We start from the raw sequence: 144,179 nt of genomic DNA, 5'->3' as shown, positions 1-144,179 counted from the left end.
AGCACCGACTACTTGGAAATAATTTTTGTGATGAGTTATGATCACTTGTCCAGATACACTGCACCTAGGAAATTGTGTCATGATTTCCTTAGGCCGACATGAAATCTGAATGTCTATATATATCGACATCTGAGTAAATATTTTTTATATATGATGGTATGCATAAAGAGTAAAAGTTTTTGTTGAAAAGCGATAAGTGTTAAGATGAAGAGTGTGTTGAAGAGCAGTGTTGAATGTACTTACAAGGATCTGATCAAGAAAGTATTGTGCTAATTAGAATAGATCAAACCATTCTTGTTGTTTTCTAACCATTACAAAATAATCAAATCCCTTAACCGGGTAAGCTCTAACAAGATTCAATGTATAAATCCTCTAACAAGGTGATCCATTAGTTTGGATTCTTAAATCCTCCAGCGAGGTTACTCCTAATAGGGTATAAGCTTCTAATCAAGCTTTGGGATCTCTAACAAGATTCGCTCCTAGCAGAGCACTTTATAGACCTTAACCGGTCAGTTATCTATTACTCCAGATAGTTAACTTGTGAGTTCCCTCTCATCGTGGTTTTTACCTATTTAGGTTTTCCATGTATAAACACTTGTGTTATGGTGGATGCTTTACTTTCTATGGATGTTGTTATATCATTTTGGATTGCATGCATTGTGTTTAAAAGCTTTGTTAAGTTCATCTACCGATTAGTGTTTGAAGTAGTGTTTAATTTGGTGTCACTGATTCACCCCCTCTCTCGGTGCTTTTCAAGTCCATCAATTGGTATCAGAGCCTAACTTCTTTGAAGCCTAACCTCTTAGAAGGGAGCCTTGAAACCACCATGGGGGATAGGAGCTACTTCCAGATGCCTAGAGAGATAGAAGCTAGCAAAAATGAACTTGAATCCCTTAGGGTCAAACTGAAAGCTTCTCAAGTCAAAGGAGAGAGCTAATTGAACAACTATTAGAAATATCTGATAATAGTTCTTCAATTGAAGCCAATATTAATGATTTAGCAGAGGAAATTGAAAAGTTGAACGGTGAGAAACTGAATCTAAGGAGTGAGCTAGAAGGTCTCACTATCTGCATGAGTCAAGAACTGGAAGCCAAAAGAGCTGTTGAAGATCTTATCAAGGAAAGAGATCAAGAGATTACAAAGATCAAACGGGAAAAAGACACTATGCATGAGAATTTGATTGTTCAAAGAGAAGAAAAGGAGAACCTACAGCTAGATCTTGAGCTTGCATCATCTCTGAAAGAGAACCTGTCTATGCATAATGAATATCTCATCAAATAGCTTACTAGAGTCAATGAGAAATTGGAGAAGTTCATCAAACATTCTACCATGTTGGAAGAACAAATTCAATCACAAAGAATGAAGGGTGATATCTTTGGACTTGGTTTTCACACAACTGAAAAAGGTGAATCTTCTGGTACAAAGAGAAACAAATCTGCTCCTAAGATCAATAAGCCTACCGGTAAGAAGGTATTTAAAATTGTCTTCTTTGTTTGCCATAAACCTGGTCACATTGCAAATGTTTGTAAAGACAAACCTAACAGAAATGTAAGTTACAATACCAATGCTAGGTATGTGTCCAAGAAATTTCAAGATCATTGCTTCACATGTGGAATGTATGGACATAGATTTGTTGAGTGTATATATGGAGCAAACAATCATGTGCCACACATGCATCCAAGACCAAATGGTGACCAGATGAGGAACTTTGATAACCGGGTAAACCTGAACTGGAAAAGATCCTACGACAACCAGTTTAGTCCATTTGAGATGAAAAAGGTAACAAATGTTATTTGCACCTTCTGTAATAACTTTGGTCATGTGGCTATGAACTGCAGAAGACGAATAGGAAGAGGAAATGCAAGACCTTGGAGATCATCTAGTATGGCCTGTTATCACTGTAACAAACTGGGGCACTTAGCAAAATTCTGTAGATCCAGAAATAGAAAACCGGTCAACTCTTCCAAGGATTAGAAAGGAAAGCAGAAAGTTGATATTGAAGAAACCAGAGAGGATATAAGTCAGATTTGGAAGAAGAAAAGTGATGACTCACCTGGAGAAGAAATTGTTCCTTCACCCAATGAAGAGAACCCTGCACCAGTGACTTAAGCCTTTTTAATATGGCTAAGGGGAGCTTAACAGTAAAACATCTCCGGACCCCTTGTGAAAAATGAGTGGGAAAGAATTTTGAAAGATGAAATTTTGGTAACTTTTTGTTAACATGTTATCAACTGGTTTTCCACTTGAGTGGTGAAATTAGGGTTTGTAACCTTAACAGGCGAGCATTTATTGCAGTAGGTACAAAAGGATAAAAGCGAGTTTTACTTTGTCATTTTTACCCTAACTCATTCGAGAAAGAAATTTGAAGTGATTGCAGAGCTGAGTAAGATTGTCTTGTTGTTAATTGTCGAATTGTTTCATGATTTGAGAAATTAAGTTGAATTGAAGGTTGCAGAAAGTCGAAGTGGTGTGCACTTGGGCATTTTAACTGGTAAACGGGGCAACGTGCGCGAAACGAGGTATTTATTTGAACATACCACTTCGGATCTTGTTTATCTAGAATGACATCTACTTCAAAGTTTGTAGAGAGGTTAATGATTACTTCTGAACCTATGGAAGCTACAAAGGCAAAACACATTGTGTCATATAATGCATTGTCGAAAGTTCCAAGTGGAGTTTTGGTCAAAGGTGATTTGTATAGTTATATAGATTGCAAGTTAGAAGATTTAGGATCTCTATACATTTACACACAGTTGAAATCACTTTGTGATGAGAATGGTAAAATTAAGACACAGTATGCTAGGGTTTTCGAAAAGGGTTTTCATAATGCCTCCTATTTTCTTGAAGATTTTGAAGAAGCACATTTTGAAAAACATGTACTTAGAAATGACTCACACAATCACAAAGGAAGCCATTCAGGCTGTGACTGGCTATTTCTCAACCGGTGAAGTACCTGAGTTAAGGAGAATTTCTAAGGACACTGTCTTCAACTTAATCCGTTCTACTTCTGATAAGCGTGCCTTTTCTATCAACAATATTAGAGACCCTGCAGTAAAACTAGCAACAATGGTGATAGGCTACCAAGTATTTTACTCTAGTAGACTTAATAGTGTTCCATCTGCAACAATTCATACTGCTCACAGAATGATTGTTGATAATGCAGACTATGATCTATGTGAATCTATCAGGAGATAATTATTTCAAAATTTGCGATCAGTTAAAAAGGATAACAGTCAAAAATTCAAGCATGGTTAGCTATTGGTTATATTATTCTTTTATTTTTAGAACTTCCTACCAGGAACTAGAGACATTAAGTGGTCAAAGGACTCACCAATCTTTGTACAAATTTAGGACAGCATCAAGGCTGTAAAGAATACTTTCCATGCTGCCCTGAATAGGTATTTCAATGAGTTCCAAAGGAAGATGAGTATGAGAATGAGGCTACCGGAAGAAGTGGTAAAACACTTTGAGAAGGACATAATCTTCACCGTTACCACTGACTTTTGCTTAATGCAAGCAATAGAGCCAAGAGAAGAAGAAATGGAAGACATAAGTTATGAGGTTAACCATGATCTACTGGTTGGTTATGCTAATACCCTATTAGCATTGCCTATAGACAAAAAGAGGGCAAAATTGGACATTGTGGCAGTCCAAGAGGCACCTGCACAAACTAGTACTGCACCTGTTAAAAGTACAAGAGGAAAAAATAAAAAGTCTGATGAAGCATCTCCAGCAACAAAGAGTACTAGGGTTACCACGAGTATCCTAACCAAAAAGTAACCGGAACCCAAGGTATATACTAAGAAGGAGACAAAAAAGAGAGGCAGAAAATTAATTTTGCAACCAAAGTCTAAGGGAACAAATTCTGATGAAGAACCTGTAGCGTCCTAAAATTGCGACACTTGCAATTTTGACTGCATTTTGGTCTTCATGATGGTGACGCAACATGCAACCTGAATGGAGACCCCGAAACCTGATTATGACACCAAAAACTACATTTTCTTGCACCCTGGCCTGAACCTCCTTTACACCCTGCTGTCTCGGGAGGTGGGACCAGAGCGCCCAGCGCCCTGGTCCTTCAGGACCAGGGTGCCCAGCGCCCTGGTCCCTGGGTCCTATTTTGGGCCCGGTCTCTTTTGGACTTCGGGTCTTTATGTTTGCAAATTGGAAAATTATCTTTCCTGGTCGGCCTAAGGTCGGGAAAATCAGTCTATCAGCCCTAATTGACAAGTATATAAACTACATTTTCCTCTCTCATTTAGAGAGATACAGATGATGGAAAAGCGTGGAAATTATACTCAAGCATTCAAGCATTCCTTCAAGCAATTGATCATTTCAAGTCTCCATTCAAGGCTAAGTGTTGCATTCAAGACAAGGATTCAACCATTGAAGAGGAGATCACTTACAACATACTACAACAAACAACAACATCTATACCTTCACATATAAGGATACAAACATCCTTACAACAAGGTATTAGTACTTGTTTTACATTACATACATTGACATTTACAGCAATTTCTCATTTCTTGGTTAATTCCAAAACCGGGGTTTGACCTAAAGGCAAACCCCTAATCCCTAACCCCCCAATCGTCTTTGCTTTTCTGTGTGTAGGTTGCAGGTACGCGGCTGAAATTGAAGATCTGGAATCCTTGTGCAGAGACGAACAGATCCCCCTTCGTTTCGCGGATTTTTTGGAGGACCGTGGCGCTCGGGCGCCATTGTCCCGACAACTTTTGCTCAAATTTGCAGGACAGCGCCGTATCGACATTTTACTGCTAATTCCAGGTCCGCAGCTTCATCCTATATCCCTATCTCATTTTATAAGCGAATCTTTGTCACTTTCTATGCGTTCCTAGCTTAATTCTTCTATCAACATTCTTTACAAAAGAGGGTAGCCTTGCTTTCTTAACCCTTGAAACGCATTTAGCATCCAATCTTGCATTGTGTGGGATTGGATCTTGTGGGTTTCAACCCCTCTTTTGAATGTAAAGTCTCTCCCCTAAGTGAAAACCATCAACCCTAGTGAATCTCCCTTCTCTCTCCTTGGAGTTGGAAGAGGGGAGAGCAACTAGGGTTCGATCGCGATTTTCCGCTTTACATTTTGGTGAACCCGATGTGAACATCCTTTCTGATTATTCATGATTAGATCTGAAAATTGATTCCTTGATTACATTTCCATGTTTGATCTTTTGCAAAATTTTAGAGGTTAATTGCATAAAAACCCTAAATTTTCTTTTTTTAGTAATTAAACTTGTGAAATGTTTAATTGTTAATGCTTGTTTCAGATCTGCCCTTCTATTACAAATTATCAATTCATATTTGTGCTTTAATTTTGAAAATTAAGTGGTTAAGTGTCAAAACCCTAATTTTTGAAACCTTCTTGATTCAACCTTTGTCCGACAATTTCACTGATCAAAACATCTCCAAATCAGCTGTAACTTTGGATTCCGCAATAAAATCACAATATCTTTCATCCCTGAAAATTTGGAAAAAAGTTGCGAGGACCGTGTGCACTCCGAGCGCCATCGTCCCGGACATTTTTTCTGAAATTTCGGGAGCGAGATCTTACTGTATTTTCCTGCTAAAATCCAGAATTTTGGCTGATTTTATCAATTTTAACACCTTCAAAATTACAGTCAAAGTTGGTCTTGTGATTGCTTGGATTAAGGCTTCTAAACATTCAAAAATCATCGAAATTGAAATTTTGTGTCAAAATTGTGTTCTTACTGTCCTAAATCTGAAAAGTGTGTTTGCATTCATTCGAAATTTCAGTGCTTTATTCAAATTCTTGCAATTTGTGACTTTTGAAATTAAGTGCTTAATTACAACAACTTTAATTTCCGCTTTCAAAATTGAATTTTGCGTGAAATTGAGTCAATTTTCAGATTTCAAAATTTGCATTGCTCTTGACATTCCCTCTAAAATCATAAGATTCAAAATTTCAATTTCCCTCTCTTTTTCAAAATTCAAATTTTGCATTTTTCGACAATCTTGGTAGGGTTCAATTTCGAGATTGCAACTTTAATTTGGCCTATCTACAGATCGTAAAATCACTCAATTTTTTCAGATTAGCTCTAAAATCATCATAACTTTCATCCCTGCGAATTTCGAAAAAAGTTGTTGGGACCGTGTGCACTCCAAAGCGCCTCGGTCCCTAACATATTTTCTGAAATTTCGGGAGATTGTCCTGATTGTATTTAACAGCAGAAATCTGGAAGATTGGCTGATTTTACTAAAACTTGCTACCTCTAAATTCAAAACTTTCTCTCTCTCTCTAGTGCATGAGTTTTACAACAATAAGCCCTACTTACACTATTCCCGTTAGACGAAGCCGTAGAATTAAGTCTTTCCGAGGTTTAACTACTGAGGAGATGGAACCTAATTTGAATAGCCTTTTTAACGAGGACATGGGTAATTCCTCTAATCCTCCTAATGATGAAGAAGCTCTCCATGAGGTTTCTGAAGAACAACTTTCGAAATTGGATAACCAATTTGACGATTTTCGACAATGGATGTCTCAAGAATACCCTGATAGTCAAGCTCTTCCTTTAATTGAGGGTCTAAAACGTATGCTTCAAAGTGATAAGAATGGAATTGATATTTTGCGTGGTATTGCACACATTGTGGATTCGAATGTGATGCCTATGAAGAGTTGTGCTGAAAATTTGGGTTATACACAACCTCCTACTCAAGTCGATCATTCTATTCCTTTGATGACTTCTAGTGCTAGCATACCTACCTTTACATCAAACATAATGGCTACTTCTACACAAGACATTCCTCCTATGATCACCAGTCATGGGGGCAATCCCTCTTCTTCAATTAACCCTCTTCCTTCATTCAATCCAACTTTTTCATTCATTCCTTCAATGAGTGTTCCTATTACATCTCCACAAATGAACATGACGCAAGGGGGCAATTCGTTTAACCATTCCATTCCTCCTTGTAGTGTTCCTCCTGTCCAATCATCTCCTATGACTAATTATCATAGAGTCCCACCACCTTACTCTTTACCTTCTTTCAATAACATAACACCTCCATCTCAATCTAACACATCCAATATGAATTCTTCGACTGAAGCGACCATTAACAATCTTGCACAAACTGTCTCCTCTTTACAGCAACAAATTGCCTCTATGAATCAATCTAAGTTTAGTGTGCCCACATTTGATGTTGCGAGCCCACTTTCTCTTGACATTGTTCGAGCTATCCCTCCTAAACATGTTGAAATCCCACATTTGGAGCTTTATAATGGTAAAGGTGATCCTCTAACACATGTTAAGACTTTTCAAACAATATGTACTGATTTTGCTTATGACCAAAGGTTGCTTGCAAAACTGTTCACTAGAACATTAAGAGACAAAGCCCTGCAATGGTATTTCTCGTTGCCTTCTTATTCTATTACTTCTTTTGAACAACTTGCAAATGCTTTCATTCAACAATTTCAAAACAATATAAGTCCTAAAGTTACTTTGATTGATTTAATGCATTGTAAACAAGGTGTTAAGGAAAAAGTGACTGATTTCATTGGTAGATATAAGCATTTGTATGCTCAAATTTCTTTTCCAATGCCTGACAATGATATTCAAAGAATCTTTATTTCTAATTTACAAAAATATATTCGAGACAAACTTCTATTTTCTGAGTTTACTTCTTTCCAACAGTTGTGTGCAACTCTTCACAATTATCAACTGACTGTGAGTCAAATGGAACAATCACATCCTATGGCTCCGAGTGATAAGGGTGATAGCAGTCAACAACCATTTGGGAAGTTTAAACCGAACAGAGATTCCATCAAATTCAATGAACACATCATCAACAACAATGTGAATGCAGCATCAGGTGTGCCTCCTATTTCTAAATTTTTCAAGAGAGAAAGAAAGTATACTTCTTTGAATGAATCATTGCATAGTATTATGAATAAGTTATTGGAACAAAATGTGCTTACTCTTCCTCCTATAAGACAAATTGATCTTGCAAAGATTACTTCACCTTATTTTGATAACAAATCTTTTTGTCAATTTCATCATCAGCCTGGGCATGATACTGAAAAATGTTTTTCTTTAAAGGGTAAAATTCAAGATTTGATTGATAATAATACTATTTCTGTTTCTGGAGTGAATGATAAAGGCAATACATCTGTAGCTCCTCCTAATCAAAATCTTCAGATTTTCACTGATCCATTACCTTCTCATACCTCTAATGCAATTGAGGCTAATGATTCCTCTCTCTCATCTGATGGTCTTGTGTCTATGACTCCGAATGTGATTAACTTTGTAGAGCAGCAAGAAAACCCTAAAGAACCTTCCATCACATTTGATTCCAGTGAAACCATTAGGGCACCTGATGGTCCTTTATACATAGTTGCAAAAGTCAAGAATACACCTTGCCGTGGAGTGCTTATTGATCCTTCGTGCATGGTTAATGTTATTACTGAAGAATTTCTTTTTACTTTGCAATTGAATCAAGTGATATATGACAAAACAGATGTGATTGTGAAATTATTTGATGCATTTTCTTCTCCTGCAATTGGTTCTATTACATTGCCTATTGAGGTCCATAACAAATCCCTTGATGTGAACTTTGCTATTATTCCATCTTCCGAACAATTTCGTGTGAAGCTTGGCTATCCTTGGCTATCTTCCATGAAAGCTATTGCTTCTCCTATTCATAAGTGTTTGAAATTTCCCCATAATGGTGAAGTTGTTACTGTCAATCATAGTCTCTTTAAACCAGCTGAAAGAACTTCTAGCATTCCTATTGATTACTTTTGGCCTAAACAATTCCAATCTCTTCCTCCGCGAAGTGATCATCTTTTCAAATCTTATCAAAAGTGGAAAAAAGATATGATCTTATCTCTAAGTGAACCTAGAACACCCAAACTTGACATTCCTATTGTTCTTGAGAAGGAAGTTCTTCCTTTGAAAGATAAAACTAATGTCTTTCCTCAAGAAGATTCCCAACCCATCCCTATGGATGTGACTATGCCTATGCCGAATAAACTTCCTAAAAGTAGACCTATACCTCCTCGTCATGATGGACTTGGTCTCCTTCCTAAACCAAATATTCCTCCCTTATATGGAGCAGTTCCTCCTCCTTCCTCTTATGGAGAGAAGAGACCTTCCTCTTCTCCTATTATTCAACCTAAGAGACCACAACCTAAACACCCAAGTGATAAGGATGAGAACATTCCTCCTCCTCAATCTTCTCAACTTCCTACTAAGACTAGACGAAATCGTTCTGCACGTGAATGCCGGCGACAACATCGTCTTAGAGCTCAAACTTTGCAATCCCCAAAAACACCTTCAACAAGCATTATTCCATTTTCTCCTCAGCCGACGATTGAGCCGAAATCTCCTAAACATAAGATGCATGATGGTCTTGATCCTGTGCGAGTTAAAGATCCTATTTTTATAAATCTTGATGATGATATAGATGAAAATGTTATTCATGATGAAAATGCTACTTCTCCTGTTCATTCTGATAGTGAATATGAACTTGTTGATATTGATAACCATTTATCTAATGAATTTTCTAAAGCACTTATCCTAGCTCCTAGACAAGAACACCGCGGCTTGGGATATGAACATAGCCCTTGTTTGGATCTTGTGATAGCTCCATCTGCTGTGTTGGATGTTCCTCCTCTAGCGTGTTTCCTACCTTCTCGAAATACTGATCAGAAAGATCAGGGGGTAGATGACGTGCTAGACTAGTTTCATTAGCATAGCATATTCTCTCCCTCTCTCTTTTGTTACTTCTTCTATGTGTTATTCTCATTCTTCTATTTGTTGTCCTTAGTGTTGTCTACTTGAGGACGATGCAAAGCATTGAGATCTCTCGATCTCTCTCATGTTGACTCGAAAGACACATGTGTTCCCTTCTTCTAGGTGACCTTCCTTGATTGGGGAATGAAGAACAATTATGCATATATACATATGATATACATGAATAATCATACAGCATACTGACCCTGAGGAAAGCGAAGTCACCTTGTGCTTTGTGTTGTGTCTATTATCCTTGGGCTTATCTCACACTTGGGGGCTAAATCCTTGTGATAACGTGCTCCTTTCCCTTCTCATTCTTATATGTATCACTACCTTAAAGCAATCACCCCCGGTGAGGCGTGTGCGATCGCTTTAACGTAGGAGGGCATACATCCCGTTCATATCTTTTCAAGATACTTGAAAATTTCTTGACAAATTTAACCTTGCCCTAAAAACTTTTGATATCTTTCTTGCATAACTCATAGTGAGGGAACCTTACTACTGATAGTCATGGTTCTCCCTCGTGATCTTCCCTTTTACTTTGTCAATCAAAGTCGTAAGATCCTTAGTCCACTGGGGGTTGGGTGTATCTTGCCTCCTTGACGTGGTGAAAGTTTTTCAATGTTGTTTCCTTGTACTTTACCGGAAGTATGAGCATACATACTCCCGCTAAAGTGGGGGCTAAATGTAGCGTCCTAAAATTGCGACACTTGCAATTTCGACTGCATTTCAGTCTTCACGATGGCGACGCAACACGCAACCTAAATGGAGACCCCGAAACCTGATTATGACACCAAAAACTGCATTTTCTTGCACCCTGGCCTGAACCTCCTTTGCACCCTGCTGTCCCGGGAGGTGGGACCAGAGCGCCCAGCGCCCTGGTCCTTCAGGACCAGGGCACCCAGCGCCCTGGTCCCTGGGTCCTATTTTGGGCCCGGTCTCTTTTGGACTTCGGGTCTTTATGTTTGCAAATTGGAAAATTATCTTTCCTGGTCGGCCTAAGGTCGGGAAAATCAGTCTATCAGCCCTAATTGACAAGTATATAAACTACATTTTCCTCTCTCATTTAGAGAGATACTGATGATGGAAAAGCGTGGAAATTATACTCAAGCATTCAAGCATTCAAGCATTCCTTCAAGCAATTGATCATTTCAAGTCTCCATTCAAGGCTAAGTGTTGCATTCAAGACAAGGATTCAACCATTGAAGAGGAGATCACTTACAACATACTACAACAAACAACAACATCTATACCTTCGCATATAAGGATACAAACATCCTTACAACAAGGTATTAGTACTTGTTTTACATTACATACATTGACATTTACAGCAATTTCTCATTTCTTGGTTAATTCCAAAACCGGGGTTTGACCTAAAGGCAAACCCCTAATCCCTAACCCCCCAATTGTCTTCGCTTTTCTGTGTGTAGGTTGCAGGTACGCGGCTGAAATTGAAGATCTGGAATCCTTGTGCAGAGACGAACAGATCCCCCTTCGTTTCGCGGATTTTTCGGAGGACTGTGGCGCTCGGGCACCATCGTCCCGACAACTTTTGCTCAAATTTGCAGGACAGTGCCATATCGACATTTTACTGCTAATTCCAGGTCCGCAGCTTCATCCTATATCCCTATCTCAGTTTATAAGCGAATCTTTGTCACTTTCTATGCGTTCCTAGCTTAATTCTTCTATCAACATTTTTTACAAAAGAGGGCAGCCTTGCTTTCTTAACCCTTGAAACGCATTTAGCATCCAATCTTGCATTGTGTGGGATTGGATCTTGTGGGTTTCAACCCCTCTTTTGAATGTAAAGTCTCTCCCCTAAGTGAAAACCATCAACCCTAGTGAATCTCCCTTCTCTCTCCTTGGAGTTGGAAGAGGGGAGAGCAACTAGGGTTCGATCGCGATTTTCCGCTTTACAGAACCAAAGAAAGAAAAAGCAACTAACAAAATATCCAAGAAGGTTAAGGAAGTGCCAAAGGCAACTATGCCTATTGATATAGATTCCTTCAAACCTAAAACCCATTTTGAAAGGACAATGAAGACACTGAGGATGAATAGGTTTGACAATGTAAAGGAGCATTTTGATTCCTTCACTAAAAATGAGAAAGAGCAAGTGATTCAATAGGTAATCACTCATTTGTGTCATTATAGTAGATATCCACATGAATTAGAAAAGGATATCTCAGATTCTTTGAATACTATTTTTTTGAATAAATGGGAGAAAGCTATTAAATTAGAAAAAGAAATCATTGATGAGGTATTTGCACAATATTTTCCTAAGAATGATATTAGTACTTTAGTTGCTCAATACAAATCTCAGCTTACATTCAAAGCAAGAAGATGGAAGTTAGTCAGTGGAAAGAGAGCAATCATTAAGACTGAGACTCATCATATAGCCTGTGAAATCAAACTGATGGAAGAGCTCATCCAATCCTCTACGAATGAGGATAATGCTACTGATGATGTTACTCTACCAGAAATGGATGAAGAGGAGACTATTCAACCTGATGAGGTCTATCCACTCAAGAAGAAGGATGATTCCATTATTCTTGTTGATGATAATGTTTAGAACATAGTGGACTTATCTAGAGACAACACTGTACCAGATATGGAGCCCCCAGCAATCACTAACGTACAAGTTACACTAGTTGAGCAACCAGCTACTCAACTAAAAGTGGACAATCCACCAACAATAGAACAACTGGAGAAACCCCAATCTCCACCGGTCATTCAAGAAATTCAGAAGGAGACTACTGAAAATGTTGCCACATAGTCACCTGAAAAGACAACATAGCATAATACAGAGAAAGCTATCATTAAGGTTGTATCCCCTGAACCGGCAAAGCAGAAACAACTTGAAGATGATGATGATGATTCTCTAAGTATTTCAGGACCTTTTAATATGAACACTTTGAGCACATCAGAAATGATGAAGATTGCTAATGTTATGCAATCTAGAGTGCATAAGAAGAGACTGAAAGAGCCAAAGGTTGAAGCAGAGACACTTCAGAATGCAGTAGAAATTTTGTCTAGTCTACTACTGAAAACATCTATAGCACATCTATCTACACCCATTAGCAAACTTGGTCAGTTAGTTGCAGATACATCTGATCAAATCAAGTCACTAGAAGATGTTGATCAACTATATGCTGAAAAGAATCACAAGAAGAAGTATGGAGAAAAACTGGCAAAGGATATTGATAGTGGGAAAATGGCTCTTGTTGCACAATACGGATTTGTTGAGAAATGCTATTGAAATAGGAGGAAAGTATCTTGCTTCAACCTCTAATGTTTCTTTCTTTTATTTTGACATTTCAAAAAGACAAATAGAAATAGAGCAAGAGATAGAAAGGATATGCAAGGCATATGTCCCACTCTAGGACTCTATACTTACCTTTAACAAATTTGTAGATGATTTGCATAACAGACTGCATATATATGATAATGAGAAGGCTAAGAGACTCTGGTCTCTAAAGGAACTCAAGTGTCTACTCACATCACAAGTAGACATATTACAGAGAGCCTACTCCAATACAGAAGCTATCTTAGCAACCCCTGAAACCTGCACGTTGGACTCAATGGAAGAATTTCATTCACAGTTGTTATCTACATTCGAGTATACTAAGAACATGTTGGAGTTGTGGACAAACACTTTCTCACAATTAAAGACAAGCACGAGACTTACTTATGCTTGAATTTTGATACAGTTTTATTTTGTTACTTGTGTATATGCTAAACACTGTGATACAAATTTACTCTCTCTCTCTCTCTCTCTCTCTCTCTCTCTCTCTCTCTCTCTCTCCTCTCTCTCTCTCTCTCTCTCTCTCTCTCTCTCTCTCTCTCTCTCTCTCTCTCTCTCTCTCTCTCTCTCTCTCTCTCTCTCTCTCTCTCTCTCTCTCTCTCTATATATATATATATATATATATATATATTTCAATTTGGCATTGTTGTCAAATGGGGAGTAGAAATATGTATGTGTGTTTCTGAAAATTTTGTATAATGTATGCATTAAGGGGGAGCATGAGTAAATGTGTAAATTTGTTGTGCATGCACACTTAGCGGTATTACTAGCAAATTTTCTAAGTATTGCCATCAATGCCAAAGGGGGAGATTGTTGGCTTGATGATGATTGTAATGAATTCATCACTTGTTGTCATAGATGAAACACTCTCACACACACATATGATTATATTGACTACCGATGTAACTTCAACTGTTTACACTGTCAACCGGAATGTTAGAGGTTTATCTCTAACCAGTACTTTGTGTCAACCGGTATGTGCATAAGAGACAACCTATGGTTATACTAAGTTGGCATCAAGATGAAGATCAAGATGGAGACTCAAGGACAACGGTTCATATGTTTTATTCAAACTGGTATTAATTGTTCCAACTGGTATTTGTTGATTTTTGTGATGAGTTACAAGCATCAACTACTTGGCAGTAATTTTTGTGATGAGTTATGATCATTTGTCTAGATACACTGCACCTAGGAAATTGTGTCATGATTTTCTTAGGCCGACATGAAATCTGAATGTCTATATATATCGACATCTGAGTAAATCTTTTTTTATATATGATGGTATGCATAAAGAGTAAAAGTTTTTGTTGAAAAGTGATAAGTGTTAAGATGAAGAGTGTGTTGAAGAGCAGTGTTGAATGTACTTAGAAGGATCTTATCAAGCAAGTATTGTTCTACTCAGAACAGATCAAACCATTCTTATTGTTTTCTAACCATTACAACAAAATCAAATCCCTTAACCAGGTAAACTCTAACAAGCTTCAATGTATGAATCCTCTAACAAGGTGATCCATTAGTTTGGATTCTTAAATCCTCCAGTGAGGTTACTCCTAACAAAGTACTACTCTTAACAGGGTATAAGCTTCTAATCAAGCTTTGGGATCTCTAACAAGATTTGCTCCTAGCAGAGCACTTTGTAGACCTTAACCGATCAGTTATCTATTACTGCAGATAGTTAACTTGCGAGTTCCATCTAACCATGGTTTTTACCTATTTGGGTTTTCCACGTATAAACACTTGTGTTATGGTGGATGCTTTACTTTATGTGGATGCTTTTATATCATTTTGGATTGCATGCATTGTGTTTAAAATCTTTGTTAAGTTCATCTACCAATTAGTGTTTGAAGTAGTGTTTAATTTGGTGTCACTAATTCACCCCCCCACCCCCTCTCAATGCTTTTCAAGTCCATCACACTTTTTCTTTGCAAAATGACATTACAATTCTCTACTATTTACTCATGACTTCTCAAAACTAGAACCTAGTCCAGTAGACCGGACCTACACAAGAGACCCTATTCAGATATTTTGGAACCCTTTCTAATGGCCTTGATTTCCCTTTCATATAAAATAAGGGAGCAACAAGCTTGAGGCCAAGAGACATATGTCATCTAGAATGAACAAGCCAAGAAAGCCATACACAATTATGTTACAAAATATTCCTTAAAACTACCCATACACTAGCATCCGTGATCAAACAGAATCACAATTTGTAACTGAACATTAGTAGAAACAAAAGTGCTTGAGTCGTGCCATTATTATCCTGAAGTCTTCAATCAGACTGTGAGATGCTTTATTCTGTCCTACAGAGTATTTCCCTTCCCGGAAGGGAAACTGGATCCTGGCAAGAAGTAAAATCACCCCCAAACTAGAGGAAGATCTCCAACCTTTATGCCCAGAATCAGAGAAAGTGGAAGGAGAAGCTTATAGAGAAACATAATATGTTGGGGAGGGATCGCAACTTACATGTGGTTGCAGAGATGACTGGCTACCACTCCCCACTCAAACAAATCCTTCTTTCATTCCCCTGTGGGATCCTTCCTCAAACCCCTTGCCAGCTAGTGGCAGAGTACAAGAAGAGGATGTATCATGAGTGGCTTTTTCCTGATAAGAAATGGCTTTCACACCCCCTTTGACAATCCTTCAAAATTTCACAATCCCTCTGACAATAAGCAGACTCACACAAGAGAAATAACATCCATCTAGTATCAACAAGCACTCAACAAATCCATTCACGATACTGCTTAAACATCATCTTCTTCAGTGATGAAACACCACTCTTTAGAAACAAAAAAGGCTTCTTTTCTCTTCTACCAACTGAACTACCACCTTATTGTATTTATAATCAAAATTACTTCCCTTGGCAATGTCTGTTCATGCAAAAAAAATCTTCCTAAATGCTCGCTTCTATCTATTCACCATGCCAGCTGTGAACTAGGGAAATCATGCATGTCAGACCCAGGATACTGTCAAATTCCAACTTTTTCACAAGGAAAATCAATCCACTGCTTTTCTGTCAAGATTCACCTTACATGGATGATTTTGTTTTGATCTTCTTGTCCTTGGACTGCGTAACTTTGCTTCAGAATTCTTTTAAAACACCGGATTATCCTCTTTTAGATCTTCTCAAAGAAGGCTTTTTTGACTTTATCCCTCAGTGAGAATCCTTGACAACAAGCAACCTCTGATATTACTGAGAAATCTGTGATCTTTCATTTCCAACTCAGAGGTTATCTAAATTCTCTTATGCCTCTAAAACTGTTGTCCTTGTTTGTCAAATAAATTTTGACTCAATACAAACCTTCAGAAAGTTGGCCTTTTGAAACGAGTCAGCATCCAATCGTCCTACCTTGTCGCTATTTTCTCCAAGTTGACAAGCTTGCACTCTATCAATTCTAACTTTCCCGCGAAAATAACATACCAAGCCTTTACAACACCCTTATATCTATCGTAGATCCTATCCATCTCGACAAATAACACGATCATCATCGGTCAATCAAACACTAACCTTCCGTGTGACAAACGGGTTCATCCAAACTATGACTTGGCATAGAAAACTCACTGCTTACTTCACCTCAATCAGCGACCCCACCATCGGATTTTCCTGGCCCGCCTTGGACATGTGGCATCATCTCATAATGTCGTGGTCCATAATCCCTTTGCATCTCTTGATCACGAGGTTACGAGGGTCATTGGATTGGCTCACTTTACCTGTCGGTCACGATGGCTACCTTCTTAAGTCCCTTAACAGTCAAGCAAATTTTTTGCAGAAATTAAAACATCTTCATCCATTACAAGCACATGCAGATTGATGAACCATTAGTAGTCCAAACTTTACTTGTTGGGAACTGGTAACAACAAATGTTGTAAAGGTTTAACTGTTGGCTTAACATCCTTGCCGAGGACAAGTGGCATGATCTCATGATGTCGCGGTCCTTAACCACCACGCACCTTCAACTGTGGGGTAGCATGGGTTGTAGGATCTACCCATGGTTTAGCTACCACCCAAAATATTTAAACATTAGACTTAGGAAAAAACAAAGGGGCCAGATGAAATGTTAAACGGGATTTGCCTAGGATAATATAGGTAAGCACAACTTAGGGGATAAAATGGCCCCGCCAATGATGACACGACCCTTAGGACTTAAGATAAAAAGGTAATGCGAAATTATAATAGGCTTAGGTTTTTTCCACAAGATTTAATTATAAAAGCGTAAAACCTTAAACCCTAAACCCCAAAGGTAGGAATACAAAACAAAATTAATCCAGAATGACCAAGATTTTGACTAAGGCATGAAATATTTTGCATAGTCATTTTTAGGACTATCAGGACCTTTGACAACCCGCCCTCAAATCTATTTGCAACATTTGCAAAAAATCAACAAGATATGGTGAACCATCTATTACAACTTCTTTCTCTACTTGGTCACCCATGTTTTCTTGTTGATGTTGTTCTTGATGTTCTTGATTCCCAATTTGATTCTTAAATTCTTCAAACAGTAGGCTAGGTTGATGTTCTCTTGGAAGGAATCTTCCAAATCTGTCTCTTGCTCTTCTCATCAACCATTTCTACTTCCCTTATCGACACTTAAGTTCCAACTGCAATAGCTAGATTTTGTGTTCCCCGGCAATGACACCAAAAATAGTGGGCAAGGTCATTTCTTTGTCAACTCACACCATTTAATTTATCTCAATATCGAACCGGGGTGTGTCTAAAGCTGTCTGCAATAAGGGTTCTCTGTGGTATAATTTTTTGGGGTTTTGCACTGTACAACAGTGATTGACGGTTGGTTTGAACTCCGTTAGGAGTTGGTCAAGAGCTATCAAGAGCTCTCAGTCTTGACTATCCATCAAAATAAAATCTGGATTTCTAAACAACTTTTTTTAAGAAGACTCGAGTTTGACAACAAAAATGTAACAAAAACAAATTAAGCTGGAATCATGGAGTTCCCTAGAAAGCTTGAAACTACTTTTAAGTCTAGGAATTTGAATCTAGATTAAGTGTTGAAATTCAATCTAATTACGTGTGTAGAATTTGAAATCTAATTACGCTTGCAAAAATAAAACATAAGACCTAAATCCATGATTTGACTTAACAATAATTTTGCTTCCATTTTCACCATCAAACTAACCATCTCATTAACCATGCTATTACCAATCTAATCTACAACAATTACACTATCCAAACAACAATGTAAAACTAAGTAGTACTTCTCCTAACAATAACATTCAACCTCAAATCTAATGCTAATTATTGGAAAGAAATTACCAACAGTTGAAACTTAACATCTCAGTGAAAAAGAACCAAAGTAAATTAATCTCAATTTCAAAGTTGTAAAAGAATTGAAATCACAACAAATATCACCTTCCTTCGGTCGAGTGGGCCCTTCTCTTCCTCTAGTGGGATCTTGAAACACAAGTACTGAGATCAACTTTCTACTTTCATTGATATGTACTTCTGAAAGGAAGTAAAACAAGTTCTGAGTATTACAAAGAAGATTTGGCTCAACAGAAACTAAGTACTGACTAAATTCTAACTAACTACTCAACTAAGAACAAAGGGATATATAAATATCCTTATTCAAATTTTAAACTAAGGCTACCCGCCTACAATGATAGTAACGACTACAAAAACAACATGAGAAAAAATTTGAAATAAATAAATCAACTTTGAGAGGAAGTTGAGTTCTGAATAACGTCGATGAAACACGCCAATGAAACAGGAACAAAAAGAGAGACCAAGGAAGATCTTCATTTTGAAATAGTTGGAAGTTATCATCTTTTATGCGGCAGTTGTCATGAACCTTGTTGAATTATGCATGTTTACTCACATTGTATTTAAAATCACATAAATGCAGATAAAACAAAACTTGAAGATATAATTCTGATTACCACCATATTTTTGTTATGTAAACAACCAAAAAGATAAGCATTGCATCATAACTATTACTTCTAATATTACTTATAATTAGCAGAGTATTATAGTAAAAAGTAAATAAACATGTATGCAATAAGGTATGTCATCAGGCATATTAGTCTGAAGATTCATAAAAGCATAAAATATAAACTATAATAAAAAGTGCAATGATTTATCCTCATCAATAATAAGGACGATAATGAGGACTATGCAAGGACTTATGCAAAGTAAGGACATAAATGAGGACTATAATGAGGATGATAATGAGGACTATAATGAGGACTATGCAAGGATTTATGCAAAGTAAGGATGTAAATGTGGACTATGCAAGGACTTAAATGAGGAGTATAATAAGGATGATAATGAGGACTATGCAAGGACTTATGCAATGCAAGGACGTAAATGAGGACTATAATGAGGACGATAATGAGGACTATGCAAGGACTTATGCAAAGTAAGGACTTAAATGACGACTATAATGAGGACGACAATAAGGACTTATGCAAAATCTATGGACTCTAGGAAAACCTATGATCACAAGTATGTAAGATGTTGCTACTGTGAGATTTTGGACCTTTGTTGAACTGTTGATGTTTCAAGATGAACTTTGTTTGGATAATTTTCTCTATGACTACTTTTTTTGACTATTTGAAAACAAGTATGGCTAAATGAATTTTTATCCGACACACTCTGAGAATTCAAAGTCATGCAATGAAGGGCCTGAAATATCCCAAGAATGGAGGCTGACTCAATACTGGTTTAACACAAAGATACATGTAAAAACATAACAAACACTTCTTAGGCTAGATATTGGAAACCATTCGATGAGGCCCTTACAATAAAATACCGAAACAAGATGAACAACTAGAGACTCTGGCAGCACTAGCTCCACTCCATGGCACACACTTCTCAGGCATGTTGGTCTCTCTTACCCCGAAGATCGTGAGATCTTATCACTGAGGGATTTCTATCCCATCATGCAAGGTACATGAAGGGTATCTATGAGGTACGATCCGCACTCCCAAAATCACGAATGTAGGATTTTTGGCTACTAAATTTGATGGTAGTGGGGGAAACTTTTGGGGTAAATCAGGTGGATATACATGCGGTGGCTACCTCATTTAAGAGATATACCAGCCTATAGAACACAAGTTTTTACGCATCTAGAAAACAAGCACCAAGGGATTTTGACTTTCATCAAGACCACAAAGGTATTTGCATGTTGATACTGAGGGAAACTATCAGTATACCACAATGACACCAGTTGATTTATGGTTTTCACCAAAATCACAAATATTTATATAGTGGACCGAAAGAGAGTACCACTTGGGTCGTTCCCTTCTAGAATTAGCGAGGTTCCAAAAGGGAGGCCCTAATTTCTAAAAAAAAAATTGAGTGTCTTTAACACTTTTCTCTTGCACCCAGGTCCATGAAAGCCAGGGGAGAGGATAGTCTGTGTTAACAATAGGACCACTCCAAACAGAGAGCAAGCACTCAAAATTTTCCCTTAAGATATAGCAATGTGTGATTTACTCTATTGATAAGCCAGATTCACATCAATTTTTAAGCCAAATATGAAGTGTGAGATATGCATGTGCATGTCTATTTTAAACATCAAAATGAAGTGTGAGATCATGCATGTCAATTTTAATCCCAAAATCTATTTTAAGCACCAAGATGAAGTGTGAGATCATGCATGTCAATTTTAATCCCAAGATTTATTTTAAGCACCAAGATGGAGTGCGAGATCATGCATGTCAATTTTAATCCCAAGATTTATTTTAAGCACCAAGATGGTGCGAGATCATGCATGTCAATTTTAATCACAAAATTTATTTTAAGCACCAAGATGAAGTGTGAGATCATGCATGTCAATTTTAATCCCAAAATCCAAAAGTGAGTTAACCCTAAACGATCCTACAATCAAAGTATCAGTAGTCTCAAAATAACCAGGAATGATTAAGCATTCTCTGTAATTTCACAACACATTGCAAACAGGGAATTAGTAGCCAGAAAACCACATAGAAAACAAAAAAATAGAAAGCCAATAATCTATCAAACAAATGCAACATAAATTAACTATGAATGCAATATAAGATCTGGATGAATGTGCAATCATGTATGGATGATTGCACAATTCAATCTGAACAATTGCGCAAAACTGTCTATACGAATGCGAGAATCTGTCTGAACGAATGCAAAAACTTAGATCCACCTGTGAAATCCGTACAAAACCTGCAAAAATTTCCAAAATCCATACAATCCTACAAAAACACAAAAGAAACACAAAGGGTAAATTAGTTTTTGATTTACGTCCGCTTCACCAAATGTATATCGATAAAATTCATCATTGCTTAACTAGAATTAAAGGGAAATCACGAATCCCTATCTAATAAAGAATTATAAACAAACCAATGAAATATTGCATGCATGACAATAAGGATGTCAAATATCTAATTAAACTCCCTATTCCATAAACGCAAATGGCTTCCATTGTTCTTTTGATTCTTGTGGTATGATGGCTCTCAGATATTGCGTTGCTAACCTACAAGTGACACAAGATTTCGAAGTTCATGATTGTTGAAAATGGAGAATTGATCTTGAATATATAGATTTTTGGAGATGATTTATTGAGAGATGGAACTGAAGTGAGCTCACATGTTGATTGATAGTTGATTGAATTGTTAATTGAGTTAACTGATTGAGAAAAAAGTTGATTGAAAGATGAAAAAGAATGATTGGAGGAGAACTGAGAAAATGATTTAATTAATCAATTAATTGAAATGATCAATTAAATAGAATGAATTGTTAACTGATTGATGACTGATTGAAATATTTTTGGGAAAAAGCAACTTAGAAGATAAAAATAAATGATTGGAGAGAATTTGAAGGAATGATTTAATTAATCAATTAATTGAATTGATCAATGAATTATTAATTTAGCTTGTGTGTAGGATATTTTATTAAAATTCAATTCCATCTTGCATGCTTTTGAACTTGATTTAGAAATTAAATTTAATCTTCGCACGATAATGAATTTTTATAATTCAAATTTGATCTTTGAATATATTTAGAACTTGACTTAAAGACTCAATTTTATTTTTGTTCTTTGAATATATTTAGAACTTGACTTAAAAACTCAATTTTATTTTTGAATGTTAATTGAAATTTACTTTTATTTAATTTCAACTTGATCTTTGAATTCATGCAAACCTGATTTAGGAATTCAATTTGATTTTTGAAATCATGAAATTGAAATGCACATGTAACGAAATTAGACGAAATTGGAAGAATATAAATTTGAATTTGAATTAGAAGAATTAATGAAATTAGAATTTGGGGATTTCGATTTTGAATTAGAGGAATTAATTAGCTAATTAAATAATTTAAAGAAATTACTTAATTATTTAGAAATTGGATTTAATTAAATAATAAAGATTATTCAATTAAAAAAATTAAATCATAATTAATTAAATAATAAATATTTAATTAATATTAGAAAAGGGTTTAAATGATTAATTGATTAGGATAGAATATAAATTGAATAATTAATAACGTTATGAAGAAATGTGAATTTAGAAGAAATATGATTAATTAATTTTATTAAATAATTAAAGAATTATTTAATGAATTAGACAAATAATTAGTATGCGATTAGTGAGACATTTTTAGGTGTTTACAGATACCCTATCCCCTCCCCAATTTCTTTCATCCTATCTACTATTTCTTCTGAATGCAAATCTTTATTTTTGTCCATGAATGTCCCAAATTCTTTTAGATTATATTTTTGACCAACCCAACTTTGAAAAGTTTCTAGGCCTTAGCCGTTTTGGTATTTTTCCTTTTGCATTTAGATCAAAAAAGCCCAGCATGATCTTCAATTGGGGCACAATCCTCAGTGTCTCAAATGTTGTTTTCACCTTGACCATATTCTCCTCTCTGACCATTCAATGGAGAATCTCATAGGTGCTTATAGCATGACCTAAAATCTACACCATGGGGCTGAACAACCTTTCATAAACAACACCATCATGATCGTGGCCACCAACCCTTAAATATGTTCCCAACACTTTAATCACTTTCAAATTTTTCTCTTCGTTCCCCTTTTGGAAGAGATGGGCTACCTATTCCTCTAGGGTCTCCCTCAACTCATTCATCATGGCACAGATGTATTTCACTCCAAAGGTTTCTGGCATCTCTGCTCATAAGAGTGATCAAACACACCCTCCTAATAAATAGCCCTTCAGATGATCCCATTGGTGGAAACTTATCCCAAAAAATCTTATTTTCTTACTTAGTATAGATCATGTGATCTTTCCCTAGGATATGTTCTCCTATTTTTTGCCTTCCAAATTTGGTCTTGGTCCTTTTATTGTACATTAAGACATTAATTTGGATATGATAATCAAATGGAAGCATGCTTTTTCATTCTTCCTTGGACTTTTTAGCATGCTAGATGAGTCTCTTCCTGATAAAGTTGACTAGACTTATGTCTAAACCATCATCAGTTGAATTTTGGAGACTTATCCCATCTATCTTCCCTACTTCTAATTTTTTTTAGTTCTAATCTACCTGTGATATATGTTGTTTTCTAGATTGTTCTGATCAATTCTAACTATTCATACCTTCCATTGAAATGTTTTTTCTTTCATTTTACCCAATCTCATCCCTAAGAGGAGAAAAAATGAAATTTATATCTTTGTCCATAATTATCTTGAGCTCAGCATCTATCCACATTCCCAATTTCATACTTTATATCCAAAAGCTTTGTCCCTCAATTAGCAACAAAATCGATAGCTTTGTTGGACTTCCTATAAATCTGGGAGATATGGATTTTATCAAAATCTTCAATTTTTTTATTTTATCTAAGACACCTAAGATATCAACTTCCAAATGTGGATGAAGCCTTAAAAACCACATTAATGCTCTACTAGGAGTCCTCTTCTACTTCAATTTTTTTTATTCCAATCTTTGAGAAAATTTCTAGCCCTTTCAAAAAGGCCATCAGTTCCGCCTCAATATTTGAATCCTAGCTAATGTTTATTGCCACTGCTTTGATGCACTCCCCTCCATTGTCTCTAACAATGCGTCTGAGCCCTACTATGTTGGCAGTGGGCCAGCATCCCTCACGGGGATTCGCGACATGGTTTAACAGCCTCCTGTGGATTCTATAAGTCTAGTGGTTGTATCGAGCATTGACAGACCGATCTTTTCGTGCAACAGCAACCCTAGCTTGTAACAAGTGGTATCAGAGCTTGGTCACAAGTTTGAATCACGTAGGCCGCGATGAGTGACGCTAGGAGGGGGATTGTTGGAAGTGGGCCAGCATCCCTCATGGGGATTCGTGACATGGTTTAACAGCCTCTTGTGGATTCTATAAGTCTAGTGGTTGTATCGGACATTGACATGTTGATCTTTTGGTGCAACGACAACCCTAGCTTGTAACATACTCTACCTGGGTTCCCTCTAGTTGCTCCATCAAAATTTAGCTTGTGTCATCCACCCTCTAGCTTCATCCATCACAAAAGTTCCCTAACTTTTGTCTTGCTCAAGATGTTATTGTTAGGTGCCTTTAAGCCCTCCCATTTTTTCTGGATGTCGTTGTTCCATATTGCAAAATATAGTATCCCTTTTTTTTGCCACTAAGTTTTCCACCTTACAAATTCCTCCAATTTTTTCCACCTTCATTACCTTATCATCAAAGATCCTTTTGTTTCTCTCCTTCCATATTTGTCATACCATGATTGAGGGAGCAATTATCCAAATATCTCCCAACATATATTTCTTGCTCAATATCAACCAACTAATAAGAAACTTTTGTAGTGATGTTTGAAGAGTTGTTTTATATTCCAAAGATGCTAACAACCAGCTCCATCACTGTTCAGAGAAATGGCATCGAAATAGAAGATGTCCATGCTTTCACCATCCAAATAGCATAAGAGACAACAACTTAGTCCCTTGATCCCGACGATCCTTAATCTATCCCCTGTAAGTATTTTGTTTCGTAAGGTCATCCATAGGAACACCCTCACCTTCTAGGGAGAATGCTTTTTTGCCAACATAGAATAGATGACCAATCCTTTCCCTCCTTTTGAATTGATTGTATTTCATATCCGAGACAGACAAAATAAGCACCAGACTTTGAAGCACTCCATATAATTTCATCTTCACTTGTACTTAGGATAATTTTTCTTTGCCTAATTATCCCTATCAATGTTGCTTTCTCAACCTCTAAGATTGGGAGATTATCCATCAAGCCCCAATTCCAATCCATTTTGCATCCATTTGTTTTATGTTTCACATAATCCACTACAAATAGTCAATTTTGTTGGCAACCACTTCTATCCAATCTGGCTCATTCATTTCTCAAATTAGATATTATTCTTCATTCCAAGAGTTGTTCTAGAACTTGGCCTTCATCCCAATCCTCTAGGATAGGTGATCCATTATGAGCTTCTTGCAATCACAAATGATTCTCTAGGTCGTAAATCTACCTATGTTGTTTTTTGTGGTGAGGATATGGCTCGGATTGTCTCAATCAAGATATTTTTTTGCATTATCTGACACCACAATTTCTTGGCTCTTTATACATCTTCTAGACTAATTCAGCACCCAAAGCAATGTTTTTCCAAGCGAGTTTACTTAACCTGACACCTCCGTCTACTTTTGACATGCATGCCATATCCCATTTGATTAGTGAGAAATTCTTTAATTCCTTTGACCCTTCCCACAAGAATTTTTTTTGTAACCCTTCTAGATCAGAATTTGTTTTGTTGGTCAGTCGAAAGAAAGACATTACATATATTGGAATGATAGACAAAACTGACTTGATCATCAATGATAGATAAAATTGACTTGATCATCATTATCCTACTAGCCAAAGTCAACCATTTGTTCTTCCATTTGCATATTTTGTTTCAACATTTGCTAATCAATTCTTCTTAGTAGATTGTTCTACCTAGACTAGTGAACAAGGGCACACCCAAGTATTTAACAACAAGATTTGCAACTTTGTGTCCCAATATACAATTGATATTGTTCTACATTGTTTTCTTTCGTATTGAAGAGAAAAATCTCTATTTTTTCCTTATTCAAGATCTATTTTGAAGCCTTGGAGTATATGTCTAATGTTTCCTTGATTACCTCCACTTCTCAGAGAGTGGAATCCTTGAAAAATAACTATGTCATCAACGAATTGGGCATGCGTAATCCACTCTAAATTATTATTTATTGATATCCCCTTCCACAACTCGTCATCTTGTAGTTTCTCTATCATTCTTCACATAACTTCCGCCGTTATCACAAACAAAAATGGGGAGATTAGATCCCCTTGCCGCAACCCACTATAGGAGGAGAAGAAACCAAACATAGATCTGTTTACCAAAATAAAAAAGAAAGGGGTAGATATACATGTTTTAACTAACTCTACCCATTTTGCGCTAAATCCAAAATGTTCTAAGACTTCAAGAAGAAAATGCCAATTTACTCTTTCATAAGCTTTGCTAATATCTAGTTCGATCACCATACCTCTAATCCTTTCTGCTACCATTGTATGAATCATCTTAGTTGTTAGAAGAATATGGTCTGTTATTTTCCTGCTTGTAGTGAACCCATTTTGTTCTTTGGCGATCAATTTCCCCAACACCTTTTTTAGTCAGTTGGCCATGGTCTTCATGATGATTTTATAAATAGTATTACATAGCGAGATTGGGTGGTAGTTTGCCATGGATGTGAATATTTTTTTCTTGGGAATGAGTGCTATAGTTGTTTTGTTTATATATCCCTGACAAACTTCTCATTCTTTCTGAAATCCTTTGCCACTTTCTACACATCTTGTCCAATAAACTCCCAACATATTTGAAATAATTTTGTTGGCGGTCCATTAGACCTTGGTGATTTCTCAAGGTTTAATTAGAAAACTACAGATATTATTTCTTCCAAAGAGAATGGTTCCATCAACATCTTATTATCTGCATCACCAACACATTTTGGTACTAAAGAATAAAATGTCTTCTTTGAATAACTCAGCTCCCTTATCTTTGTTGTTAAGAAGAGTTTGGAAAAATCCAACTGCCTCCTTCTTTATCTTAGATGGGTCAAGACAACATTCTTCGTTCAAAAGTTTGATCTCATCAAAAAAAATTCTTTCCCTTCTTGCCTTCACTGATGCATGAAAGAACTTAGTGTTTTTGTCTCCAACAATGAGTCAATTCTCTCTAGCTTTCTCTTGCCAATATTCTTCTTCCCTAACAATCAATTCTAAATGTCCTGCCTTCAAATCTTTCTCTCTAATGAAATCTTCTAAGAACAATCCATTTTTTATTACTTTTTCATTAAGTGGACTTTAGTTCCTTTTTTATAATCTCTTTCTCCTAGAATATGTTTTTGAAGGTATCTCTATTCCACCACTTCAACTTATGTTTAATGAAACCTAAACGTTTCACAAAACATAAGCTAGCTATACCTCAAAAAATGTCTCTCTCCTTCCACCAATTCCCTACCTAATTTATCCTTCAAAGTTGGATCCTCCCACCACATGTGTTCATATTTAAAGTATCCTTTCTTTGGTCTCCCACCTTCTTTAAGTTCAAATTGCATAGGGAAGTGGTCAAATAGTAACAAAATGAGGATGGTTGATACTCATTCTATGTCTTTTTTGGCCCACCTACCTCCAATAAAAATTCGATCTAGCCTTTTCTGCGATACTGGTAAACCCCGCTCTTCTATTTTTCCATGTGTATGCTCAATTCTTTGATACAAAGTCTATCACTTTCATATTTTAAATAAAAGCTTTGAAATCTAGCATTGTTCGGTTAACTTTATTAAGCCTTCTCCTTTTTTTTGATAGATCCAAAATAGCATTGAAGTCTCCACCGAGGATGAGGAGATCCTTGCTATCTTCCCTAACTCTATGCTGGATAGACTCCCAAATCACTGCCTTTTCCTCCATTTTTGTGAGCCCATAAACAGTAATCAAAGGAAAAATTATATTTATTGCCTTGCATCTCACTGTACACACTACCCAACGACCTTCCTCCATTTTCATTATAACCTCTAAGGAATTGGGGTTCCATATAATCCCAATCCCTCTTGAATTTCTACGCACATTCACAGAAGCCTCCCATATTGAATAGTGTTTCACAAATTTCTAACCTTCCTCTTGACTGATCTTTATCTCTTGAAGTATAACTATACTTTCTAAAATCGTGTCCAAATGGCGCTTCACTACATGCTACTTGTTGGGGGCCAAGAGGCCCTTGACATTCCACGCGAGGATTTTCATTGTTGTCCAAGGGAGGCCTTTGCGCCCTTGGAATTTCTCAAGAATGTTTTTACGCTTGTCAACCCCTTTTCCCTAGCTTCTTCTTCTATTTTTTTCTTGTTTGATTTCCTACCTCTACTTTTCTTTGTTCTTCCCAACACCTGAGCTACTAATTGGCTAATGCATCTTGGGTCTAAAATAGCCAATTTGGATGCATTAGCCAATTTATCACCTGTGATTCCCTCATCATTCATCTCCCATTCTTCTTCACCATCCATTCCCTTCTCCTTTAGTAAATAATTAATGATTTTTTCTTGTGATTAATCATTTTCCCTTGGGCACAAATGAGAGGAAGGTGGGACTCTGTTAGCTCCCATCCCCCGATTCCCATCATTCACTAGTGGATCCACTATCCTTCTCTCCTATTTTTCATTTTTCGCATCTAGAATTATTTCAAAATTTCCTTAGGGTTTGAGTTTTTTAGAATCCACTTCTCCATTGGTTTTGGAATAGTCTTACAGTTATTAATTTTACTATCCCTTTTGGCCACATCTTAGGCAAAAAAACTTCTTCTTCAATCTCTACTTTTTGAATCCATTGTTTCCCATTTACACATAGACAAACTTCCTTGCAAATTTGTTTGACAACTATTACCTTAATTCTTGCATATATATGTGAATTGACATTCGCCAAGTCCGCATTGTTGAATGTTCGGACAACTAAGAGGGGGGGTGAATTGGTTGTCAATTAAACTTTTCAATTCTTTCACAGATCTAGAATAACCAACTTATAAGTTCTTTAAACATGAACATATGTAAACATGAAAGCACACACATAATCAAAGAAATCATAAACAATGAACACCAGATGTGATGTGGAAAACCCAAGAAGGGAAAAACCACAGAGAATGTTAGTTTTTAATATATAACACCTATTAGGGTGACACTGATTAAGGTGATTTTTACAAAGGTGGCTCACTACCAGAATGCTCACTGTAGGAGGGCTCACTGCCAATAAAGGGTCATTGTCGAAAGATAAAGAAAGAAAGAAAAATCCACCACTGTGACATAACTGCCACTAACAGCAAAGCTGAAATAGCCTCCAATACCCAACAACACACTATACACCTTTGCACAACTTCTCTCATCAATCATTAGTCGGATTTATCTTTTCAATGTCACATGTCTTCTATACCTCATTCATTTTGATCATCCTTTACTTATACAGTCCTCTTGATTACATAACCTTGCAAGTTAGCCAAACATAATTTGAAATAGGTTTGCACTAAATATTCCCATGGTGGAAAGGAATGAGAAGTGGACCACACCACAACACACTTCATTGGACAGATCAATACGTTACAATCCATCACAAATATTGTGGCCAAAACAAGATTCATACACTACACAAATATCGTTACACAATTTCCAATTCTGGATTGGACCAAACCCAAAATAATACTTCTCAACTCAACAAAACAAGAATGGAACCAAGATAAACATGAATCCAAGCAATCAACACCATATCCATAAAATATAGAAATCTGAATCACAAACAACGCTATCAATTACTAGTTAGCACAGAACATCATCCGAGGGACAATTTCCAGAGCACCAAACAGTCTAAGAGACATATTTCGGACCACCAACTCAGAAAACCAATACCAGGATAGTATGTCAAAGTCTGTTTCATCCAAAGTACTTGTGTGCAACACAAAGATGTTGCAATATATTCAGCTTCAACAGTGGATAAAGACACAAAATCTTGCTTCTTACTTGACTAAGCAACTAATCGGGAGCCAAAGAAAAATGCTCCACCACTTGTACTTTTTATGTCATCAACACTTCCTACACAATCAACATCTTATAAGTTGTCAAAGTGAAATTTGAATCTTTGGAATACCATAATCCAAACTCTTTTATTCCCTTCAAATATCTAAAAATTCTTTTTACTGCAACAACATGTGATTCTTTTGGTTCTTGCTGAAATCTAGCTGCTAAACAAATAGTATAAATAAAATTTGGTCTGGTTGCAATCAGATGCAATAGTCTTCCAATCATTGATCTATACTTACTTGCATCAGCCTTAGGAGATTAATCATCTTTTGTTAACTTGCATCTGGTTGTCATAGGTGTACACACCGATTTAGAATTCTCCAACCCAAACTTCAACAATTCTTCGACATATTTAGATTGGGAAATGAAAATTCCTTTCCTATTTTGATTCACTTGCAATCCAAGAAAGAAATTTAACTCACCGATCATGGACATCTCAAATTCCTTTTGCATCTCACTAGCAAACCATCTACCCATACCATCATTTCCTCCAAATATTATGTCATCAACATACACTACGACAATTAAGATTTTACCTAAATCAATTTTGAAATAAAGATTACTATCAGCAGATCCCTTTTAAAACCTTTGCCAATCAAATACTTGTCTAGCCTTCCATACCAAGCTCTAGGAGCTTGTTTCAATCCATACAAAGCCTTCTTCAACCTACAAACAATATCTGGATCATCTCTCAACTTAAATGCTTCTGGTTGTTCAATATAAACTTTTTCTTTCAGTTCTCCATTTAAAAATGTTGATTTTATATCCATTTGATAAAATTTGAAATCTTTACAAGCTGCAAAGGCTAAGAACATCCTAATAGCTTCCATCCGAAGAAATGGAGAAAATGTTTCCTCAAAGTCAATGCCTTCAACCTAGGTGTAACCCTTGCAAACCAACCTTGCTTTGTTTCTTACAACCTTTCCATCTTCATCCAGGTTGTTCTGGAATACCCACTTTTTTTCCAATTACATTTTTATTTGTCGATCTGTGTACAAGTTCCCATGTTTGATTTTTCTCAATCTGGTCTAGTTCTTCTCTCATTGCCTTCATCCAATTTTGATCATTGCAAGCTTCTTCTACTGACTTTGGTTTAGTCTTAGAAAGTAAACATAACAAAACTTGTTCTTGAGTTGCCTTACTTCTTGTGATAATTCTTTTGTTCTTGTTTCCAATAATCGATCCTGCAACACACATCTATTTCCATAATAGTCCCCAACGATCTACCAATTTTTTTCAGACATTCCTCCAACCAATATTCTAGGGGTAGATTATATAATTGAATCCATAGTGGAGATTCATATGGCACTAAGGTTAGTGGATTAAAATTTGGAAATGACTTTTGCATATGTAGCGAGTGTCCATCCATTTCCCATAATCCTCCCTACAATAACCTTCTTCCTTTCATCTTAAGAGGCAAAAATAACAATTTAAAAACCCTTTGGCATGAATCTTGTGATTACTTATGTTTTCCAAGAATCCATAATCTAGGCCCTAATTTCTACCCTCTCATTTCTTGGTCCAATAAATCTGCATATTATCGCCAGTTCCTCCAAGAATTCCAAATCTAGATACGTTTCGTCTGATAAGTCAATAGTTTGTAGGCCAACATGCTTTGAAACCGAACAATCCTTCACACTTTTTGGTTCACAGCCTCCTATGGGGTTCTCAGATTCTTCACACTCCTCTACGCCCACAATGTATCTTCGCACATTCTCTCCCTCTACTGCCTTCGCTCGCTCCATTTTTCATTTAAAAAAAAATTACTTATGAGATAATTTGATTCTAAAATTTCCTCTTTTTATTTGTGTATGATTCATTTCAATTATCTATTAAGTTTATATTTGTAATTTATAAAGGATTTATATTTTATTTTTTTGAAATATATAAAAAATTTATTATCGATTTGAATATTTTTGGTCTAGGTGGCTTATTTTGTGTAATAATGTTTATTCTATTCTTGCCCAACCTTAAATTAAGTTTTCAATGATCTATCTCCTGTTTATGGAGTATGATTGGAGAAGTTGAAGAATGTATTGTGTGTGAATTAGTCATAACATATGTTTGTGCAACCTTTGAGAAATACATATTTTCATTAATTTATATGAAAAATTAATAAATATTAAACCCTTTTAAAAAAAATTCGTTTCTTTATTTAATAGTTAAAATTACTATGTCTTTTCTCCTTTTTACTCTTTAGCTATATTCTTATTTGTATTTATTTCATAAATAATTATTTCTTATGCAAACATTCAATTAGTAAAATCATATATATCCATAATTATTTTAGATTATTAATATATTTGAGTTTTAATTTTTCAATTATTGTCTCTGTTGGAAGAATCAATGTTTTATAATTTGCAAACTTATTAATCTGATTCTTAAACCACCAGATGCATGAGAAAGTAATCAAAGAGCGGAAACATAAAACAATTAACCACACAACCATAACACCAAGATTTTTACGTGGAAACCCAGAAAGGGAAAAACCACGGTGGGATTGATGTAGAACACAATGTCACTGAGAGGGGGGGTGAATCAATGATTTCAAAAAATTTCCAACTATGTTGATATGGTTTTGTCATTGATGTCAACACTTGTCAACACTTGTCAACCTTATCAGCACTTAGAGATCTTTGGTTATGTTCACCGGCAAGTCAAGTGACTTATGCACGGTCACCGGTATTTGGTTCACCGGCGGGTTATATTATTTACTGTCACTTGGAATGACTTGGAGACTACCTAGTTATGTCGAAGACATTATTTGATCACTTGGTTTTGGTGATTTGGTTATTGGTCTATTCGGGTTTGCATATTTGTTGTTACTGGCAAATAGGTCCAGGTTATGCATCGGCAAGCATATCTATTCCAGATCAGCACGACATGTTATGGAGATGATTTATTATTATTGTAAATGCATTGAGCCGACATGATGCATCACTTATTGATTTATTTGTAATTGATTTTATTGTTATATCTTTTAGTGAGCCGACCTATTCAATTGGTCTTAGGTTATGGTATAAATGTAAAATCTCATTTGTGAGATCGATATGGGATTGGAAAAAGCATTGTAATAGGGTATATGCGAAAATAAGTAGAGCTATACAAGAAGACATCATTTGAAGGTTGAAGGAAGGTTTTTAAGAAGGCAATCAAAACTTAACCGATATTGAATCCAGCATATGAAGATGTTATTTTAAGCGGTACATTATCATTGGATTTAACCATCCAATTGTAGTCAGTGTGACTCTCATTTTGTGATTGAGCAGTGAGCTCTAGGTAGCTAGCCTTTCTGCATATGCAGAATCCATATTATATACACATACTATTTGCAGTAGTATCATTTGATTGTGGGTAAGGCTTCCCACTGTGGTTTTTCCCCTTACAGGGTTTCCACTTACAAATATTTGTGTTATGTGTTGTGTATGTTATTGTCTTTCTGTTTTATGCATTAATCTTTACTGGTACTGCAATTAACTGATAAAACTATCTACTGACATAAAGTTTGGTTTACCAACATTAAGCATTAAGTTTTGGTTGAATTTGTTGGACAACTGATTCACCCCCCCGCCCCCCCTATCAGTTGTCTCTGGGACCTAACAATTGGTATTAGAGCCTAGTCCTCTTTTTGCAGAAGTTTAACAGCTTGAGGAGATCCAATGTCTTCTAACTATTTCAGGAAGGGCAGTCCAAAACTTGATTGAACTAACTATAGCATATGGAAGATCAGGATGGAGACACATTTGAATTGCATTGGAAAGGACATATGAGATGTTACAAAGAATGGTTATACTGCTCCTACTCAAGGTCAACCTAATCCACCAAACTTGGCTAAAGATGAGGAAAATGATTGCAAAGCAAGAGAAGCACTTTTGAGCGCATTATCAGATCAACAAGTCATGGGATTGTTAGACAGGTCTACTGCTAAAGCTATTTGGGACAAATTGGAAACATTGAATGAAGGAGATTCCATAGTCAAAATTGAAAAACTTGAATGCTTCTGGGTCAGGTATGAAAATCTGAAAATGGAAGAAGATGAAAGAATTTTTGCTTTTATGGAAAGAGTAAATGAAATTGTTTTGGGTATACAATGTTGTGGAGGAACCTTAAGTGAAGATGAAATTGTTTCTAAAGTTTTAAGAGCTTTGCCACCGATATATAAAATGAAAGTTACTGCTATAAATGAATTGAGAACAATGCCTAATGCATTAGTATCTAGAGACACTTTGGTTGGAAAACTTTCAGCTTTTGAACTTGAGGAATTTGGTCCTGTTGCTACTATTAAGACAGATCTAGCTTTCAAAACATCATCATCATCTGAGAAATCTGATTGGAAAGCCTTTTATGCAAGAGAACTTGAAGATATCAGGAAGGAGAATGAAGAACTGGAAGAGCTTGAAGCACTATTTGCAAGGAAAATGCCTAAAGGTCTAGTTGGAAGTAAGTATGAAGGTAAAGCACCCTTTAAATGTTTTAACTGTAATAAGATTGGTCATATGGCTTCTAGATGTCCTAATAGACATGCAAGATTAAGAGAAGAAGCTAAAAGAAACATATAAGCCTAACCCTGATTATCAGAGATACAAGTTTAAGAAGAATAGAGACAAATCTTGTTATTATGCTGATGAAGGAGTTGCTGATGATTCTGATGAGGATCCGACAGACAATGGATGGGCTTTTGTTGTTATAACAGAAGATCAACCGACACCCACTGTACAACCAGTAGAGTAGGCCCTAACAACTAAAATTGAAGATAAGGATGAATGGATTATTAATTTAGGATGTTCACATCAAATGACTGGTGATAAGAGTAAATTCTTAACCTTTCAGGATTGCAATGGAGGTCTAGTGAGATTTGGAGATGATAAAGCTTGTATGATCGAAGGAAAAGGAACTATATCTTTTGATGGTAAGAACAATACTGATAATGTTTACTATGTTGAAGGTTTGAAGCATAATCTTTTGAGTGTTGGTCAATTAGTTGAGAAAGGATTTCAGTTACAATTGAAGAATGGTAAATGCAAAATCTTAAACAGAACTGGTTTGGAAATTGCAACTAGTAATCAGTCCAGAGGTAATATCTTTCATTTGAACAACAATGAGAAAGCATGTTTGATTGCACATATTGATGAAAGTTGGTTATGACATAAGAGACTTTATCATGTAAATTTTGATTGCATTGTGAAAATCAGTACAACTAAGGCAGTAAGAGATTCACCTAAGATTGTTAAACCTCACAATCCAGTATGTAAGGAATGTCAATTTGGAAAGCAAGTTAGAGCAACTTTCAAGAGTATTCCAGAGAAATCTAACAATGTTCTTGATTTAATTCATACTGATTTATGTGGTCCAGCGAGAACTAGAAGTATACAAGGAGATAGGTATTTTATGCTAATCATTGATGACTATTCTAGAATGTGTTGGGTTACTTTTCTCAGGGAGAAATCTGAAGCATTTGGGATGTTCGAACTATTCAAGGTGATGGTAGAGAATGAAATCGACAAGAAAATCAAATGTTTGAGATCAGATCAAGGAGGTGAATTTACATCCAAGGAATTTAATACATTCCGTGAAGTGAATGGGATTAGAAGACAGTTTTTAGCACCCCAGACACCCCAACAGAATGGAGTTGTTGAAAGGAAAAACATAAATATCTTGGATGCAGCCAAAAGTATGATATCATAAGCAAATCTAGCTCATATATATTGGAGAGAAGCGATCAATACAACAATTTATACATTCAACAGAGTTCACATCAAAGGTGAAACCAGTAAGACCCCTCATGAACTATGGTTTGACAATACTCCTACTCTTAAATATTTCAGAATATTTGGAAGTAAATGCTATATTAGAAGAGATGAGTATATTGGCAAATTTGATCCTAGAAGTGATGAAGGAATATTTCTTGGTTATTCATCTAAGAGTAAGGCATATAGATGTTTTAACAAAAGATTGCAGAAAATTGTTGAGAGTGCAAATGTGAAGATTGATGAACAGTTTAGAGGAAATTAGAGGTACATGGACTCTGAACCGGCAATAGAGATAATAACAAATGAACCTACTATGAGTACACTAGTACAGAATGTTGATCCAGTTACACCAACATCATCTGAGGATTCAACAGTCACTGAAGAACAACAACAAGTAAAAACACCCTGGTATGTAAGATTGAACCACTCTGAAGATCAGATAATTGGAAACAAATTTCAAGGAGTTATGACTAGAGGAAGATTGGCAAATGAAGAGGTATGTCTTATTTCTCAAATTGAACCTACATCAATTAATGAGGCATGTGAAGATAAATATTGGATTAAAGCTATGGAAGATGAATTGGAACAAATTGAAAGGAATAACACTTGGTCTTTAGTTCCCCGACCTAAAGACAAAAATGTAATTAGAACTAAATGGGTTTTCAGAAATAAACTTAATGAAGATGGAAAGGTAATCAGAAACAAAGCAAGATTAGTGTGTAAGGGATATTCACAAAAAGAAGGAATTGATTACAATGAAACCTTTGCACCGGTAGCTAGGATTGAGGTAGTCGGACTTTTATTGGCTTTTGCAGCACACAAGAACTATAAAGTATATCAAATGGATGTTAAATGTGCATTTTTGAATGGAGATCTTGAAGAAGAAGTTTATATTGAACAACCTAATGGATTTTCTTTGACAGGTAACAAAGATATGGTTTGTAGGTTAAGGAAAGCTTTATATGGACTAAAACAAGCTCCTAGAGCTTGGTATGCTAGATTGGACAAATATCTTTTGAAGCTTGGATACACTAAAGGTAATGTTGACAACAATCTATACTACAAAGTGAATAATGATGACATCTTGGTTACTGAAGTTTTTGTTGATGATATAATCTTTGGAGGAGAAGATGGATTGTGTAAAGACTTTTCTAACAAAATGCAACAAGAATTTGAAATGTCGATGATTGGGGAGATAAAATTCTTTTTAGGATTACAGATTTCACAGACTGATAAAGGTATATTCCTATGTCAATCTAAGTACTTGAAGGAATTACTAAAGAAATTTGGCATGGAAAACTCTAAACTAGTAAGCACACCTATGACTACAACTAATAAATTATCTTTGAAGGATGAATCAACACCTGTTAATCTGACTAGATACAAGTCTATGATAGGAGGTTTACTGTATTTGACACAAACAAGACCTGATATTATGAATGCAATATGTATTGTTTCAAGATTTCAGAGTAATCCTAAAGAAAATCATGAATCAACAGTGAAAAGGATTTTCCGGTACCTACAAGGCACTACAAATCTTGGTTTATGGTATCCTAGAGATGAAAATTTTGATTTATGTGCATACACGGATGCTAATTAGGCAGGAGATGTAGATAATAGAAAAATCACCACCGATGGAGCATTTTTTCTTGGTAGCAGACTAATTTCATGGTTGAGCAAGAAACATAGCTGTACATCATTATCAACAGTAGAATTAGAATATGTTACAACAACAACTAATTGTACATAGGTATTATGGATCAAACAAATGTTGAAGGACATAAAGGTAAAATGTAAGGAACCTATAACTACTTACTGTGATAATATGACAACAATTGATATATCAAAGATCCCGGTATTTCACTCAAAGACTAAACATGTTTCTATCAAATTCAATTTTCTGAAAGAGAATGTTGAAGCAAAAGAAGTGAAATTGGTTTATGTGAATACTAAAGAGCAGATTGTAGATATTTTTACTAAGCCTTTGCCTAAGGAGACTTTTGAATATCTTAGAGAGCAGCTTGGAGTCCTACCCCCACCAGTAGAGACTTAGACAGTTGATGTTTGTCATCAACCGACAGAATTAACAAAAAATCCTTTTATTCCGGCTTTGATGAGGAGAGCTACTTCTCAGGGGGAGTAGTTGGTATGTTGTAATGAGTTGGTATTTTATACTTGAATCTGGTTTTTGTATTGCTTTGGCATTTGATGTCAAAGGGGGAGAGATATTATGGAAAAAAAATTTGGGGAGAGATATCTTTTGGGAGAGATTATTCCTAGGGGAGAGACATTATGTATTTTGATTTCTGGTTAATGATCTCTTTGGGAGATTGTTGGTTTTTGGTTTTTGGCATTTTTGTTTTAGCACTTTGATGGTTTTCCATCTTGTGTTGCCATCAATGCCAAAGGGGGAGATTGTTGGTATTTTGGATATGTTGATATGGTTTTATCATTGATGTCAACACTTGTCAACACTTGTCAACACTTGGAGATCTTTGGTTATGTTCACCAGCAAGTCAAGTGACTTATGCATAGTCACTAGTATTTGGTTCACCGACAGGTTATATTGTTCACCGGCACTTGGAATGACTTGGAGACTACCTAGTTATGTCAAAGACATTATTTGATCACTTGGTTTTGGTGATTTGATTATTGGTCTATTCGGGTTTGCATATTTGCTATTACCGGAAAATAGGTCCAGGTTATGCACCAACAAGCATATCTATTCCAAATCAACACAACATGTTATGGAGATGATTTATTATTATTGTAAATGCATTGAGCAGACATGATGCATCACTTATTGATTTATTTGTAATTGATTTTATTGTAATATCTTTTAGTGAGCCGACCTATTCAATTGGTCTTAGGTTATGATATAAATGTAAGATCTCATTTGTGAGATCGATATGGGATTGGAAAAAGCACTATAATAAGGAATATGCAAAAATAAGTAGAGCTATACACATAGACATCATTTGAAGGTTGAAGGAAGGTTTTTAAGAAGGCAATCAGAACTTAACTAGTACTGAATCTAGCATATGAAGATGCTATTTTAAGCAGTACGTTATCATTGGATTTAACCATCCAACTGTAGTCAATGTGACTCCCATTTTGTGATTGAGCAGTGAGCTCTAGGCAGCTGACCTTTCTACATGTGCAGAATCCATATTGTATACACATACTATCTGCAGTAGTATCATTTGATTGTGGGTAAGGCTTCCCACCTTGGCTTTTCCCCTTACATGGTTTCCACGTACAAATATTTGTATTATGTGTTGTGTATGTTATTGTCTTTCTATTTCATGCATTAATCTTTACCGATACTGCAATTAACTGATAAAATTGTCTACTGACATAAAGTTTCATTTACCGACATTAAGCATTAAGTTTTGGTTAAGTTAATTTTGGTTGAATTTATTGGACAACTGATTCACCGCCCCCCCCCTCTCAGTTGTCTCCGGGACCTAACAAAGAGGGGGGGGAATCAATGTTTTATAATTTGCAAACTCATTAATCTGATTCTTAAACCACCAGATGCATGAGAAAGTAATCAAAGAGCAGAAACATAAAACAATTAACCACACAACCATAACACCAAGATTTTTACGTGGAAACCCAGAAAGGGAAAAACCACAGTGGGATTGATGTAGAACACAATATGTCATTGAGAGGGGGGATGAATCAATGATTTCAAACAATTTCCAACTATGTGTGTGTAATCAGTAAAGTAATGAAAATACTAGTAATCAAACACACAAGGAATGCATCTCACAACACCAGATGTATGAAGAAAACCCAATGTGGGAAAAACCTCGGTGAGAAATATTGCTGGAGTCTACTGCTCCAATGCAGCCTCACAATAAACATTGAATACAAAGTTTAGGGCACTAACCCCTGATTTTAGGGCACTAACCCAAGGAGCACTAACCCCTGATTTTATGGGCACCAACCCAAAGGAGCATCAACCCCTACACCGAGCACCAATTTAGTGATATACAATGATATAAAATTTATTACAAAGAACCTTGTTAAATATGGATTTTCTAACACCTCCAATTAATACACTCCACCACACTCTGACCCCTTACCAGTCAGCCTTTGCCTCTCTTGACTTCCTCTGATAATCACCCTGCACTCTATCACTCTCTAATGCCTTCCTACCAGTTCAATCACTGTTGGTTTATTTGACTGTGATACAATGTAACAATTCACCGGTTTCCCTGTCTCTATCGATTAAGGCCTCTTACTGGTTCTACCTTCAAATACTCAATCACTTCAATCTTCTGCGATGAAATCTCATACTGACTATCTCTCTACTTGCTCAAGCACACTCTCTTCTTGCAACTGACATCACACATCATCTCTTCAATCTGCATATTTATACATAAGCTTTCCTGCTAGAATGAGGTTCAAACTATCTGCGGTTAGGGTTTCTTCTACCTACCATGAACCGTATCAAATCTGATTCGATTTCTTCTCCGAGATGATAACATGCAACAAAACCATATTGCATTGCCATATTTGTTTCTTCCAATACACGTTTACTATATTTAGCAAACACCAACCCTGCTTTTATCAATCACATTAAATGGTCTAGCAGTTTCCTTCTCCAGGTCGACGAGATGATCAGATGTCCTGCTTCGATCAAGATGTCAAAGAATCAATTCTCTATCCTCTAAATTGCTTTGAGCTGCAATCCACTACAACTCTGTGATTTTTGCAATCTTCATTTAATACAGACTTAGTCGGCAATCACCTCACCGATGTAATCTTCACCACTGCACGTTAGCCACCTGGATCCAACGTGTCATTTTTTTCGGCATCCACCTTAGTTCACTATGTCAGTTCAGTCTCATGCACCAACCAAAAAACACACTACCGGTTTTTGCCTTATGCTACCGGTCTTCTTTTCCTACTAGTCATGCAATGACCGGTCAACCCTTGTATCATCTCTTCATTGTTCTGTCGATTACATCAAGCTAACTTGGATTGCTCCTGATTTTGTGTTCACACTCTATGTGATCTGACAATCATTCACTCTGTTAGTTTGTCTTTTGCTTGTTGATACATGTTCACCGGTGACCCTGTTTACCGGTTGATACTACACCTTCCTGCATACCGGTTGACAATACATACATGTTGATCATGCTATATCGGTGTACATAACCAGTCTTACCTTTAGTTGTCTCTATGCTTACTCACCGGTGAACATCCATACTGGTAACATCTTTTGCTTGCATCTTGCATACACCTTGCATACCGGTAGCTATCCATACTGGTAAAGTACATACCTGTTGACATCAATGACAATACAATGCCAACAATTGAGTACCCACAATATTATTATACTATGGCCAATAGTAAAACAATATTACAAAAGGGGAATGCACTTACATTTGGGCACACTGCCTGGAGCTCACTCCTCAAATACAAAACAGGGCTGCAACCCTGAAGGACTCACTGTCCTACAAATGAGATATACAGAAAAATACAATTTGTGAACTTGAATAGAGCATCTACAAATGCCAGGAATCAGTTCCGGTTAAGCTCAAAGTGATCCACTTCCACTAATCTGAAAAACTGCTATGTTCTGTTCTGCGGCCAAATACCGGATCACCAAAACCCAAGATGCACATGTGAAACTGCTCTTAATCGCTCCCAAAACAACTTCGCATAAAATGATCATCCAAGTCGATCTAATATATCCACACTGCCAAAATAGATCTCCATCAAGTTGGCTTCACAAAACCGCAAAATATGAAACGTGTAGTCTCATGTTGGCTCAATCCATCATAGATCCATATACTGGACCTAAAACATGTGATCACAAGCTTCACACACAATGACACAAACTCCTCGAACACAACACCAATCACCAAAATCATCCTTACAATTCCGTAACACACATTGCCCAACTTGTCCACACAATAGCTCTGCTCTTCCAGAATCACCAGATACTGGATTAAGAATCATGCACTAGAATCAACACCGGAGGCTAAAAATGCGAAGTAAGCTGCCTCAAACATCCAATCACAACGACCAAAACTATACAACCTGGAATGAATTGTGCTCAATGAATCTGCAATACTGTGCTCACATTTTGTCGAACTTATGCCTAAAGTCAATATGACTTTTGGTAGATCAAATCTATAGGTACCAGATAGAATTACTAGGCTGAGTTGCCATCAATGACAACCCCTAAGTAATATCCATAACATCACCATAACAATGTCTCTTGCCAATAGTCTCATGCTTTGAACTGTGTAGCCTTCCCCCCTCTCCCTCACTTTTTATCTTAAGCTCTCAAAAAAGTTAGTAGACTTGATATAGCTCTAACTAATATTGATGATGTATCATGAACTATGATCTGAAACGTTGATGTAAAAAAGATAAATAGTCAAAATCTATAAATCTATGTGCATTGAGATCATGTATTGTGAAATTACATGTTAGAGACATCAAATTTTCATGGTCCATAGTAATTGCACATATGATTTATGGATTTAGCTTTGCTTTTACATCAATGTTTCAATCAACCATTTTTTCTCCTCCAACTCTTCATCCTGATGATGGTTCTTATTTTTTGAGTTTTTGATTTTTCAATTGTTGTTTCATGCTTTGAATTGTGTTCTTCTCCAACTCTTCATCCTAATGATGGATCATAAAATGTGATTTGAAACATTGATGTAAAAGCAAAGCTGAATCCATAAATCATATGTGCAATTACTATGGACCATGAAAATTTGATGTCTCTAACATGTAATTTCACAATACATGATCTCAATGCACATAGATTTATAGATTTTGACTATTTATCTTTTTTACATCAACTTTTCGGATCATAGTTCATGATACATCATCAATATTAGTTAGAGCTATATCAAGTCTACTAACTTTTTTGAGAGCTTAATTTTAGGCTTCTATAGCTACTTGGAATTACAATAAAGTTCCCTCCCGTGAAGGGTATCAATTAAAACTATGAAATTTCCACAATACGTGGTATTATTGCAAATAGATTTTAGGATTTGATAGCGTACTGCATGATCTATCATGGTTTTTAGTTAGAGCTAGAAGAGGTCTACTAACTTCTTTGAGAACTCAATTTTGAGCTTGTGAAGGTTATTAATTAACAACATGAAATTCATGATATTCATGTACATAGTTTTTGGATTTTGATTGTGTAACCCTTTTACCATCAACATTTTGGATCACACTCCATGATCTATCACTGAAATTAGTTAGAGCTAGAGTGGGTTTGCTAACTTCTTTGAGAGCTTAATTTCGAGCTTCTCTAGCTACTTGGTTTTGTAGTAATGTCCGCTCCCCCACCCCCCCCACCCCTGCCATGAAGGGTATCAATTAACGACATAGAATTTTCACAATTCATGATATCAATAAACATTAAGTTGTAGATTTTGACTATGTTTGATTTTGATAATAGTTCATAGGATATGATCTAAATATTGATGGTAAAAAAGTTACACCGTGAAAATCTATTAATCTATGTCTATTATTATCATGAACTGTAAAAATTTCATGTTGTTAATTGATAACCTTCATAGAAGAATAAAATAACTTTACTTCAAATCCAAGAAGCTAGAGAAGATAATAATTGAGCTATCTCTGAAAGAAATTAATAGATGTGCTCTAGCTCTATTTAAATATAATGATGAATCATAGAATATAATAGAAAATATTGATGATAAAAAATTACACATTTAAAATCTATAAATCTGTATACAATATTGTCCACACCCATTCTATTAACATTTTCACAAAACATAATTAAATTAAAAAAGTTCAGTTTTTATGATTATTTTATTTTTGACATTCTTAAAAACCTCAAAAAGTAAAATATAACGAATATCTTTTCCTCTTGACATTTCCACAAAACCTGTATAAATTAGAAAAATAAAGGGAGCCCTTACTTTCCTCGTCATATCATCACATCCTCAACATTTGAACGAGCGTGACTCAGACCGTTTCAAAGACGTCAAAGGCTGTTTTTTTTCTTTTTTGATTGAAGAAAAACATAAAAAAATAAGTGTTTTTCATTTTAATTGAAGAAAAACGCAAAAAAATAAGTGTTTTTCATTTTAATTGAAGAAAAACGCAAAAAAATAAGAATAAAAAGAATATGCAGTGTCTTTTCGTCAATGTATTAATGTATAGGACAAACCGGTTTAACGTCAGGATTTGCAGAAGTAAGCAGTCCCCATATACACGGTGTGGAATATTAATGGGGTCCATGACACCAATCACCAGCTTTGACTGCTATTGTGCAAACACCTCAGGCAGTCAAGTCATACCGTACCCGAAAACTCTGGGAAGCTGCCCTCGATGCGACCGGCTTCGAGCTATTCACCTTTAAGAGGTCACCACCATACATTTACAGGGGGAGCCAAATCCTGGAGTCCTGCAACTTTTCATCACTGGTATGCACTTTTCACTTTCTACTTCCATTTTCCATCACTTTTTGCTCTCAAAGTGAAGTATTTGTTCATTTATACTTTCTGCACATAGCTTGGGATTAGGGTGAAGGATCCGGTAAATCCATATATTGGCAGCGGAGGTGGAGGTTTAGATTGCTCCATGTGGGTTTGAGTCTGTGATTGTGTTTTGAGAAACACAGGAGGAAAAATCTTACAAGGAAACTATCCTAGAATTTGAATTCCATGATTTTATCCTAATTTGAGATTTCATGGTTTTTTAATTTGGGCTTCATCGAATATAGGAATCACAGGCTTTTTATTCGAAAAGCAGGAAAGTTAATGATTTTATTCTAATAACGGATTTCATAATTTTTGAACCTGTGATCCATTGTTCAAGGTGGGGGGAGGTCAAGTGGTTAAAGTATTGGGTTCTCACTATACAGATTCCATTCGAATTCCCAAAGTAACATTTGAGGTGGAAATACAGACCCATATTCGAATTCCCAAAGTAACATTTAAGATGGAATTTTAACTGGTGTTTCTTAGTCTTCTATTATTTCGCTTCTACGACTAATTTCCAATTTGTTATTCTTAATTGTCTATAATAAATTGAATATTCGTATCAACTAGCTTAGATGCTCTTTTAAACTATATCTGTAGAGTATCAGAAAAATAATCTGTGGCGCACTGAGCATTACATTTACATGCTTTCCAGCCCAAAAGCAGTAGAAGTTCTCGTGGTGACTTGAACCTGTAGCTTTGAGAATTTCGAAAGTATGTGTAGGACATTTTGAGGCCAGTTTATGTGGGGTCATCGCAAAAAGGGACGAGTAGATGCTATAAGTAACTCCTTAATCCTAAAAATGATATTTGAATAGGAAAATTATATGGGGATATGGACAAGGAATTTGAACACGGAGTTGGGGATGTGTTAGGCAGAATTTAGCTTATAATGGAAATCCTGTTTCTGAATTACGTGATTTGACGAACAATTCACAAGCAGATGTGCAGCTCTCTAGATGTAAAAGAATTTGTGGTTGACCAATAATTGATGGCTGAGGGTGGGCTTGATGCTTTTGAAAATATTCTCAAGCCTGCATTTTCTGTTCCACTAAAGTTTTTTTGTTAAATACTCAGTGCAATGCCTTTTTGGACATAGATATTTTCTCGTAGTCAAATAACAGTACGATAATATTAGCTTGAAAGTTTACATAAAGTACATTAGCAGTTACTTTCGTCCAAACTCAAGCATTGCAATTACAGCTTAATCTTATTTGATGGTATTCTCAGCACGTTTCTCAATAAAATCGAACTTAGCAAGCTTTTAGTTTCTTACCATGTCCAGATACAGTGGGTTAACTGGATTCAACTAAACTAACACTAGCTGTCTATGAGGTCCGTAATTTAGATTTTTAGAAGAGACACAAATATACACGTTTGTCAAAGTTAGCTTCATCTATCTTAACGGACCTGCTTTAGCTGGTAAACTGAAAACAACTTTTTTCTGTGAGAAGTCCTTCTTTACTTGAATGGGCACTGCAAAATGGCCCTGATTTACTTTGTGTGCTCAAAACGACAGTATAAGTTCCAGTCATTTTGTCTAGTTAATGTAATTTAACCATTGAAAAGTATCTGAAAATAGTTTATTGAGTGTGATAGAGGTCTGTGGAATACAAATCCATATCATGGCCATTAGGCAAGGTACGCAATCATGTCTTTTCAATTAAAGCTCCCGTGCCTATTGATTTTGGTGCAGAGTCTTTTTGGCAGTGGCAGGAGAACTGGGTCGGTTAAAGCCACTACTTTCTTAAGCAGCGGAAGCCCGGAGCCCCTTTACCATGTCAATTCAAATTCTTAAGCCCTATAGAGGCTTTGTTTGAATCAAAGATGAATTAGTATAGCTTGAAAAGGACTCCGAGGATGTAAAATATTTATTATAAGGAGACTTGAAAACATGGGTAGCAGTGAGACACAATCTAAGATTTCACCATCCACCTAAAACAATAGTAACATAGCAATAATCTGCTAGGTGCTTGGTAATACAAATGACTGGAAAGAGCACAAGGCAAAAAAGTGACTAACAATGTCTCCAAACAGTAGTCAAGGGAGTACATATTACCGCAATTGATGGGAGACGATACAATATAAATGTTAAAAATGAAAGAATTAGTACAATTTAAATTTTTTTGTTTTTATGTTTGCATATTACATTGAGCCACTAGCCAATAAGGATAGAAATGAATAACTATACGAATCATATTTCTTGAAGAAGTGTAGAGAAATCTGCTAATCTTTGTCAGCTTCATGATATGCGAGAGAGATCTTTGGAAATGCAAAACATAGTCAATATCATCAATTTTATCATAGTTTGAAGACTCTTCGTGTACTTTGCAAAACTTTGCAAACTTTTGAGTCCCTGGGTAGGCCGAGCCGATTCAACTAGACTCCCGTGCTGAGTGTAGCCAAGTCTTGGAGAGTACTTGGCTGAGTACTGCTCCAAGATTCTCCGAGTCTTGAGCTCAAACTCTTCTATTTGATGATTGGACATAATAGCCACGCTTTTTTAAGTGAAATTTCAACCTTTTTTTGGTCATTTTTTTTTGCTGTTATTCACCCATTTCACTCATTTAAGCATCAACATAGAAAGAAGACAATTTGAGGAGAGAATTTTTTAAGGATTCAAAGTTGATCAAATCATCAAACAAAAGCAGCAAACTTGGATGCAATGGAGAAAATGAAGACACTTTTGAAAAAACAATCAATCATCATTTTGATATTAACTTACCTTCTAGTTCAAGGCTTGAAAAATTAAGCTACTCTAGGAGGGGAAAGACAAAGATGTAGATTGTATTTGGTTGTTTTTTTCATTTGACATACTATCATATGTAAACAATTATAATGCTGTTGTACATTAGTTATTTATAATTTTGTTGTATTACAGTGTATTGTTTGACTTTGAAACTATGAAATTTAAATTTTGAGAGTTGGATCATATGACATTAATGTTTGAATTATGACAAATTAATAGTCAAATTAGATTTTTATTGTTCTCTAAATGCATTAATATCTTTTTTTTTTTGTGTAATTATGGTTTCTTTTTTCAAGTGTGTTGATCTTTTCATTGAGTTCATGCCGAGTCCTAAGTTTGAGTCAAAATTTTGGGTTGCCAAGTCGAGTTTGAGTCTTAGTTCTCAAACTATGATTTTTATTATGTTTTTGTACAAAAAATAGTTGTTTTCAACCTATGTATTGTTATTTAATATAGATTGAGGTAGTCCCTTTTATTAGGTAAATTGGAGAGTGATTATGGATGCTTAGGGTTTAGGATGCACTATATTTGCTAGGAAGAAATTTATTATAAGGTTATGTCTCTTGGCTTGGAAGGTTGCATAAGATAATTGGTATGATAAAATATTGTGTAAGCTTTAGTGTAAAGCTGAATTGTCGAATTAGATTCGGCTATGGATATGGGGATATGGTGTGTTAGTACGACATTTTTTTTTTGGTTGGGGGGGGGGGTAGGTATGTCCATCCAAAAAACACACAATACACACACATCGGTACGACATATTTTTTAGGGGGCTAGTATGACCATATAAAAGGCATATATTTATTTAATACATGTATTGTATGCATATATATGCTTGAAAACTAAATCAAGTCAAGAATACCATATATCTTGCATATGAAACAAAACCATTACAAATTTGAAATATAATATATTAATTTAGCAATTTGATATCAAAAGGATCAAACTAAAATGTCATGAAATATAATCATTATTCGAGATTAAAATTATACAATTAGTAATCAGCATCAAATGGTTCATCATTAAGACCAAAATCATCATCATTATTAATATTAGATGATGCAAGTAGATTAGGAGAACCACATGGAACCCCATTATCCCTCGGACTAAAAATATGTTGGCTACTTGACTCCTTAAATGTTGAATATTGTGCAACAAAAGAAAGATCCAAGTGGGTTTACTTTGGGTCTACATTCCACAACTTTGTTGCCCTTTCCTTGTGCTCATCATCTTTGTGAGTAAGAAGGTGCAAGTTGTAATACATGTTAGTAGCTTCTCTGCTTTGCTTAATGCCGATCGGTTGTGCTTCCCTAAGTGGATGAAAGAGTATGTACATTAATTCTGTTTAGACGAAGAAGAATTATCAACCTATTGAAGCAAAGGTGGTTCTCATTAGAGTTGTTAAATTAATAAATTATAAATCAAACTTCACATTTGAAAATAATAATTTAAAATGAAAAAAAATCAACTTTAGGGAGTGGGTAAAAATTAATAAGCTTGTGATGAAATTTTGATTGCAAGCGGCTTGGAGGTGTGGCAATTTATGGCCATTGAGGTACCACCAAGAGTGAGCATCCTTCCTAAACTTGTCACGAAAAGCAAAAACACATTGACTAGTGGAGGTTGCAAAATTAATAAACTCACTTGTAATTACATCCTCCATATTAGGATCATGGAAGACTTTAGTAGGTGCTTACCTAAACCCCTTGTTGATTTCTACATCATGGTATGGTGGTATCCTTGTCGGCATAGCAAAGATCTCTTTGTTGTAATCTTTGGGAGTCAATGTGAAGGCACGAAGATGGAGTGGGGTGGTCATCTTGTTCCATTGCACAACACAAATTGAGTTAACCTCTTTGTGGAAAGTTTCTTCAAGATCTCACTCTTTTGCACTTTAGATGGATATCATTTTCTTAATTATTGACTCAATGCCATTGTAAACCACTCTCAAACATAGCTTATCCAATTCAGTAAAGTGGATCATACTTATGATGTTCGATGAAACTAAGAAGATATTCCACTTGATACCACCAAGTGCCATCTAGAATGATTTGCTTGACATTTGTTGCCCTTTAGAGTTGGGTTGCCTCCATGTAGACCATGATTGGTTGATGACCATGCTAGAACATGTTCATAAGTTGTCTCAAGACAATTGTGTTGGATGCAAATTCGGTCTCATTGACTTATTTGAATTTTTTTATAAATAATAAAAAAGAAGAATGCATAGTTAAATTTTTAAAATAAATTATTAAAGTTAAATATAAAATAAAAAATTTCATTGTTTGAATTACCTTTAGTAGCTCTAGTCACAAGAATGATCTAAATGTGGCTTGTGACATGTGGTGATTTGTGATGAACATTTGGATCTATGATTTAAATTATTTTCTTACCCAACTTTGATCCAAATGGCCTCACCATAGACTTGTTTGATTTAAATTGTTTTCTTATCCAACTTTTGTAGCTAAGATTGAGCAAGTGCACAAGGTATCCAAAATATATGCAAGAATCACGCTCAACCAGAATAACAACCACTTTGCAATTATTTGCATTTTTCATTACATCTATTGCAATTATTTCCAACTATTTTGTGAAAGGAATTTTATTACGTAATATGCATGCTGTATGGTTGGTAATATATCACAATAAAGTCTTTTTGCATCGACACAGTTTCAAACTTTCAACTATAATCACAAGTTCCTTAAAAAATGCTTTGTTCTAGTTAAGATTGAAGTCATTAATTTTCTTTACTTTTTTATTTATAATTCCTTTATTAAATACTTCGTTTAAAATGTTTTAGCTGCTAGTATGAATCAAATGGCAGTGTTGCTTGTTGAGATTATGTCTTGACCTTTGTTCAGGCAAAACTATAAGGTTAGTAAAACTACTTCTAAGTTCCTCACTATTTTGAACACATCATTTCTTTGCCTTCTTTATCTTATAATCTTTTTTTTTCTCCCTCCTTTAGGTTTTAGCAAATAATACTCTGCAGATTATCTACTCACCCCTTGCCAAGATTATTAAGACAAGATTCACAACTACCTTAATCTTTTGGCAAACGAGAGCAATTGTCATATAAACATCCATAATAATATGCAATGATAATACAAATATAGGAGACAATATGGATTGTACAAGGAGTGTAACAACTATCACTTTATTATTTTGACACATTGATCTTGAATAAATAGACCGACATGCAAATCCCTTATAATTAAAACGAGTTTTCACAGTCCATTAGATAAATATGCAAAGCTTCTGGAAAAAACTGTGTTTCCAATTCTGCCATCAATGTTTTAGATCACACTCCATGATCCAGGCAAAATGATGGATCATGGAGTGTGGTCTGAAGCATTGATAGTAAAATTGCAAGCACACACACTATGAGTGCTGACCTTAAATTGACTTTTAGCCTATGTTGATCCCCTTATTTATACAAGGTGGACCAGGCTTAATGTAAGTGCCATAAGGTGGGCCCCGTAAGTTAAGGAATCAGGCTGAATGAATTGTATACCTAAAGTGGCCTCAATAATGCAATATCTCCTGGGAGTTAGCCACAACTGGTGATCTGGGAACTTAATAGGGAGGGAATGTGGGAAGATGCAAATTATGATCTGAGAACTTCTTTTTAATCTCATCTTCAAGTGGAGAAAGAAGATGGCCATTGCTGTGGACATCTCCCTGAGAGTCAAAACTTGAAGCATCTAGCAAACAAGGATCCTCTACATTCCAAGGATCATTCAGAAACAACGCTCACAAATTATGTCCACAATTGAAAGCCTTGGACTTTATCCACAAATTATAATTGTCCAGCTTGGAAAACTGACTAAAATTTGGCCTGAATTAAGAACCTCCACAACCTTGGAATATTCTGGCAACACCAAATTTAAAGCTATTCTGGTTGGCCAAGAGAGATGCGGATCAGCTAGTCTGCTTTCACCAAGAGACAGAAGTTAGTACCAGGCATAAATCACTGCAAGGTTGCCTTTAGCAACAGATGAGTAAATGTACAACTGGTGACATACACACCAGCAAGTTTGCTTTTACCAAGAGATGCAAGTAAATGTACAACTGGTGATATAAACATCGGAAAGCTTTCTTTACCAGGAGCCAACAACATACTAGGTGTAATGGTTGGAAATAGGCTTCATAAGTTTATGCATGCAAACTAGGAATTGATCCTATCTCCAAGAATTACATTTGGAACGAGAATGAACTCGATTGGATTGACCTCCAATTTTGAACGGAAAAGGGTAAGGTGAATTCAATTCTCCTTGATTGAGGTGAAAATGAGCTATGGAAATGTTGTGAATCGAATGCAAGATCTAGGGTTAACGATGTGAAATTGACAATAATCGGCATGCACAGACAGTTTCAAATCAGATATGCAGTCATAAAGTACAAATTTGGAAATAGGAAGCAGAGAGGAACTTGTGTCCGAAATCTAGACTCGGAAATGTGGGACAATGGTGCTTGGGTGCCATCGTCAAGGAGTGTCAAATGTGGGCAATAGATATATTTTCAAGATCAGGATGCTGTTTTGAGTGTTTCCTCGAAATTCTGTTGGAAAAGTGTCAAACAATGGTGCGCAAGCGACCTTGTCCTCACTTTTTCGCCTTTGCAAAAGCTGGTTCTGTGCGTCTTTGTATGTTCTTTCTGAATTTGTATTTGCTGTCTCTTGAATCCGTCACCTACACATGGTTAGAGGGAAAATTATTGTTGGGTCGATAGGGGTTTGCCTAGGTCAAACCTTGGGTTTAGAATCAACTCTATAATTGAACTGAAATTGAAATGGAAAGTGCACCTTGAAAGGGCAAAGGCTAGATCTGAAATTGAAATACTGAATTGGAATGTTATACTTTTATGAATCTTCTTTGTGTTGAAGTCTTCATGGAAAGGTTGATGTTGTTATGTAGAAATGCATAGATGTCTTCATAAGAACTTGATCATGGATGCCATCTTGAATGCTTGAAATCTGAATACTTGACCTCTCATTCACTACCTTGATAATTCTTGATTGCTTGCTCACTTGAGTTTGCTTGATCGGAATTGAATTCAAAATTGAAAGATGTCTCAAATGAGGGGGTGAGGTTTGCTTTTATACCTCACCTCATGAAACGTGTTTGAAATTATGATGCAGGAGGACACGGAAAAGGAATTCATGCCCACATTTTCCGACCATTGAAGGGTCCAAAATTGGGTCTATTTGGTTTGGACAAGGGTGTTTGGGTGCCTCTGCCTAGAGGACAAGGGCATTTGGGTGCCCTTGTCCAGTTCATCATGGCTAAACAAAGGACTAGAGAGCAAGGCAGAAAATGAAGATTGCAAGTTTGTGTGAGCAAAATCAGGCACAATCAGAGCATAGAAGGCCAAAATGCTAAAGTGAGGCGTAAGTGAGTATGAAAACGTATAGGGATACAATTTACGATGCTACACTAGGATTAATATTGCATCCATTTGCAAGCGTTGAGTGTGGATTGACCACACAACAATTCCCGTCAAGCCACACTACTTGGTTGAGGAAAAAAGAAAAAGAAACAAAATAAACCTTACTTGATAATACCATAGAGTCATATCATGAGAGGTGACTATAGCTGCATAAGCAAGAACAATCAGTTTACAGTTACCATCTCTGATCCTATTAGCATCTCATCATCATATAATTCATCCAGATGTTGCAAGGAAGGGCCAAGGATATCAAATCAAATCAGCAAATCTTTCCACATAAGAGGAAATGATTGGTAAATCAATGTTCCTATGGCATACCATCTCAAAGAACAAGGATGGTGTCACCTACAAGGGGTAAGAATGGGGAGGGACAATCTCAAATCAGCAGCGATGAGTAATCAATCTAAAGAACAATAGTGGAGCTCATCTTCAGATGATTTATACAATGAATACACGACAGGATTTCTTATTAGCAACCCATGAAAACAAGTCAACATGTGAGAGGCACTTCACATTAACATAAGCCTCTCTATCACCATTGTGACCGAAATCAGTTCAAAACTCTATCAATCATGCACAATGGGGCTATAAGAAAAAAAGTGAAAGCATAACAAAATGAGTGTTCTAAGAAGAGTAGCTGCTAAAATGAATCTAGGAATAAAAAGTCCACTTTTTAAGGCCACGTGCTTGGCCAAAACCCAATAAACTTGCAGAATAAAGAGAGATCAGGCAAAGGTTAAAGTGTGTTATCAACTTGTCAGAATTTATTGCTACTAAAGAAACACAGTTAACTATTTCCAAGCAGATAAACTTGGTTGGGGAAGATGTAGAGGGCAATGGGGATGGGTAGGGGAGGTGGTACTACTTGGTGCCCTTGCTTTAAATAATGCAATTCAAAAACTTGTCAAAAAATTAGGACAAGAATGAGCTTTATAAAGTTCTTCTACAATGGAAAACAATTTCTCTTTTTTGAAACATAGATTTGTAGCTAAGTTGCTGGTTCTGGTAGAGGGTAGCGTATGGGAATGGGGTTTTTGTATGTCAGTGCAGAATTTTTTTTCTCTATTGGATACGGCTATATATATATATATCTATATACATATCTATGTATATGTACACACACACACATCTATGTATATATACACATATATATGTATGTATATATACATATGTATGTGTGTGTGTGTGTGGGATTTTGTGATCATGAGTATCTTGTTGCAAATGTGTGCTGAACCATGGTGGTCCTATGGTTGGGTCCATACAAATAGGATTAATATAGGATTCTAGATAAAGCTTTGTGATGACTCTATGCAATTGTGAGCATTCAAAATATAAATAGGAAATGATAAAATTTGTTATATAGGAAACTATAACAACTTTTAAAACAAATCATAATGTTAGACTAGATGGATGAGATTTATGATAGAGTCTGTGATGTACCCTTAGGGATATTAGTAATTTTTACCCTAAAACAACAATTTCAAATTCAGATAAGAATTACAATACATTTATGAATATGAAATTGCCTATTTGAAATGTCCTTTATAAGATAATCTTGGTCTAGGTCCTTAAAACAATACTAATCACTAGAAAGTGACATTAAAATCATTAAGTATTAATAGTCCATGATAACATCTAAATTCTGTCCATCTCGGGGTGGCATACTTGTGAAGACCCTCAAGCCCAGAGCACCAATACACCTCCCGGCCCACAAACGCTTCATCTCGGTGTGGCGTACTTTAAAGTCCCTCAAGCCTAGGAACACTCATTCACCTTCTGACCCATGATTATAGCAGGATCTTGGTCCACTCCATCTCTCAATCCGCCTTGGAGGTGCACCATCCTCTTCGATCCAACCTGGGAGCATTCATTTGCCTCCCAACTCACAAGCATGGCATGATCTTCAATCCATCCATCTCGAGGTGGTGCGCTTGATAAGAAGCATGAAGATTGCTTTCTCACCAAGCTCGGGAGCACTCATATGCCTCTTGACCCATTAGCGTTGCGTCTTGGGGTGGCATACTTGATGAAGGAATGGTCAGTTCTTCACCTCTCGTGAACTCGAAAGGCCGGTTATCCTTCCTATTTGAAAGTCATTTCTAATAAATTCAAACCCGATTATCTATATGAATTTTCTAGTAATTATTCTTAAAAGGAAATGCAAATAAGTTACTTACTCTAAGCAACTACTTAATTTCTACAAAATATATCTATGCATCTATATATTTGATTTTATTGATAATATAAAAGATAGTTCATATATCATATCAAAAATTCCTGCAAGAAGAAATAGGCTTGCAATAACTACAATTTACCCCTACTCCAAACCACCCCATGATACATCCTTCATACATTCTGAAGCCCCTAAAGATTATCGGATTTACATACCCCCAACATCCCACAAAACAAACAAGGGGAACCCTACTCAAAAGACCAACCCTAATCACAAAAATGGCTGGTAATAGTTACAGTCTATAAACTTCGTTATGTAGTATGAGTTTTCAAAACTACAGTAAAAAACAAATGAAAACCTAACTGGCACACCCCTACTCCAAATCACCCCATGATACATCCTTCATACATTCTGAAGCCCCTAAAGATTATAGGATTTACATACCCCCAGCATCCCACAAACAAATAGGGGGAACCCTACTCAAAAGACCAACCCTAAACACAAAAATGGCTGGTAATAGTTAAAGTCTATAAACTTCGTTATGTAGTATGAGTTTTCAAAACTACAATAAAAAACAAATGAAAACCCAACCGACACACTAGTGGAGCCAACACTAGAGCACCACTTGGACTATCTTCCAATCCTTGTTGCCACCTTCACTGCCATCTTCTACTTCCTTGTTCTGCTCGTACTTTTCTCCACCGTTGGCGAATTATTCCGTAGTGCCATCTCCTTTTTCTGTAGAAAAAACCTTAATGCGTCCCACCCGATAGTCACCTGCGCACGTTGTTCATCTTGATTTTCTCCAATCGCCCAAATGCATGAAATGAACCAATTCACGCACTTCCTCATCATCTCCATCAAGTCCTTCACAGATATCAAAGCCTGCACCCGAAATTGCCCATTCCAAGATTGAACCCAGCTTATGAATTCAGTCCTCATGAATGCATGCGTTCATGACCCATTTAATCTCCTCCTCACTACGACCCAATTCTAGACCCTAGGCAACCACCATTGATACAATGTCAACATTCGTCCTGTACTTGTGTTTCGAATGCTGGAAAATATCACCCAGCAAGGTCACCATGATCTCCACAAAGGCATTGTCCTAAAATTTGAAGAGGGCTTTGAGTCGTTTTGTAGAAATCGTCCCCAAAAAGGTCAGCTACTGTCGAGGAGTGATAAGCGAAAAGTTGGCCTCCATGTCAATGTAGAAATATGACACCTGCCAACATAAATGTTCTCCACACCGCTTTTGCCATCTTTGCCACCCTTAAAAACACCTCACACGGGTGAAGTCACATTCACCAACACGCCATTAAATGATTGCCATCTACTCATGGCAGTGAATGACCACTCTCCCAATCCAATTGGGAAAAACCCGTAAGATTTCAATAATCCTCCAAAACCCCCTCTGTATCGTCGGAATTGTTTTGTTGCCCATTTTGAAAGAGTATCTGCCACATCATTTCCTACACGTGGGACGTGCGACACCTCAAACGCCTCAAAGGTGTGGAGTAAATGTTTAAGAGATTGAATAAATTTATTTAAATGCCATGCTTGGGCTTCCCCATTTTTTATAGCATTCACAATTATCATGGAATCCCCCTCAAGGTGAATCTTTGTGAGGCCTAGCCATTTGCCCATTTTGACCGGTTGGGCCTCTGCTTCATTGTTTGTTTCATCAGGTAATTTTTTTGCCCCTATTGTGATGATGTTACCATGCCAATCTCGCGCAACAAAACCTGCTCTGGACGGGCCTGGATTACCTTTGGAAGCACTGTCAAAGTTTACCTTGTGCCACCCTTCCTTTGGTTTGCTCCATTCGACTTTCACTATAACCTCCTTAATCGGATGAACCTGAATTTGCCCATTAACGGGCCTATTATAATCTGCTTCTATTCTTAAACTTATCTCTGCGTTTGTATCTTAACTTTCTTTTTTTCTTTTTCCAGATTTCCCTTGATTTCTGAATTCTGTAATTTTGCAATGATCTTATTACAAATAGATGTCTTTTTTGATGATCCAATGATTATCCTCTTCAATTAATTGCTCTCCTCTTTATATCTTTCAATTAGAGGAAGTTACACCTCTTCAAAATCATTAAAATGTAAGGACCTGCTTGTCCTAAACCTAGTTAAACCAAACTAAAACTCACAGTTATAATTAAAAATTTAAATTAACCATTTTTGCACATGCAAGTAATAGATAAGTAACTGAACAACCATGCATCTCATAAATGACATGTGGAAATTAAATGTGCATGTGGAAAATAGCATGAGTAAAATTACGCATGAGGACCGAATAGAATGCAAACCATAATTAGTTACGATGTCGAGTTACGTGTGCGCATGTGTAGCGTAAATCATATGCATGGTCATATTTAATTATCTGTTAGTTGACTTGATTATGCGATTTTGCATGTTAATCTATCATCACACTTTTTTAGGTTAACCACTGCCTTTTATTATGCTGACCACTAATAATCCTTAATGAAACTCAGTCGGCCCCCACCCCCTTGCCTAAATAAATCTCAGTCGGTCCCATTTAAAATAAATTGCTATTTAATTTCTTCTAATTGTAGTTGGCCCTTTAAATTGTTATTAATTCCAGTGCCTAGGTTTATTTAAATACAGGCCGTGACTTGTTCATTATACAAGCTGCTGTTTATCTTGGCAGGGGACATGGCAGAGGCCACTTCAATCCTACATGTTTAAACATCTGTTAAAACAATACTAATCCAACAAAATCGCATATAGATATATCTAGATAAAGGAATTAGCTTCTCTATAGACTCATCAAATTATCAAATGCTATAGAATTGGATTTTTATAAGCCCATCACACAAGCCAAAATAAAGAAACCTCTTTTCTTAGTGCAAGTTGACAAGGAAAAATGATTGGATGGTTTTTTAAATAATATGCCTCAGATGTCTGAGCAATATAAGTCCATTTCATTTTGAGATCATTTACATGATCATAACTAAAATGATTGTTTATGGATTGCAGCCTACCCTTGTAATATAATCCAATCTGTCCAAGCAGGATTTATTTTTTCTGTTTTGTCTCCCTTTTTTTTGTTTTTTAAAGCAAATAAAGGGGATGCCTAGCTGTTCTTGGGGCAATTGAGGGGCATTTTTTACCCACAAGCTCCATTTCAGAGACATTTCCTATTGAAACCTAGTTATAGGTGTCAAAATTGCTATATCGGTTTGTTAAAAAATATCAAAGGACAAATACAATACTCAATAGCAAGTCAAATCAGTCAACTTCCCTTAAAATTCTGGTGAAAACAGCAGACTGTCAAGTCAAATTAGCAGAAACTCTAGTCAACACAAAAGATTGCAGCCATGAACGTCAAATATTGTCATTACAGCATATTTTTGGTCAAATAACGGTCCTTGCCCAAAATACCAATAAATAGGATCACATGAGTACTTGGGATCTATTGAGAGTCGTTGGTGCCTTGGAGTGTCCTAGCCACCTTGGGTTCTCTATGGGTATGCCCAAGGTGCTCCTATGGCCCTCCCATTGCTTCTTCTGCTCCTAGAGCATTTTGGAGCTGGCATGAGACCGGTTTTTGAAGAACTTAGTAATATAGATTTGGAGTCATAAGATGCAAAGGTGAATATCCTTTGTTTAGGGAAAACAAACATTAAGGTCAAAAAGAGTAGTAGAGAAATTTTTTTTGGACTTTTTTCCAATTCCAGTGTGATAATAGCAAAAGGCCTCCTACCTCTTGTTTGAAGTTTCTGACCTCCATATTGTTGCCCGAATTTCATCATTCCCCTCAATTTTTGTCTTGATCCCTATGTTTTGAATGTTGGTACAAAAATCATGAACTAGGTCATTCGCACAATTCCAAAAGTTCTAAATACCTGGTCAATTGAATGGCTTGTCGGGATTTTGTTTTGGTTCAAGTACTCCTGTCGGAGTCTGACAAATCCTTTTGCACTAACTTAAGCACTCATGTTCCTTTCTTTGAGTACTGTTGGTTTTTCATCTTAGTTCAAGAAGTCACGTCGGTCCTTGACAACTCGTCCAACACTAAGTCAAGAGGTACACTTTCCTTGTCAGACCTTGACACATAAACTAGAACTAAATTATGCTTTTCTTTTTGATGTCTCGGTTCAAGTTAGTCAAGTCTTGTAGTTCCAAATGTGGCGTCAAACTTCGACATATCCACTTAAACTCATTTTTGTTTCCTTGTTAATGCCCCTTGGTTTGACTTGTTCAATTCTTAAGAGTTCAAAGTCAGTCATCAAACTCTGACAATGGTTCTCGAACCATGTCGGAGCCAGATCGATCAATTGGCACTAAAACACAAAGGAAAACAAAGTCCGAAGATTATAAAGTTTAAGTTCTAAGACTATGGTTGGGATTCGATGGTCTTTCAAAAATGACTCATTACACGTTTTGGGTCCAAGTGAGAGCTCAAGAACTAAGGTCAGCTCCCGACACAGTGTTGCGAACTATTATATAAACTGCCACTCATTTTCAAGACATGAAGGAACTAAAATAAAAAGGTTGTGTTGGGCGGAATTAAAGGAGAACTCTAGAACTAAAGGTGTAATCCGACGAAGATTTTTGAATTGATGCGAAGGTGACATGACGACGGGAGAGTGGAAGGCATGGAACATTAATTACATAATGTGGTAGTTGGTGGAGCATTGAATGTACTGGGACAAAATTTCAAAATTCTTTCTTTATTTACCCAGAAACTTTTGTCGAAAGATTTATTATACCAAGAAGAGAAGTAAGAAAAGAGATTAGAGCTCAACAAGCAACCAGGATTGCCGCCACTGTTGGAGAGGGGTAAGCTTCTTAGAACTGCTAAGTAGCTAGTTGTGTTGAGCAAGAATTTTTATGCTTGGAATTTTTTTTGGATTAGATATCATATAAACATTACATATCATCAGGAATGTCTGAGTTTAGCAGAATCAAGGCACCAAGGGAAGGTGCACACACAAAAAATATATAGTTGACGAGCACCTCCACTATGGGAAGATGATTACATTAGATACACATATTTATAACAGCAAAAACAAAATAGATAGTCTTAGAGAACTAGGAAAATAAGAGTTCAGATTTTGGTGCAGCGTTGGCTCCCAATGGAGGGATCCAAGCCACCCATCCCATCTTTCCATTCTGCCATTCTTCCACTCGACCATCAAGTATGTCTTGTTTGTGGGGGTGTGAGGTGCGCTCATGGATCAGGTCAGCTTCCTCCCGAGAGATCTCCATGTGTAGGTGTCTACGTTCCATTTGCCTCATGAAGGCCATTAGTGCTTGTTCAAATGCGGCCTTGCCCGGTTCATCCCTCTCCCACGTGAAGCCGTGAGATAGCTCTTGGATGTACACAGTGGTGGCTCCTTCCTTTATCCATCTGTCAAATTTGTCTAAATCCAGCTTTATTACCACAATGATCTGCATCGAGACAGTGTAAAAAATGAGTCTCCTAAGAGACTCAGTGAGGTGCCTGGTGCTGTTATCAAAGACATCATCATTGCGATACTTCCAAATAAGCCAAAGAACCTCTAAAGAAAAACAAGACCAAAAGATATTTGCAGTTTTCCTACAGCCCTTAATGTAGCCTAAAACAACATCTATGATTTCAACAAAATTAGATTCCAGATTAAGGCCGAACAATCTCCATATTTCTTTTGCAAAGTGACATTCAAAAAATATATGTTTCACAGTTTCAAGCACTCTACATATTTTACAGTTTATGCAATTACCCTCCTTATCTTTTATGGGGAGTTTATTTAACAGCAGGCGCTAGCCGAACAATTGTTTTTTTGGTTCATTTTGAGCCATCCAAAACTTACCCAACCTATCTTTCCAGTCCTTTGGTTCCCAGTTTAGACCCCAGCATCTGTTAAGGTGAAGAAATATGGTATCAGCCTCGGTAAGTGAAGAATATATGCATTTGGCTTTAAGGGAGGGGAGAGGTGTGCCATCGGCCCAACAGAGTGCAGAGAGGGGAGAGTGAGGGAGAGGAGGGTGAGAGGGGGGGAAGACAGAAGCTAAGGCCATTTTAAGGATGTTATAGGTCCTGCTCTGGGATGTCGGGATAGAGAAGGTAAGTTTCAGCTCCTCCCATGGTCTCAATTGGCCATTCTCAAATATCTGATCAAAATATTTAATACCCATATTGTGCCATTTCAGTGCAGAGCAGCCTTGAAGAGCGGCTAAGGGTTTCCCATTATGAAATAGATTCCACCATATTGACCTGTTCTTGGCAATCTGCCCCTGTATAGTTCCATTCACTTTGATGTGTACCAAGTGCTTCACCTGTTCCCAAGCTTTCCATAGGGACTTAAAGACCTCAGAACCAGTTGGGGATACCTCTATCTGTCCAAGAAGAAGGTCAAGCATGGGGAGATCCTTCCATTTTCTGGCTTTCTTAGGGATTGAGGATGCAATATTATTTCTTAATAGAATTTTCCATGGCTCATCCCCTTCCATGGCCTTGAGAATCCACTTGGAGGTGAGGGCAATGCCCTGTAGTTTGAGGTCTTTTAACCCCATCCCACCAGAAAGCTTATGCATAGTGCACCACTCCCATTTCACTGCATGTTGCTTCCTAGTACCTTTTCCATCTGACCATAGGAATTCCCTAATTTGTTTTTGGATATGATTGAATTGGTAGTTTTTAAAGAGCCAAGCAGAGGAGAAATAGATATTATATGATGCCAATATCTTTTGACAGACCTGAAATCTTCCAGCCAAAGACAGATAGTTCCTGTTCCATTTAGAGAGCTTCTTCTCTATCTTATTTCTTACCCATTCCCACATTTCTTTTAAATTTGGAAGGACAGAGAAAGGGATGCCTAGGTATTTTACAATCTATGTAGGGCCCAACCTGTTGAGAGATAATTTTGAGAGCCAGTTCGGGGGGTTATCATCCCAGCCAAGGAGATTGGATTTGTGCATAGCTATCATACTGTCAGAGGCTAGGCAAAATATATCTATATTTTTCAGCAGAGCAGCAAGGTTTTCTTCCTCGAGTTTAATCAAAATTGCAATATCATCAACAAATTGGACATTACATATTTCCTTTTTGTTAGGTAAAGATATGCCCCTAACAGGAGGAGTGATAGACGAGTCTTTAAGTAAGTAGAACATTGCATCAGCAGCTAGAACAAATAGGGCTGGAGTTAAGGGACATCCTTGCCTGATAGATCTAGTTAGTGTAAAATTGGAGGACCTTATCCCATTTACTTCAACGGAAGCATTAGCATCACATAATAGTGTTTTGACCAGTTTACAAAATCCAGGTGGGAATCCTAATGATTGAAGCATCTAAATGATATATTCCCATTCTATTCTATCATAAGCTTTCTCGAAGTCTATGAGTAACATAGCTCCATTTTGCCCCGATTCCTTTGCCCAATGGAGTGATTCCCAACATGTGATTAGGTTTTCTAGTATATACCGTCCTTTGACAAACCCTGTTTGAGTAGAACTGATAATCTTAGGTAAGATTTTCTCCAATTTGTATGTAGTCAATTTCGCTAAGATTTTATATGACACATTCAACAGTGTAATAGGTCTCCAGTTTTTAATTAGGGTTCTGTCACCCTCTTTAGGGATGAGCTTGATCAGACCTTGGTTAATGTTTGCTCCCAGGGATCCAATGTGAATAGCCTCAGTATATAGAGAGTGAAGATCATCCACAACCCATTCAATATTTTCTTTGTAGAATTCTATCGGAAATCCATCAGGGCCAGGGGATTTGTCATTATTGAGGGCCGATATAGCTTTCTTGATTTCTTCTTTAGAAATAGTCATTTCAAGCATCTTACTATCTTCCTCATCAAGAAGTTTGGGGACCAAAGACATGACCATCTTTCTAGCATTATCCTGCTCCTCCCTAACTGGTTCTGCAGGGAACAATGGCTTGTAGAACTGAGCAAAGCACTCTAGAATTTCAGTTGGTTCAGAGAGGTTCTTATTTTGTTCCCATATGGTGTCTATTTTCTCTCTTGCTTGCTTCATTTTAAGAATCTGGAAGAAGAATTTAGATCCTTGATCCCCAGTATCTAGCCAGTTTAACTTAGCCCTAGTTCTCCATCCTTTGATTTTCTGATTTTTCAATCTTCTAAGATCATTCTTGGCCTTAATTAGTTGATTGGTGAGTGCTACATTGTCAGGATCCCCTTGAAGATCAAGCTCAGCCATTTGTAGGGCACTATGCAATTGCATCTCAGAGGCTCTGACATCTTTAGCCTTCTTTTTACCCACAGCCTGATAAAGTGAGGTCCAGGTTATAACATTTTGGTTCCATTATGCTTGGAATTTATAAAAGCAATCGAAGATGAGAGGGAGTTTTTCAATTGAATTCTTGTTGTGGATTACATTTAAAAGGGGGAAAACATGAAATTTGAGTATCTAGGTACGAGAACCTAAATGGGCTTGAATGCTCACAACCAAAAATAGGGAACACAAAATTGGGCCACATAAAATTGAAGTTGAGCGGATTCCGATAGAGAGTGGGAAACCCCAACCGACACCCAATCATGCAAAGGCTAGTAGAGAGTGGCCTTCCCAGTTGTGGTGCAGTGTGTAGACTTGGTGTTAGAATGCATTAACTGATATGACCCCAACACTATGGAGATCAAGACATGGGACAACAGGGTCCTTGTAACCCTTGACCAAGCTACAATTCAAAACTTTTTCCAGTTGCTGAACAGAGAAGAATATGCAAACTGGGATTTTACACTATCCCAATTCTGAGTTCAACACCAAAGAGGGTTTCTACAGGAATGTGATCACAAAAGAATGGTTTGCTATGCCTAGGAAGGGACAATCTAAATTACCCAACACCATTCACAAATCCTTTCTAAAAGGAGAGATCGCAAACATTATTGTCTTGTTACACAACCTCAGAGGGGATGGAGATGCATTCAACTTGGTTGAGTGAATATTTTTCTTTGTTCAAGTTATTTGTGTAGGAGAAGCATCTTTGGATTGGGCAGGGTTGATCAATGATCGGTTACCCGCCATGATAACTCAATTTAGACTAAACAGATTCTTTTATATGTCCTTTTATTTGTTATATGCTTTAGCTTGCACCCAACTGCATGGCTTAGATTTTGTGAAGGAATTTGATAACAAATTCAAATCTATGACTTCTATCTCGATTTGCAGCTGCAAAGGAGCTATGCAAATTACAAAAGAGTAAATGATGTATTTACCATGAAATTGGTAAGATAGTTGCAGGGTCACCCAGAACAAAGAATTTCACATGAAGCAGCCACATTGATAAAGGTGTATGGCAGGTATTCACTTACATAAGGGTAGGAGGTTTTGATGGTTTCCCCTTAAAATTATCCAGTTATGTGGAGGATAAGCTCATCATAATTGAGCTTTGTAGGCATATTTGTGAGGTAAATAAAAGATGTGGTGAAAGAAGAAAAAATTGCATTCAGTTTCCCATCACTCTAGGGTTATATCGTTTTAAGACACAGTTGAATGCCTTGAACATTGTGATGGTAGCATAAAAATGTGTTATAGACACTCATGATGTCCTCAGGCTAAAATTCGACAATAAAGACTTTGTTAAGGATAATTTGCACTTGGGCCCTGCATTCCATCATGTGCCTCAGCTTGAAGACTATTGGGAAGACTACACAGGTGATCTTGGAAGGAGGAAAGGAGACTGGTCGAGGATGACCTTGAAGCAAATACTGGACTACCAGCTTGGTTGGGATGTAGATGGTGTTATAGACGATGGGTTTGATATAATTGACCCCACACATGCCTCTCATGTACAAACACAGCCTTTGGATCCCATTGATTGGACTCAACTTGAGGAAGAAGACCTAGATAGAAGGATCGCAACAGTCCTAAGAAGGACCCAAGTTTGGGTGGCCAAGAAAAAGGGTGATGCCACTAAGATCATCTTGGCCAAAACAGAGAGATCAACATGGCAGAGTAGCACTGGAAATGTAAATCCCTCTTCCATAAATCTGCCCGCATAAACAGTACCTCCAACTAATTTGGGAGGGAATGGAGATGGAGAGTCACTGGGAAAAGATCAGGACACCAAGAAGACATGCAGGGATGGCTCAGCACCAAATGCTGGAACAGAAGAGCCAGAGCGAGGCAGAAGAGTAAAGAAAAGAAAAGAATGAAGGAGAGACAAAAACAGCAGAACCCAAAGGGGGTGTCCCTACTAGGAGGTCCCATGTAAAATTCTAAATTTGTGGGGAAAAAAACTAGTCTTTTATTTATTAGTATTACAAAATTACAAATAAACCTAAGCTCAGTGAATCTTTATAGAAGAAGTTTTGTGGGCATCTTTTCTGCATTTTTTTTTGCATGATTTTACTTGTCAGTACTTTTGTGTGATTTTCCTAAGGTTTTACTGCATGTTTTGCCTTGCATTTTTCTGGATGCTTTTTTAGCATTGCTACATCGACATATTTTGTTTGTTTGGTATTGTAAGATTTGTCTGACAAATTTATATAACTTAAGTGTCATGTTGGAAGGCATATAATACTAAAAGAAATCTAATTTTAAATTTTCATAAATGAAAACAAGGCAGTGTAGTAATTGTTTAGTTCTATTTATAAATGGTTTAATTTTTTATAAAAATGGTTATATTATATGAATGTTAGTATCTTGTCTTTTATTAAAGAAATTATACCTTTATGAGGGAAGATATTTCAAAGGTCTTATTATTATATGATAAGAGAATATTAAAATAATTTAGTAAAATGTATAATAAAAATTGATTGATAGTTTAAATGTATTATTATATTGATAATTATCTAATACGGAAATTAACTTTCAATATATTTATTTTTTATGATATCTTGCCACATCCATATTAGTGGTCTTGAAATATGGCCATATCTGTATCTGATACCGTTTCCATATCCAAACCTGTATCCGTGCCCCTGCAACTTTGAATAAAAATAAAAATTAAAAACAGTCCTAGTCTGGGACAGTCATATTGAAGACTAAAAAATTGAAAACATTAAAATGACACGGCTAACTAAACTGTCATTCCTACTGCATCTAGTTCTAATGAGCCAATTGGTGATTTGGTTATTTTGTTCAAGACAAAGTGACGATTTAATGTAGTTCTTGAGTTTGACCATGAACATTGTCTGTTTTCGTTTTTTGAACAGATAATGTAAACTTATCTGATATATCATATGACGGGACTTATTTAATATTTTGAACCATCAATTATCATTAGTTTTTTGCGATTTTTTGTTTAGTTTATGCACACATATTATGTTTAATTTTTTCTATGATTTTATATCTTTTATACTTTTAAAATAATTTAATCATAATGTATGGATGTACCTGAGCTGTACCTCACCCTGGGTCTTAAAAATAGCGAACCCCATACCTCAACTTATATTATTAACATAGGTTGAAACATCACCCAAAGTTATTTTGATTTAGATAACAAGAGTTGTTCCTTTATATTTCATTGGTCGGCTTCAGTTATAATTTTTTTTCTTCTGCCAATGGCAAGAAATTGTCACCTAAATGTTACTAAGTATGCAGTGTTTGCTTTCATTCATTTATTTTGGTCCTTAACCGATGGTTTGAGAGAAGCCACATGCATCTTTCATTCTGTAGCTGCAGTGGCATTTCAGCTGATTATTCTTTTGATATTAGCATTTTTAGTAGTACCATTTCTCTTGCAATATGTTTTTTCATAAAACTATTCTTATCATTAGTTTCGATTATTGTTTTTGGTATAATATTTATAAGCATTGAATGTGCATGGCTGATTTGTTTTTGAAGTCTTTCTTCATCTTTTATTTATATGACTTTGGTTTCTATCAGTGCAGGAAAATGTTGATGACAGGAACATAAATTGCATGGCTGCTGATAGATAAGTTGCACATGTTATCTCGAAGATGGATTTTCTCATTAATTCAACTGGAGCAGTTATCCATTAGCTGATCTAAGCTTGATCTTTGCTGGGTCATGCACATCTCTGATACTAGTAGAAGATTTCAGGTTATGGGGGGGCAAAAAGAGCGATTTGTGAGGTACTGTTTATTACATTATTTACAAATTCTGTCTCTTATTTGCTTGTGTAATGATTGGGTAGCAAGGAAATTTTATCTTTCTTTGCTATTATTTGTCATTGTTTTAGAATCAGGTCATGTCATTGTCTTTGCATACAACATTTCTCAATGGCTTTATTTTTTGGTTTGAAGAACCTGCTTGAAATGAACCCTTGGCGTGGGCCACAATTATTTCTCGTGTCTTCTTGTTTTCATCTCTGAATACATGCCATTGAGCCTGTAGTGTTTGCTAATTTTTGTGACCCTTGTTGTTGTATGACTCTTACAACACAAATGTCCTCAGTTGAAATGAGATTAAAACTATTCATTTTTAGATATTCCTTAGTATTATGGGAATGGGAGTGGGGATCATGTCATTTTCAGACATTTTGTGGAGAATTAAAAGATTTAGTTATTAGTGATCACTGCTGAAAGAAATTCATATTTGTTGTACACACCATGAATCCAAGTTCCATACACCGTTAGAGTCAACTACAGCAATGGAAATAAAAAAATGTACACAAGATGAATGGGTGTTACTGTAAAACACATCCACAAGACACCAAATTTACTCTGCAGAAACCCTATCCAGGTAAACGACTAGCAATTGAAAGATGCCTCTATTATTCTGATGTAACAGAAATGTTTTCCAGAGATATGCCCCCTTCAAAAGCTTGAAGCCTCATTGCTCCCCTCTAACCTGGCTGCAAAACACATGAATATAGAACTATGGAACCAATAGCTTTTGAAACCATCTACAATGAATTCAATGGATTGTCAATGTTGCTTGACCTTCCAAATTCTCATCCGTGCTGTACAGATATTGAGTTAAAACTTAAAATTGACAATGTTGCTGGACCTTTTAAATTCCCATCCATGCTATACCGATATTGAGTTAAAATTGAAAATATGACCCGCATAATGCTGAAAGAATTTCCATGCCATCTACATCTGCTGGACCTGTATTGGGAGCTGAAGTCATTCTAGATGGATTCTCTGGTTGCTGAATATGTCCATGATGATTTCACTCAAAAATTCATCCTGGAAATGGACTGCTAACTTGTCAATCTTGTATATTTACATAAATGGATTTTCTGCCTAGTAAACATTGGTTTTTTCATGATTTCAGGCCATTCTAACACCTCTGCGAACCCCTTCCAATCATTCTGGTTTTGTTGATTTTTTGTCTTTAAATGTGCTCTTACAGGAATGGACTCAATCAGTTCATCTAGGCATCATCCTTCCAATCCATCATGCTCAAGCTTAAATTAGTGTTTTGGGGTAAGTGGGTATAAAAATTTAAACAAACTGTCATGAACAGTGAATCTTTTTGAGACCGATGTTTTTCCCCTTTGGTGTCCTCCACTATATTATAATCTTCCTCGCTAATTTATGCTGCTTGAATCCATAAATTTTTAATGTTTTCACATATTTCTGTGATAATTTGCTGAAATGCTTTGTCTGCTCTCCACATTTCTTGCTGATTTCTTTGTTTGATCGAATGAGAAATGGTTTGCGTAGGATTTTCTGACCTCTTAGGTTGTAAGTTATTTCATTTATTTTTTAATGCCTTTTTTTGAGCAGGAGATATTGCCTACAGTGTTAGCAGATGTCAAGGGATTTCCCCTTCTTGATATAGGTTGAAAGATACCCTTTTCTATCCCAGCAATTCTCATAATAGAAACTCAATGTTATCAAACAATTCGTATAAAACAGAAGGCAATCTTTAACATTGTATTTCCAGAATATACTTATCCGAGTCTTAAATCGTCAGTTTATACACCATGATCAAACAATATCAGACTTTTGCATTAACAGTTCCTCCTTAGTATCTGACTCAGAAAAGAAGCATTATGAGCATACAGATTTCTCTGAAACAAACACTTCCAGCTGGCATGGGTAGAACGATATTTCCTGATAGGCTTGCATTCCTAAGCGCAAGAATAAGCTGTCCAGTGGGAATCCTGATTCGTTTGCTATTGGGTTTAATTCCAGGTCTAGCTTGATTGGGCCGAATGTCTTGTATCGTATAGTCTGCTTCCGGTCCTTGTGGTCCTGTGGATGATCATATGCCTCTACAGAATTGAACCAATGAAGTAATGATCGCCTGCACTGAAGGAACCTAGATTTCAATCTACCGAGTCTTCTGTTTGATACTTTGGGTGCCACAACGTAATGTACCGTACTAGCAGTGAGCCTGTTTAACATAATTGTCTAACTCAATATGCTTGTAATAACAAAAACCAATTCATTTAATTTAGGAGACAATTCTGTTTAAAGTTAACGGAGTGGATTCTGAACCAAATATTGTCATATCATTCAATTAATTATTCTGCATTCAATCAGTAATATTAGGGAACCCAAGATGAGACTCAGATCTTACCTTATTCCTGAAGAGTAGATGGCTTGATTTGTGAGAACCTGCAATTACAAGGATGCATACATCTACAAACATATTTGTTCTGATCAGCATAAGCTATTCTATTTAATATAGAGACAGAGGAAAAGTATAAGAGGCTTTGAAAGAAAAGCTAGGGTCCATTGTCTACCAAGACCAAGGGATGGTTGCTTCTAACCCCCTTGCTAGACTTGGCAGCCCTGTGTGCTATCCTTCCAAACTTTATACTTTAAAATACTCAGATTCCTTCCAACTTGGTAAGACTGGAATGGAGAAGATAACTGCCTTCTTGACTTCATGGGTCCTATGACCACATGAAAGCCCCTCGTTACCACTGGATACCTTCTCCATCTCACCAAGATGGAATTAATACAGTTACTATAAACCGCTACTGGATATGCAGTCATTAATCTTAAATATAATTATACAGAACATGTTCTCAGTCAGTACCAAATCAGACATATTCAAACAGTGAACATCTAATTTCAGAACTGTGTCATTTCAGTATAATTGCATTCTATACATTCCTTGTTTGCATAATAATTCAATACTATTCCTAATTGCAGTGTTTAATGTAGTGACTGAAAGAAATCGCTGTGTTCTTACTTGAATCAGGGACGTAATCCCTTACCTATCTGTGGTGGAGCAGAAAACATTTCTAACGTGAGTGCTGAATTGGATTCCTTGCTGGCCACAGTTTCTGCCTTTTTAATTATTCTTTTCTACTTTTTTTTTCCTTCCGATTACTTCTTACTGTATTAACTTATGAGTTCTTTCTGATTTATTATTTGTCACCAAGAACAAGGACGTTACTGCCTGTAACTTAATAACAGTTCTGATCTGATTTGATTGATGGTGATGTCACTGGATTCTTTGATTTCTTTCCTTTATATCTCTCAATGTGAAGGAAAAGTCACACCTCTTCGTCATGTATGCCCCTTGGCAAGAGACACACCCTTTCCACCATTAGCACCCTTTGAAGGAGTGCAACTCTTCATTATATCTGCCCTTTCAAAGGTACACAACCTTTCATGATCAGATCTGCACTTCTTATTTAAATCAGATCTCCACTTCTGATTCTTAAATTATCCCCCTCTCAAATGAGGTTCTCTTCTCCCTTTTATATCTCATATTTGAGGGAGTCACAACTTTTCATTCCATGTCTTTTAACCATTCATTAACTCAATTAAATTTTAATTATATTTAATTATATTCTTTTAGATTTTAATTTTAATTCAATTTTTATTCTTTTGCATTATAATTTCATTATTACTATTTACCATTAAATTCTATTTCAAAGTGGGGACATTACACACAACACAGGAGGGAGACCCACGACTATAATAATGAGTCGCACCAATAATATCGGCCCACATAATTATCTGGCATCTGTTGATATTATGCAGTGCCTTGTCATCCTGAGTATATGAACCCGCAACCCGTCAGTTCTTCAGTAGCCCCGCACTATTTATCTACCTTTGCAATTACTAATTTGCAGGCCACCACAGTAGATCGGCAGATTATTTTAATTGTACCCTGAGCATATGAAATACTTCTGATGATAGGAAGTCATATTAATATTTAATTACTACATCAAGGCAGGCACCTCTGCAGGTCAGCTCCTCCAATTAACTCCCAAAAACATTAGACATGCCACGATTCACCAACATTACACAACGGCAGATATCAATATAAACCTTTATTTTCCTCGATAATGCCCTTTTAATATTCAATTGCCAATGATCATTGAGCTCCCTTTAATTATACCTCAGAAATCATAAATATTCAGAATAGAATTATCTTATTTCCCAGATCAGATGCACATATAAAATATTTCTAAATTTCTTTATTTCTGAAGTAAAACTCAAAACCTTACAAATTTGTCTCCATCGGAGACTTCACAAATTTGGCTCAGCTGTTAACTCCAACACGAATCCACCCCCTTGAAGAACTAGGTTTTCGTCCAGCTCTCCTATCAACTCCTGAAGGGTTTCGTCTCCAGAATTCATTAACTGTTTATCAAATCATAGGCATGCTTTACTTCTCCCAGCAAGCCCCCTTATAAAGACCTCTGGGAACTTTCTAGAAGATAAGGCCGACTTGAACTTTATTTAATAAAGTGACATTATATTATTATCATATAATTAAATTAATTAATATTAAGTCATCATTTGAATATTCTATTTATTTTTTTGACAACTTAATAAAAATCAATTTAATTAATTGTCACTTAAAAATTGGGGACATTATATAGGTGTCCTTGGTAGAAGTGATATGTTATTTGCAGGTCTCCAAGTCTTCTGAAATCCATATTCATCTTGCGAGATATTGTTTAACAATTTGATTGAGATATTCTAGATTTGGGTGCCTTTGTACTCATGTTGAATTAATTTGTAACGTATAGGATAAATTATTATGTCTGTTTAGACATTTTAGATACTGTGAAGCCTTTCCAATAAAGGATAAATAATTAAGTCTGTTTACGCAGTTTAGATAGTGTGAAGCCTTCATATGGCTGGTTCATTGAAACTAAACATTATAGAAAAATTGAAGAAACTTCCAGGGATTGTCTAATGCTTCTGCACAAAGGGGGAGACCCGGTGGATGTCCTTTCCATGTCACAAAATGCCAAAAATGTCCCATATGTTCAGGATGGCTCCTTATGGCCTGTAGGGAATTTTGTTAAAAAGAGAATTACAGATGGGTACCATTTATCCGCTTAGCTAATTTTCTTTACAGGGTAGTGCTCAAATTTTTAAGGAGATTTTTTTTGGGGGTCAGTGGTCCCATGATTTTTTATTTTCTTGCGTAAGTGCGTGCTGAACTGTAAATCTTATTGCCATGTAAATTAGAAAGAAACATATAATTCATAAACAATTCTGGCAACCGGCAAACATGTATCCCTTTTGTTTGATATTGCGTAGTTTCTATTTATCGCTTGGGGAATATGCTTTTGGAAAGATTATACCTGGCAGTAGGGGAAACACCTCTCCTTTCCCCTTTGACTCTTTCTATGTTTTGCTTTCTCCCAAGTAGGAGCAATTCCATATATCTTCCTCAATTCTCTCTTTACTTTCCCAAACAAAGAATCAAACAGAAAATTATATTGCCATGGAAGCCCATGAAAATAAGTAGCAATGAGAACAGATCAAGGAATTTTATATGAACTGTTCTTCTTGTAGCCTAGTTTCAATCCTCTGTACTATTTGTTTCTAGCATTATATATATATATATATATATAATTACATTGGCATCTTGGTTTTTGCTGGGGATGATAGAAGCTTTGTTTTTTAATCCATTGAAACAATGAAATGTAAATATAGTTGAATTCTCAATAAATAATGTTTAAAGGAATTATCAAAGTTGTCTGACGTGGTTATCAGAGGAATCTTGAATTGTATTCCATGAAAGCTAAAATGAACTTAATACAATATTATATCATAATAACCCCGTTAATGGGTTATTACTGAAAAGAAAAGTAATAGATAAGAGAATGAGAAGTCCCTTTGAAGGATATCTGGAAATTGAACTTTGATGGAGCCTCTTGACAAAACCTGGGGCCTGTTGGGGTGGCTTTTGTGTTATGTGATTCATCAGGTTCCTTCATTTAAAGTAGTTGTCTTGTAAGGTCATAAAACTAACAGCGAGGCAGAATGGAGGTCACTGACAGCTGGCCTTTCTTTTGCTTTCACAGAAGGTTGTCATAATGTTGTTGTAGAAGGTGACTCCCTGAATGTTATTAATGGTCTGAAGAAACAGTTCTGCCTGAATTAGAAACTCAACTCTTTTCTTGAGGAATCAATTGGTTTATGTACTATATTTGATAACATTTCCTTTTCTTATTGTTTTTGGGAGCAAAACAAGGTGGGAGATTTGTTGGTTTTTTTGGGAGATTTGTTAACCAACAAATTCATCAATTTAGCAGCCTTCTCGACCTTAGAAAGTTCAGATATAGACTTATAGTATATTGAGCAGCCTTGATATCCTGTCATATGATAATCAATCACTGTGATTAACTTTTCCTTGTATTTCTCTTTAATGATAGTTACTCTTGTGTATGTTTCAAGTGGCAGGTTGGGTGGTGGTAGGCATTAATGGTTCGTTTTGATTGACGCATGCAAATTCTTTTTTGGGTCATGACTGCTCTCTGTTCTGTTAAAAATTGTGCTAGCTTTTTTGGTGGTTTTGGTGTTCTGGTTTGATGCTTGTTGCTCTGTGGCTTTTTGCGTTGTTTGGGTGGTTAATGGTGATAGGAAGTCTCTTAATGTCCTACAAGTCGAGTGGGATGCCTACGAATCCTCTTAGGCGTGGATGCATTTTAGATCATTGGCTTAAATTTTTTTTTCAGGTGTCCCAATTTTATTCTTTTGAATCTTTTGAAGAGTATCTTAGGGAGGAGGGTTTGGCTGATAATGGTTCCCTTTGTTCCCATGCCATGACTGTGGCAGATTTCTCAGAAAAATTGTCTAGGGCTTTGCCATTGGAAGAGATTAGGGGTTGGGTTGTACTTTTGTTGTTGCTCTCAGACAATGCTAGTATTGCAGAATATGATCCTTCAGTTGAGGTAGCTGAGTTGGGTTCGGTTGAAAACTTGGCTAAGTTCCAAAGTCAGGGTGGTAAAATATTGCAGGTAATGAAGGCAGAGCTACATGACTTATTCTTGCACCGGGATTTACTAACTAAATTCTGCAAACATATTTATATGGGGATTAAGCATTTATTGGTTTCTCATTACAAAGGGATGTTGGAAGTCTCAAGTGCATATACTCTGCTATGTTTAGAACATAGTAAATTAGTACAGGCAGTAAAAAGATCTAAAGTTATTCATGGGGTGGAGGTTGCTGGATTAGAGGAAGCAAATGGTAAGGGCACAGTCAATGCTAGATTGGTGGCAGTGGCAGGGTATAGTTGGGGTGGTTGTGATTTTGATCAGTGGCTAGTCATTGGGTGGCTCATTGTGGGGTTTACATTTTTGTTTGTGGTTTCTATTTGCTACTGTTTTATACTTCTCGATGCTTTTGGCCTATCAGATCCCTTCATGGGCTGCTCCTGTAGGCTGTTGTAGGTTGAGTTTAAGCTTTCTTGTATAGTTTATCTCTTTCTTTCTGCCTGCTACACCCTGTCAGGAGCAGTTCATGTAGGCCGCTGTAGTATGTTGTTTTGTATATTTTACTGGTTTAAGGTTGGGGGTCCCTAATAGATCCCTACATAATTATCTAAAAGAAAAAAAACTATTATAATAAAAAACCATCTTCCTTCTCTTAGATTTTAAATTGAATCATATATGTAATGAAAAACAAGTGAGCTATTAAGAAAATATGGGTGCACACAATTAAATCATTAGACAGTTGTTTATTGCTTTTTCTGGAAAGGTAAATTGTACTGCCTCTTTTCATTAAGACAGAGACTCAACAGTCTTGAAACTCGTATTCTTTGACTCATGTATGCAAAGCTATTTAAAAAGTAGTAACCTAAATATAAAAAACTGCAATTTGTATGATTTATTAAAGCCTACCAAATGAAATTACCTCCCTGGAATACTTACTATAGTAAAGCTAAGTAAAGTTTGAACTGAGAATTTAAATTCTTTTTTAACTGTCCTTTTTTTGGCAAGATGCACAAATTTTTCATTAGCATTGACGAATTCGATTAAGACCATTTGGGTTATCTGCTTGACATAATCACCTGGTCTAGGTAGCTTCATTCTTTATCAAATTAATTTTTGATACAACTTCAAAGATCTTTGTTTTAATCATATAATAGTATTTTTGTTTAATTTTTAGTTGTCACAAATTGAGAATATTCATTGGTGAGAATAGGAGTTCTTCAAAGTCTCATGCTCTAAGCTTTGACATTAAAAACGCATAGGTCAAGTTTTCTTATTTATTTTATCCCAATGCAAAAGCCCAAAGAGTAGATTGTATAGTGTGCATACTAGCAGAATTGATATTGTTTTGGATTTATAGAATAGATTAAATTAGGGAGCTTCCCTAGTGAATTTGAAGAGAGGATTTCCTCAACCACTATTTTGTTTTGTGTTGTCACAAAAGTGACAAATTGAAACACTAACAATTCATAATCCAGTAATATTATTGAATAATTGTCCACTTCTTAGAGAAACCCAATGTTTTTTCATTGCAACACTACTTAATTTAATAATTATTGTTTCTCTCTCAATTCATTTAGTTTCCATGATTAATGTGTCTTCAATGCTCCAAAAAAATCTAGTTTTTGGTTGGAGAGGTTCAGTGGACTGGATTTTTATGGCTTCTACTTCTTTGGTTTGCATTTCAATGAAGAATCATCAATATGCAATGTAAAGTGTATTTGGTGGTTGGTTTTTAAACCTAGTATGCTCTCCTATGGTGACCACTTCATTTTTTCACTTGTGTACTTGGAACAAAATATGGGTACTTGTCATCATCTAAGGAGAATAATTTCCACTTTGTATGCCATCTTGTTGATAAAATTGGTTTGAGGATTTGCGCGGCACATGGTTTTATTCATGGAAAGTACTAGGGTGTTGATGCATGCATTGATAGTATTTCTTTGCAAACCAATGTACTAGGATACTTAATAAATTAAAACAATTGACATTTATACATATAAGTGTTCTTATTACTTAGGAAGAAATCTTATCATCTTATTATCTTTAGTCTTATCACACAACCTATCCTAAATCCACATTATGTAACTGCTAGATATCTTATCATCTTCCTATTACTTTCTCAACTTATCAATTGACCCATCCTAAATCAAGTTTATGTTATTATTTATAATAATCATCAACCAATACACCTAGGATACACTAACCAATAACATATACATAATAAATATTGATTTTTAAACTTATATGCTAACTATAGTTAATAATTAAATTATCAACATTGCCTTCTGGTATTACATATAATTCAAAGATCAGGAGAGAATCAACATCATATGTGGGTTGTACAACAGTTGTAGTTTGATGTACATACAAGCACTAGTGGGAATGGCCTCACTTGTCATGCCCTGCCAAACTAGAGTTAGCAGAAATTGATATGCAGAAATTGCAGCCTTATAATTATCTCTGCCTCAATAAATATATAAATTGCAGTATGAAAACTAAGAAAATAGCTAGGGCCGACCCAGTCAAGAGAGTACCCTAGCCCTTCAAAACAAGGGCTGACTAGGGTAAGAAAGGATAAACAGACATTTAGACACAGGGCCGACCCAATATAAAATAATAAATAGTGCCAAGGAATAATTAAAGAATTAATTGAGGGCATACCAAGGATTAATTATCAGCAAATAAGGCCGACCAGAATTAATTACATAGCAGTTTATTTTAATTAGGCGGACCAGTGAAAAGGCAGCAGTTATGATGAAAAGGCATCGGGTGTATTTCTTCAAAGTAAGGGATGCTTCCTTTCCCCAAATTAAAGATATGAAAAGGATTTCAAACCCTGGAAGGGCATTGAATGGGAAGGGAATACAATAAAAATCATTTTGAGTTAGAGCAGGGCAGAGCAGAATATGAGGAAGTAAAGAAATTGGATCTGGAAGAAAATAGACAAAGCAGAAAGTAGGATATATCAGTCCATTTTAAAAGCAGAAGTTTGAGTATAATTGCAGATACATAAAGATTTAAAAAGGGGAGTATATTGAACATGATCAAGACATTTGATCAGATCATTGGTGGATAACCAGCAACAGCAGACTTAAGTTTAGTTACTGCAGACGGTAGACTTATAACTTAGCAAGTGATTGGTATGCAATATATTGATCTTGCCTAATGTATACATATAGTCCCCTATATAGTGTTAAAGTAATTAAGAATGGAATTACTAAACTATCAACTCTTATAATTATTTATTTGATCAATTTATTCTTCCACAAACAATATCATGTGAGATAGGAAGGAAATGCATTTGGGATGAGCCAATATGGGTTCCTCTTCTAAGTAGCCCATCCCAAGTTGGATGGACTAAGAGATCCTGCCACTTGTGGGCCAAGAGGTCGAGTTGTCTTAGTGGGATGCTCTGTGCTCTTGGGCTTAGTTGTGGCGAATGGTTATGGGTGCCCTTTTGTATTGTCCTCGCCTATTCCCTCGATGGTTGATTATGGGAAGTGAAAGAAGCAATTATGTATGGGTCAAAGAAACATGTTTGAGAAAGCCAATATGGGTTCCCTTCTAAGTAGCCCACCCCAAGCTTGGTTGGTCTAGAGGTCTTGCCACTTGTGGGCCAAGAGGTTGAGTTGTCTTAGTGGGATGCTTTGCGCCCTTGGGCTTAGATGTAGTGAATGGTTCCAAGCACTCAATTGTACTTTCTCACTTATCCTTACTATGGTTGATTCTTGGAATTAAATCCCAATGCATGATGTATTTCAACTTAAAATACTTATTCAAATTGTTTATAAATACTAATTAATGTAATCTCTTATATGTTACAATTCTTGTATATATTAATGATCCCTAACCCTCATGGAAGTAAATAATATTACAAATTACATTTTAAATGTTGACTAAAATGATTGTAGGAGCTAAACAAGGATTTATCTTGCTAAAGACATTTTAATTGATAAAGTTATAATTCTAACTATATTACATATCTTGTTTTTAACTAAACTTGTGATTTTAGGGCAAGATTGATGATCATCGCAAAAGGGGACATTACATCACTACACCTACTAAAAATTGATGAATAAGGACAATATCAATGTTCATTAAGACTATTAAATTATCATTGCCCATTGATGATCATTGTCTTTTGCTTTATAGTTGTTTTGGATCTAGATTTGTTACTAAAGCAATAAACTAGTTTTTGAGCTAGTAGTGAGATCAAAATTGATGAGTAACCTCCATCCTTCTATTGTCCTCCATACTTTGGAGTGCAACTCACTTAGCTAGATCAATCTTGATAGTCTTGTGGACTATAGGTTGCCACATGAAGTGCTTTGATGGTTTCTTCAATGTTTTCCTTAGTAGTTATCTTGTTCATGAGAATGGGATTGATTCTCTCAATCAAAAAGCTTTGATGGATCACAAGTATTATTGAAAATGCACCTAGATACATAATTTAATCTAAATGTTTTGGAAAGATATGAAATGATGGACCTTTTTGTGGAAGAGCCCTTTATCTTACAAACTATAAGATATTAGACAAGATGCTTTTCCCAAAATTTAAATAAAATTGTTTCACAATTTGGCAAGGTTTACTCAGAAACCTTCTTTTGATTAAAATGTTGTACACTTAATTTTCTTTCTTTAGGTTGGAACTCCAATATTTAAAAATTACATACATATTATTATGGTGGTAGAATTTTTGCTTGTGAATCTCTGGCTGCCTTTCAACATGATGTTGGTCAATGAAACTATCCCTCCTGCAAGCCTAATTCACAGAAAACAAGAAACTTGTTTTAAAAAATAATTAAATTTTTTTTTGGCATTTTTTTTTTGCAAAAGCAGAACAGCGAGTAAAACCAATGATTTATAAAAAAATGGAAAAATCTTTTAATAAAAAATTCTGGAAAAGTCGTGCCCTAGCTGCTGCAAACCCTAGGCACTGTGAATTCAAGGATTTTATCGGAAAGTCATAAAAAATAGCCAAAATTAGCCGCCAAACCGTTAGAAAATACCCACTACACAATAGAATACCATGATTTCTCAAAAATTGTGCAAAAACAGGTTTGTAAAATCATCGCTTCTGTTGCAGGTCTGAAAAGGTAATAAAAAACAGCGGTTTAAAAAAAAATCATCAAAATACTTGAGCAAGCTGTCGTGTGCCTAAAACCCACAAAATTTTTGCATAAATCCACAAAACAAATGCACGACATAGCTGTAAACAAGTGCAATTTGATTGAAAATAAATCCATGCAATTTTTTAAGAAAAAAACACTGCCAAACTTCAGATAAATAGGCCACGATTTCTTCCTTCCAAAATAGGTCGCAAATGTTGTAGAAAAAGACCCATGATTTTCAATTGAAAAAAAATGTTCAAAATTTCTAGACAATGAAAAAGATGATTTGCATAAAAACTGACCCATGAATTTGTTTGTAAAAATTTGCCAAAAAGATGATTTGCATAAAAAATGACCAATGAATTTGTTTGTAAAAAATTGCCAAAAAGATGCAGAAAAATTCCCATGAAATTCTGCTTATAAATTTATGAATTTGTTGAAAAAATTCACCAAAAACTTTTGTTCAAAACATACCTCCTTTGATAAATCCTCTATCACAAACACAATTTTTGCATTTACCAATCTTGAGATTTTCAAAACCCGAGCTTTTATACCATATTATGGGTGGTGAATTTTCGCTATTGAACCTTCTGCTATCTCCCAACATGATGTTGGTCAATGAAGCTATTCCTCCTGCAATCCTAATTCACGGAAAATGAGAAAGTTGGTATTTTTGAAAATAATTGAATTTGTTTTAGGATTTTTTTCTGTAAAACCTAAACAGTGAGTAAAACATATACATGCATATATATATTTTGAAACAAATTAAACTTCAATAACTAAAAACTCTTGTTGACGTGTATTTTGTACACTGCCTAACACAGAATAAAATACCCAAGGGTACCTTATCCTCTCTTGAATAAAGCCTTTGATTGCTGAAGATGTCGCGAAAAAGGATCAATCAGGATGACTCCAAGGTTCTTTAATGTAGGGTCTCTACGTGTGGATAAGCACCAGTGGTCGTTGTGAATGTTGTTTCATCAAGGGGCCTTACGTTTCCGTACAGGAACAAGATTTCCTAAAACTAACAAGTTCTCAAAAAGATCAAAAGGTAAGGTTTGCAAGAGATAGATTCTATTCTAATCCTAAGAATGACTCAATGTAGGCTAGACTTGGTAAGATTCTACCAATTTCAATATTGCCAAGGAATAACAACTCTACTGAGATTGATGCGATCTTCTAAGGTGATTATTGATTTTCAAATCATCAAGAATCATAGACACTACCATGAAGGTACATATCAATAGTTCAATGATGATTGAAGGTTTAAGTAATCCAAATATCTCCAGTTGACCACACAAGGCGTCCTTACAATCAGTAAGAAGCTAGTGGTTTGGAACGTGAATCTCACCAAAGATCAAGCCCAACACTTAGTCCTTCAAATTTAAATACTACTTGGACCAAGAATGATTCAAGAAAGTAAGCAACCATGAAAGTAGCCACAAGAATTGCAATAAAACACCATAACTTCAATATTTTATTGATCTCAAAGCCAAAAATAGACAACAATTGCTCAAAATTCTTTCTTCAAACTCAATCTTGCTACAAAATAACTTTCTTCTCTCCAAAAGCTCTAATTCTATTATGCTATTCTCTATCTATACTCTAATTTTCTAATTACAAAATGAAAATGAATGAGGGTATATATAGCATCCTCAATTACAATGAACGACCCAGATCAAAAGAAGATCAACGGTTGAGATTCTGACACCTAAACCCTAATTAGGGTTTTTTACAAAAAGTTCCCCTTTTATTGAACAATATTAAATGCATAGCCAAATATTTAATTGGCACAAAAATCTAGGAAACATAGACCAATGATAATTAAGGTGCCACATCATCTATAACAACCTCTCTTCTAGAACCTTGTTCCCTTTCCAATGCTCCTTCTTAGCATATGCAGTGAATCTAGACACAATTCCTTCGATCTCAGCAATAAGAATCTCTGGAAGATTCCTCATTCGTTCCTCCAAGTGGATGACCTGATCAAAAGCCCTGAGAAGAGCTGCATCCCATCCAGGCTCGAGTTCCTTGATTTTCTCAATCAGGAGCATAGTAGCGAACATTTGATCTCTTTGCTCATCTGTGATAACATTCTCATCTTTGCAAAAGATGACCTTGACCTTCTCCTCTAACTCTTGAAGATTCACATCTGTCTCATCTTCAATCCTTCTGCCAAGAATAGAACATAACACCTCAAACACCTTGTCCTAAATTGGATGGATGACCTCCTCAACTTGATTGCATTTGGTACTAATGTCTTCGAAAAGAACTTCCTTCATCTGAAGTAGAGTTGACCACTGGAGTAAATTATGAGCTCCTCCATCCATTATCTTTTCTTGTGCTAAGATCTTCCTTGGTGTTTGCCTGATTACTTGCAGAACAGGAATGATCACATCTCTAGTGTGGGCAAAGGCGGCTACTGTTATCATTAGGTTGTGAATGATCTCAAGGACCTGGATAGCTCGATGGGTGGTCTGTATCATTCTTGTTGCGAACTCAATGGCAACGGTATGGGATTTGTCAATCCAAGAGCTCATAAGCTGGACCAAGCTCTTAACTCTTTTTGCCTCGCCAACTGATTCAAGGGGAAGTGCTTGCACAGGAGATACTGCTGGATCCTGACGTCCCAAAGGCTGATTGAGATGGCTAAAGTAGCCTCTCCAAGCACCGACCTCTCGCTCAAGCTTTCTATTCTTTTCCATTTCTTCTTTAAGCTTGTCTTTAAGTGTCTCGAATGAATCAGTGGCCTCATCTAGTGTCTGCTCGGCTGCGAGTGGACCAAGCTCAAATGTTTCTACATCATACTCTTCTGCAAGGATTTCACCTTCATATTTGTCCACTGCTGGTGTAGCTATCTGCAATTTCCTGGATCCTGTCTCATCTCTGATCATCTTGGACATTTTGGTAGCCTTCCTTCTATCTGTCACTTCCTGAGAATTTCCAACAAGGCTTTCTAAATCAATTACATTATCTTCATCTTCGATCACAATCACCCTTGTTAGCCTCTCCTTTAACCAATCTGGAATGGCGGACCTTGTCTCTCTAACTTGTATTTCTTTAGGCACCGATCCCTCTTCTCGGAGAGGAGATGTCACTTCATCATCATTCTTGTCTTCATGTAGCTCATTGACTTGGGGAGATTGACTTGATGAACGTTGAGGTGCTTGCCTTTCTTCATGTTTATCATTCTGGACCATCGATTTCATAGATTCCTCAACTTCAAGTACCCTCTTCTCTTGTCCTTGACTTGTCCTTTTTTCATGTCGAGAAGATGTGCCAGATGAGTGATCTCGATGGACCTCTTGCTTCTTCTTGGAGGGTTCCCTTTTCTTAGGTCTTTCTTTCCTCTTCGCGCTTCTAGGATGAGGATTGCCTTCACTTACGCATCTAGGGTGAGGATTGTCTTCATTTGTGCTCCTAGGATGAGGATTGCCTTCGCTTGTGCTTGCTCCTCCTTCCCCTGGCCTTTCCTCCAAAGTAAAAGTCATCGGTGTGTTCTGTTCTCTCAACTTTTGATGTTGTATATCCACCCATCTGCGAGTACATGACAAAACCGGAGCCATCAAAGTTCTCAAGTCTGTAATCTCAGGCTCGTTCCAATCTATCTTCACTGTTTTGTCCTCTCGGTCATAAGATGATTGGAGATGTCTGCCACTGTCCTGGGCTTGATCGGCCACTCTGTAGACTTTGCATTTCCTGATGAGATCTAAAGGTAATCTGGAATGCATCTTTCTTTTCACCTCTAAATCACTTGAGAGATTCATCAAAAAGTCCTCTATCTGAAATTCGTGCTTGTACTTTCTACCAACTGTTTCTTCTATATATCCATAAGGATCAAAGTTCTCTCTCAAGGCAAAGAACGAAAATGAATATAAGGCCAACTCTTTCTCTACATCATCCAAGGCTAAAGCATTAGGACATACCTCAACTGAATTCCCTAATATGATAGGTACAGGAATTCCATTTCCATGCCTGTGTCTGAATGCCTTTGCATAAGCTGCCAACTGCCTAGTCACCTCCAGTAACACTATTCTGTCTGTCGGATATCTTGGCAACATATATGGCGGTGAAGGACACCCATGAACTCTAATATATGTAAACTTTTGGAATTGGATAAACCAAGCACCATACCTCTTTACAAGTTCTTGTGCATCTTGAGATATCCGGTTGTGAATCCCACCTTGCAATGTCCTGGTGATGTTCATCATGAAGGTATCATTAACTAACTTGTAGTTACTTCCAGGTGGGTGATGCAAATGAACATAAGATTCACAAACTCTGACTTCTCCGGGTCCTATTCCGATCACTCCTCTGTGAGGTAGTCCTGCATATTCAAAACTCCTGATCAAGGCATATATGATGTACGAGCTCATGTGGAATGACTTGGTAGCCTTCAGTCTTCTCAACTGTACGTCCAAGCAATGGCTAATAATTCTAGCCCAATGAATTGTTCCTTTTCCTTGAACTATCACTTGGATGAAGTAGAACATCCACTTCTCAAAATAGAAGGCTTGAGGAGCCCCTGTAACTCGATTGAGTAAAGTTATCAAATCTCTGTACTCCTCCTGGAAGTCGATCCTATGTGGTGTGTTGGGAATCTTGCTCAGGCGAGGACGACTTTTGAGTAACCAATTCTTATTGATGATGCTCAAGCAAGTGTCTGGATCATCTTCATACATGGATCTAGCTCCTTCCAAGCTTTTGTAAATCATATCTTTATGTTCTGGCAGATGGAGAGCTTCACTGATAGCCTCTTCTGAAAGGTAAGCCAAAGTGTTTCCTTCCTTGGACATGATTGATCTTGATTGTGGGTCATAATGGCGGGCACACTCGATCATCAGCTCATGACACTGGATTGCTGGAGGGAAGCCGACCGCCTTGATAATGCCACTTTCAATTATTCTCCTTGCGACAGGTGATGGCTTTCCAATATAAGGGACCTCTCGAAACTTCTTCACACTGAAGTTTCCCAAGTTGGTATCTCCAATGTTGCTCCATTTTGACACGATCTTGGTTTCCAATTCTTCATTCCTTTGATCTTCCTTCATGAGAGCTGGACAACTGGTGGATGCTCCTGCCTTTGGGGTCGCCATCTTGATACCTACACAACATTTCATAATGAGCAATATACTTTGCAACGTAGAAATATAGACTAGATTTAAGTTTTAAATTTAGGAAACTTCATGATAAATCTTTGAATTATCATTTCCTAAATATGACTACGTAATTTGAAATTCAAAATTTCAACATTTGAACAAGGGAGATCTCGCCATACCTCTTCTTGAGAACTAACTCTAAAAAATGATGCAAAATAAGGAAATTTGCTAGGAAAATGTGGGTCGAGGCTCTCCCTTCAACAAAATGGTCTTCCTCTAGACTTCGCAAGCATCAACTCCACCACCTTTAGTCTTCAACGCCTTGAGGAAAATTCGCTCCACCTCTAACCTTCAATAAAATTCGCTCCTCTTAAATCAAACTTCGCACTTCTTCTTGGACCAGATTTCGCACCTCTATTGCTTCACCAAATCGCATTTGAATAAATGATTGAATGGTGGATTAACATCGCTCAAAATACCTCTCTTATATAGGTGCTCACCATTGCAATTTCCCATAGGCCGACTTGGAAAATAGGCCAGAAATAAATAAAAATTAAATAAAAGAAGAGGCCGACTTTGCAAAAAACATCAAAAAGATACCTTAAGCGCTCCATTTTTTAATTTAATTTAATAATAATTATTTTTAAATGCCTTTATAATTAAAAATTTTGATTTTTTAAAGGCTTAAATTAATTATTAAATATCAACGCACCTTTATTAAATGCCAACTTAATTAGAATATTTCAAGGTTTTAGCGAATTTGGCATTTAATACGAGTTTTTCAAAGTACGTGCTCAAGCATGGGAAAATAGTAGACATGAATAACGTCGCTCTGGTCCCTTGGAGAGGGACAGGAGCGCCCATACATTTTAGACCTCGCATTTCTAGTTTTTTATGTTCAAAATCCCATCCTTGACGTTCAAAATGGCACTCTTGCTTGGAATTTTGAGTTTAATTAATGTGACCTTTGGAAGGAGCTTGCTTTAAAACATTTTCGCCCTGGTCCCTTGGTGAGGGACAGGAGCGATCCCACCATTTGTCCTTGGACTTCATTTTCCAAATTGCCAATTCATGATGTGAGGTAGGCAATGATCATTATCGCTCGTTCTATGCATGCTTAACTTGTTTCCTCAAGACAAAATGAGCTCATCCAAGGATTTTCGCCTTGGTCTTCCAGTGAAGGACAGGAGCGATTTTTACATTTGAGCCCAGGATCGTTGATTTTTGGGGTCAATTCTTTGTTCATCGTCCTTCGAAAGACATTTCCCATCTTGTATCACCTTGTCTTGGCATGGCTTTGGAGGAAAATGGTTGATTTTATAGAAATCGCCCTGGTCCTCTAGTGAAGGACAGGAGCGATTCTTAGTCCATAGCACAAATTCTTAACCATATCAATATCTAATTACCTTCAAGGCGTAAAACATCATTCCTTATTCCTTGGAAACGAAAGTAGCATCCCAAAATGTTAGGCTTTTAGGCAAATTTGAAGATTTCGCTCTGGTCCCTTGGTGAGGGACAGGAGCGCCCTAGCCATTTTTCATCAAGTTTTGTGGTCTTTGCAACTTCGTTCTTCCTTGAAGCATTTCAAATATCATCGCCATCTTGTGCCTTGTCCTGGATTCATCCAAGTTTGGAGGGAAAGACTTGATGATGTGTTTTTCGCCCTGGTCCCTGGGTGAGGGACAGGAGCGCCTTGGCCATTATGGGCTCACTTGTGCTTTTGCTAACATTCAAAATTATCTTCAATGGATTGATTACGCCTTCCTCCATTCATCTCAAACTTGAAACTTGCTTTTCCTTTGCCAAAAACTTTGTCTTGTGAGAAAATCGCTCTGGTCCCTTGGAGAGGGACAGGAGCGTCCTTTGAAAAATCGCCCTGGTCCCTTGGAGAGGGACAGGAGCGAACTTGTAACTTGGGTTAATTCTCTCCTTTGTAGGCCACTTAAGTTATATTCAATGAATAAAACATACTTCTCTTGACCTCCTCAAATCGCGAAATCACTTAAATCTTGTGAGGACAATGCAAATTAGGAACTCAAGCTCCGGTCCTTCAGTGAGGGACAGGAGCGCCTTTTGTCCTCAAGGCCAAATCTTTTCACCTTTTACATCGAAATCTCTTTGCTGGGGGAGATATCATCTTTTTACAAGCCACGAATGAGAGCCCAAGTCTAGGAAAGGTCCCAAAAGGTGTGTGTGGAGAAAATCGCTCTGGTCCCTTGGAGAGGGACAGGAGTGAACTTGTCTTTTAGACAAAGATTTCAACCTTTCATTGCTTTTTGACTAAGTCTGGATATTCAGTTATGCTCACTTCATCCTTCCTTGTGCCTTCGACGCTCAAATTTGACGAATCAAGTCCAAGAATGACCCTGATAAGCCATTTCGCCTTGGTCCTTCAGTGAAGGACAGGAGCGATTTTGTCTTAATCATTCAAAATCATCATCTTCGAGTCTTCAAAATCTTCAAAATCTTCAATTTACATCCAATTGCATCCCCTGGCGACCCTGCATAAAACCATTAAAACAAGTCAATAACCAAGATGCACCAAATATCAATTTCGCCTTGGTCCCTGGGAGAGGGACAGGAGCGATTTTACCTCTATAAGCCAAAATATCCAAAATTTAGGTCTTCAGTCACTTCACAAGGCATAATTAGGTCATCTCCAAGGCCAGGAATCGGTTATCAAGCCATCAAAAATTTGGTCAAAATTTATCCGGACAAAAATGCACAATTCCATTCTCAAAAATGTTAGCACTTAGACATAGCTTGAATTTGCCCTCAAAAAACCCCGACTGGACCTAACCTGAGACGTACCTGACTTCCTGACAGGCTCATCCTATTTCAAAATTGCAATCTTCGGGAGGATGCTTAATACTCTTTCAAAATTTGACTGGACTCGGCTTGAAAATATCCAATAGAAACCCCAAAGGCTTAACCCTAGTCCAGACGACTCACACACTTACTCAAAACCCTAAGAGCAGAGAGAAGAACAGGCAAAACAAAAGCAAAAAAGAGGGGGTCCCCATTTTAATGGGGCGATGTGTGAAATGGTCACAACAACTCTTTACCTAAAATTTTATGAAAACTACAATTGTATAATAAAAAACTATGAAACTGAGAGGACTATGGCTTGAAGGGCATTGATGTTGCCATGGCTGATTACCAAGGTTGTAGGATATGCTACTCCCTCCCTTGGTATTGCTTATTGGTGTCTTGATATGAATATGGGTATAGTATGACCTGAATAAGGCTTGGAAATTGTCCTAGCCATGCCCAAAATTAGGGCAATTTTAAAGCTGCACCAAGTGTTCTTTCCAAGCAAAATGTTTAGAAAAAATAACCCTCTTTTGTTTTATGATTTTCATTTGACATTTTTAAAATGGTAGACATTATTTAATGTGATAGTGTAGATGCACTTTAAGCTCGATGAAATGCATGCCAAGATCTTTGCATCGAGTTTGCACCTTTTGTATTTGGAAATTCTTCACTCTTCCGTGACTGCTATAGTTCAATTATCAATAATCAATTGTGTTGTTTGTCACGATGTTGCAAGGAACTTATCAATTATAGGAGTGGAGAAGACAACCTAGAAAAAATGACATTCCTTGAGGTAGATGATGCTATTGTAGACACCTAAATTAGCTTACATATTGACCACATTTCATTATACCTTATTTTAGCCATTAATTAAATAGCCATTATTTATTTAATTAATTTACTCCCTCACCTTTATCCCCCAACTCAATAAAATAAATTTATATTTATCTAATTAAGTCAACTTATCCCCAAAGTTCTCCAACTAAATAAATTAGTACATAATTAATTAATTGATTTATGCTAATTAATCCTTAATCTTGTCCACATGTGACAAGGTTCCCTTTTCAAATAAATCGTAATTTTAAATTCCCCTGCCCCTTTGGGAATGTGCAACAAGACATATCTTGCCTCTTCTAAAAGGAAAATTTTGACTTTTGTAATCAAATCTTGCCTCCCAAGATACCTTTTTAATTAGTCCCACCAAACCTTATCCAATCTCCATCATTGATATCCTGGCCACCTTTTTGAATTAATCTCTTTTTGACATTTGTTCAATCCTTGCTTGAGAGCTCTCAGCAATTGTGAGCCCTCCATTCCTTAAACCTAGCTCCTACACCTCATGGGACACTTGTCACATGACTACAACTTTAACAAAACCTAATCTTCAATCACTCCTAATTATCTATCAAGCAATGCATCTTGCCCTTTGATTCTTTCTTTCAAAGTCAATAAATTAGAGGCCTCTCACCCCATTTGGACATCTTCTATCATCATAGTGTTATGCTGCTGCATTTTCTATCTATTCCATCTTCATCGTATTCTTATGCTATCCATTTGATCATTCATTATCTCAATCATGATACCATGTTGCTTGTTTTATAAGCAGTCACATTCCATACATTAGAAGAGAAAACCAAGAGAGTATTGAGTGCAACTCTACTTCTTTATCTGAGGAGAAATGAATATACAAGGTAAAAGGTTCCATATTGTTATGAATCTGTATGTTATTACCCTTGATTATTTTTCTCGTTCCATGATGGGAACCTTGATGTATTTAGAGTTGCACGATGTCATGAGTTAGGCATGTTGATAAATCGTAGAGTTTGTAGAGTTTTAGCCTTTAGTTTATAGTGTATATAAATTTTTAGCTTTTAATTTTAAATCAATATCTATAAATTTATAAATAATTATTAATATTTTATATATTTAAGTTGTTTTTAATATTAAAGTTTATCTTAATTTTAAATCCTTTCACATTTAAATTTATATAAAATAAACTAAACATATATATATATATATTATTAATATTTTATATATTTAAGTTGTTTTTAATATTAAAGTTTATCTTAATTTTAAATCCTTTCACATTTAAATTTATATAAAATAAACTAAACATATATATATATAGGGTTGTCCGCTATCAAAAACATCCTGCAGATGCAGGGATGGATCGGAAATGTACCCCATTGTCCCGAAAAATGCTTTTTTTGTGAAACGTCTTGGATACATTTTGAAATTTCTTGGAAACAGCCATAAATGTCTTTTGATAGCTAGGAGATGCCTAGATGTCATTTGACCATCCTAGGGTAGGCTAGCCATCATCTACGACCCAACCAATAAAAAGTTAATTTTTTTTAAACACATAAATAACAAAAAATGAAGTGGTGGGGGGCGCCCATGTACACCCCTTTGCATAAAACCTAAACCTAAAAACAACATTATATCATCCAAAACAGAAAAGAGCTCATTTGTGTCATTTTGCAAAGTGTGAAGAGAGAAAAGAAGAAGCGCACAACTGTGAGTGAAAGAAAGAGAGAGGTGAGCAAAGGGCAAAAGAAGATCAAGTTTCCATCATTTGAGGTAAGTTAATGAATTTTTATTTATTTCTACAAATTCTTTTGCATTTTTATTGTTTTTAATTTTGTCAAAAATTTCAAATATTTAGTAGGGTTTTTTTGGTTTGTTCTATGTTTGCATTTGCAGCTATCATTCACATTTTTAACCAAAAAAGTAAAAACAATGAGCACTATTAGTAGCAATGAGGGTAGTGAGGGTCAAGAAATTGAAATTGAACATGCATGCCATTGTGATGGAAGTTCTTCAAGGAGTGTCAGTGTTTCAAACAATCCATTTCAATGCCCTTCTAGCCTCTTGAAAGATTATACAAAGGGGCCATTTAACCCAAAAAAACCACTTCTATAATTTGCAACAGCCATAGATTTCTAGTAAAAAAAATTCGGGGGAAGTAGAGAATGGCTGTGTCATATCTGCAAGGAGAGACATATAGGGGCAGCGACACAAGGGTTTATCCCTTCTTGTAGGCATACCTTGGAAAAACGAATTTTTTTGTAAGACCATAACATTAGCTTAGAAGGCTGAGGTGACTAGGTTGCACATGGAGGGTGAAGCCGAAAAAATGGAATACCAATTGGAGTCTGTGCAGTCTAATGCGTCATTGCCCAGTGCTGATGTTACTACTACTCTACTCCTTTCATAAGTTGCTAGTTCCTCTGTTATAGAAAGGAACTGGTCCACATATACCTTCATCCAATAAGTCAAGAGGAATAGGCTTACCTCTAGACGATTGGAGAAGCTGGTGGCTGTGCACAGTGCCTTGTGGCTCCAAGACTGTCAGACTTCTAAGTATCGTCAGACTCTAGCTACATGTTGGGATGTTGATCCTGAAGATACTACACAAGTTGATGATGATGAGAGACATGATATATTGCTTGGGCTTCCATTGGATCATGTTGAGACAACCTCTTATAGTGGTAGTGACTCAAATTCCAATTTTGATACAGTATTAGAAGAGGCTGATTAGGGACAGGTGCATAGTGCATATTTCTATATTTTTGTCATTTTGTTATTTTGTAGTTAAACTTGCAGCCATTGGGCATTTTGTTGTAATTTTAATATAATATAGATGCACATTGTCAATGAATGCAATTAAATTTTCTGAAAACTTGATTTATTTGCTCCTTTCTATGAATTAAGGTTCTATGATGTATATGATGATTGTCTTATCAATACTATCATATAAATATTTAAAATTTTCTCTATTTTTTAATTTTTCCCTATTTTTTTAACAGCTGTCCCCATAAAATGGCTCCCTCTCGTCCCCATCCCTGAAATGCATCCCCTTGTCCCCTGCTGTCCCTGTACTGGGAACTCAGGGTAATATATCAGGGGGTCTTGAAAAATAGACATATCTGTATTGGATAACGTATCTACTTCCGTGTCCATGCAACTTTTCTGACTACAGATCAGAGCTTTTGTACGTGGAACTAAGTGACTACTCATTTCACAATGCAGAACAACATATTCTCTACTGCCACATTGAAAATTCTGAACTACACATACAAATCCCACACATGTTGCTGCTTCCAAATGCTCACCTCAGATGTGCTTTCTTGTCTTTTCTATTGCAATTTTCATGTTCTGAGCAGCAAATCACCATAGTCCAATACACTTTGATCTCAAATAGGAATTGTTTGAGTCCCATAAGTTACAGCAATGAAGATGGAAAATCTCAGTGCCAGAAAGGCCTGGCACACTGGGTAGGGAATTCTAGATTTCTTGCTGTACAAGATTCAGTTTCAAGCTCATCCACTTCTAACCGTTACAATCCACAGTTATAAAATCTCTGTTTGATGCTTTGTACAGTAAAGTCCTACGATCCTATGGTTTTGTGATGCGTACTCGAAATAGTTTGTAGCTTTGTAGTGTTTTTTGTTCAGAATTGTTTCCTGTTGCTTTTTTTATACATCATTTTTATTTATGTTAATATTAAAGTACAGTCACACAGAGAAATCTACTGATCATTTTGTGCCCAACATTTTGTGGTTCACTGCTTTATGCTTTGCTTAGATTTATGTTTCACCCACTCTGGCATGGTACATATTTCTTTTGGACTAGTTTAACTTGCTAAAATGCCTTCTGCATGGATGAACTCAACTGTCTTCTGGGCATTACTGGTCAATGTGAAGTGTGGTCTTTCAAAACATTTAGAAGCATAAAATCCTGTTTATTCTCGCTCTGACAGTTTTGAAGTCTATATTTGAGTAAGTACTAAAAACTAAGAATATCAAAGGACAAATATGTTACGGATTCTGTATGTTCTCTGACTGTGTTGAATTCTATATTTCAGCAAGTACTAAAAGCTAAAAAGATTAATGGGCAATGATGTTACTTGTTCTGTATGTGAGAGTAAAGTATGGTCCAGGATACACAGTGACCTGCAGATAAAGAAATACTATTTATAAGATTGGAAAATTCCATGAACTGAGAAAAAAAAAAAGAAATATTTGATAGTACAAATAGAGATACCATGCTCATCGACCAATGCTTCTGAAACTGCCTGTGGTAACATATATTGAATGGTTTATCCAATCAGATTTTGGCCAACAAATTCATTACATACATCAAAGCTGGTTTTTGATGTGTTAATATTGAATCTTTCTTCCTGTTGTTAAATGTATTTCTTGATGGTCAAATTTTCTTCTCCTTATAAAACTGCTTTTAGAATGCTTCTTCATTGGATTATAATTAGAAATATGGAACTTCACCAATCTTTTTTATTGTACAACGTTTGATAATAGCTGGGTCTTAATGTGCATCAATGAACTTAAATGTATCTCTTTAGCTTTTGCAACACTCATCTCATTTTAAAGTTCTATGTGCCTTGTATTAATGATAAATTGCTTTCAAATATGACAGGTTTCAAAGTGATTCAGGATCTGAAAGATCTCTGGAAATAGATAGGGGTGGACTTGGTGAATATGTTTCCAGTTCTGATAGTTTTGGACGAACACCAAGTTCTATATCTTCTTCTGTCAGAAGAGGGTGGGAAAAGGGCTCACAGGGTTTGAAGAATATTGGCCGATCATTGCGTTTTGGGGTCTCAAGGGAAGTTTTTTCTGAAGACTTGAAATCATCTGACAAAAAAATATTTGATCCTCAAGACAAGTTCCTTCAGAAATGGAATAAGATATTTGTTATATCATGTCTAGCTGCAGTATCTGTGGATCCATTGTTCTTTTATCTTCCGGTCATTAACAACGATTCAGAATGCCTTGATATAGATGATAATATAGCAATAATTGCTACTGTGCTTCGGACAATCACAGATATCTTTTATTTAATGCACATGGCCCTTCAGTTTCGGACTGCCTTCATTGCTCCATCATCTAGAGTATTTGGAAGAGGAGAGCTTGTGATAGATCCTATAAAGATAGCAAAGCGCTACTTGTCAACATACTTCATAATTGACATTCTTGCTGTTCTTCCTCTTCCACAGGTATGGTTTTATATAATGTTATTGTAGCATAGTTTCATATTCTTTGTAACAAATGAATCATGGTTACTACTTGTTGTGACCATTTCACACATCGCCCCATTAGAATGGGGACCCCCTCTTTTCGTTTTTGTTTTTGCTTTCTCTCTGCTTGTTCTTCTCTCTGTTTTAGGGTTTTGAGTGAGTGAGTTGTCTGTCTGGGCTAGGGCTAAACCTTAGGGGTTCCTTTTGGCATCATTCAAGCTAAGTCCAGTCAAATTTTGGAGAAGTGTTAAATGCCCTCCTGAAGAATTGAGATTGTTAATATAAGGTAAGCCTTTCAGGGGAGTCAAGTAGGTCTTAGGTTAGGTCAAATAAAGGTTTTTGGGGTAAAGTCCAATTTTGACTAAGTGTTAGCATTTTGAAGGAGAAATTGTGTGTTCTTGCCTGGGTAAGTTTTGATCATTTTTTGGAAAGTAAGATGATGCCTGAAACAGAGAATTCGCTCTTGACCTTTGCTGAGGGTCCAGGGCGAACTTTATCCTAAGTGCAATTTCTTGTTTTCGATGGACTTGCTAACTAGTTCTTGGCCTTGAAAATGACCTGACTTTGCCTTGTGAAGTGGTTTGAGACTTAAAGTTTGAGCAATCTAGCATGAAAAGAGGATTTCGCTCCTGACCCTTACTCAGGGCCCAGGGCGAAAATATTGTTTAAGTCATATTTGTCACTGACTTTTCTAAACTGTTTTGTGCAGGGTCTCCCGGAAGGATGATTGGACGTTACTCAAGGCGATTGAAGTTGTGAAGACAAGAAAAGAGATGAATTTTGGAGACTAAAGGGAAAATCGCTCCTGACCCTGGCTGAGGGTCCAGGGCGAAATTTTGATTTCCCTCATTTTGCAGTGAAAAGAAACCAAGCTTTGAGCATGAAAGGGAAATGAATGACTTTCTCCACCCACTTGAAGGAGTTTTGACTTGAAATGATGGAAGACCTTGTTGAAAACAGGAAAATCGCTCCTGACCCTCAAAGAGGGCCCAGGGCAAAAAATCTTATAGAGGTCATTTTTAGCCTTTTTTGATCGATTTGTGATGTCAAAAGGCATGGGGGAGGATGAAGTGAGCATGATAAAGTATCCAGACTTGATTGAAGATGATGAATTGAAGGAGTTTCGCCCAGAAAATGAAAAATCTCTCCTGACCCTTGCTGAGGGTCCAGAGCGGAATTCTTTCTATGCACATTTTTTGACTTTTCGTGGACGTGGGAACTTATTCATAGCATGAAACAAGATGACATCTTCCCTAGCAAAGAAATTTTGAGATGAAAAGTGAAGTACTTTGGTCCAGATAGCAAAAATCGCTCCCAACCCTCAGAGAGGGTCCAGAGCGAGATTTTCAAATGTGCATTTTTCTTGTAAGGTTAAAGTGATTTTGATGATTGGAATGGATGAAGGAAAGCATGTTTTACCCGTTGAATATAATTTGGATGATCAACAAAAGAGGCAATGAAGCCAAAAATGAAAAATCGCTCCTGACCCTCAGAGAGGGCCTAGGATGAAAAACCTAATAAATGATTTTTTCATCCAAGTTTGAGAAAAGACAAGCCTAGACATGAGCTCGAAATGATGTTTAAATTGCCTTGAAGTGAAAAAGGATTGTTGGGAATGGAGATTTAGAAGGCAATTACAAAAATCGCCCTTGACCCTTGCCAAGGGTCCAGAGCGAATTTTCATGATTCTCTCCTTTGTTTGTGAAATTGAGACAAAATCTTGTGTGGATAGGAAGAGGACATGATCTTTTATGCCTTAGAGGCAATTTGGAGTCCAAAAGATGAAGGAATATGCCTAAAACTAAAAAGCCGCTCCTGACCCTTGCTGAGGGTCCAGGGCGAAAATCACAAAAACCAACATATTTCCTTCGAAATTGTGCTAAGGCAAGGTTAGGATAAGGCGAAGAGACCTCCAAAAGCATGATGAATATTGTTTTGCCTTTGAAACTTGATGATTTTGGTCACAAAATGAAAAATCGCTCCTGACCCTCAGAGAGGGTCCAGAGCGAAAATTTTGGAAATCCTCATTTTACCTTGCAACAACGAAGCAAATTTGGATGGAGTGGTTAAAGCAAGATCATTGCCTAGTGGCGAACAAAGTTTCAATGAAAATGATGAAGATTTAAGCCTAATTTGCAAAAAATCGCTCCTGACCCTTGCTGAGGGTCCAGGGCGAAATTGCCTTTTAGGACATTATTTCCTTCAAAATTGTTGATGAATTAACTCTATAGTGCAAGGAAATGGATCTTAGAAGTGACATTGAAGGGTCAACAGTCGAGCCAAAGTGGATTATAACTTAAAATTGAAAAATCGCTCCTGACCCTCAGAGAGGGTCCAGGGCGAAATTGACATTTCCACCTATTTTTCCTCACGCAAAATGTCAAATTTGAAGTGCAACACATTAACTGGATATCAATTTACCTTCCAGGAAATTTTTGAAGTCAAGATGCGAAGTATTCGAGGCTAAAATTAGAAAATCGCTCCTGACCCTCAAAGAGGGTCCAGGGCGAAATCATCATGAAGGTTTATTAAGCCTTGTTCAAAAATTAATATTCTCCAATTTGCATTAGATCGCCAAAATTGCTAATTTTGAGGCATTTGGAAAATTAAAATTAAATTAGCATTAAATTAAAGGCATTTTGGCATTTAATAAATTGATTTTAAGCCTTAGAAAATCGAACTTTTATTTTTGAGGCATTTAAAATTAATTTTTATTAAATTAAAATTGAATATAAAGCGCTCAAGGCACTATTTTGATTTTATTTTGCCAAGTCGGCCCCCTTTTTTGGAATTTTATTTATTTTTTTAACTCCTTTTTGCCAAGTCGGCCTAGAGGAAGCAAAGGGGTGAGCGCTCTATATATTGGAGGAGTTTTTCACATTTCAAATCATTCAATCATTGCCTTAAGTGCGAAATTGGAGAGCTAATTGGAGGAGCGAAATCTAGTTTGCTTGGAGCGAATTTCTTTCAAGTGTTGAAGGCTAGAAGGAAGTGGAGTTTATTCTTTTCCAAGCTAGAGGTGGCGCAATTCATTCAAGAGAGGGCTTTGATCTACACTTTGCCTAGCGAAATCTATTTTTACATCATTTCTTAGAGTTTAATACTCAAGAGGAGGTATGGCGAAATCATCTTGACACCCTTGTTTAAGGTTTGATTTTTACATTTGTTTTTGAAAAATCTAAGTGTTGCATTTTAATTAGGAAATGATAACTCAAGATTTATCATGAAGTTTCCTAATTAAAATCTTAAATCTTCCTTTTAAGTTTGATTTCTACACTTAAAGATATAATGCTTGAGAACTAATTTTGAAATGTTGTGTGGGTGTCAAGATGGCGACCCCAAAGGCAGGAGCATCTACTAGTCGCCCGGCTCTCATCAAAGAAGATCAGAAGAACGACGAATTGGAGACCAGGATCGTGTCCAAATGGAGCAATATCGGAGATACCAACTTGGGAAACTTCAATATGAAGAAGTTTCGAGAGGTCCCCTACATTGGCAAGCCATCACCTGTTGCGAAGAAGATAATTGAAAGTGGCATCATCAAGGCGGCAGGTTTCCCTCCAGCAGTCAAGTGTCATGAGTTGATGATTGAGTGTGCCCGCCACTATGACTCACAATCAAGATCGATCGTATCCAAGGAAGGGAACACCTTAGCTTACCTTTCAGAGGAGGCTATAAGTGAGGCTCTTCATCTTCCAGAGCATAAAGATATGATTTACAAAAGTCTAGAAGGAGCCAAGTCAATGTATGAAGATGATCCCGACACCTGTCTGAACCTCATCAACAAGAATTGGTTGCTCAAACGTCGTCCTCGCCTGAACAAGATTCCCAACACACCGCATAGGATCGACTTCCAGGAGGAGTACAAAGATTTGATAACTTTGCTTAATCGAGTTACAGGGGCTCCTCAAGCCTTCTACTTCGAAAAGTGGATGTTCTTCTTCATTCAAGTGATAGTCCAAGGAAAAGGAACGCTTCATTGGGCTAGAATTATTAGCAATAGTCTGGATGTGCAGTTGAGGAGACTAAGGCCTACCAAATCATTCCATATGAGCTCATATGTTATATATGCCTTGATCAAGAGTTTCGAGTATGCAGGGCTACCTCATAGGGGAGTGATCGGAAGAGGACCAAGAGAAGTGAGAGTTTGTGACTCTTATGTTCATCTACATCATCCGCTCAGAGGTGACTACAAGTTAGTTAATGATACCTTCACGATGAACATCACTAGGATATTGCAAGGTGGAATCCATAATCGACTATCTCTGGATGCGCAGGAGCTTGTGAAGAAGTATGGTGGATGGTTTATCCAGTTTCAAAAGTTTACATATATCAGAGTTCATGGGTGTCCTTCACCTCCATACATGTTGCCGAAATATCCGACAGACAGGATAGTACTACTTGAGGTAACCAGACAGTTGGCAGCTTGTGCAAAGGTATCTAGACACAAGTATGGAAATGGAGTTCCTGTACCTATCATATTGGGGAATTCAGTTGAGGTATGTCCTAATACTCAAGCTTCAGAGGATGCAGAGAAGGAATTAGCCTTGTATTCATTCACCTTCTTTGCCCCACGGGAGAATTTTGATCCTTATGGTTATATGGAGGAGACAGTTGCTAGGAAGTACGGACATGAGTTTTAGGTAGAAGACTTTTGGATGAATCTCTCAAGTGATTTAGAAGTTAAAAGGAAGATGCATTCCAGATTGCCTTTAGATTTCATCAAGAAATGCAAAGTTTACAGAGTAGCCGATCAGGCCCAGAACAATGGCAGATACCTCCAGTCATCCTATATGATAAAGAAGATAAAAGAGTGAAGATAGATTGGAACGAGCCTGAGATTTTAGACTTGAGAGCTTTGATGGCTCCGGTTTTATCATGTACTCACAGATGGGTGGATGTACAACATTAGAAGTTGAGAGAGTAGAACGTATCAATGACTTTTACTTTGGAGGCAAGACCAGAAGAAGGAGAAGCAAGCGTGAGTGAAGACACTTCTCATCCTAGAGGCACAAAGAGGAAAGAAAGACCTGAGAAAAGAGAATCTTCCAAGAAGAAGCAAGAGGCCAATCGAGATCGCCCATCAAGCACATCTTCTCGACATGGAAAGAAGGCAAGTCAAGATGGAGGTAAGGAGAAGATGGTACCTGAGGTTGATGAATCTATGGAATCCATGGTGCAAAATGATAAGCCAGACAAGGGACAGACACCTCAGCATTCATCAAGTCAATCTCCCCGAATTAATGAGCTACAAGAAGATCAGGGAAATGATGATGAAGTGACATCTCCCCTCCGAGAGGATGAACCACTGCCGAAGGAAATACAAGTTAGAGAAACAAGATCCGCCATCCCGGATTGGTTGAAAGAGAGACTGACAAGGGTGATTGTGATTGAAGAAGAAGAAGATGTAATTGATTTGGAGAGCCTTATAGGAAATTCTCAAGAGATAACAGAAAAGAAGAAGGCCACCAAGATGTCCAAGGTAATAAGAGATGAGACAGGATCCAGGAAATTGCAGATAGCTACACCAGTGGTGGACAAGTATGAAGGTGAAATTCTTGCAGATGAGTATGACATAGAAACATTTGAGCTTGGTCCACTCACTACTGAACAGGCAATGGATGAGGCAACCGATTCATTTGAAGCACTCAAGGAAGAAGTGGAAAAGAATAGGAAGCTTGAGAGAGAGGTCGGTGCTTGGAGAGGCTACTTTAGTCATCTCAATCAGCCCTTGAGACGTCAGGATCCAGCAGTATCTCCTTTACAAGCACTTCCTATTCAATCGGTTGGCGAAGCAGAAAGGGTCAAAAGCTTGGTTCAACTTATGAGTTCCTGGATTGATAAATCCCACACGGTAGCCGTTGAATTTGCAACAAGAATGATGAAGACAATTCATTGAGCTATCCAGGTCCTTGAGATTATTCATAATCTAATGATAATTGTAGCCGCTTTTGCTCATACTAGAGATGTTATCATTCCTGTCTTGCAAGTAATAAGGCAAACACCAAGACGGATCCTGGCACAAGAAAAGATAATGGATGGAGGAACTCATAACCTCCTACAGTGGTCAGCCCTGCTCCAGATGAAAGAGGTCCTTTTTGAAGACATCAACACCAAATGCGGTCAAGTTGAAGGTATCATCCATCCAATTCAGGATAAGGTGTTTGAAGTATTGTGTACCATCCTTGGCCGACGGATCGAGATTGAGACAGATGTGGACATCCAAGAGTTGGAGGATAGAGTCAAGGTCATCTTTTGCAAAGAGGAGAATGTCATCACAGATGAGCAACGAGACCTGATGTTCACTACCATGCTCCTGATTTTCACTACCATGCTCCTGATTGAGAAGATCAAAGAACTTGAACCTGGATGGGAAATAGCTCTTCTCATTGCTTTCGATCAGGTCATTCACTTGGAGGAACGAATGAAGAATCTCCCGGAGATTCCTATTGCTGAGATTGAAGGAATTGTGTCTAGATTCGTTGGATATGCTAAGAAAGAGCATAGGAAAGGGAACAAAGTTTTGGAAGAAAGGTTGTTATAGGATGATGTGGCATCTTAATTATCATTGGTCTATGTTTCCTCGACTTTTGTGCCAATTAAATATTTGGCTATGCATTTAATAATGTTCATCTAAAAGGGGAACTTTTTGTAACAAACCCTAATTAGGGTTTAGGTGTCAAAATCTCAGCCATTGATCTTCTTTCGATCTGGGCCGTTCATTGTAATTGAGGATGCTATATATACCCTCACTCATTTTCATTTTGTCATTAGAAATTGGAAGAAGATATTAGATATTAGAGAGAGATTAGAAGAGCTTAGAGAGAAAGTTATTGTGTAGCAAGATTGAGTAGTGAAGAAAGAATTTTGAACAATTGTTGTCCATTTGGCTTTGAGATCAATAAAATATTGAAGTTATGGTGTTTTATTTTAACACTTGTGGCTATCTTCATGGTTGTTTATCTTCTTGAATCATTCTTAGTTGAAGTAGTATTTAAGTTTGAAGGACGTGTTGTGCTTGATCTTTGGTGAGATTCATATCCATACCACTAGCTTCTTACTGATTGTAAGGACGCCTTGTGTGGTCAACTGGAGATATTGAGATTGCTTGAACATTCAATTATCATTGAAATACTGATATGTATCTTTATGATAGTATCTATAATCCTTGATGATTTGAAAAATACTAATCACCTTAGAAGATCGCATCAATTCGAGTAAAGTTGTAATTTCTTGGTGTAGCGTCGTAAATTGTACGCACTTGCTAGGGTTGTACAATTTCACACCTAGTTTAGCACCCGCCTTGGCGCATTTTGCATTTTGCATTGCATTTCCCCTTAGCGCTTAATTAATTAAATTAATTAGGTCTAAGGTCCTATTTTATCATCTCCCACATCATAAAGTTGGGCCCTTTCATTAAAGTGTGCCCCTTTCATTTTATTCTTCCAATACATCATTTAATCAAAAACCCTAATTAAGTCCTATTTTGAACTTGGGGGCTTGATTTCGGGGGTCAAAACATCTCGAAATCAGCTGTAACTTCGGGATTCGCTGTAAAATCATCATATCCGACGGCCCTGAAAATTTGGTGAAAAGTTGTCGGGACCATGGCGCTCGGCGTGCACATGGTCCCGGACATTTTTCCCGAAATTTTAGGAGTGCGATCCAATCATAAAATAAAGCTTAACCCCAAGAAATTGGCGGGAGATTCAATCTCTAGGTCGGCCAAAAGTCGAAATTAAGACCTAGGGTTTCATATATAAGAGCTCTCTTTCTTCATTTGAAAGGATGGGAATTTTGGCTTTGGAGGACCTTCTATGCAGCGAAAGAGCAGATCTTTGAAGACTTCAATAACATTCAACATCCATCCATCAAGCATTCATCAATTTCATTCATTTAGGGCTTGGGAGACATTGAAGAACAATAGGAGATTACCGACTGAAGATTGGCTTGTACTCCTCCCTTAAGGGTTGGGTATGATTTCATGTTGTTTTCATGTCTTTGCATAAGCTTCAATATATCCTTTATTCATGCTTTAGATCACTTTGCATCTTGATTTAGAGCATTTACATTATCATTTACAAGCAATTAGCGTTTACTTTCTAGGTTGCTCTAGTTTGCTTTCTTGCATTTAAGGACCTTGCACACACACTAGGTCTGCACACACAATACATTTTACAATACAACTTGGCTATTCGTGGAGGTGGAAATCACCGAAGCGGGGGTTTGACTAAGGCAAAACCCTATATAGCCGCCCATACCCTTTTCAGATATAAGTGCAGGTTTCGGGACTCGGGCGACGCCGCAGGTGACAGATCCGGGAAAAGCAGGTCAAGATAGCACTCCACACCAAATCTCAGAGCAAAAGACCAGGACAGGGGCGTGGGGCACCCTGGTCCTGCCAGGACAGGGGCGCTGGGCGCCCTGGTCCCTGGGACAGGGGCGTTGGGCGCCCTGGTCCTTCTGTCAGACAACAGTTTTCAGCATTTTTGACAGCTTTCCAGGTTGCAAAACAGCAGTTTCCGGAGCAATTTCAGGGGCAGAATCAGGACAGTGGCGCCCACGCCCTCGTCCCGAACATTTTCACTCAGATTTTAACTCCGGGTACACATTTGCATTCTTGTCTTGTCCTTGTGTTTACAGCTTTCCATTGTTTAAGTTCAATTCTGCAATCTTGTTATTAGTTCGTACTTGCACTTTGGGGTTAGGAATTGAACTTGCATCATTTCATCTTTCAATTGCAACAAAAGAATAGAAATCCTAATAGGTAGCCCGTGGCTCTCTCTTCCACAAGAAGAAGTAGCCAATTGTGTGATACCTCTAGGCTCTTTCGTATTCCACAAGTGTGTGGTTGAAAGTGAGATTAGGGCATGTTTGCTTAGTGTCACTTTTTCTCCCACACACTTGGCAATACTGAAATTGGTAGAATCTTACCAAGTTTAGCCTACATTGAGTCATTCTTAGGATTAGATTAGAATTCATCTCTTGAAACCCAATCTTTTGATCTTTTTTTGAGAATTTGTTAGTATTAGGAAAAATCCTGTTCCTGTAGTCGAGTGAGAGCAACACGGACCAGCTTTCAAAGTGCGTAAGACCCCTTGAAGAAACAGCATTTACAACGACCACTGGTGCTTATCCACACGTAGAGATCCTACAACGAAAAACCTTGAAGTCACCCTGATTGATCCTTTTCGCGATATCTTCAGCATTCAGAGGCTTTACTCAAGAGAGGATAAGGTACCCTTGGGTATTTTATTCTGTTTGATAGTGTACAAAATACACGTCAACACTACCACAGTGTACTTCTTCCTTATACTACGTATTAAAATTTAAGTTTTTTTTATTGGATATGTAATGGAATATATTACATAAACGAGTCAGAATAATGTATGTTACTTGAGAAACGTGACTTAATTTGTTGGAGATATTTTTAGTGTGAGAGAAGGCCCTTATTCAATAGTTCAATTCAAGTAGTAGTGATGGAATCATGTTTTATGGTAAAATCATGGGTGAATTCAAAACAAACTTTTATGATTGCTTAATCACATGAAGGTAATAAGCTACATGAGATACTAGGAATGGTAATGTCAATTGGTCAAATAGCATGAAACCTATTCATATGTTTGTACTTTGAAATGATTCTTCTGTATCTGAATTTTTTTGGCTTTATGAAATGCTACCTTGAAATTCTTATTGATGTTATGATGACCAAATATTTTCATCTCTTGGATTTCTGTTAGGCATTTGTTTGAGTAGAACATAAGCCTTAAACAACACAGTTGAGCCTAATTGGGTTATCTTTTGTAATTATCTCTTGAAGTAGCTAATTATCCCTTCATAGGTCTTGATAATGGTGGATCCGCCTACAGAACTTTTAAACATAAATCTAACCTTAATTAGGCCTATAATTCGTAAATTGATTTTATTCAGGAATTGATAATTAATTTTGGATAGAACTGTGAGCTTGTAGTTTCTTCTTAAGACAAGATGCATGAGAAACATCAGGGACACAAGCCAATCTTGGTTGGTCTGATGCATAAACAACTGTACTTATATTCTTGCAAACTTGATTGATTTGTAGAATTTTGATGATAAATGTATAATACCGAATATGTTTCTTAGATCAAAGAGTACCTTTATCAGGCGGATATACACACACATGCACGCACGCACACACATACATACATATATATGTATATACGCATATACATCTATCTATCTATCTATCTATCTATCTATCTATATATATATATATACATATACATGTTCATATACATGTACATATACATACACATACATACATGCATACATACATACATAGATACATACATATATACACACATACACACATACATACATACATATATATATTTGATCGATAAAACGTTTATTTTTATTAATCCGGAAAAACTTGTACATATCAAAATTTTAGGCCCATGTTTGCAAAACGGACGTCAGCAAAATCCAAAAACCCTTACATCCATATAGACAAAATTTTCCTCCTAACCCAGACAGTGCAGTATGAAACGGAATTTACAATACAAAAAGCAAAAATAGTGGTCCTCGTCTCCATCGATGCCCCCTCCACCACCTTCTTTCCTTTCGCATCCTCTGCATCTTCTTGTTCATCCATCTGCATTTCGCCCTCTGCCTCCTGTTGCACATATTCTAGTTCTTGCAACTCGTCCTTTGTTTCCACACTACCACCGAAGCTCTCACCAAGCAGTAGAAGTCGACTCCGTCTTGCCCGCCCCTTCCCTGTCGGTTGTCCATGCTTTCTCCTCGGGGGAGCTAGCAGGGTCTTGAGGGCACAATAGTCCTCATAGGGCCCCCACTTGACCACTTCCAGTCATGTTTCCTAGACGATGATAGAGGAAATGTACTGCTTTACCCCTCGTAAGCCAATCTGCGCCATTGCCCGCCTAATTTCTTTGTTGCATGTTGCACTCCAAACCAAGAATGGTCGAAGTGGGGGGGCAAACTCGCATACATGTATCCATCTCCCCTCGGGGCTTATGAACCTTTCCATGTCTTGCACCATGGCCATCAATTCCTCAAATCCACCCAACCATTCTTTCTTCACACATCTGTGCATAATTTCCTCCATCGAACGATGCGGTTCTAGCTCCAAACACCACGCCATGAACAGTGAGACTATGTCTGTGTTGGTGCGGTATTTGAACCCCCCTTCCAGATATTCCACCCCCAACATGATCTTCACTCTAGTCAAGAAAGTGCATTCCTCATACGCGAAGATGTTTGCCAGTCGATCATCTTTAATGCGGCCCTAGAATGCCACATTGTTTGCTAGTTTGTAGAGAAAAATTCGCTTCCATTTCGATTCCTCTATTCTGCAATTTATCCTCTGCCTTCACCGAGACGCCAATGCAAAAGCAAATAATTCCATTACCCCTTGTGTGGTTTATAATCGGCCCATCCGTCCTTCACCATAAATGCTCCTTTCAAATTGGTATTGGGGCAAGAAATGGTAACATCTCCCATGCAAATGGATATAGTGACAAGCTGGAGAGTTTTGATGTTCGAACTTCCTTACTCTGTCAATACATCACCCTCGACCAGTCATCTCTTGGCGCTACCAAGTTCCTCCTTATGCAAAACACATACCACATCTTCTCCCACCTCCGTCGTACACCAATCTGAAAAACATGGTGTAATTGCACATGTTTGGCTTAATTCCGCAAAATGATTTGGCCGGGTACCAAGATCACCTACCCGATTCAATTCTGCAGATCAACCTCCCTCCCATTATCCGACCACTTGATTTCATTTTGTGCGTACTCCATGACCATCTTTGCATGAAACTCTGCATCATTATTACCTTCCCTCAAAGTGTGAGAAATCTTGAAATGCGGGAATTCCTTTAGTAGGTTAATAATCATCTTGATGATCTTGTCAATTTGCCAATGAGTTGTCCCCCCTTTCACTAATGCTTGTGTAATAATCTTCAATGTATTTGACTCATTCTGAGTCTCTTAGCCATTTGCACTACAAGTAGGGCTGCATTAGCCTCTGCCAAGTTATTTGTTGTACTCCCCAGACCTTGTCCGCATTTTGCCAAAATTATCCCTTCATGGTTTCGAGCAACACACCTTGCCCCAGACTGGCCCGGATTTCCTCTCGTTGCTCCATCAAAGTTCACTTTGATCCACCCTTCATTTGGAGGATTCCATTTTATGTTATGTCTCTGCTTTGCAATAGGATCAACCCTATGAAGCCCATTAACGGGCCACACACACACACACACACACACACACACACACACACACACACATATATATATATATATATATATCAGCTAAGTCACAAGGAATATTGCTAAATAAATTTATTATAGGTTTGAAATAAAGTAAAACAGACATTAAAGGTTATCTTAAAAATATGAAGCAAATATATAATGTTTTTATTTCTAACTCTAAAAATCAATATAAGAAATATTAAATTCCATTTTAAAAAAGATAATAACACTAAACTTTATTTTTAAAAACATAAAACAAAAATATGTTAATTTTTTAATTTGAACTTTATAAACAAAATAAAAATATTAAACTTTATTATATTTAAAAACATTTGATTAGTAAGTAAATTCGAATAAAATCATATAAGCATTTTTTACTACTATTTGAAAGGTTTTTCTATAATGTTGTTGTGAAGTGTCTTTCTCAAATTTATTTGATCTTGTTCAAAAGGTTCATCTGTAGTCATGACTCATGCCCTATCACATTCAGTCTTCAGTCTTTACAAATCTTCAACAGCCGTGACAATCCGTCTACAACAGAGAATCTGTAGCCACAGCGATAGAAAACCCGTCTTCAACAAACTCAGCTAGGTGTCGTTTATAGAAAAAGAAATTATTAAACTTTAAAAAATGCTTTGTTAAAATATATTTTAATAAAAATAGAGTCCCATCTTTATCATACGCATTTTTAGACGAATTTTATTAATTTTTTACAAGTTTGCCGAATTTCAAACTTGAAGCCAAAATTCAGCGAATCCTGTGACTTAGTATGTATATATATATATGTATGTACATACTTATGTAGATACATGTATATACATTCACACACACTATATACAGATGAAGTTAAGGTGATATTTTCACCATCACTATACTTTATTTTTCCCCCTTGCTTGGCTATAGCTACACTTCCTGAATCTAGAGCTACTTGACCCTCCAATATAGTTCCAACAATACACTTTTTAGGTTGAACAAGTGGAATTGCTTGTCGCTGCATATTAGAACCCATTAAAGCACGATTCACATCATTATGCTTAATAAAAGGAATTAGGCAAACTCCAACAGCAAAATATTGGGAAGGAAAAATACTTCTGAAATGAATTTGGTCCCATGCAAAATTAAAAAATTCTTGTTGAAATTGAGCTGGATTAAATTGTTCCTCTAGAACCCCTTTCTTTAATGCAAGAGAATTTCTTGTAGCTATCTGATGGTATTCATCTTCTTTTGGTAATAGATAAACCATATTTTCTTTGTTCGATCTCTCAGATAACCTATGGAATGGATTTTGTAAAAAGCCGTAATGACCAACATTTATTTCTTCGAATGTCGTAATCAGACAAATACATCCATAATGACTAGGATGAATATCCTGTGTACAAAAAGTAGACATTTGACTTTTCAATCCTCCAGGGCCCGAAGAGCTCATTTTTCAACACACACATATATATATATATGATTTGGTTATGTTGGCCTGCAGCCCATAACCACAAAAAGAGTCTTTTCAATTTACAACCGATGATATTTTAGTAAATAAAACAACTTCAAACAAAGTTCATGGTTTGCAATTATCATACAAAACTATCTCCAACCTGCGTCCTTGGCTTGAGATCACCCCTACATCATGGATCTTTGCCTTTAATTCCTTCCTGTAATTAGGCACTGAATGAAGATTAGTATCCCTATGACTTAGCAACGTAAAGTATGTTTTTATTCTTTTAAACATAGTAAATAATTTTCATTTCTTGTGGTAATTAATGGCATAAATGGGCAATGAAAGGTAAATGGGAATAGGTACGGAAGGGATAGAAGAAATCAAAATAAAGCAGATTTTTCTCTCATCATAATGTAGTACTTACTACAACTTCCTTGCGATTCCCTTCACCCTAAAACTGGATTTCTTCCATTTTTATCAATTATTTTAGGTGTGGCATTGTGCTGGCATTTCCTCAAACAATTTGTATGCAGCATCCTTCCTTGCCTTTCCCTTAATTGTTTTGTACTTTAGCTTCCCTCTTTGTGATGTGCACTTGTAAAACCATTAATTCACACTATCTTTCTGTTTTACATGACAAACATTAGTTTTCTTGTCATTTAATTATTCGGCATCTTCAATCTCCCAATCGTGCCAGTTTGAATGCAAATCTATGCAAATAGCAATCTTCATATTGCCTTGTCTCACTACACAATTATCTTCTTCATTCAGAAATTTCTGTAATGCTCAGCAGTTCTTCCCTTATTGAATTGACTTTTCCCACTTACTCTTTGATTCTGTTTTTTTTTTTTTTTTTGAGAAGTAAGTCTCTCAGACTCGTATCTTTTCTTGTAAAAAATACACATTGTTTGGACTGATATCATTTCACATAATATATCACTTTTCAAATTCTGAGTAGTAAGGACTGAATTAAAGAGTCTCTCAGACTCGTATCTTTTCTTGTAAAAAATACACATTGTTTGGACTGATATCATTTCACATAATATATCACTTTTCAAATTCTGAGTAGTAAGGACTGAATTAAAGTGTCAAGTGATTTGATTTTTCTTTTTTTGCATCCTCATAAGAGGTTTGGATCATTTGCAATGATGTCTTGATGAATCTATTCAATGACTCCTTGGATTGGACTGATTTAGCGGTTGGGCAGGAGAATTTGTTGTTTGCATATTCCTCTTCTTTACAAGGTTTTAGTTGTGAAATTCCATATCATATTGCCTGATGAGTTTTTGCTGTTCAGATAGTATAACCTGTCCTTCTGAAGTGCAAGAGGAAAGACATAAGCATCACTTTTTGCTATGACTTCTTGGGCAATGATAAAAGTAATAGAAAGGAAAATCATGTAGTGTATGCTTGGATAGGATATAATTCAAATTCATATAAGCATTCTTTGTTATGAAATAAATATGTCATTTTTCATGGCTGTAATCAGGTAAAATGCTTTCCACCATTTCCATTGTACTTGGTAACTTATGGTTTATATCATAACAAAAGAATCTTCCACACCTTCACAGATCTCATTTAATATAAATTGTACAGGTGGTTATCTGGATTATTATGCCAAGAATGAGAGGTTCAGCTGCACTAAACACCAAAAATTCATTGCGATTCATTGTCTTGTTACAGTACCTGCCCAGATTTATTCGAATATTCTCTCTTTCTAAAGAGGTAATAAGAACAGCTGGTGTATTGACTGAAACAGCATGGGCTGGTGCTGCATACAACTTACTTCTTTATATGCTTGCAAGCCATGTGAGTAAAACGTTTTCATGATAGTATACTCACCTTCAAATTGTATGTAATTTTTTCATTTGATGAGACTCCTGGGCACTGCTGATAGGAATATGAAAAAGACCAAAGTCTCTACTTTTACAATATCACATTATTTAATCTTCTCATCCACTCGAGATGCCAGTGCTTGGTATAAATGTTCAATATAGTGGTCAGAAAAGATTCCTGTTAGCATATATTATGCTGCATGCCTGTGTCCAAGATGTTCTCACTGCTGCTTGAATTAAGGCCATGATATAAGCATCACAGAGATTTCTAGATCTATATCTCAAATTCTAATCACCATATTCTTTTGTAGAGATGCATATTGCATATAGATTGTAGAAGGCTTTGCTATAGATTTCTCTTGGTATTTGTTATATTTTTTACGTGCAACTATGCTTTGGGCATTGAAGAATCTAAAAGATTGTCTTTAAGTAATTAGCTTTGAATTATTGGTATCTGACCCCTATGACCACTATTTTTTTGAAGGAAGTCAGATTGTCTGTTGTCTATAAGCTCTCAAAAGCTCTTGATTATTTAGTTCTTGTCAAAGAGGAGAAAAAGAGTTCTTTATAGGGGTCTTGAGGTTCTTTTTTTTTTGCAAAAGCTATTCTTTGGAGACAAGATTTTCTAAAAGCACTAAAACCTATGTTACCTGAGGACACGTCCCCGGGCTAAAATCCCCCGTCCCTATACCGGGGACTTGGGGAGGGCCAGGCGACATCCCCCCGCCGTCCCCAAAATTTCAAAATCTATGCGAAATGTCCCGGAAACTTGGGGACGGCAGTGATTCTCAAAGAGGACATCCCCCCATCCCCAGTATGGTTGGGGACGTCCCCTAACTGTCCTCCAGCCGTCCCACTTTTCCCAGCACATTTAAAAAAAATAAAAAAGACTCGAATGCTAAAAAAACATTTTTTAATTTTATTACAGGTCTATAAAACTGAATTTTCACTCATGTGATGGGTAAACATGTCTGAATCACTTCCAAAAGCACTTAGAAATAATGAACAGAAGCCTGGTAATAAATTTCACAAACACTTAGAACTCGGTAGTGCGTAAAAACATGGTTGCAGGTCTGCAATATTGGACTTTTCACTGATATGAAAGGTAAACAGGTCTGAATCATAGCCAAAAGCACTCAGAAATATGAATAACAGCTTGGTAATTTCACAAACACCCAAAACGTTGTAGTGCATAAAGAAGCGGTTGTAGGTCATAATAGTAAAATGGAAGACTATCAAAATATCCTCCAACCAGAAAGAAACAATAAACTACATGCAAACAAGTGCTGGCATATTGACAATGAATTTTCAATTATATATGCATATTGAGTATTGGCAATGAATTCTGAATTATGAATGCATAGTGAGTATTGACAATGAATTATGAATTATGAATATTGAGTATTGACAATGAATTCTGAACACAAATGTGGTATGTTAAGGTTCTATAATGTACATATACATGCTTTATCCATGTTTTCATACGAAGACAATGTATATATACATGCTTTATCTATTTTTCATATGAAAATGTAAAAGTTTCCTGTATATTTTAAATTTTCCCTATATTTTATATAGCCGTCCCCAAAATTGGCAAAAAAATTTGCCGTCCCGAAAACTCATCCCGCCATCCCCTGCCGCCCCCGTCCCGGAAACTTGGGGTAACATAGACTAAAACTATTCTAAATTTCTAACCATATTAGAGGTGAGAGATTTTAATTGAGCCCTCTTCCTGTAATATAATCAATAATAACTATACTATCTAACACTGTTTAAGAGGGGGCGAGCTAACTCATTTCATGGAAAGTGTCAATTTCTACGATGTGTTTTTGTTGATGGAATTTGCTAGATCTTGGAATGGTAGGAAAGTCAATGCTAGAGGTCTTAGCTTTGAGGTGACTAAGGATGTATATTGGAGGCCATTGGGCAGTCCATGGAAGGGTTGAAGACCTTCAAGGCTAAGTAAACCAAAAAGAAAGAAGAAATGGAAGATTTCTTAAGAGAAGAGGAGAAGCTTGTGAGATTTCAAGTGAGCTATCTATGGAAATCCCTTTCTAGTCCTTAGAAGGAGGTGATCATTAAATTGTAAAATATATTACTCTTTTAAGGAAGATACAAATTTGTTTTTTCCTACCATTTTACTCTGCTTAACCATTTCAGACATAGGAAGCTGTTTAGCTTTCCATTCTACTTGCTTATGTTCTTGGAGTTATATACCGTTGATGTTTGACTTAATAAGGCTGAAATGTTGTTATACCAATGCTTGATTTTCTTGCTTTGTCAATTTGCCATATCCAAAGTGGTGCATATGGAACCTTCCACAAAGGTTAAGGTTGTGTAGTCCTAGCATGAAGTTGGCCCCTTTGAACCCTCTTTAAGCAATGAGAGCCCTTCCCTGTAATAACCCTATTCATCAAACACTTGGCATCACTCAACATAAAATGTTTCTGATTTGTGTGTTTAAGAGTTATCATCAACAATCACACATCTGCAACGTCTCTATCCAAATATGTGCTTAAACACAATGTAAGCTCATTGACATTTCGTTAAACAGTTGGTGTTCTGCTGGTCTGTGTTTGTTTTCAACTCGTTTTGAATGGATATTTCAAATAAGCGTCATAACATAAATTTCCAAACTTCACATATGATTAACATCTCCATAAAAATATAATTAACAGAAATATCTTTTATTTATCCCTGAACATTGCTGTTACAAATTATATACTCAGAAAATTGCAGACAGCTGATTGCCCCTGTTAAAAGACTCAATATTTAAAAGTAAAAGTGCTGACCTGGTTACTGAATAGTCTTCACAACAAACAGAAATCGATTTTTGTAGCTCCTCTTAACTGTATGGCTTATCCTTGAGTAGTATGGCACCCAACTAGGAAGTATGGGAGGAATAAATGTAAGCAAATTCCCTCACAAAGGCTGGGATACTCCCAATGAAGGCTGTGTCAGGGATAAATAATTCCAAATAGGCAGCGATACTAACTTTGACTAGTTTTGGCACCACCTAGCAAGCCACATCCCCTTTTGCTGACTCCATGGATTGGTACGACACTTATATGAAGTGTATGGCAGTCCAAAATAATGCATCGACCACCTCTATAAATGTTACACTAGCTTTATTGACTTTCCCATGAGCCGCGTTGACTCTAGTATAGGTCGCATGGAAAGGTGTGTGTGTGTGTGTCTATATATATCATAGTTTGAAGACTCGTGGACTCGCCACGGACTCGCGAGTCCAGTGGCTCCACGAGTCGACTCGCCAAGGGGCCGTGAGGCAAGTCCTGGCGAGTCTTTTTGAAAGACTCGTCAGTCTTTCTCATGGACTCGCTTGAGTCAATTACACGGACTCGCGAGTCTTTTGCAGGGACTTGCGCGACCCAGTTATGACGCACAACAATGTTTAAAAGTGATTTTTTTTGCATTTTTTCATTCATTTCTCTTTCTTTCTTGGTGAAAACAGGTTTGTAGGGTTTGAAGGAGGAGAGCAAAGAAGATTAAATCAGCAAAACATTTATAGGGTTTGTAAACATTTATAAACTTATGCTGCTATTATACATTTTAGTGTTTGAAACTATGAGTAATGAGTATTAATGATGAAATTGAAAAACACAGCCAATACTGAGAGGGGGGTGAATCAGTATTGGAGAAATTAAACACTTAAACTCACTTGAAAAGTAAATATAAGAATGCAAGCTAAAACTTATGGACAGACATAGAAATTCTTTTCGGGTAAAAAACCATGGCACAATAGTCTCTTCAATAGCTTGAAATGGGCACCAACCCAGATTACAAGAACATGAGGAGGGCACCAATCCTCTGCTCAACACCAACTGAGGATGATAACCAAACAAATTTTTTTGAGAGCACCAACTCTCTTACAAACGAATAAAAAAGGAAAATGGAATTTGCTTCAGCTCTTTTTTTGAAACCTTGTCACTCTCTGCTGTATGATATTGCTATCAAATCTCAGCACACAGTAGCACAAAATTATATATATATGAAACCTTTCTAACCAACCCCATTATGTGACCTGGAACCCTTCTACAATTAAGCCACAAGTCTACCTTAGTATATCTTCAGCCCTTTTTAATTCTAAAGTTCTTCTTTTTCAAAAATTATACACACACAGCACCAAAAAATAAATTCGATAATCCTTTTTATGCACCTCCTCTACACAGCCAGATATTAGCTCAGGACGACTCCTAACTCCACGTCAGCAAAGAAGAACACTTAGCCGCCTCACTCAAAAACGCAGTCCCAGTCTCTTACTTAGCTACGCATTCACATTCTACTTTTTATCAAAATGGCTCAGAAGAACATATTTGAATCAAATGCAAGGAAAGATTTAATGACAGCACACCCCACGACTCCAAGAAGTAACGCCTATACAGCAAAAATAGCAGCAACACAATTCCAAGAAAAAATCACGACTACACCAACTCCACGCATACACTCCCATGTCGCCTTTTCACCCAGAAAATCGTATGAAAAAAATGCTGAACCTTATAAACGAATAGAGATTCCTGGAGGCTCCATTTTGCTTCATAAATGGCCACAACTTCTGTATATATTCCAACTGAAGAAAAAAAAACGATGCTCATTCAAACATCTTCAGAAATCGAATAAATACTCCCCTGAAAAAAAAAAATTGCGCTGCAACCACAGATTAGAACATGTCCCTTAAAAAGACTATGATCCTCTGTCAGCTCACAGAGATGAATTGATGACCCACGACTATCACTTTGTCAACCACAACTTCCACAGAAACAGCCGGCAAAGCCACCCCCAGTAGTAGAAAAAAAACGGAATCTTTAAATGGCACAAATTTGATTTTTAGGAGTCATGGTCTCAGCCAAGTTGGCCACTCCACAATAAATATTTTCATTTAACTCTATGTCGATGTCAATCGATTTCTTCCTTTTTTAGTCGCGCCACCACCTCTGACATACACAGAACAAAAAGACGCTAGCAATGAAAAACCACTCAAGCTACGACCTCTGAAAAGGATGAAGGAACATATACAGCCAAACACCACGATACCGATATAATCAATTCGGTGTCAAGAAAAACGCACACCCAGCTAGAAAGAATCCGCATAACACAAACGCCTCACAATAAAGTCCAACTGATTACGTGTCACAGGAATTACACCATATTTGCCTTAAAAACAAAATTGAGGAAAGAAACGGACCCCACCAGACATATAAGATTTGATGATGTGGCAAATTGGACTGAGCAGCTGTTCATTTCCTTTGAATAAATAATCAAAATATTGAAAAAATAAATAGGCCTCACATGAATATTCAAAGATAGCACCCATCACATAGAATAAAAAGAATGAAAGAAGAAAGACCACGATTCTTTTGTTGACTATTCAAAGCTGATTTGGCACAAGTTCTGATGTCATAACAACAATTCTGAAGTGGCAGCTGATAAGGAGCAAATAAGCACTCACACTGCTACACACACAAATAGCTCAAGCAATTTGACATCAATGACTGAAAACTTCAACAGAAATTTCAAATATTGAGTATTTGGAGATCATATGACATGTGTAATGTTTCAATTATGGCTCTTATGTTCTCTAAATGCATTCATTTCTTTATGTTTTTTTGTAAAACTATGGTTTTTTTTTGCTGAGTCTTTCGCGAGTCTTTCACGAGTCCGAGTCCGAGTACAATTTTTAGGTTTGCTGAGTCCGTGGCGAGTCCGAGTTTTAAAACTTTGATATATATATATATATATATATATATATATATATATATAATCGTTGCTTTCCTTGGTGATTTTATATGGTATGGCAGCTTGGTGAGCTTTAGGATACAGCTGGGCATTTCACAGCTAGTATAAATAATATTTAATTTAATATCTTTCCACACTCACGCACAAAGCACTGTAAATTTATTTTTGCTCACCATTTTGCACACACACTAGATTAATTTCGTTTGATATTTCACTGGCGCACACAGCACTTTTGACAAAATGCAAAATTATTATATGTTTACAAATCTTCAATAAATTTGTACTGGATAATCTGGCAAATATGTGAATCTGAAAGATAAATCGATTTGCCCCATACTCTGCAAACCTGAATCAAATTGCACACATGTGAACTGTGTATGAATTTGCCAATGATTGGCCAAGTTCGTTTTCGTCCGCAAAAAGCAATATTACCTTACAGTTTTCACAATTCTCTTTTTAAAACCCTACTAGAACTTTCTGGAATTTAAATTATATAATCACTTTTTAAATATTAATTCTTTCTGTTCATAAAAGTGAATAATACTTTATTCTATTTGGGCCCCAGGTAAAGTCACTTTATTTAATGAAATATTCAACTCATAAAATTGATTAAATACAAGTTGTTTGAAAACATAAATTTAAACAACTTGATTTAATCAAATTATTTTCTCTCCAACCGTGTGGGCCTAAAATGGGGACAGTATATGCCTAAGTTCTATCACAATTAAAATTCCTTTGACTTTGGAGGTGGATTTTGGCTCTATTATTAGGGCCAGGAAGGGTAGGGCTACTTTGTTGTTGAAGGATAATAAGGACACAAACATGGTTGGGGAGAACGAAGGGAAGGAGACTTTTGTGATGGCTGATGGGTAGTTGGAAGGTATCAAAGGCAAACAAATTATTAGGGGTAGTTGGAAGGTATCAAAGGCAAACAAATTATTAGGGCCAATGATTCCTAGAGGAAGGTGGAAGCAGAGTCTATGAAGGGGAAACAGCTTGGAGATAGTGAAGAGTTTATGTCCTGCAAGAAAGCTAAGTCTATTAGGGAAGAGGATAAAGTGGAGGACTGTGCTGATAATGCTATTGAGGAGCTCTCTATTAAGGAATTTAGTTGGCAGTGTGGATTCTTTGGAGAGGGACTACAATCTTCTATAGAGTATCCTAAAGTGGTTCTTGAACAGTGTTCCACGGAAACGCGTTTCCCCCCTTCAGGCCCAAGTCTCTCCGTCCCCGAAACCCGTCCCCGTAACTTTTTCCCTTTGTCCCCCGTCTCGGAAGCCCGTACCCACGTCCCCCGTATCCCCGTCCCCAACAGCCATGGAACACTGTTCTTGAATGAAAATGAGAGACTAGAAATTACATTGAACCAACTATTTCAATAGGTTAATTGAAATCATTCCCAATTTGAGTTCAATGAGAACAACTGGAACAAACTTAAGGATTTTTGTGAGTTTAAAAATGCTATAGATAAGGGTTTTATTCTTGGTTGAGCTATCTTGAAAGAAACCACAAGGATTTGAAGGTGTCTTTGAATAAAATCATCGTTCTCAATTGGACCACTATTAAAAATTCAGTAGCCAACATAGTCATGCTCCAAGAGAACATGTTTAAAAAAAGCTAACTTCAGAGATAGTGAAGAGTTAATGCCCAACAAGAATGCTAAGTTTACCAGGGAAGGAGCATGAGAACATGTTTAAAAAAAGCTAACTTCAGAGATAGTGAAGAGTTAATGCCCAACAAGAATGCTAAGTTTATCAGGGAAGTGAATAAGGTGGACTACTGTGCTGCTAATGCTTTTGAGGAGCTCTCTATAAAGAATGTAGTTGGCAAAGTGGACTCTCAGGAGAGGGACTGTAATCTCCAATACAGTATTCTATAGTGGTTTATGCATGAAAATGAGGGACTAAAAATTAGACTGAATCAATTGTCTTGACATGTCAATGGAATGTTGAGTTTTTAGCTCGGATAGGAACTTCTGCACAGGTTCAATGTGAATGTGCAGGGAAAGAGTTCAAGTTGTTCCAGTTATTCCATTTTATATTTCACTTTTGAGGATTAAAGTGAAACTTTTTTATTTAGTTGAATAAGTCTAAATAAGGTGTAGATAAACATTTAGACTTGTCTTCCATCTTATCCTTATAAGTGATAAGGATGCTTTTTGTAGGTAAAGCTGATTTTTTGAACTTCTTTGAAATTACAGACTTTGCCAATCCTTTAACCTTTGTGAACCTTCCAAATTTTTTGAGCCTTGTTACTATGATTGGAATGGGGGAAAAATGACATTCTAAATCCTTCTCTCTTGTCTCTAAAATTTCAATGTTGTATTCTTTGTCGTGTTTGTTTGTCATAAAAAAAATTAAGAGTTGGAAGGTTTGATTATACTTGTTTCTAGAAGTCTAAATTTGACTCGTAATGAAAGCATACAGACCATAAATATAAAAAACATTTTGCATGTGTAAATATTCAGAATATTTATCTTTTGTATTTAAATGTTAATAATAAAATACAAGAATGAATCTTTATCAAGTTGACTATGTTGTATGATATGGATAGACAGGTTCTTGGAGCTTGTTGGTATTTTCTTGCATTGGAACGGCGAGATACTTGCTGGCGAGAGGCTTGTAGTAATAATTCAAACACATGCGAAACTAGGATGCTCTATTGTGAGAAGCATTCTGATCCTCCGCATATATTATCTGAAGCTGACAAGAATTATTTTCAATCTTATTGTAATGCATCTGGTTCTGAACATTTTGACTTTGGGATTTACGCTGATGCCCTTACAAGTCGAATTGTCACATCACCAAAATTTTTGCAGAAGTATTTCTATTGCTTGTGGTGGGGCCTACGGAATCTAAGGTATACATGTTAGAATGTTGCTTCCTTTCATGCTTAAACATGTAATCTATTGTTGAACTTATTCATGTTGCAACCATACTGACTCTGAAAAATGCTTCAAGTTAGAATGATTGTATATTATTAGACTAGATCGAGTAGATTAGCAAGGTTCATGCCAGAGCCAACTTCGTTGATGTAGTGACTCTATTAGTGATTTGCTTTACTAGATAGATGCAGTTTGGAAAAAAATGAAATCAATATATAACAGAAGGCTTGTCCTAAAGTACACCTTGAAATAGTTAATAAAATAATATACATACGTTATCCTACCAAATTAGCAGAGATTGAACTACATAATCCAACAATGTAACAATGCTTTTTGGTGTTTCATCATAAATCATCCTTGAGGGATCGTTGCTGATTTTATTTTTGTTACAAATATTATCTTCAGTGCAGTTATTGCAGTGATGCACTGAACATTGTGTATTTTCTTGTTAATGCTATTACCAGTTTCACGGTTTTAATAACTAATAAACCTTGAAAAGGTTGATTTTGTAATATTTCTCCTCATTCTTAACACAAATAACCTTTCTTTCAAAAAAAAAAAAAGAACAAGAAGAAAGGTCTTTTCATATTTGATTTTGAATGTTTCATGTCATCACGTTCATAATTTTTCTCCTCATGCTGTCTATGAATGAAATGAATGGGACAAACAAAGTAATTTATGCATTGTGTTTAGAAAATATGTTTGTGACATCATGGTTACCTATACCTTAAACATAGTAGAATGTCTCTCTGAGCATTGCATGTTTTCTAGAAAATGTCCGTTTTCGGAGTGAATCTCATCAATCTAGAAAATTTGATTGAAATCTAAAATCAGAAAGTAAGTTTTTCTCTCTGTCCATGCAAATTTTGCATTCTGCTTCTTGTGTGGTGTTATGTGAAGAGCATTTTGTAGATGATGCAAAGTCTGAGTTGGTTTTGATGTGCAGTTCACTTGGGCAGAGTCTGGTCACAAGCACTTATCTTTGGGAGATTTTATTTGCAATGTTTATTGCTATCCTCGGCTTGGTTCTGTTTGCCCTGCTTATTGGCAACATGCAGGTTAGTATGGGACTAATAAATATTTCCCCCATTATTAGCTGTGGTTGTTCTTTTGGATAATTTACCTTTGAAGACTACATTTGTTACCCTTGGTTGCTATTATTTTTATTATCTTAGTTGTTAGTTCATTGAATTCTATTTTCTGGTGAAAATTTACAAAATGTATTGTGTCTTTTACATCATGTTCTCCTTGTTGTTCTATTTTGTAGTTTTCATTGTATTGTTGCCATTTAACTGATGAAGGAATTTTCTTTGGTTGGTTCTAAAGCTTTGATTTTCTCTACTAAAGTAATGACCAAGTGTGGTCTCTTCTAGAATACCAGTTTTAGATGTTTCTACTGGTTTATGCATGTGTGGTTTGAGGCCATTTATGAATATCCCTTTTTAATATTCTGTGGGAATGTCTTTACCTTAGTCATTAAGTTTTTAACTTGGATACAATAATCTTTGAAATTTGATTTTTTCCAAATAAAGGGTGGTATAATACTATAAATGATATATTTGTTTCTTTCAAAGGAAACCCTTGCATCAGTCCTTTGAAAAAAAAGAAATGAAAATGTGTCAAATGACTTTCTGTTGATTGAATGCTTCTGCTCAATTATTTTGGGGGTGAAACCTATTGGTCATGGTTGTTTTATGATGTTCCAAAGTTTGTCAGGGTGCTTTGTTGTTGGTTTCTACAACATTTTCAATACAATTCCACCAAATTTTTTATTTCTTTCAAATTTTATGTTAATAATTGAGCCTAATAATCCCTTGAATCTCATGTAGCTGAAAGGAAAATTCTGTTGACCTCCAGCATGCTTGGAATGTGTCTCCACTTTCTGTTCCATTATCTTTTTGAAAAACATTTCTCATGTCTTTTGGGGGGTGTTGGGGTGTATGAGTGGGGGAGAAGGAGAGTGGTTATTGTATATTCAACTTAATGCATGCGAGTGAAAACTTGGTGTTTTCCCCGTAGGGTGTCAGGTTAAGACATTGCATAAATGACAGAAGTACACATAATATATGGAACTCACAAGTGTTCTATTGATTCATAATAAGCTAGTACATAGAATGATTGCAATATGTTCCCTTACAATAGCATGTCCAAAGACTGGAAACGTATACAATATAAAGGAGTCTGGGCAGTTACCCGGTGCCAACTGTCGACAACCGATGGGTTAACTGCCGATGCTAACACAATTTACCTTAATGCTTAATTACCTGACAACATCATCCCCCCAAAAAAGAAATGTCATCTTCGGACGACAGACAACCAAAATGGGAATGATGTACAAGCAAAACTGAAACCCAAAACAACAAATCACTGGGGAGGGCAAGAGGGCGTCCCTAAAGAAGAAGGGGCCGCTGATGTTGAAGCCAACTGCGCCCGCAACCGCATCACTTGATCAGTTCGATAAGCAAGGTCCCGCTCGGCCACCAACTGGTGATCCCGTGACTGCTTCACCCTGAATACAGCCTCCATGAGCTCCTTTTGCTTCTCCTCCAACTCTGCCGCAAGGTTGGTAACGCGGGTCTCTGCTGTGGTCCTCATCTCTGACTCAGCCGCCAGTGCTACTCTCACAGAGCTCAATTCTCTCTTCACCATGTCCAAAACCTCCTCTGCACGGCCGACTCGGGCCTGCTGCTGGGCCAACTCCGTCTCCAACGACGGAATGCGAGCGGCCAGCTCTGCAGCTCTATCTGCCTGGATCTGAACCTCCCAGAGTCGGTAATAGCCATCCCGCACAACCTGCTCAATCTGTCTCACCAAAGTCTGCACTCGACTCTCTCCGACCACCTCTTGACACTGCCACTCTGCGCTCATCTTAGGTAGGTATATGGTCGGCCATCCCCGTGCCTCAAAGCACCTCTGGAATGCCTCTCCTACCCCTGTAGTAGCAAACTCACGTAGGCTCTCCAAGGCTGGCTGAACAATGGATTCCTCAACCATGGAGGCTACCAACCGCTGAACTGCCTCCTCCATCTCAACAAAAAATTGTGCTACGGCAGTAGGCTGGGTCCTCCCTACACCTTCGTCCTGAAGGCCCATTTGTGAAGGTATCTCCTCCTTGCCACTAGTGGGCAAAACCAGCTCTACAAGATGCTCCACCAACTCGACTACCTCTACCTGCATTGGATGCTCCCCCAAATCAACTACCTCAGCCTGTGTAGGATGGCAAGGTGTAGCAGGTGGTGGCCCTACCGGAACTATGGGTGGGGCGGCATACCGGTCCAACCATGTGTCTGTGTCCACTGCTTCCCCACTGTCCTTTGCCTGCCCCATGCCTTCCGTCCCTATTTCCTGTTCTGTGACAGGTGAGCGCACTGGAATACAAAGAGTGGTGTTCACTGTAGGTGTTTGCATTATAGGACAAGGATGCATTTGCTCGAATGCTGGAATGGCCACCCCAGGAAGGACTCCCGTCGTCACCCTAGACGAGGAAAGGGGTGTCAATTCCCCGTCCACGTGCAAGAATGCTGGTGTGAATAACAATTGCCCTGCCCAAACCCCCTCTCCTGGAGGTCGTGCCACCTCCCCTGCTGGCAGCCCACGGGTTCCATGTGGTACCTGGCCAAAAGACACTGCACAACCACCCTCTTTCGTACCAGGGGTCCCTGTCGCCACCTCTACTTCGGCTAGCTCTGAGAGTCGGAAAGTAGTGTCCCCTCCGAAACACCTCGATGTCTCCTCAGACTCCACACTCTCGTCTACACTACTCTCTGCCTGTCTTGAATCAGTGTCACTGGCCGACACCACCACCGGGACCTGCCTTCTTCTCTTCCTGCTGGTTTGACCCTCTCCACCAGCCATGAGTGCGTCCAACTCTGTCCAATAGAAAATAGCTGGCTGTAAGGAATCAATGCAGTCTCGTGGTTGCCACCTTCTCAGATTGGCTGGTACCTGTACTCGTACGGAGTCCAAAAACAACCCGATGGCATGGTATGACATGTAGAAAACTTTGTGCTTCAGCATCAGGAAATCGTGGGCTCTATCCGATAACAAACTCGCCCAATCATAGACCGTACCTTTCTTCAGGCCCTGCATCAGTGCAATCATAGGTGCCACTGCATCCGACGCCCTACTTGTGCCAGTTAATCGACTCTGCATCAAATCGAGCAAGCACTACCAGATGCTAGGTTTCAAGAATTTTTTCTTTAACCCTCTGCCTTGCGGTGCTAGAATCCTTGCCCAGTCGGCTGTCGTCAAGTCATCCCGGCACATTTCTTTTAACAGTTGCGTTTTCTGTTCTTGGGACATCTTTTGCGGTGGCTTCCCTTCGTATGTGTGTTTCGATTGCCGCCTGTAGGATGCAGGAGAAATCCTTCATGAGTGTCTTTTCCCCCTCGAACATTTCTTCGGGTTCTCTGTCAGGGTCACTCGTTCCTTCTGGTAATGGTTGTCCCATTATCCGTGTGCCATGTAGTGCATCCTTTTCCCCGTTGCTCCCAGGTTTTTACTTAGGCAGCGATGCCAAATGTTTTCCCCTTAGGGTGTCAGGTTAAGACATTGCATAAATGACAAAAGTACACAGAATATATGGAACTCACAAGTGTTCTATTGATTCATAATAAGCCAGTACATACAATGACTGCAATATGTTCCCTTACAATAGCATGTCCAAAGACTGGAAATAGATACAATATAAAGGAGTCTGGTCAGTTACCCGGTGCCAATTGCCGACAACCGACGGGTTAACTACCGATGCTAACACAATTTACCTTAATGCTTAATTACCTGACAACACTTGGCCCTGTCTAGGATTGGTATTTTGATTTTGCAGGAGTGTTTACATCTTAATTTGTACCTTTCAGTACAACATAAAATGGAACAGCTTGTAGGGTATAGAACTTTTCTTTGAATTTGTAAGGGAAGATCACTTTTGAAGCATGAAGTTTATGATAAGGCTCCTTTTCAGAAATTTACAATAATGCCTAGAACTAGCAGGATGCCTTTTAGCAGGCAAAGCAAACAAACTGAAGGTAAACCTGTCCTTTTGTTCTTAGGCCCAAGCACAAGCTAATCAACACTATCGTACAAGACAATAGGTATTTTGATTTGTTATTTAATGTGGAAAATCTAATCTAGAGAAAGTGGATACATTCTCCCTTCTGTTCACTGCAATACCATCACATCATCAATTGCAATATAAATAGAACATAACAAAACATACCAAGTAATTGTAGATGAAGTCATTGATTGCTTTATTCTAGGGTAATGCTTTTGTAATAAAATGTAGACCAGGGAGGACAGCGTAAAATCCGTCTGCCTTCCCTGACTATGGGAATTATATTTAAAGTACTCTATGATTGTCAAACAGAACACAGGCACTGAGAACCACTTGCAATTAATTTGTAGCAACTACTCACAAGCCAAGAAGTAATTAACACATAGTTGGATTCAAACATGCTAACAAAACATTCAAAATTAATGTATATGAGCTACATCATCCCCCCCAAAAAAGAAAAATGGGATTCCTAGCTGTTAAGCAAAGAACACAATGATACAAATCATGTAATATTAGGGAAGATTTTCCAAAAATTTTGATGGCACTTATCCATTTGGGACTTCTCCATTATTGTCTTGGTGTAGAGGTTTGGCATATAGATAGCCACATTCATTTCTCAGTCAAAGTATGCCAAGAGTCGGTTAAATTTTGGATGTGCAATTGCAAACCTGCATCTACACCTATGGAGAAAGGATTGAAACTATCAACCAAATCGGATTCACCTGGGTTGATGAAACTTCATTCAAGTAACTAATGGGCAGTGCCATATATCTTATCGCCACTAGACCTGACATCAGTTATGCTGTGAGCTACATTTCTTGCTTCATGTCAACCCCAAAAGCTGAACATTGGGTTGCAGCAAAGCGTGTGCTGAGATACATGAAGAGCACTCCTGATTTTGGCATTTTGTATAGTAGGAGCAAAGATCCTAGGCTCCTTGGTTTTACAGACTTAGATTGGGCAGGTTGTGTTGATGATGGGATGTTTACTTCTCGGTATGTTTTCAGTTTGGGCACATCACATATGGATTGAGGTCAAAGTGGATCTCCAAAGAAGTTCTCGATTATGTGTCAAGTAGTGTAAGTGCACTCAACATGATCTATGTGATGTAATATGTAATATGCCCTTATAATATGCTATGTGATGTTAGATTTAGATCAGACTGATAATAATTAACAAAATTAACACAATGAACACAAAGAACACAAGAATACCCTGGGAAAACCTCCCTCTTGGAGGTGAAAAACCCAGCAATGAATCTTAGTTTATATTAGATAGTAATCGGTATGTGCCTTACGAATTTGCTTCACCACTTGAAGCAATATGAACGGCAGAATATAAATCTGATCTAGGGCAAACTTATCTGGAATATCCTTGACTGAAGATGATGTGCAAATCAGAGAAGACAATTTGCTGACATGAAGATCAATTGCAGATCACAAGGATCATTCACTGATCATGGATTCAGTTTGCTGATCATGAATGTGATTTGCTGGTCATGGAGGACATTCGCTGTCTCAGAATTAGTTTGCTGCCCTTAGGAATTAGTTCGCTGCCCCTTAGAAAATGATTCGCTGCTCTTAGAAGATTCACTGATGCTTTGTAGTAGAATTCGCTGAGTGCTTGATTGCTTGAATGTGAATGACCTAAATGCATGAATGAGCTTTGTATATATATTAGCTTTAGCTATCTTATTCTCCTTAGATCAGCTTCACAAGATAAACAAATAATAATAATAATATGCTCTTAGAATGGGTCAGCCCTATATGCATTTACAAGTTACAATGCACATTATAGGTCAGCCCCATTTACAAGTTACATCGCCCATTATGGGGTCAGCCCAATTTACAAGTTACATTTTAATTTTGCATATCAATGTGACCAAGGCCAATAGGCCAATTAGTCACCCATATGCTAGGTCGGATTCCTTCTACAAAAACATCAACACTCCCTCTTAGCTAGGGAGGAGTCCTCAATATCTGAGTCACATAGTGACATCCACCATGGCTACTCCCAGAGGGTGGGTCCATCATGGATACACCCATGAATGAAAAAACAAATGAACACAAGTGCCCATCACGAAATCCTCAACGTGATGTCGTCATCTCATCACGACGTTCACCATAGCTACTCCCAGAGGGTGAATAAACACAAGTGCTAAATCATGGAGTCTCTCACATGACATCCACCATGGCTATTCCTAGAGGGTGGATCCACCATACCTATTCGCAGAGGGTGGAACAAGGGCTTTCACCTCAAATTTCTCTCGCAGAGAAGAATGCACTAACAAGGGCTTGCACCTCAAACTTCTCTCGTAGAGAAGAATGTATTAAACAAATCTTCAAGACGATGAGGCTCTCTCTGAACCTGAAATGTTAGGCTCCCTCTGAAGCTGAAATGTTATTTCCTCCTTTTAGAATAAGAACCCTTCTGAATTGACATTAGACCTTGGCTCCTCCTAAGGTGTCCCTATGTCAATTTCCGCAGAAGAAGCTAGATGAGTATGTTGGTGTTGGAAATAAGCCACATCCGGACTGACGATGGACTGGTCCAAGAGGGGCCAGTAGCAACAGAGGTAAGTCCCCTTCACAATACTTCATGACAAATACAACCACCATAACCTCTCTGTTTTTCTGATAACAACAGGAAATGAGATTTCATATATTCGTAAATACTGGTTCTGTTTTTACTACTGGTTTCAAGGATTCAGACCCTTGAGATTGTAAGTCTCCTATGGCACCTCAATTGGGGTTTTGACTAGATATGACTTCAATGCATGTACCTGTGTTTTAAGATGAATCTAAACAGACCTTTTTTTTTCTCTTGATTGTTTTCCCAATTTCAAATTGCAAACATGGAGTAGTAGCACTGGACTCTACAATAACTTTGTTTGTTCTCAGGATTTCTGATTTCTAGTTGATCAGGCTAGACAGATCTCGACTGGTTTTACAAAGATTTGGAATACAGTACTACATAATATGTTGGTTTCCAATTCTTTTATACTGGGTTTATCCGTGATTCACATCTGCATATTAGTAAGGCATGATAATTCAAACAATCATCAAAAACTTCGTTCATCCAACAGTGCTTCATTTAAGGATATTGGTTAACACAGGGTAATTGAAATCTGCACATTGGTTCCTGCTGAACCTTTACCCTCGTTTCTGGAATCGTTCTAACCTTGACTACCTCTTACAGTTTCCTGTTCGAATTCACAAACTGTGGCCATTTAGGGCACGGGCCAAGATTAATAATGGTAATCGTGTACCCGAGTCGGGTTGCTATTTTCACAGGCTGTGTTTAGTTCTAACACAAGTTGCAGTTGTTTTGATGAACCCCCACCACATACTACACAATACAGTCGCGGACTTTGAAAATCTGTTATAATATTAATGTCTTCAAATCATATTCACTGTTTAGGGCTTTTATCCCTGGCCGAATCCTATCTCAATCAAATGATTTTATTATCGATTCAAACCAATAATTTTTTTGAACTTTTGTTTCATTGTATGGTTCGACCGATTCACTATCGGCTTCTCAGAATTCTTTGTCACTGGTTTTAGACGCTTTTGATTATACATCCGCGTTTAATAGCAGCGGCTTTCCTTTTCTTCTACTTTTGGATAAACATAAACAGATATTGGTCTAGAAGCATTCGTTCTATCTCTCAATTCAGCCACTAGTGCCATCCTCGACGACACCCTTGTCTTCCAACTTCCACTGCTCCCGGATCCAATCCTAGCATCCACTGAAAGACACGCCTGCTACCAAACCTGTTGTGCAAGCCCTTGGTATCTGGCCACCCTGAAGACACATACTCCATGGACCACAACACCCAATTGACTTCCCAAGTCGCACATTCAACCTTCAGCTGTCAACTTCCTTTCTGTAGTGCCATCCTGATTGCCTGTAGAAGCTCATTTTCCCCAAGAGTAACAAGGATTCTGATCTTCCACGAAGTGAAATTCGAAGCTCCATGAAGTCTGTCTTCAACCTTCAAACCGTACACCATTGTCACTGCTGGAAATTGCTTTTTGAAGATGAAGTAGGAGGAAGAGCTTCGCTGCTATCAGACAATCTGATCATGATCGATTCAAACCCGCTCTGATAACATGTTAGATTTAGATCAGACTGATAGCAATTAACAAAATTAACACAATGAACACAAAGAACACAATAATACCCTGGGAAAACCTCCCTCTTGGAGGTGAAAAACCCAGCAATGAATCTTAGTTTATATTAGACAGTAATCAGTATGTGCCTTACAAATTTGCTTCACCACTTGAAGCAATATGAACAACAAAATATAAATCTGATCTAGGGCAAACTTATCTGGAATATCCTTGATTGAAGATGATGTGCAAATCAAAGAAGACAATTTGCTGACATGAAGATTAATTGCAGATCACAGGGATCATTCGCTGATCATGGATTCAGTTCGCTGATCATGAATGTGATTAGCTGGTCATGGAGAGATTTGCTGTCTCAGAATTAGTTTGCTGCCCTTAGGAATTAGTTCGCTGCCCCTTAGACAATGATTCGCTGATGCTTTGTATTAGAATTCGTTGAGTACTTGATTGCTTGAATGTGAATGAAATTGAATGACCTAAATGCATGAATGAGCTTTGTATACATATTAGCTTTAGCCACGTTATTCTCCTTAGGTCGGCTTCACAAAATAAACAAATAATAATAATAATATGCTCTTAGAATGGCGCCCATTATAGGGTCAGCCCTATATGCATTTACAAGTTACATTGCACATTATAGGGTCAGCCCTATTTACAAGTTACATCGCCCATTATGGGGTCAGCCCAATTTACAAGTTACATTTTAATTTTGCATATTAATGTGACTAAGGCCGATAGGCCAATTAGTCACCCATATGCTAGGTCGGCCCTAGAAGGAATCCGACCTAGCTACAAAAACATCAACATGTGATTGCCATTTTTGTTTTATCATGCAAACTTTCTGATTTGAATCCTTTAGCTTAGGAATGAGTCCAAGGAGATAGGGGAGGAGATCCTATTGTACATAGTGATTCTTAATCTCTTTTCCAACACTATAGTTCTAGTGATTTAATGTGACATTAGAAGTGTTGAAGCTACAATTGAAAATGTAATAAAATGCCTCAAAATGTGTGTAACCTTTGTTTAGTTTGTTAATACAGAATCCTCATGGAAGACTTTGGCACTTCATAGAATAGTGTGCGCCCAAATTAACTGCTTATAGAAATGAAGTGATTTTGATCTTGGATTTTATAGTTTAAAAATAAAAATAAGAAGTTGAAAGTGCATTTCTTAGGTAGAATGAGAGCCAAATAAGAGCACCAATGTGATGTTGACAAAAAATCATGCACCTCATATAAAATGAAACTCTAAAATGGGTTTGTATGTGCAAGAACAAAGGTCTCAAAGTTCCCTAAATGAGAATGAATTGGCAAATGTTTGATAAAACTATATAGTTTCTAGGAAAATGATGTAGAATTGCCCACAAAAAAAGATTATCATTATGCAATTGTCCAAAAATAGCTAGATTTAGAAGAAAACTCAATTGGAGTTTAGATGAGTGGGAATAAGCCTTTCAATGTTTGGATATCAAAACAAAATGCAAATCGCCATAGGCTAGGACTCCACAACTAGATGATATCATGCTAACATCAATAGGTGACTTTACAACATTTTGCCGATGTGGTAGCTTATTGTGGGACTATTGTATTAATAGGGGTCAAATAGGGTAGTTGATTGGATTTTGTGTGCAAAGCCAACATTAATGTGTTTGTCAAAGTTGATTGAGGTGGCCTTAAGTGTGTTTTTGATGTTTACTCTGGCTAGTAGTGCTAATGAGTACAATGATGTGGACTAGGGACTAGCAAAATTTTGGCCAAAGTTGATGTGTTGGGGTTCAAAGGAAATTTTAGGTGATAGGGGTTGAGCTAGGTGTAAAGCTCTTCGTCCTAGACATGCTTATGTGCTACCCTAGGCAAGCATAGCATGTATACAATGTTGTTGCATTGTGAATTGTGTACAAACAAAACACTAATATTTTTCTTATTTATATTTTATATTTATCTCTAACCAGTTGTGCCTTGAAGTGCATGACACAACACTACCTAGAGAAACGAATAGTAGTTTTAGGAGAAATGTCCAATTTAGACAATTTGACAAGCAATCATAAGATTTTTGGCCTCACCAAATACAATGGTGACCTCAGAGTTGATCTAGCATGCCCCAAAATGAAGTTGCTTGGAAAAAAAACATAGATAACAGCTAACTTGAAACCCTTGTTAGCTAGGCCATTGAGTGTCCAATCCAGACAAAATAAAAGACAATGAATTTCTTAGATCCCCTAGACAATGGAGGGCTTAGGTTTTCTGTAATTTTTACCTAGGAAAAAAAACTTACAAAATGTCACAAAAGCCCAAAAACCCAAAAGAAAACTTATTTTGAATGGTGAAACTAGCCCAAGTGCAAACATGCTTTTATACATGTTCTTAATTACCTTCCGTAGTATTCAAATTTAACATATAAAGACAATTGTTATGATAGACATGATAACTATTTGATATGGAAATTTTTAATAGAAACTAGGAGGAGCTTTGTAGAACTTTGTTATGCTAATTTCATGCTCCTAGTTTGTATTAGGAAATTCACTAATGATCACAACAAAATAGTTATCATGTCTATTACACTACTAGTCTTGTGTTGAATTTAAATATTGTGAAAGATGATCAGTCATTGGTGCTCTTGAGCTAATCAATATGCTTATCTTATGAATTCTAATAGAACGAACTTACTAAATATGTTCAAGTTTTGTAAGGGTTTGACAATTTGGGTATCCTACAAAACTATGTCGTTGACATTTTCAAGTTATAGAAAGCCCTTGGCTATAAGGGCACTAAATGTTTGCCTTCTTGGTAGCTTGGCATTTGAGGATTTATCCTTAAAATATATAAGGCATGATTTGATGGCATCAAGGGTGAAAAGCATGGTTTGCAAACTCTGCGAGTTGCCAAGTACTCTCTATTTTTTTGTTGTGTGAGTTTTTACAAGTTTAACTCGTGTTTTTATAGACATAGGAAAAACATGGGTAGAAATGCCGATGCAATTAAAATGCTAGTTTAAATGCATTTTTCACATGTTTTGCCATAAAACCATGCATTTTCTCTTTCCAGATATCAATTTCTAATTTAATACATTTTGTAATTGAATTTTGCAAAAAAATGTTGTTTTAAGAATTTTTTTAATTTTTTTGTTTTTGCTCGGTAATGGGTTGAAGCCGAATCGCTTTTAACTGAAGCTATGAACCAGCGAGAGCGCATTTTTGAGGGGTCTCATCCTCAGATAAGCACACACAAGCACCACCTTATCTCTCCAATGCTTGTGTGTGGGGCTGCCTGACCCCCTTATCTCTCCAATGGCGTGAACTCCTTATCTCTCCGATGACGTGCAAACCTTATCTCTCCGACATGCTCCATTCACTCCGGGCTCAGACATGCGTGCACGAACCACCAATTCCTTCAAGCGTGCCAAATGCATCTGCACTTGTGCTTGGTACGAAGAGGCTTTAACACCTCTGGCGACGACGTAGAGAAGGACCCCACACGGTCCGTCAACAACTACATTTATTCCTTGATCTGTGTGGGGTGGAAGTGATAAACTAGTGCAAGAACTATGAACACCTCCATGCTAGCAGTCATGGTCAAACACACATGCCCACCACCAGCAGCTAGTCCACGACATCACCATGCATGATAGCTGGGAATGGAGCAAGGAGGCTCGGGCGATCTCGAACCCCCGACCCCCCTCAAGGAGGTTCACAGATTTTACCGCTGCGCTGCGGGGTCATCCTCGAAGAAATTTTAATTTTTTGTACTTTCGAACTTGCTGTGTTTTTTTTCTTTTTTTTTTTTGAGTATTTGCTGATTTTTTTTCAAGTATTTGTTGAGTCAAAAATTTTGGGCTTGTTGAGTACTCCTCGAGTTTGAGTTTGCGAACTATGGTGAAAAGGACTACAATTTCATCAAAGTTTTATCCTAGTACTAGCTCATGTGGATCAAATTATGAAGTTTTTTTTTAAAATCAAAATTCGTAGAAGGGAAATGACACCCAATTATAGAACTTATATTTGAGCTCAACCTATAAGAAGAGAATAGGGGTATTGGAAAGACAAATGCTTTCAAGATGCAAACGATTCTTTAGAAGTTTATAGGAATGAAATAAAGCTGAAGAATGCGAATTTACAATCCTTAGATGAAGCAACTATGATGGATAACCATAGCAATGGTGAGAAGTCCATCAATATAGAGGTGATGAGGAACTGATAGTGGTTCTTCATGCAATCAAGATCATGCAAAATATTAATGTAAAACCCTAAATGTTGTACCAATTTCATGCTCACCTTTGATTGTTAGGTAATAGCTTTCCTCTCTTCAAGTAATGTAAGGACTAGACTTCCCTTTTTTGCTTGCGAGGGCTCAACTATTTCAATCAAACTTATTAATATGGGCTGACTCTACTAAGATTAGTGGAGAATGCAAAAAATCCACATTCTATATTGTGTTGACTTTATGAAGCATGGCTTGGGCCATTTGCTCCATGTTGTTTATAAATTGTTGTGAATTACTAAGAGGATTTACTAGGTTTGGCCAAGGAAGTTGCATTGAATTAGAAACTCTTAGGGGATTAGAAGAACTACTTGGCCTAGAGTGTGTAGGTGCAATGGAGGATGTAGATTCCTCTCAAGAGTAGTGCAACCTTGGTTCTACAATTTGTTGACACTCCAACTATTGGAGAAGCCTTGATGAATTTTCTATAATCAAGAGTGTATGTAAGGAGTGGGTAGGGCTCACAAGGGGAGAATTCAATGTGTTCATAGGAACACTAAATTGGTCTAGCCCTTCTTCTAAGGTGTGAGCCATTTTCAATGGTGGAACCGTGGAAGGATATGTATGGGGAGTCTAAAGGAAAGAGTGAGTGCTTGGCTTCTCTCTTCCTCCTAGGGTTCCTCAACCAACTTACCATCTTCTTACTCACTAGCTGCATCCTCCTTTGAGGTTGTTTCTTCTACTGCCTTTAGGCATTTCTTGGTGATACTTTAAATATCCTTTTTAGCTTCTTCTTGGCCCATGACATTTGTGAACTCTGCTCCTAGTGATTTCCATCTAAGAATACATGGCCAAGGTAGGTTATAAGTGGTATTTTTTAGAAGTCACCATCAATTGCTTCTTGAGTGTATATTGTAATAGATACAATCTGATTTTAGAATACCCTTTGTATACAAAGGTATTTATTGCTTATGTTGATGATGTATTAAAACCACATAAGTTATGTCTAGGTAATCTATAGTATGTTACAATCACCTAACTTTCCCATTCAATAATAAATACAAGCCATACATGAATTGTGTGCTGTCCAATTCTCTGAAATTATGTGCAATCATTCTTTCAACAATTGGTATTAGAGAAAAGAAGCCTAGGAAGGGCACACTAATCTAAGTAGGGAGGCCCTTAGAGAGGGTATGCTGTGTTGAATATTCTAATGCACAAGACAACTGAGAGGGGGTGAATCAGTTGTATAAAATCTTAAATCTATTTCTTAAATCAGATTTGCAACAACTTAACTTTAACAGATAATCCATAGAAAGATATGAGCATGAAAAACTAAAGCACACCATACACAATGAAACACTAGATTTTACATGGAAAACCCTATTAGGGGAAAAACCACGGAGAAGCTATTCTCAATGTATGAACACCTGTTAGGTTGACATCGGTTAAGGTGATTTTTACAAAGAAAGGCTCACTACCCAAGAGAAAGAAAGAGAGGCTCACTGTTGGAGGGCTCACTGCCAAAATGAAGAAGAATAAAAGAGAAAGAATCCACCACTGATGCACTTTTGCAACCGTAAGATCTGTAGATACCTTCAACTCACTGCTTCCGGTAGCTTGCACATGAAAGTTCACACTTATCAACACTTTTCACTAACTCAAACACCAGCCATCAAACAATCAGGGAGATAGATCCTCTTTCACACACCTTCATCACATATCACTTTCTTTCACATATACTCCAACACACAACACACAACACCCACATCATCCTCAACAAATTATCTCTTATTTATATCAACCTCACATTTGCAAAGTCTCCCAAGGTCGGCTAAGCAACTTAACCAAACATAATTCAAGTTAGGTTGGCACTAAACATTCCTGCGGTGGAAAAGAATCTAAAGTGGACCACAACACATCTTAACTAGGACCAAAATAAACATCAAACACATTATACAACAATCCATAATCAACGAAGCAATAATATAAAGTTTAAACACCCGAGGTCGGCCTAACCTAGAGTAAGCACCATCAAACTTGAAACCATACTTTCGAAGCCCAAGAATACATGCCAACTGAATAGAATGAAGCTAAGGACATTATCAACTTAACTCCAAAACCGCAACACCACCATAACACGAAGAAAAGCGGAGCATACAATTCATACGGAAACACTGTCAAACACTGTCAAACATATTGATAAACACAACGTCCTTGTCATAGCAATCCAGAGCACCAAATCCAGAATATAACATCTCTAAATGTAGCTTATCAACATATCCAAACTGCATGAATAGATGTACAACATAGAGGATATGTGGAGCAAATCTCTCAGCATGACTGCACAAAAAACCCGACATCACTTACACCAACCAGTCACTAATGACAACCAAAGCATGTTGACATCAATGACAACACATAAGCAGTTCATTCTGATCAACCTTGCAGTATGCTGATCAAGAAAAGATTGAAGGAATAAGGCAATGGATGTCAAAAGAGTTCTGTCCAATCACAATCAAATTGTTGTCCAAAGAAGAAATCATTGTCAAAAGGAGAAGATATCTGCTGTCAAAGTTTGTCAAACTTGCTGACCAAGGAGAAAAATTCAAGTGGGAATGAATATGTATAGTCCAATATGATTGAGCAATGACCATAGTTACTAGACTCGGACTTGACACAAACTCAACAGCTGATATTTTACTTGGATTTGAAATCATTACTTACACTCGGCATATACTTGACAAATTGAAAAAATCATGAAATAAATATTTTTTTAAATATTTAATTTTTATGCACTCTTCACTAAAGTGACTTTTTCAAGCATTTGGTTGGAGGTGCAGAAGATTGTTATCATGCGGAAACCTGCCAAAGCCACGTTGAAAACTATTTTAGATTGTTTTTCAAGTGACAATTTTGGTCTTCAAAGGGTTTTTAATCTCCCTTTCTTTTTTGCAAATGTCAGGTGAAAAAGATTTGGCTGCTCAGGACACAAATAAACATGGGTGTGAAGCAGGGTGTATGGCCTGATCTAAGGTGGTGGCATTGCATGCATGTCCTACGGTTTTGGCAAGCTTGTGATGCAAATAGGGACCTTAGCTCTGCTATGTACATATCCTATTTTTTCTAGGTGAAAAGGATGTTGGTATTGTTGATCAGTTGGAAGGCCAATAGTTGCATGGCAACCTTGGAACTTTTGGTCCTCTTGTTTTGATTGCACAGTGACCAGCATGTTGATTTTTCTTAGAATTTGGTTACTAAGGTAGGTAGTGGTCAGCTTGATGAGTTGAACATTGTGCAGGTTGGGGGTTCTACCTTGGAGCCTTTGGTGGCTGGTTCCCCCTTTGATCTGACCCTACACATGTTTGATTTGAGCATAGGTGAAGCTTCTTATGGCTTTGAAGAATTATGCACTATTTTTAAGGTTCTTGATGCTACTGTGGATAGGTCTACTGCTTGCATGTGGAATACCCTCATTGGGAGATTTTCGGACTTCCATCCTTATATAGATGTAGTTCAATGATAGTTTCTAAAATAACGGCGAATGTTTGGTTAGATTTGGATTGTTGCCATGACCAATGGTTTTTTCTTATTCTCTTTTCAAACCCTTGAGGATTGCGATAGGGTCCTTGGTTCCTTGGTAAATCTAGTTGTTTTTTGAAAAAATGGTCTACAGGTTTTGATGCTGATAAGGAAAGCCTTAATAGGGTCTTTGCTTGTGTTAAGTTGTGAGGCCTTCCTTTGAAATATTGGGATGAGATCATGCCAGGTATTGCCAACCCTCTTGGTTAGTTTTTGTGTATTGATGAAGTCATGAAATCCATGAAACACTACGGTTTTTGCCAGATTTTGTGTGAGCATTGATTTTGACAGGTGCTGCCAAATGCCATTTAATAGTGTTCCGAGCTTGGATTATGGGAGCAGAAAATTGAATATGATCCCTCCTTGCAGGTTTGCATTCATTGCCATAAATTTGGGCACTTCTTCCATTTGTGCCAAGATATCAAGAAGAAGCACCACATTCGAACAAGAAGTATCATATTGTCTCCCAATCATGGAAAAGAGGTTCAGAACATTAAGGAGATTTAGAGATATGATAGAGCACTTTGCAATGAGGATTGAAGTTGATTATAAGAAGTTGGACATTGAGGTTGTGGATCTCATAGGGAATGTGTAGGAGTCTCCCATTAATGACAAGATGAAACCAGATTCACTTGTAGAGCCTATGAATTGTCCTTTGGTTGAGCTTGGATCTTTTTTGAAAAAAGGTAGGATTGTTCCCCACATGGATCAAGCTTTGGTTCTAATTTAGAGCTCTTTGTAGAGTTTTGGATTCAAACCTCCATGCCTGTAATGGTTTTTTCTGTCCCTTTGATGTGAGTTTGTTGTTTCATCATTTGTTTCTCATGAGGCCATTTCTGGTTTTAAGACTTCTTTCTTCATAGGCTTTTGTCGCTTCTTGTTGTTTATGCTTTATTTTGATGTACAAGGTTTTGGGGTCCTTTGAAACCCCTCTTCTGGTTCATAGCTCCATCCAAAAGCGTTTATCTAAGAAACAATCACATGATTAGTTTGCCCTATTGTAGCTCATGCATTACTGAATGTGTTATTTTACACAAAAAGAGGCATACAAGTCTTATTTCAGAAGGTAATAATTTTTGGCAAGCTTCTGTATCAGAACAGGAACATGAAATTCAAATAATTAATGACTAGAGAAACTAGCTAGAGATCACCATTTTACATTGTTGTTTTCTCCTCTTTTTTTTTTTTTTTTTTCCTTTTTTTTTCCTTTTTTTCCTTTTTTTGTTTTACTGCTGGCCAACTCGGGGGCTTGGGACTCATGATCTGGCGAGTCTTTTAAAAATAGACTAGGACTCATCTTAAGTCCCCAGGCCTTGGAAGACTAGGTTCAGTCTGAGCCTTAGTGAGTTTGCTGAGTATCCAACACGTCCTAGTACGTTGACAGAAACCATACAGGTGAATAGTGGTTGGGTATGGATACACAACCATGGTACAATAAGCTATAGCTATATAAATGACAATGATCCACTATAGATGAACAATAGACACATGGATGACTAGTGATCCATACATATTTAATTCTTTTAACTATGATTTGTTTTTAGTACACTATTGAGGGCTGATTGCTTTCTGTCAAAGGTCAATTGAAGAAAAAGTGACTGCCATCAAGGAGTGGTTTTCACAGGGAATTGCACATGTACTAAGTTTTTTTAAATATTTGGCGACATACAAATTTTGTACTATTTTTGTAATAAGTCCATTAATTTGCAATTCTATATTGAAGTTCAGAACTTTTCCTGTGAACCCTAGGTTGCATATTCATGGCCAATATACAAAGTGTTGTTTTGCCCGAAACCCAAAATTGTCATGCCAAAACTTAGTATGGAGCCACAAAATATTCACCATTGCTGAGTATGAGCTATGATAGAATATTGTTAAAAATAAAAACCGCTATGGCTGCAAATCTTAAAGATTTTGATAATTATTATAAAGAAGCCTTGCTAAAATTGTCCATTCTGGTGACATGATCTTAAAAGTTACGAATGCCACTTTTGTTGGTGATCTTGGGGAGTCTCAAAAACAAATATAAAAATATTGTGAAATGTAATCTTGCATTTGAAAAATCTATTGTTTCCTATGAAGTTGGGTGAGGGTGGGTCACTGGCAGAGGATTGAATTAAGATGAAAGACCTAAGAGATGAACTCTCTATTGTCAATAAACCAGTGGATGAAGATTCTATTATTGCTTTGTGTCAGTCATTTGCCATTGTTGTTTTAAACTTTTGTGGAGTCTTTGTACCCATTGGCAAAGAGTCAGACTCTCACCTTTGGAAGTAGTTCATATTTCTTGCAAAAATAATGGAGACAAATGCAAATGGCTGAGGTCAGTTTTGGACAATTGGAGTGTCATTACTACACAATATAAGGGCAAAGTGAAGAAAACATCAAGTTTTGATTCATAATCCAAACACAAAGTGAAGTGTTTTTATTGTTATAAGTAATAATGTGAAGTGTTTTTATAAGAACTAGGGGAAATTGACAATCTCAATCAGAAAACACACTTATGGAGTTTCCAACACATGCACTAGATAATCTCTAGGGTGTGGCAGCTTTAGATGCCCATTGGTTCTGATGTTTTCATCTCAGTTTCAAGTTCTATAGTGAATAACCAAGTCAATGCAAAATAGCATTACACTATGTTGCTTATTAAGCACATGCCTGAAAGCGATTGCATAATCTAATATAACTTTCAGAGATAACTTGAGTTTGGAATAAACATGATGCTCGAAAAATATTTAACTATGAGAATATAAGACGATGAGTTTGACCAATATTCAGCTGAGAGAAGTGCTTCCCCAAAATATGTCATTCAATAGTCACAGCAATTGAGAATGTGCATGGAAGTATCAGACAGTAAATTTTTGAAGGTGAGTCAATACTAATCCAACAGTTTTCTAATACTAAAATCTTGATGTCTTGGACCATGTTCAATACTCTATTGTCTCCTGATTACACAGATCAATCAAATTACACAGAGCATTCAAATTCAATGTTTCAAGGATGGCAGTGATCATGGTCTGTAGCGGTATTTATATTAGTTGATGCTTCCCAAGCCTTATGTTGGCCACAAGAAAACAATTCTTTCCACATTTGTGAGCCTTTTTAAGAGACTCCATGCTATGTGGCATAACCAAAGTCTGCTTTGATTTTTGTGTATCTCATGATGTCTAGTGCATTGTAAACTCCATTAAGTCTGACCAATAACTTAAACTGTCAATTTTCCCCTAGTTCTAGACTTCTTCCAATAGGTGAAGTGCTCAGATAGTTTAATAATCAGAAATGCCTGTTGTAGACATTGCTATTAAGAAAAACATGAGATACCTTTTGAAAAAGCACAGTAAAATTTAAGATGAATATGTTTTGACAGCAGTTTTCGATGTTACAGGATGTATCTTTGGGGCCGAGGCATGTAAATCTAGTTTTCGGTAGTTCAGAACTTAAAACTTGTTCTCCACACAAATTAGCTAGTTCCTATAATAGACGTTAGTGGAACTTCAGAATATTAGATTAATGAATTTCTTCAATTTCTCACACAATGATGGTGTAGCTGTCTTTGATATCAATGTCTGTTTCAAATGAACTGAAATTGCAGGATCTTTGGAAGGTGATGGACAATTATTAACAAATAAAATTAAAAACTTTGAACTGTAATGTTATATACGTATAAGTTATTTAGTAATTTACTGTCTTCTTGTTGCAGACATATCTGCAGTCTTTGACTGTTAGGTTAGAAGAAATGAGAGTGAAGCGCCGAGATACAGAGCAATGGATGCGCCATCGTTTACTTCCAGAAAACCTCAGGGAACGCGTCCGCCGGTATGACCAGTATAAGTGGTTGGAAACAAGAGGGGTAGATGAAGAGACTTTAATTTATAATCTGCCAAAGGATCTGAGACGTGATATAAAACGTCATCTTTGCTTGGATTTGGTCAGGAGGGTGAGTTAGACTACTCGATTTGTTTTCTAGAAATTATATATACGCGTGTGTATGTCTGTACACACACACACACACACACACACCTATATATATATATAGGATAGATCTTGCTCCTTTGTTGCTTCAATATTTACTGTTTTTTTTGGTATGGCTTTGCTCAGGTACCTTTGTTTGAGAGTATGGATGAACAACTTTTGGATGCAATGTGCGAACGACTCAAGCCATCTCTTTATACAGAGCATACATATATTGTAACAGAGGGAGATCCAGTTGATGAGATGCTTTTCATTATTCGGGGTCATTTAGAAAGTGACACAACAAATGGAGGAAGAACTGGGTTTTTCAACCGGGGTTTACTCAAACAAGGAGATTTCTGTGGGGAGGAACTACTGACATGGGCTTTGGATCCCAAGTCTGGTGCAAACCTTCCGTCTTCTACAAGAACTGTGAGAGCCTTGACTGAGGTAGAGGCATTTGCACTAAGGGCAGAGGATTTGAAGTTTGTTGCAAGTCAATTCAGGCGTCTACATAGCCGTCAGGTTCAGCACACTTTCCGTTTCTATTCTCAACACTGGCGAACTTGGGCTGCTTGTTTCATTCAAGCTGCATGGCGTCGATACTGTAGAAGAAAAAATGAAGAGATTCGCCGCAGAGAGGAAAAACGACTGCGAGCAGCTCTTTCAGGGAACGGAAATGCTTCTCCTAGTCTTGGAGCAACTATATATGCATCTCGATTTGCTGCTAATGCCTTACGTTTTCATAGACAACGTAATTTGCAGCTTCCAGAAAGGACAACCCCAGTAATTAAGCTTCAAAAGCCAGCAGAACCAGATTTCAGTGTTGAAGATGCTTGATGAAACTAGAACACGAGGGAATAAACATCTTTCCTCCTGTGAATGTGTGCGTTATGTATGCTAGGTTTGAAAACTTGTGTAAATAGCTTTTCAAAATTGCCACCTTGTACTGTCCCATGAAAAATATTTTTAAAAAATTGTATCCTTAATATCCGTGCTCAAAAAAATCAAGTCTGAAGATTAGGATCTGTCAAGCAATCTAATGCCCAATGCACTGTACGGATACACACCCATCTGAATACATCAGAGTTCATTGAGAATTTGTTGATGATTATGTTTATATATTCTTTAAGCGTTTCAAATCTATAATGCAATATATTCATTTTCCTCTTATGGTTTGAACTTGTAATTAGTGTTGGGTATAATTCTTCATTGATTCGAGCAGAAAGATAAAATAGTGAACTTGACATTCAAATTCTGTGAGATTGCCATCAAAAGAGATCTAAGATTTTAGCAGGCTGGATTAGAGAATTTAAAGTTGTTTCTTGGCGACTCCACTCCATGTTATAATAGCATGCCCATCAAGCATATAGCTTACTTCAAACATGGGAGGTTCCACATCTTGTAGATACGTTACCATCTATTTATCACCTTTGAAATCTCCATGTAATCAACGAATACTGAAGTGTTACGTTAGCATTTTGATTGAGCATTCAATGGTGTGATTGCCGAAGATCAATAATTATTTACAGCTCAGTTAGAAAAACATAAATCAAAAGTTCTATTTCTTGACATTACCTACCGTTACTGTCTCGATACCGAGAGACAACAGAAAATGGAAACTAATTGTGATTATCAGCATCCCATGGGGAACAAACTAGCCCATACTCGTACTATTTCTAGATTCCAATCCCCTTGTCCCATAGTCCAAAAAATGCCAACTAGCCTATACTCGTATTATTTCTAGATTCCAATCCCCTTGTCCCATAGTCCAAAAACTGCCACAATCATATTGGAAAATAAAAAGATTTATTACTATGAATGGGGTGATATAAATCAGCTAATTTTGTAGTTTAAAACCTGGAGTGCATTAGAGAAAAGTGAGTGCAACAATAGAAAAATGAATGTGGGGGTTGTCACAAAATTTTATTTGGTGATATGATGTCCCAACTCTTAACTTGCCAAGCATTGCATTAACCGCCTCAATTAAATGACACCGTGTGCGCAGATCGTTCGTGTGATGCTAATATGCAGGATAATGGTAAGCATATTGGCATCAATACTAGATGATCATAAATTATGTACAAATCTAAGTTTAGTATTAAATATGTATAATGGCGAAAATTGCATATCTGTGCTTCCTTTCTTTATGTTTTCGGCCTACTTCAGTTACTGTCGTAAATGAAATAAGTGGCTCAGAAGTGGCATATTCTTTCACGAAAAACCTCTCATATCCCAATATCTGTCATAGTTGCTCCTCATATTTATATTCCAAATTCTAGATGCATTATTCCACCCTTGATAAGATTTGTTGTCATAGATATCTTTTAAAATTCAAAAAATTAAATTCTTGACTTACTAATCATTCCACTAGCCAATGTGAGCCAACCTAACATCCATAGTGTGCTTTATTGTATTTTACGAAAATACACTCATTCATTTTAAGAACACGAGATACACATACTAAGCACTTACACAACCTAGCGTTTTGGAGAGCAAAGAGAATCTAGCTGCATTTACATCAAAGCACATCATCTTAGGACCATTGCATGCTTCCATACTGTGTGATCATTTTCTTTGAGGGGATTGATTGAGGAGAACCTGATTCTTGTGATCTGATAGATTCTCCAAAGGTGTTTGTAAGCAACTCTTGGCCTTTGACAAATTTAGACATTGGAGGATTGAGACAAACATGTTTCAAACTACCAAAATAGCTCAACTAAGTTTACAAGTTACTTAAATGGCCTTCAATTTGTGATATATTTCACATCACAAAAATCAAATTTTGAGTTTTCACATTTAGTTTTACTTATTTCAATGAGCAATTGTAGCTCTACAATTTGGGTTAAATATTTCTTAAACATAAAGGAGGGGTAAAAATTTATTAAAAACAAGAAGTACAAAGCAAGGCATTACATGGCCATATCAAGCTCAACTAAGTGAAGCAACTATTGATACAAATCCGGGGGTAACTGAGCCCAATCCACCACGTTCCAATCATGAATATGATCATAGGCCCACTTGGCTAAACAATCAGCAACACCATTCCATTCTTTAGGAATATGGGTAAAAGTAACAGACTCCAGAGAAGCACATAGGTTGAGAATCTAATCAACAATCAAAGTCAAATGCCAACTAACACCATCTAAATGCCGCCTATTCAACAAGCTAACAACAACCTGAGAATCAGACTCACATATGATCATGCGCCATCCCAGTTTACTTGCATGTTCCAGAGCTAATAAAATGGCCCGAGCCTCCATTAAATTATTAGTATGAAGACCCATCTAAACAACAAAGATAAACTGAACATCTCCAGAACAATCCCGACCCACACCTTCGATACCAGCATGGCCAGGGTTTCCATGAGAAGAGCCATCCGTGTATATTTTTAGAACTCCCTGAAGTGGAGGAGACCATCTTCCCTCCCTATTGACCTTTGGAGTAGGGTGTCTACACCTATTACGCATGAACTATTGTTGTGGTAGAGGTTGATAAAGACGATTAAAACACCCAACATCACAAGGAACCACCAATTCAGTCATATCACACTTAGCCGCAACAATTTCTCCCAGAGAATGCAAGTTTTTCCACAAGCGAGGGGCCTCCAACCGTGCATCCTAAAAAATCCGATGATTTCTCTCTAGCCAAAGGTTCCAGATAATGAAGGATGGTCCAATAGCCCAAGCATCTTGAAGAAAGGAAGTAGAAACAGGGACCGTGCCCCACCGATCCACATACTCAGCTCACGAGGAAACATGCCTACAGGGTATATTCCAAACCCTCCAAAAAAAATGCCAAATCTCCCTAGCATAAGAGCATTGGAAGAAGAGATGAGAGACACTTTCCTTAGCATCACAACACATCACACACATTGAGGGGCCATTGAAACCATGCTTGCACAAATTATCCCAAGTGAGACACCGGTTTTGAACCACTAACCACATGAAGAAATTACAATTGGGCCAAGACAATTTGTGCCAAACTTGCTTCCAAACAACTGCCTAACCAACTGTCTATAACTAGCAGACACAGAGTACTTCCTAGACACATCAGAACCATCCCAAGCCAAAACATTAGAGCCCCTCAAAGAATTACAAGCACGAGAGGCCAGAAGTTGAGCAAGCTCACACCTATCTCCCTCAGACCCCCTAGGTGGCCACTCAGAAGGATGCTTCCAGCGGAAGGTAACAACCAAACCACAATGCTCAACAATCTTGTAATTCTCAATAGTGTCCCAGCCAGCCACAGTAAAAACATCACAAAGGGACTGAAGGTGAGGGCAAGAAGAGAGAATAGGAGGGTGACCATCCCAAGAATCTAACAAAAAAAGAGCCTGTGACCCCAGAATGAGAGATCCAGAAAAGCGCACGCTTAATCAACTGAGCCCCCACTTTCAGAGTATGCCAAATCACATAACCACTTCCCTCCAAAGGATAGAGAGGAACCTCAAAAGAAGCAACACCCCTAAGATATTTGTGGTTGAGAATACAGGCCCATAATTGATGTTGATGGGTACACCAAAGCCAGTAAAGCTTGGCAACAAGAACTTGACCAGTCAAGATAGAAGAATGTAATCCAAGACCACCCTCTTGCTTCGGTCTACACACAAATTCCCACTTAACGAGGCTCCACTTAGTAGCCAACAAATTGCCACTCCAAAGAAATTGACGAAAGAGAGTATCGAATTCCCTAAGGAAATACATTGGGGCCCCTTGAACAAAGCACCTGTAGATGGGGAGGGCTTGGATAATAGACTTGAGAAGAGTAACTCTAGCAGCTGTAGACAATCATCGATGAGTCCAATGAGTTACCTTCTTCTTTAACTTATCAAGAAGCAACTGCCAGGAGGATCTGGGCTAGCGGCCAACATCAAAAGGAATACCCAAATAGACAAAGGGAAGAGACCCTATTTGAAACCGCAAAATAGATGCAATCCGCCGCTGGATAGACTGAGGAGTATTAAATAAGAAAATAAAGGACTCTTGCTCATTTACTTTCTAACCTGAGGCAACAAGGTAAATATCCAAAACTTTCCTAAAGGATTTAGCTTCCCGAATACGAGCCAACCCCATGAGAGAGGTGTCATCCACAAACTGGAGATGAGAAAGCGTTGGCAGACCCAACCCCCACTGCCAACCATGAATCAAGCCTTGCAAAGCATGAAATTTGAGAAACTGACCCAACCCCTCTGCTGTAATAAGAAATAGATAAGGAGAGAGCGGGTCCCCTTGACGGAGACCCCTGGTAGCACCAAAAAGCCCTAAAGGTTCACCATTCACAGTAACTGAAAATGAGGAAGACGTTACACAACTTATAGTCCAACTCATCCAATCTGCAGAAAACCCAAAAGCCAACAAAATCTTCTGAAGAAAACTCCATTTAACTCTGTCATATGCTTTGGCCATATCCAACTTAAATATTTCTTAATTGAGGCATTTAGTTTTAATTAAAGAAAAAATATTATTTTCTTTACACTTGGGGAACCAACATGACTTCCCGACCTTCTAAATTATAGATTTTTAGATTTAATTTCTAGGATTGCTATATCCTATTTTAAAATCCTATTAGGGTTTGATTTTCCTTTTTTATTAATGCTTCATATTTTTACGTTTCTTTATGATTTGTAGTTTGTAAGGTTTATTTTTGTAGTTTGTTAGTAGTTTGAAAGACTTATTTTTGTAGTTTATTAGTTGTTTGTAGATCAAAACCTTCCTTTCACGAACCCTACAAACCCTTGTTTTCACCTTTAAAATTTGATTTATAGACCCACTTACTTTATTTTTATGTTTTTGTAATTTTGAGAGTGAATTATAGTGCTTTATAATATCCTTTCTCTTAGTTGTTTTATGCTACAATCTACTTGGGACCCCAATCTGTCTTTGTGAATGAGGGAAAATCTTAAACATAATAAGGCTAACCAATCCACTGATAATGATGTATATTTTGATGTTCATCTTGCTAAGAGGATCATGAAGAACAACAACATTATGAGCAAGATCTCACTCTTACTAAACTACTACTTTTTGATTGACCTACTCAATCTCATCAACCCTTGGCTACTATTTAATGTAAGACATTAATGGACACTCCATTTGGCACACATATTCTTTATGGTATTGGTACTTTTTGGCTTCTTATAGTTGTGTACCATCTCATACTTCATCCTTTCAATCCTTTTTCTTCCATAATTACCCCTTCCATTATTGCTACCACTCATATTGTTACCCCTAGTGTGAACCCCACCTCTTCTATCCTAGCCTCTAGTGTTCTATCCACATTTTCCTTTTTTAGTGTTTCTCACATCTTG

At 37.0% G+C, this 144,179-nt stretch overlaps 1 protein-coding gene across 6 annotated transcripts; it reads left to right on the top strand.

The window, feature by feature from the left end:
• The first annotated feature begins 43,996 nt into the window (after positions 1–43,996).
• Positions 43,997–139,058, top strand: LOC131061649 (putative cyclic nucleotide-gated ion channel 8). Of its 6 annotated transcripts, XM_057995441.2 has the most exons (9): positions 44,009–44,267; positions 49,871–49,944; positions 66,510–66,713; positions 92,199–92,778; positions 108,084–108,296; positions 116,634–116,935; positions 117,907–118,018; positions 137,619–137,855; positions 138,017–139,058. In XM_057995441.2, the coding sequence occupies exons 3-9, from the start codon at positions 66,649–66,651 to the stop codon at positions 138,707–138,709; spliced, it is 2,202 nt and encodes a 733-aa protein (XP_057851424.2). In that variant the 5' UTR covers positions 44,009–44,267; positions 49,871–49,944; positions 66,510–66,648; the 3' UTR covers positions 138,710–139,058. The 6 variants fall into 6 exon arrangements, with proteins under 6 accessions (XP_057851422.2, XP_057851427.2, XP_057851426.2 ...); XM_057995439.2 differs by lacking the exon at positions 49,871–49,944 and having other exon boundaries at positions 43,997–44,267; XM_057995443.2 differs by lacking the exon at positions 49,871–49,944 and having other exon boundaries at positions 44,008–44,267; positions 66,505–66,713; positions 108,084–108,212.
• Positions 139,059–144,179: the final 5,121 nt, after the last annotated feature.

Source organism: Cryptomeria japonica, chromosome 7, assembly GCF_030272615.1.
Source record: "Cryptomeria japonica chromosome 7, Sugi_1.0, whole genome shotgun sequence".
NCBI lineage: Eukaryota > Viridiplantae > Streptophyta > Pinopsida > Cupressales > Cupressaceae > Cryptomeria > Cryptomeria japonica.
This window is presented reverse-complemented; position numbering and strand designations above follow the sequence as displayed.

Excerpts from the sequence above, each read along its gene's own strand:
- LOC131061649 (XM_057995439.2), top strand. The coding sequence starts at position 66,649 with ATGCACATCTCTGATACTAGTAGAAGATTTCAGGTTATGGGGGGGCAA. Across the intron at positions 66,714-92,198 it reads CAAAAAGAGCGATTTGTGAG|GTTTCAAAGTGATTCAGGAT; the intron begins GTACTGTTTATT and ends CAAATATGACAG. Across the intron at positions 116,936-117,906 it reads TGGGGCCTACGGAATCTAAG|TTCACTTGGGCAGAGTCTGG; the intron begins GTATACATGTTA and ends TTTGATGTGCAG.